This window comes from Bidens hawaiensis, unplaced genomic scaffold (genome assembly GCF_021521415.1).
Source record: "Bidens hawaiensis isolate Kalapana, Puna unplaced genomic scaffold, B.hawaiensis_p1.1 tig00028508_1, whole genome shotgun sequence".
NCBI classification, from domain to species: Eukaryota; Viridiplantae; Streptophyta; class Magnoliopsida; order Asterales; family Asteraceae; genus Bidens; species Bidens hawaiensis.
This window is the reverse complement of record NW_027494664.1, coordinates 1,658-145,122: the sequence shown is the minus strand read 5'-3', so window position 1 is coordinate 145,122 and position 143,465 is coordinate 1,658. Positions and strand designations below refer to the sequence as shown.

The window sequence follows — 143,465 nt, the reverse complement described above, 5'->3', positions numbered from 1 at the left end:
TTTTTCATTTCTCGCGAAGACTCGCGATGCTTCCATTAGTTTGGCCCAAGTGGTGGGCATGCCATCTCTGCTTACGAGAGCTCGGCGGAGTTGATCACTGCGCGCGCCTTGTATAAAGGCCACGCGCAGGAGTTGCTCAGTTATACCTCCGATTGCCAGAGACTCCTGATTGAAACGAGTGATGTAGTCTTCAATCGTTTCATCATTCCTGCGCACGCAGTGCATGATGTCATCAGGGTCGCGCGTGTGTCTGCGCTGCTGTACGAAGTGGGCTTGGAACTTTTCCAACAGTTCCTCGAACCCATCGATTTGCCCAGTCGGCAAGCTCTCGAACCAAACACGCGCCGCGCCCGTGAGGCAGCGAGCAAACATGTGACACCATGTTGGCATCGTCCAGCTCTCTAGGTTTCCCGTGTTGTAAAAACCTTGCAAGAAATCGTCTGGATCTGTTGTGCCGTCATATTTGCCCAAACCACTTGGCATCTTGGTTTTGTGCTGGATGGGAGCCTTAGCGATGCGCTCAGTGAACTTTGAATGTTTCACCAAGATGGCTGGTCTGTACGGTGTGGTTACGTCCACTTGCCCTCTAACTGGTGGGCTGTACGGTATGTGCAGATGCAGATCGGCTCTGGCTCCAGGCGCCATGTTCACAGGCGCGCGGAGCTGTGAGCCTCCTGCATGAGTATCTCGCGTCTTCCTCATGCTGTGCACTTCTTCATCACTGAACTCAGTGTGTGCAGTGTGAACAGAATGTCCTTCTTCCGGCGCGCGCGGCCTTTTTGTTCCATGAACAGTTTGCTTATCAAACGCTTGCCTTTGTGTTAAGTCGGCTAGCTTTTTCTGTTTGACCATGTCATTGTACTTGTCCATTAGACGCCGCTGCTCGTTTATGAGCCATTCTTTAGGATCATTTGTTTCCTCTTCTGGACCCATTGGTCCTTTTTGTTTCGCGCGCGGCAAGATTTTGTAACGTAAGATCGTCTGGAGGAGTTTCAGTCTGACCATGAGGAGTTGTGATGAAAGGACGGTTACTGGTGGCGCGCGTAGAATCACGCTGCGCCCTCAGAAACTGTTGTCCCTCATTAACATCCTCACGTTCAATATCCTCCAGAGCTTGATCAACGTTATGAACGCCAGAAACCATGGTGAAAAATTGTTTTTTATATAGATCTGATGAGATCTTGTTGCCGTTGTAACAGTGGATGGCGCCAATGAAGAAGCGTGGATCGACTCACTGGTAGACGATCTACTTTCCTCGGGTGTGATTATACTATTTCACCGATGGTTTTCTTGGATCTGTGTTCTTCCACCTACAAAATGAACAGCACCGTCAACTTACCCCTCAGAAAGGGACAGAGGGGTCCTCTTTGGGGTAACCCTCCGGTGTGAGAATAAGTATTTGTGGGAGAAGATAATAATATCAAAGTAAGGAAATCTGGAGAGTATTGCTTAATAGCTGAATACTCTGTGTGATTGTGTTACTGGATGTAACTGTCTGATTGAATGTAATTGAATATGATTGAATGTGATATCATGTCTCTCCTTGTGGAGTTGATGCTGTATTTATAGTGCTAGGGTTTCCACTGATTGGGCTCAGCCTTGTTGGCCTCCTCCAATTGCTCTGCGCCACGTGTCCTCTGGGACACCTGGTGCTTTCTCATTGGTTATAATCACGTGGTAGCACATGGGTTATGCTGAGTTGTCCACCTTTCATTTGGCAGCTGTCAACATCAGCATATTCTTATTCCTTAAAAAGATACCTTCTGGAAGGTTGTCTGACGTGCACAATCAAGGTTGCCCTAATCTTGATTTGGATAAGGACGAGGTTGATTATGTGCATGTGTGATATGCGCCAATCCTGAGGATGCGCGAGGTCTTCTCTTTATTCTCACGCGCAGATGTTTCATGCGCAGATGTGATATGCACGAGCATGTGATATGCGCCGCGCGCTGATGCGCCACGCGCATATGTGATATGCGTGAGCATATGTGATGCGCGAGCATATATGTGCCTGGGCATATGATGCCTGAGCATGTGTGGTGCCTGGGCATATGATGCCTGAGCATGTGTGGTGCCTGGGCATATGATGCCTGAGCGTGTGATGCATGAGCATATGTGATACGCGCCATGCGCATAGGTTTTGGCTTTGTTACTTCTTAATGTCTTGATTTCAAGCCTCTTGTCTATATCTTGTGGGTTGACCCGCCTTGCTCGGTGTTGAGGCGGGTACATACCTCTTCAGTAATCGTCAAATCCCTCAATTAATTTCAAAGTTCTAATAATTACTATAATTATACCCCTACACATGAATTCACTAGCAACGGGACACAAACAGTCTTACTTCAAAAATATAATAAATTATAAAAACTATGTGGTACATGATTTATTTTTTGGGGGCATCTCAATGTAGCAAAACTACTGTCTACAGTGTATTATTAACTGCAGATTGAAGACAAATCGTAAAATAGCTGCAGATTGAAGACAAATCGTAAGAACACTATAAATGAGCATTTTTTACCTTGATTTATAGTTTCGGGTCATTAACATGAACTTTATAAACATTTTCTACCTAATCTTTTACTCTTTAATGTTATCCACAATTAGAGGAGAATACAAAATCTTTATAAACATATACCTCCAAAAAACTTTTCGAGAAAGTTGTTTGTTTACTGATGAGATATGGGCCATATGGCAATAGCCCAGTTATAATAAGCCTGCAATTAGAGAGCATGAGCATATCAAATTCAATTAGCTTAACTAACAGTGCATAATTCTCAAGCAAGTAAAGTTGAGATTGAAAAAAACACAACTTTACTTTTTGGTGATCTAGAGGATATAGGTGAACAACTTGTCGAGCTTTCAAGATCGGCATGATCATAAACCAACAGATAAATGAAATGGTCAGGCTTCTAAAAAGTAAACAAAAATTTTCAGAAAACTACATGATTATTATATGCAGCAATATGCTAAGGTTATCATCACAAAACATACCTTTAGTTTGAACCACCCAGTCATTCATTTTCATCTGTTCTTCCTAAAATCTTTTAACAACTGACTGAGATTTCCCAGACGCCACTTTCTCAAAATCAATGCTTCAAGCATCATCATCATAAATCAAAAAAATCTAACAAATAATGAAATAGCAGAATTTTGTTCATAACCAAAAAAAAATCCCTTTCTCAAAATCAATGCTTCAAGCATCATCATCATATTCCCGTGTTATCTCCACCTGAAATAAGAATAAAAAACCCATTAATAAACCAACCACTATGAATTCATATCATGAAATACTTCAACTTTTCCCAATTTCATTATGTACCTGCTCATTAGCATCCGCAACCCCTTTAAACTATAAAATACCGAGAACGAAATTTAGTCTCCAAAAACGGATCCAGCCTAAACTGAAAAACACAACGTCAACAAAGAAACCTTGAAAAAATCACAACAATATACCTAAAAACAAAATAACGATATCAATTAACAGAAATTAGGGCTCAGTTACATGAAATTCGGGCTCAATTACCTGCAAATGATTCGTTTACTGACTTGAATTGGGTGCTAAGGTGGTCTGGTATTTGAATTTTTACTTCAATTAACTCCAAATCAAACCTTGGCCGAACCCTAGCCGACTGAAAAATTGAACTGTTGTGGTATATCAGCCGTGGTGGTGTTGTGCCATGGTGGTGACAGATTTGTGGTTTATCAAACGGGGTGGTGTAGCGGCGTGTTGGTGATAGAGTCGTGGTGGGACTGATGGAACCCTGGCCGGTGAATAGATGTTCAATTGAGAGGTGGAGTGATGATGTTGAGTGTTAGGTACTATGTTGAGAGATAATGCGTTGGAGGTTAATTTTTTTTATTTGGATTTAAAGATGACATGCATATATGACAATCAAGGTTATTTTTCTAGTTTATGACACTGGTTCAATGACACACAAAAAAACTGTCATAAATCTTTTAAATTTTTAAAATTTGACATTTTTAATGACACACACATTTGTGCGTCATAAATCACTGCGTGTCATTGTGCGCAAGTCATTGAAGGTCCTTTTTCTAGTAGTGGTTAAAGCTTGGGAAGCCCAATACCTGGGTTTGACACGTCAACAACGTATCATGAGGTATATTGGAACATGGGATATGGTCAAATGTATCTTGTCAAAATAACTAATCACCACCGACTTATGGAATACTTTTCGTGTGAGGGAAAGGAGCGAGTGAATCAAGACAGAGGACAGAAAAGAAAGATGTATTGATGTTGTTAGAAAATTTAAATATCATATATACTTTGCTTCATTTATACTCACATTTTTCTTGGTAAAGAACCTAATGATAATATGGATGAGAGTGATATACTCGAATGTGGCTCAATGTAATGATTTGTGTATATGGGTAGGGGAAATGGTGCATGAACCTAATAGTCTACATACATATATGAAACAATGGTACTTTTCCTTTTATCAATAGGAGCTACTTTTAATAACATAACTTTATTACTAGTTGTTTGGAAGTGTTATGGACTTATGGGAGGAGTGAATATGCCAATGTGAAATAGGTAAATTTTGATACATAAAGCGGCTTTCACCTTTCACACTCGGTACTAGAAGATGTTATGGAAGATATGAGTGAAATAGGTAAAATATTCATTCAGTTGAGTACCAGATCCGGCTTGGTTATTGATAGAGTGAGTAAATCTGCCATTTCTTGAAATCTCTCTTCTGATTCAAAATCGTGGTGTAACGTGTAGCCTCCCCTGTTCCGGTTATGGAATAGATGAAATAAATAAAAAAATGGATTTTTGTTCAAGAATGAAATCTTGTTGGAACTGTCCATATCCGGTTCATCCTTCGGAACCATATCACATCCCGAATCTAATGAAATAGGATGAATTGAGACGGTATTTTGTAAATACGTAATTATCTTGAATAGATTAACCATTTCTTTATTTTCTAGTGACGTGTTACTTATTTAATCTATAGCTAATAATTGAAAACCGAATGAAAAAAATTTGTGTATATAACTAATATCGCTAATAGAAAATCCTGATAAACATATTGTGTATTAGATGTGCATGTAGACTTGGGCGTAAAACCTAGTTCCGGACCCGACCGGGAACTGGACCTGGTGTACCTGACCCACAAGTAACCTATTTCCGGACCCGATCGAGAACCATACCCGGAGCCGGTTACCAACCCGGTTCTTGACTTTGTTGACCAAACCCGTTTCTGGTTCCCAAAAAATACCCGGTTTGTGCACCTCTATTTGTATGGGTTGGGTCTTATGTTACTGTCAACTATCGAGTTAGGTCCATCAGGGTTCTCTCTTTTGCTAGTTTAGTTGGAAATTTGGAACAATATTACTGGGCTTTTGTTTTAAATATGTGTGGGCCGGCCCTTCTTCCATTGGGTTTTAAACTCTATCTGATATGATTGTTGGGTCGCAATGATTTCATTGTTTTGAGTTCTTAAAGCCCTTTCTTAATGCATCTCATAGCAACGAGAGTACCACTCAAATAATGTCCCACAATCCCATTGAATGTTAAATATTATTATTTTTATTTGAGGTTCATAAGTAAATGTCTTACTGCGTTAAATTTTATATAGTTTGAAATACAAAAACAAAAATCTGGTTGGATTAGTAGATTACTTTATTACACAAATACAAGAAAATTTTAAAAAAAAGGTTTTTACATGTATAGTTCGGATAATCGGACTAAGTATCACTTACTAGTCTGATAGCATATTCTTCTCATAACACACAATTTTTCAGAACTAATCTAATACACATCCTAAATATTTTGAATTTGCCCATCAAGTTCAGGTTCGTTTGTCATCCTTGCATAATAATTCATTTAAGAAAAATGTTAAAGCTAGAAGATTATTGAAGAAACATACGCATATTAATGTTGTTTTCAAGAAAGAAAAGCAACTATACAAGATAGTTCGCTACTTCATTCTAACTATTTTGACCCGACTCGTGTTGTCTCTATTCGTTTTTGTCCGTTACCAAAATATCTAAACCGTCACGACACGACAAATGTAACGATTTATCATACGTAATAATAATTGGTGTTCGCCATCAAAACGTGCCCTAAATTGTGAATTTTAGTTAATAGGTAGTTGTATAAAACTTGTGCACTGTCAATGTGGTCCACCTACTATACACAAATCAATCACGTAACTTAAGTAAACGATTGGCCTGAAGTGAATATTATTATGTTCCTATTTTTTTAAATAAAGAGGAACATTTTTGTCCCACTGCAATAAGAATATAACAATTAAAAAGATAATAGCTGGAAATGTGATTTAGATCAATAAAGAGATAAGGTAGAATCAATATTAGGTTGATTTTGAGATAACCAAAATCATATTCATATGCAATGTTACTATTTGTGTAGCTCGTTTTTTGGCACTCGTTTTTTAGGGTAATTCTTGATCCAAAACTAGAAAAAAAAACGGATGTTTTGCATTTTTGGTATAATGCATGTATACGGAGATAGGTGAGTGGTTAAAAAACGATAGTGATAATGTAACACTGTTTTTGGGTTGTTGGCGTTCAGAAAAAAATGAGTGGTCGACTAAGCACGATTTTAGGTGTTTAGGGTATTATCAGTGAGGGTTGATACTTGGTTTATTGAGACATGGCTTTTGTCTGTTGTATTGTCGTCGGTATATATAGTCGACTTCATGATGGTTCGTGAGCAATCACGTATTGGTGATTTTTAGTGTCATCAGGACATTATGAATAATTAATATTCATTTAAGACAAAGATAGAATATACATTGATAACTAATAAGAGTTAAGAGGTGATGAACCTCGGTAGGTCAAATGAGCGAAGTCCGTTGAACAACACGGGCTTGGGGGCAACACTCCTAGCTGCCCCAAAAGTGGGTTCAAGGATCTTCTTCTCTTTCATTTGTATAAAAATGATCTTTAGTACTAAATGCTGATATATTACAACTTTAAGTGGTTTTCAAATTTAACTTTGTTGTTTAGTACCAACTTTGTTATTCAAAATTCGGTTTTTGCTACCAAAGTTGTTGATTGAAACCAACTTTGGTCTTCAAAACCAAAGTCATTGATCGGTATCAACTAAAGCACGGTATCAAAACTGATATAACTATAATGATAATTATAACCCCTAACCATCATGGCGTTACATTAAGGGCTACGATGCTTCATTGCACTTGTTAATCTCCTATATAAAGTAATCACTTGATTGATTTCAAGATCTAACTTCACATTAAAAAAACCACGCGTTCTTTGAGATTTTTTCTATCCTATCCGGTTATTGATTTCGTATCATACGAGATATATATCCAGTCAGCTGAAATTCTAATTAAACCAAACATCTGGATCGCTAGGCAAACAAGTAACCAACCGACACATCCATCGAATGTTTTCGCAATTGAAGGTTGAAAAACACTTTTATTAAGCATCATTCTCTTAGGTTGCACTATTCACGTGACGTAGTTCACTGATAGTACTATAAGGATATTGTTGTTAAGTAAACTTTGTCTCCAAGAGGACGATAGTTCTTTGAACACAGCCACTATCATTCATTTATGGTCTCTATCCATCTTTATCACTCACAATTAATATGTAACATCTATATATTATTCTAGCTACTTTTTATCCATAAAACTTACCAAGCTAACTATGCTTTAGAGTTTAAATCCGGTTCAATTCCAGCTTCCACTACATCTATAAGAATAACTTGAAATGAACTTGCTCGCAACTCAGCTTAAGCTAGTTGACTCATACATCTACATGGACGGACATCGAACTTACCTTAGAGTACCAAGGTCAAGTGACCACACGTTTTTTTTAAATAAATAATAAAAGAAAAAACACAAATTGGGATTGAAATCATGTACTTTCAAATTTTCACACGAATTTAATCGGATTCTTTTTATTTACATTAAAAACTACAAAAAATTTCGAATGCTAGTGCATCTATCACTATTATGCATCTAAATACCTAACCGTATTTCTTCGAAGCAATTCATAGTGCATAACGCACCATTCCTTGTATTATATTCTTGGTGCGATCCTTAACGAATATAAATACATAATGTATGTGACAGTGTGACACCATACATCACTTGTTAATCGACCCGCCACGCACAGGTCCCGTCAATAACTATTGCCAGCCATACTTTTTATAACACGGGTATCTAACGTAGTTATTTTATTATAACTAAGAACTCTTAATGGTCATAACTAATGTGCTAAAGTAACACAAATTCACACCTATCAAATGGTTTGTGTTGTTTTGAATTAGTTAAAGTAGTGGCCCACTCTTACCTAACTTATAATGGTTATTAAAGAAGATGGATATATGAATAGGATAAGGATAAGAAGACATGAATGTGACATGACACAAAAACAGTCACTAAATTAATCTTATTAACCACCTCTTCTGATTAAAAAAAAGTCACTAAATCACAACAATGTCACTAGTACTTTCAAAACATGTAACAAAGTTAACAACCAAAACCCCAAAACATCAAACTATCCAAAAAAAACATAAGAACAAACAAATATTAATTCCTCAAACTCTTTTAAGAAAATTGTTCAAAGCCCTTAAGCTTTGAAGCAGCCTCATTATCCAAAAACCACACCAACTTCCCTACAATTGGTTCAACCATCCTAGCTGGCAACACCGGGCAATCGGGTCCCACGTCATCTATAGCCAAGCGGACCGCCTCTGCTTTCACCCCACTTGTCACCACCACCGCCACATTGGCGGCAGAGTTGATGACGGGAAGGGTGAAGGTGATTCTTTCGGGTGGTGGTTTAGGGGAAGTGGTGATGAATGTCACCCATTCGTTTTTTTCTTCAAGGACTGGATGGTCGGGCATCAATGATGCCACGTGGCCATCTGGTCCCATGCCTAGAAGAATTAGGTCAAACTTTGGGCAGTCGCTCACATCAGACACGTTGACCACACGGGTCCTGACCAGTTGTCGGATCACAAACTCGTACTCGTTAGCGGCTTCTTCCGCAGTTAGAGAGTCGTTGATGGAATGTACATGACTTGGAACAATAGGCAACTGCAAATAAAACTTGCATACTTAGTATATGACTAGTTTCTAAAATATGTTCTAGAAAAATACATTATTTCAACAATAATAACAAACAAACAAACAAATGTACGTGATAAAATCTCTTTGATAGCAGAGCTATATGTATGGTACAAAGAGGGTGGGATGAAGACAAACCTTATAACTAAATTGTACGTGCACGATACAGTATAATAATCCAAATAATATTTCAATAATAATAATAATTTATTTTCCGAGTAAAATAATTTCGGAGGTTACGAAACATACAAACTTCATATCATATGAAGTACAAGTTATTGAAGGAATCAAAATAAAACCAAAACTTTCTTTTCTTCGTTTAGCTAAATCTTTGATACAACGTTAGAAATCAAACATAACCCGAGTCATTTATTGTTTTTTCATAAGTAAATCAGTCAAAACTACCATATTTGTCATATAATCAAGATCACGCACATGCGAACAATATGCAAATATGCACTTAAATTGTTGGCTAAATTGAATATTTAGAAAAAGTTGGAAACATTTTTGTCCTACTACATAATACCAATTAAACAAACAATGAGATAATGCAAATAATAGCTGGATATATGATTAAGATCTTAAGATCAAGAAATGGATAAGGCAAAATCAAGATTTGGGTTCCACCTTTGATTAATCAAATTCCAGCATAACTTACACTAATTAATAATGTCTAAAAAGCTTATATACAACAATTACCTTAGACAAAAGATGATCTTTAGCAAGTTTATAGTTGCTATCAACATGATTCTTGGCAACCACGCGTTCGTCCGCCCAAAATATATACCATTTCGACCAATCGACAGTCTTGTTATAAGGAGCTCCACAAAGATTCCTGTTTAAAACTCAAAAGTCGTAAAAATACATGAAACATTGACACATAAATACTTGACTAGACATATTTTTGTACCTCAACAAGGTAATTACGGAACCACCAGATAACGCAATAGCGAAAAACCCACGTTCTTTAACGGATGCTTCGGATAATTCTGCTATGTAATCAGCCAAATCCGTGCTGAGTTCTTCCGGACTTTCATGAATTCTGACCTCACCTCTGTTCTTTGATTCCAAAAGAGCCATCTTTTCTTAAACCAAACTAAATAAAAAAATGTTTTTTTAGACAAAATCACAAAAAAGATTACCAATACAAAAAATACCCATATGTGCAATGTGATTAGAATATGCATATCAAGATTCATAACACAATATCATAATACAAGATCTAATAACTCAAAAGGAATAATCAACTAACTAAAGTTAAAAGTTAAAAGAATATGCTGCATTAATACATTATAAGTTTATAACCAAACCCCATATAATAATTAATCTTTTTATACACAAAAGATCACATATGTATTTCAAGTATCATAAATTCATAACACAATTTTTGGAACAACTTTCTTGAAAATATAAAACATCAATATTCACAAGAAATCAAGGAATGTAAAACATGATTACAAGAATGATTCTAGAATTAATAATTTAACAAAGAAAGATGCTAAATTTCATGGTAAAAGATTCATAATTCAAAGATTAATGAACTAAAGTTAAAAGAATTAATTAAAGTCCAAAGATGCTGCATTTTAACAAATCCCAGATCATAATTAATCTTTTTAGACACAATACAAGATACCCACATAAGCAATGTGATTAAAACATGCATCTCATGAATCAAAACACAATTTTTTGAAAAACGTTCTTGAAAATATAAAAGCAAATCAAGAAAGTACAAAGAACATGTGTAAACATCAATAATCACAAAAAAAAATTAAAAAAAAAAAGATTAAAACAATATTACAAGGAATCTAGAATCCATGAATTTGCAAAGATAGCTGCTAAATTTCATAGTAAAAGATCCAATAATTCTAACTAAAATTAAAAAAAAAATTAAGATGCTGCATTTTAACAAATCCCAATAAATTTCATAATTAATCTTTTTAGACACAAGATATCAGAAATACAACATAACCACATATGCAATGTGATTAAAGCATGCATTCAAGAATAAAAACACAATTTTGGAAAAACTTTCATGAAAATATAAAAGAAAATCAAGAAAACACTAACATAAATATTTAAGAAAGATGTTAAATTTCATAATAACATAATAAAAGATCCAACAATTGAAATAAATAATCAACAAACTAAAGTTAAAATGCATTATAAACAAATCCATATCATAGTTAGATAAAATAAAATAAAATAAAAATCAAAATTCTGTTGATCACATAAATTCTTGAAGATGCAATGAAATTTTAGCATCATAATTTATGTATAGACAGATAGATATAGAGAGAGAAAGATGAGAGAGAAAGAAAGGGATGCTTACAAATAAGAAACAAAGGGGATGTGTGCAGAGGATGGAAGAGACAGAGATTAAAGTAGAAGATGGTTGTGAACATAAGTATATGATTAATGATTTATATAAATAATATAAATAAAAGAAGAATCGGATTTTAATAATCTCATTTATTTGCACTTAATAATAATTATATCTTTGAAAATAGTTATCATCAGTTTTACCTTTCACACTAACTGTTTTTATTGAACCTCCGTTTAAAAAAACTTAACGCGGTTAACTTTTTTCTGAATTTCAAACTGATATTTTATGGCTTTTGATCAGAAGGTGGATACGAATCGATTAATGTAAAACTTACCTTGAAACGATGATTCAAACGGCTTCGTTTTGGTAATTGAAAGTTTAAAGTTTAAACACCCGAATTGAAGTACCGTTTCGTCGTTTCGAGCATCGTTTTGAGGTAAATATTACATCAGTCCTCGTATCCACATTCCGATCAAAAGCCATAAAACATCAGTTTGAAATTCTAGAAAAAATAAACTTAACTCCGTTAACTCTTTTTTAATAACAAATGTCCAATAGAAATAATTAGTGTGAAACATGGGACCCCTGGTATTATTATCAGCAACTGCAAATAACAGAATTATTAAAATCCAATTATCCTAAATAAAATAAAAGAAAAAAAAACTTATTACACACATAAACACAAACACACACAGAAACAGATAGATACAATAGATACAAGTGATTGACTCTGATCTTGATGCTACAGTTTTACTGATGGTATTAAAAAAATTATAAATAAAATAATAATATAATAATGAAGATGTGATGTCGTAACTTGGAATAATAGGGGCCCCATGACGAAAAAACAATAATAAATAAATAAATAAATTTATGAAAATTGAAAGTGAAAGAAACTTTGCCTTTGGGGATCCCACGTGCATCCAATGATCGTCACAGAAAAACTCATAAACAGTTTATGATTATTTTTATAAATTATTATTGTGATATAAAAACCTGAAGTGAATAAAAGTAAAAGGATAAGGGTTTGGATTTATGATATCAATCCTCAATCTTGGTGTTCATATTTTTTTACCGCTAGAGATTTTTGTAAGAGTAGTTTTGAGATATTAATTTTGGATGTTGTTAAGGTTAAAGGTTGATGAGTATTTACTTGCATTAACTTCTTGATATTCGTTTGTATATTTTGGTTTGTGAATGAGATTGTTAGCAATTATGAAATTGATGGGTTAGTGAAGAGGTAGGTCCCAGCAGAGCCCAGTTGGACCCGCAAGACTCACCTTGAAGAGTGACGTCTGCGCAGTTGGACCCGCAAGACTCACCTTAAAGAGGGACGTCTGCGCAAAGACCAACTGGATCCGCAGGACCCACCATGCTCAGAGAGATGACGTCCTTACGCGCAGTACGCAAGCTGTTCCCGCAGGAAAAGCCTCCCAATGGTGACGTACCCCGCCTGTTCCCGCAGCTGCGGATACTAGCCATCAGGGAAGGCTACCCGCACTAACAGCAATGCTACACGCACAAGGCACTAACTCAAATAATTCAGTAATGTCACCTGAAGAAGGAATGAGCAAGCCGGGAATACTCCCGCCCAAAGCCGGGAATACTCCTGCCCAAAGCCAAGAATACTCCCGCCCAAATGAGCCAGTCCGTACGCTACTGGATGATCTTTTGTACTATACCTGCCAAGGTATGGACAAAAGATCTGACCAAAGCAGCGACAGCTCACTGACAACAGTACGACGAGGAGCACGCTCTAGTACTTAATGTCACTATCAGCCGCTGCCTACTCACCAACCCCTGTCGTGGCACGCACATAGCCTGCAGTTGGTGGAAAAGGAATGGTACACAGCCGGCCATGTCACTATCAGCCGCTGCCTACCCACCAACCACCAGCATGGCACGTGCGTAGCCCACAGTTGGTAGAAAAGGAATATTATACAGCTGGCTGTACCTGCTTGGACACCTACCTTCGGCTATAAATACTCCAACACCTTGGAACGGTATCACATACGATCTCATACTCACATATCTGCTCTAGCTATTTCTCTTAATATACACTTATATTCAGAGCAATCTAGTCTGATTCTCACGCCGGAGGGTGGTCACAAGGAGGAACCCCCCCCCCCTTCTCAGTGACGAGCTCACGGTGTCTGTTTTGCAGGTCATCAGAAGAACAACCATCTTTGCCAGACCAAACCCTCGTGGGAAACATCTACTTAACCCCCAGATTATCCGTAATCTGCCGGGGTCACTTAGTGTTTCTTCAGTTAGCTTTAATTCAACTGGTATTGAATGGTAAGTGAAAACTTGGGGCGGGAACTACATTGTTTCAAGTTCGAATTTGATCCTAGTTGGGTTTACCGCGGTTTTACCATCAGTGGACCTCAAGCGAGTTGGTTTTTTCCATAATTAGAGATAACTTGGATGTGTTTAAAGACTCCATACAGATGAGTTGATCCAGTTGGCGGTGACTTTTTTTATTGGGACACTCCGTACGGAATACCTAGGCAATACTCTGTTTGTTGACCATTCATGAGGTGTTTGTTAATAATTTTGAAATTGTTGATATTCTTTAACTAACTGCATTAGAGATGAAGTCAAAATTTGAGGTGGACACCACAATGTCTCAACTTCGAATTTGATTCCAATTGAGTTTTACCGCGGTGGGTCTTCGGATGACGGTTTTTTTCTCGAAACAGAAGATGATGAGATTGGGCTACCGCGGTCTAGCTTTATATGTTGGTTGTTTAAAAAACTGTTTTTAAAAGGAATAATTATATTCTAATTGAGTTTTACCGCGGTCTAGCTTTATATGTTGGTCGTTTAAAAAATGTTTTTAAAATGAATAATTATATTCCAAATTTTAGTAAGGTTTAATAGGTTATCAATGTATATGTTTTTATAGTAATTAGCATCAAATATTTATTATTGTTGCTTTTAATACACGATTTTTTAAATTTGATGATAAAAAACAATAGAAAGGCAGTTTTCATGAACAATATAAACTATTAAACTAAATATTAAAAATCAACCACTTGACATAACATATCAAATATTCGTAAAAATATACTAACTTTAATTCAGCAATGTTGACATGAAAAATCGGGTGGAGAAAAATAAAACTAAACTTGACTTTTTGCCAATCATTGTTTATAAATTTTGTCAAAAATAAGTTATGTTTAAGATGAGGACATCTTATGTCATGTTATTTATGTAGCCAACTACTTTTTATCATCTGTCTTTGTGACTAATGTATTAAATCGAACTATTATTAAACCCGTGTGTTGCAACGAGTTAAATATTGAAAAAAGTTAGCATACCTCGGAATTTCCCACACACTACACGGTTGATAAATAAAAAAAAGGGTATTCTACTTCCACTCAGTACAATACAATTAGGGTAAGAGCACCCGTTGTATATGTGGTATAGCTTCGTCAAGATACTAGATAGCATCCAAGGATACAAAGATCTCAATACTCAATCTCGGTCATTGTCTAATTAAATTAAATAAAGCGTGTATCAATAGCCTAATAAGTAACAAGCAAATGTAAATGAAACAAAAATCAATCATGAGATCGAATCCTTTAAGTTTGATTCCCCCTTAATGATACAATCGATCTTTAAATTATGGATTCTTAAAAGATACTATCCAATTAGAAATGGTTATGGTTAACGTTACCAAATCATATGTTTATTCGGAGAGTTGTCACGTCATGTCACACACAATAACCAAAAGTCGTTATATGTAGATTAAGTGATAATGTGTGTGTTAGTGCAATAAGGTGAGAAGACCGTGGTCACGAGTGTCAAACTCCACAACAGTATTGGAAATCAGGTTCGTCTCCCGCGAGTGAATCGAAGAACTTAGCCTAGCATGGCAAAGTGATCAACCACATTAATTATTGATTTAACCATAATACAAATTGCAAGATATGAACAAAATTAAATAGTTATTGAACCTTGGATCAATGGAGACAAAATACAAAATGGGTAAAAATACAAATAATAATTTTTTTCATTTTACATAAAATTAATATTTTTAAAGGCTAACCTAATGCCCTAGGCTATAAACTAAATATAATGCTTTTTGCAACATTAATAATAAATTGATCTTGCCAATTGATTTAAATACGTCACCCATTTGGGAATGGAAAGGTGACTTGCAAGCTTCAAACATATTACTATATTCATAAGGTGGTGCACTATTTTACTTTACTTCAACAGGTTAATATTTAATTTAATTCCCCAAAATATACTATTTGTTCCTTACAAAATAAATAATAGGCAACTTTATCTTCATCCGTATTTAAAATTTAAATATGTAATTTTTATTGTTTTATTCTCTTAGTTGGTTGTCACCTTAAAACCATCTATTTGAGTTTCCAAGGCATACCCAGTCATATTTTAATAATACATTATTCAAAAACATAATGTATGAAATTGTACATTTGTAAAGCTTAGATAAACAAATTCACACACCCATTTTCTAAATTTCAAATATATGTTTATTAAAAAGGATTAACAACTTTTATGTAGATTTTAAAATTCCACTATAAAATGGACCGACTACAGAAAAATATTGATTAGAATTTTATGTTATTGTTTAGTTATAAAAAAAGATTATCAAGTTAAATTAAGAAAATTGAATGTTATGCAAACATGTTATGTTTATATATATCTTTTTAATGTTTATAGTTAACATGTACAATGTCAAATTCATGAAACTCGTCAGTATAGGGTGAAAACGGACAATAATAATAAAACATATCTTAAAGATCGATCTACTAATGAAATCAACTAACATATAATATGTTATTTGAGATTTAAAAAAAAAATCATTTATTAGCTTTACGTGACAACCTTTCTCACCTCACTCGTCTTAGATCCGTCCCTGATAACGTGTCAATTAAATTCACTTTAGTATAATCACACTTCCACATCAATTTAATATATGAATAAACAGACGTAATCGTATACCGAGTCATGTTAAATTCCTTTGAAGTGAGACAATTATGACCACAAGTTTTAAAGAAAAAAACGTGTACTCTTTTGTTGATGTAACATGCCCACAATTTCTTAAGAAATACTTTTATCAATACGAAACATTATTTTATCTTAAAACATAGTAGAAAAGGTCCAAGATACACATCTCAAGATACTTATAAATTTAATTAAATAATAATTTAATCAGTTATATTTGTTCAAACGCAACTAAAAAAATATGGATTCATTGTTTTTTGGCAATGAAATTCTGTTTTCATTAAGTCAGCAAAGACAAACTTTTTTTTTTTGTTCCCATAATATATGAATGAGTAGAAGCTTAGTTTGATATTTATTTATTTAGATACATTTTTACATAATGAAATACGTAAATTTTTTTTATTTTTAAAATGAGAAATATGAGTGGAGTATTTCGGGTCCTTATTCTAATAATTTTTTCAAAAATAAAAAATAAAAATTGATTGACGTGATGCCACAATGATACAGCTTGTAAGTTTTAAGGGTTTGTAGAATTAAGACTTCTCTTTATTTTTTTAATTTAAGTTATACAATGAAATAATAGATAAATTTAAGATGGACACCATATAAAAGTTATTTAATTCGAGAAAATTTTGGTGAATGGTGAAGCAAGATTTAATCCAAAAGAATTTAACAATGAAAGTTTTTTTTTTTTCACTTTTAACTTTTTTATGGACAATTTATATTAGAAAAAGGGACAAGCGAGCTGCTAATCTAATTTTGTAAACACGTGTTACAAGTTATTCAAAACGGGAAACTATCTCATTCCATTCATCCCCCCTGCTTTATCCAAAGGAATGAGAATCGCTATATATCTCCCTTTAAACGAGTGATCGATACTTTCGTGTTGTTAAAAGCGTTTCTTTTCTTGATTACCACAAACACTAACATGCTCTGAGGATTATCAGTACGTTGATTAATTTCTTTTTCTAATGGGCAGCCTTAAGTTTAAATGTTAGTATTTAAAAAGGTCTCTTACCTCGAACGCGTTGCTTTGAACTATTTAGCCAGTATTATTAACTTTTATCATTTATGATTTTGCCATTGGCTCAAACTTAAATATTAAAGAAGTTTGATTAATATTGGCTCAGACCTACTTCACACACTTTTTCACCTTTTGTAAATTTACTAATTGTACCGGCCACTGTAGGGAAGATAAAGTGACCAAAATGGAAATTTTCATCTTTGAATATATCCAAATATGGTACAAAAGGTAAACAAGAAATGAGAGGATCAACCAAAATGGGTATGATGTGAAACCAATTTCTATACAAGTGGCTAAGTCATCATTAAAGAATATTGTACATAAAAGTCATGTTAACAATAAATCAAGCATCAAATTATTAAAGCAAAAAACAAATGTAGGAAATGGGCAATGTGAGGTAAGATTCTTTGAGTAACATGAAAATGTTGAGTGTATCTTGAATATCATGTCAAAAGATTCCTTTATCATTATAGTTTGTTTATTTTTAATTATAGTGTAATATTCCATTTATTATCCACTATTCTCAACCTCTTAGCGTCAACTGCGTCCGATAAAGATCTATGTAACGAGTCTACTTGAGTGTATCTGAATCGTCTTCATTTAAACAGGTTGACTACTAGTTGAAGAAGTTTAATCCGTACACTAGATTGGATAGTTGGATTGTATTTCTTGATTTAGTAAGAGCCTCGTGCTTCATATTATATTTATATCCGTCTATAAATGTTATTAGCATTGAAAATATGTTACATGTGTACTCACCTATCAAAATTAATCGCAATAGCTATATAATGACTTAAAAGATACATTGGGGGAAATTTTATTTACTCACATGAGGATCCCTTGATCGATGGCTTGATCTTCTATGTAACGTGTATAAATATGTATGGTTATTGATACAAAACCTAAATCCGCCAAACATAACTTCTATATCGTTAAACCTTCTAACAAGTTCATGTACTACTTAAACTTCACCTATTTGAATATCTTTTATGGTTAAATATCATAAAAAAAAACTAACATACTATTCTCTCTTTCTTTTTTCCTTAAAAAGCCACACAACATAATCTTGACATATTAGGAACCTTAAATGTAAAAAACAAAAAAATCTTTTCATTCTTTACTTTAAAAAGTTTTTGCACTTATATAGAAAACATGTAATTAACGATTTTAAATTGTTCAAAACTTAATATAACAACATATAACTTCTTTTACACACACGCACAAAAACAAAACAAAAAAAACATTATATAATTTTATTTTTAACTTATATAAAATGTAGCGAGTCATTGTTTTAAATATTTGGTTCATAAGTTCATGCATTGTAGATTTGTAGATAGTTGATCAATAAAAATTGATTAAATGATATATATGTATATTTTTTAATTTTATTAACATGCTTAGAGACTTCAATATGATTAAACTATGTTATATATATATTTTTTTCATGTTAAAAAAAGTGTGTTGATTTTTTTTAAATATATTATTTTATTAAATAAATATTTGTTAAAGAATTATTCATCAATGTATTCATGTTATTTCTGTGACAAAAGCAGGGGTAAAATCGTAATTTGAGAGGGAAAACTATGTCAAATCAGAATGATAGGACTCTTTTTGGTGATAAGGCTAAGGGGTGTGGGGGGCTCTAATGGGGCTCTAGTGGGGGCTCCAGCCAATAATATTATAACGTGTGGCAGAGAGAGAAACTGGATAAGGGGGGTGTTGGAGCCCCCGTTGGAGCCCCTGGCCCTGGTGTGGAGGGGCTCCAGCTAATATATATTTTTTAATTAATTCCACACCCCTCAACGGCTCTTTTTCGAACTCCAAGACACCTTTTATCTCTCTTCTCCCGCGACCAGCCTCACGCCTGCCTGGATTTCCGCGCTCGCGCCCCTGCTCGAGCCCCGGTGGTGTGGGGTTAGCGTCCCGGGGCGCGAGCGGAGGGGCTCTAGCGCCCCGGTTAGCGCCCCACACCCCTCAGCCAAATCAGAATGATAGGACATTGATTTTCTTTTTGGTGATAAGAAGGGTAGTATGGTCCATATTATCTACAAGTTTTTATCGTCCTCTTTCACTTTGCTTTTTGTTGACATTGATTTTCTTTCGACTTTCCAGTCAATTGATTTTTTGAACCTTCGTTTTTCTTGAATTTATTATTTTGGTTTATTCAAAACATTCTTTGTTTCTTTTTTTCCCTAAAATATTTTAGGAAAATGACCGTTTTACCTCTCTAGTTTCATATATATTTGTTTTAACTACTCTATCGACTACCATTTGATGGGCTAAGCAATTAAGTATAAACACTATTCTTAGAAATTGAATCGACTACCAGACTGGTTCAGTTGATTTTTATTAATGGGGTCCATCTAATTGCTCTTAAACTATTTTCATATATGTCAGTCAGTTAGTGGTTAGCCCGTATTTATAATTTATTTTTCATTTAAAAATCATATTTACTAAATTGATTTATTTACTATTTGAAGCTTTCACATGCTCTCCCTTATATCCTTTTTTAACATCATAAATTCGCATAAAAATATTTAATTATATTGTTTTTTACTTTAAGAAAAAAAGAAACCCAACATTATCCGACCTAATTATGAAAACATTAAATTCAACAAAAGAAAAAATTTAAGTCTTTATTTTTAACAATTAAACATGAATATATAAACATATAAACATTTCTATTTCAATATTGTTTGTATGTTATTTTTTCTATAATTGGTATAGGGGTCAAATTCGTCCCATTCTATTCTATTTGCATACGTTATTGGAAATATGATTTTAACTGTTTGGCACCCACATAGCATGTGCTTCATAATCGACATGTCCTTTTATTTATACTTTTTTGGGTTAAATTGATAGTGATGTGGAATATATTTTCTATTCTTAATTTAAAATACAGATGTTTAAATATAAAGATACAAAAATAATGGGTGCATGGGTCCTTAATGAAATTTTGACCTACAATTATTATGTGTAATTGTTTTTAAGTTTTTAACCATACTCAATTAATAACTAAAAGCATCTTTTGAAATGTTTTGGATACTTATATATGCAAAGTTTATTTGCAAATACTAAAGTTTTGGTAACTGATTTAGTCATGCAATTGATAAAGTTGGTCTTTGGATCAATAGGTTTATAATCGTTTAATTAAAAAATGATCCAATTACAATAGAGACACATGTAAACAGACGACATAATTAATAGGTTATTGGTTGTTATCGTCCAAACACACAATTTGGAATAAGTTCTTTTAGGTGGGTAGTTGTCTTTAGGCAATGATTAGCAATTTAGGAGCTTGTATTGCTAAGGTAAGTATATATAGTTTTATGCAAAAGAAAGCAGCCACTAAATCTTCCGCTTTAAGTATGTTTCGATGTGCCCCGTTACTTACTTCTCGTGCAACTAACTAACTCGATAGTTTGTGTCCAAGATGGTTTATGCCTATTTAGATGTTAGTAACATGCTAAACTCTACATGGATAGGCCAAGTACAATACGTCGGTAATGATTACTTGCAAGCAGTGTTGCAAAAATCTCGACTAGGCCCCAAATGATCGCTAGTCTCCGCTTCACTGATCAATTTTGGGCTAATCAGCCATTTAATCGACCAATGGTCAAATCCGATGAAAATCAGGATTAATTGGACTTAATCGACATTTTTTAATGAGGTTTACCCAAAATCGGCGGTTTCCGACGAGATTCCTGCCACAATTAGCGGTTTCCGGCGAGATTCCATCAAAAGTCATCGAGATTCCAGTCAATTTCCAGTCAAAATGTGTTTATGCATGTATAAAACTGAAAATTACATATAAAAATGTATGCATGTATATATAAAACTGAAAATTATACATTTAAGTCCGATCTTAATAATCCCAATTAGTCGCTAGTCCCCACCTCATCGTCCGACTAGCGATTTTTACAACACTACTTACAAGAACTTTTAACATCTGATATAACATCATTCATGGATGAATTGTAAATTCATCTTTTTATACGTCACAGTCACACTTGATAAAGCGCAAAACTACATTTAGACAAGCAGCAGCAATGTTATTGCGCTGCGAAGAACAGAGGCAATCTAACACAACTCTATAGCATAAAGACTAAGTTACATGCAACACAGTTTATAAAATATAAGCAAATAATCATGACAACATTATTGCACATCAACTTCAATCTGGTATCTAAGAACGCTACTATCTATTATAACCGTAAAATGGTTCGAAGAGTATCACAAAGGTTCTGAATCGTTTGTTGTTCCTGAGTCGCCTGTAGTTCCTGCAACGGCATCTCTTCATAGCACCTGCCACGTCAGCGCACAACCAATACATAAAAAGTTTTATTTATATACATAATTCACCATATATTATTTATCGTCGTGAATGCTTACATTTTATGATATGATAAAGCCTGCGCAAGATTCATTAATGTCGGACTTGAAGTCAGTCTTTGATACACACTTGGAGGAAGAGGCAGCTGCAACACATTAATAATCCAATAAGTTGAGTGAACTGCGGTTTTCATCCATGTGGTTTGTCCAAATATGTGGTTTTAGTCCAATAGTTTCAAATTTGCGATTTTCGTCCATGTGGTTTCATTTCACTCCCGAATTCACTAATTCCGTTAAGTCTGGTCGTTAAACCCATCAGCGCGCCCTTCACGTGAGGGACAGTTTTGTCCTTTCTTTTCCCTAAATACAACCCAGCCCTTCACGTGATGGGCCTTGTGAATTAGGACTGGGGTTTATTTGGGGAGAAAAGGGACAAAACTGCCCCTCACATGAGGGGCACGCTGATGGGTTTAACGACAAAACTTAACGGGGTTAGTGAATTCGGGTTTAATTGCAAACGAAATGAAACCACAGGGACGAAAATTGCAAATTTGAAACTATTGGACTAAAACCGCATATTTGGACAAAGTACATGGACGAAAACTGCAGTTTACTCCAATAAGTTAAAACAAAATCAAAACATATAAATCAACCCAAAAAGTCAACACGTTACCTCATTTTGTCTTCGGGCCTTTTTAGACTGACCGTCACTAGTGAAAAGCTCTTGTAATGCTTCAACAGCTACATTTCCAACGTTATCCACGTGTTGACTTCCGAGTACGTTTTCAGATAATAATGCAATAGGAGAAATATCAGTTGCCCTTAAAAATGGAATAGGTACTGTGTTGCCAGCTGCGTATATTGACCATAGCTACAAAACCATAACAAACAAAAAATAAATGTAACAGAATTTGTTAACTGATTTAACAGAAAAAGTTTACCTTGTCTAATGCTTTGCGGTTAACACCTTCATTCTTGGTTGTACCACTAATAGCTTGTGATGTGTGCTCGGTAGTTGGTGAGTCAACTGTACGAAATGTATCTCCAGATGCGTTGACTTTCCTGGTCAACCTGAGAGAAATAATAACCGATTATACGCAAGATTTTATACAAATTATTATGAAAGATTTATTTATATTACTAAATTCAAAAGCATGTGGGGCCGTAAACGAACTGAACGTTCAGTGAACTGTTCGTGAACCGTCTGACGGGAGGTTCGTTTAAGTTGTTCGTTTAATAAACGAATGAACATGAACAAGAAATTCTGTTTGGTTAATTAAATGAACAAACATGAACAAGGGTCATGTTCGTTCAATGGTTTTCGTGAACGTTGGGTAATGTGTTAATTCATTTACTTTCGTTAATGATTGTTCATCTACGTTTGTTTGTTTATATTTTATATTTTTACTAGCTTATTATTACTAGAAACCCAAGTACTTAAATTTATATTTATTTCGAGTGATTATGTCTAATACTTGAAGACTGTTTATTTTTACTTGTTAAAATAATATATGTTGGTTTGTGTTTGTTTGCTCATTACTTCATTTGTGTTTGTTTATGAAATAAACAAACAAACGCAAATGAACACAAAATCATTGCCATAATGAATGAGCACGAACAAGAAATTTTGTTCGGTTTGTGAACCGTTTTTTGTCCAATAAATGCTTACCGAACAAACATGAACAAAATCTCGTTCGATTCGGTTCGATGCATTTACAGCCCTAAAATCATGTATTTTATTACACTCGACATGTTTTTCTACTATTCAAGAACTATATTATGAAATAGAACCTTCAAAGAAAAAACAATGTACCATGGATTAACGGAATCCTCTCTACGGTCAACTGTCGACAAACTTTGACAGTGTGCTGTTGAGGATGAAGCGTCCTTTGTGGCTGCAATCGGAGTTTTAGCAGCTGTCTTATGTATTACAACACTTCCAAAATCACCTGCTAACAAAACTTTCAGATATCAGTTTCCTTTAGTGCATACTAGATTATGAAATTTATATATTTGATATATAATTAAACTATAAATACCTTCTTCACCCTCGTCCGAACCACCAACTTTAACTGTACCTCCATTAGGAACCGGAAGAGGTTTAGATGGAACAGTGTCACCAAACTCGTCATTCATTTTTGCTCCAAGCGTCTACATTATATAACACATAGTACAAGTGAGACACACACGCGTACACGTACACGTACACGCGCGTGCGCACACATAATAATATTATAAAAATATGGTTGTGTTTGCATACTCCGTATCCTGGTATCGTCTCTGAAGGAGCAATTTCTGCTTCTAGTGCCATGGCTGCCCTATTTTGCTTTGCTTTCTCAAGTTTAGGTAACATTGCAGAAGCTCCAATTTTGCATTTTTCTATGAATTTATGCTGTTTCAAACGAAAGAAACATAAACACGTAACAACTAAAATTTGGGTTTAAACAAACCATTGTCACAGACTCACAATGATGAAAAACTTGAAGCTACTTTAACTTAACATACCTTTAGTAGTTCGGCTGCAGTGGGGCGTATACGAGGGTCTTTTGTAAGGCATTTTGCAATGAAATCATGAAACACGAGAGACCTGGAACGTAAGAATTATGTGAGCTAAGAATACAAAGATGAAAAAATAATGAAAGGTGGAAATAATAATATTCATCAAGACAAACCATTTCTCTTTATCTTCAAGCATTGGTGCTGGTTCAATGGAGATCATAAATAGCACCTGTTAAGAGATATTAAGTGTGTTAGTCTTGTGAGTCCGAGTCACCGAGCTAAATGTTTTAACTTAAATCAAACACTTACTCTCATTGGATGCACGTTTGATCTTGGCGGAAGACCCTGAAATAAATAATGTTTGCTTAGAACTATTACTGTTATTATTATTATTATTATTATTATTATTATTTGTACAAGATCAGTGATTATACCTCGGCCATTTCAATTGCAGACACCCCAAGGGCCCACACATCTACCTGCAGAAAGAAAGTACATTATCCACAAGTCCATTTCCATTTTGTAATACCGCGTGCCATGTTAACCATAGAATGTTCATTTTACCTTCCCGTCATATCGGCTCTCCTGAATAACCTCTGGAGCCATCCAGTGGGGAGTGCCAATAAACTGAAAATGGAATATGAACAAAGTAAATACAAACACATAAATACATTCAGTCGATTTAGATGCAATTGATGAGGTTATGGACTGAATAAAATCATCATTTATGTGCAAAATAAATTATGGAACATGATAAATCATCAGAGTGAATAATAATAATAATAATAATAATAATAATAATAATAACTCAAGGACTATACCGTATTACGTTTGGACATCGTTCTTGTCAGTTGTGCAGCAACACCAAAATCACCTGTTTAGTAACCATATGTTAAAATGGTCAAAACAAGACAGCAAAGTTACAGGTCTATAAATATTTTTCACATATTCGAAGTACAACTCACCTAACTTGACCTCCCCTTGTTCAGTTAACAAGACATTACCACCCTTAATATCTCGATGCACTTTAAAAATCGAATGCAAATAGGATAAACCCTACATCAAATGCAACAGAGGGTCAACGGTAAGCATTCCAAATTTACAAACCTAATGGCTGGAATATGTATAAATCTAAATCTAAGTGTACCTTTAATGCTTCTTTACATATATATGCTATTTGAGACTCGTCTAACGGCTCATCCGTAACATTCATCAAATCAGCAACACTTCCTCCACCACAATATTCCATTACAATCTGCCAACAAGTTGAAATAAATTATAAAATAAATACAATGAACAATCATTGTGTAAAAAGTAAAAAAGATAAGTAAAGTTAGGATTTTTATTTCATACCCAAAGGTACTCTTCACCCTGGTAGCTTCCAAGATAACGAACAACATTAGGATGACTACATTGCTGCAACATCTCTATTTCACCACGAATCTCTTCATATCCTTCTTCCTGATATTAATAAAATAGCGAAACAAATTTGAGAAGTTAATCACTAAATCAAACTCAAGATGAATAAAATGCAACTGCAGCATACTGCATACCCCTTCAGATAATGATATCACTTTGACTGCAACCATTTCTGAAGTCTGTAAATCACGAGCTTTATAAACTGATCCATACGAACCTTTACCTGTCAATTTCATAAGTAGCGTACAATAAGAATAGTAATTATATTAATGCTATAGTAGGGGCATAGGGCACAACATGACACAAAACAACACCGAGTTAAACAAATTTGGGTTTGAGCTTAACAGGTTTCGTGTTCTTAAACATGTCAACAAGTTTAAATCACGGTTAACTTCGCGTCCAAAGAGGTTAAACACCTGTTCAAAAACCGGTTTATATTTTTAACTTTTAAAAAAAATAAAACATATGGAAACACGCGTTAGTTACCTTACGCACCGCACTTGGATTTTTTTATTCAAATATGTTAAGAAGTAATTAAGACTTTTATAAACTTGTGGCATCCTTTGTTTCACTACATGTGTGATATATATCGTGTCTCTAAACATGTCATGCCGTGTAACCTGTTTCTAAGGCTATGTGTAGTAGAGGGGCTACAAAATGGGGCAATTTGTGCCATGTGGCGCCCAATCAGCAAATGAGTGGTTTTTGTTTTAGTGGTGTAGTGGTGTGGTATATATATATGTATCACACACACACAAACATATAATAATAATAATAATAAAACAACACCAGGCGACAACTGCACCACCACCCACCACACATTTTGCCCATTTGTAGCCCGGGGGGGGGGGGGGGGGGGGGGTTCCCTCAACTTGTTGCCCCAAAATATCACTTTGTCGCCCCCTTCTCCTTACCACTACACATACCCTAAATAGTTTCGAGTCAGTGTTTGAAAAAGCTGACAAGTATCGTGTCGTGTTCATGTCTTATCCAGTCGTGTCTCACTTGTTATGCCAGCTAAATGATAAATTTTGAACTAGATTAATTATTACTACGCTACTGCATTTCATTGTATCATAATAATAACTACGACTTAATAACATTTACTCTAGTGTTATCATAATCATAATCTCTACCGAACAAAAACTAAAAACCAACTTCACATTAAAAGTATAATGTTACCAAGCTCATGAAGCAATTCATACTTCGTAGACGGATCCTCCCTCGTCACACTCTCCGCAATCGACCCCGACGACATTTTACTCGTCTGCTGCCTCGAATGCCCCAACTCACCCGAACCCGCCTTCTTCCTCCCAAACCCTTCTCCCACCGCCTGCATACTCGCCACCGCCCTACTCATCGTCCCACCCCCACCACCACCACCACTACTCCGCCGTACAAATGTACCGGAAATTGAATCATCATCATCATCAGATCTAACGACAAACGTACCAAACCCACTTCCCATTTCATCTTCCTCATCAGATTCATCCATCCGGTACGACAATTGACCACTCCGGCGGCCGGATTTGACAACCACCGTGCCGGAGATGCTGTCGTCTCCGTCGTCGTCGGAGTCCACGGCGGCGCCGAAATCCTTTGGCAGACGCTTGAGAAGAGGTGGTAATGAATCATCGTCGTTTGGATCTTCGTCTTCGTCGTCATCGCCTTTACATAACATTGTGGCGTATATGTCTCCGGTATTGGAGTCTTTACGGTTTGTTTGTGGTGGGTTATTGTTGGTTTGTGGGTCTTCGTCTTCGTCGCTGTGGACTACGAAGGTGGAATAGATATCGGGTTTTGTTGGGTTTTTGGCCGGCCGGCGAGTGGCCGGAGAGAAAGCCATGTCTCCGGTGAGTGTGTGTGTGTGTGTGTGAATTTAGCCGGTGATGGTCAACTGACAAAATGAAGGAATATTATTATTATTATTATTATTATACTTACATTTATATTATTATAGTTACAGTTATGGTCCTTTAACTTCAAAGCTGGATTCAGAGTTTAGCTTGAACGTTTCCCGGGAAACCGTATCGCTCTTGAACTGAACGTTAGGTGAACTGTTCATGAATCGTTCAGGGAAAGTTCGTTTATTAATATACGAACGTACATGAACACATGTATAGTCTGTTTATTTATGTTCATGAATCGTTCGTTTATGTCTGTTTATTATGTTCGTTTATATATTAATAAAATATAATTAAATATTATATGGATGAGTCATTTACTTAAAGGTTTTATATTTGGTCATCTAAGTGTGTTCGTTATGTTTGTTTGTGTTCATATATGTTCATTTATGTTCGTTTATCTTTGCTCAGTTATGTTCATTTAGATTATAAACAAACGAACACAAGTGTTCATTTTTTTTTAAATAAACGAAAAAAAACATAAACATTTGTTTGATTAATGGTTCGTGTTCGTTTAAATTTAAGTGAACGAACACGAACATGCCATTTCGTTCGATTTATTAACAGGTTTTCATTATTCACATTGATGAATACATCGATCTCAATCTCTAGGCTCTGCCGATTTTATTTGTCTCCGTTTATGTTCGTGAACATATTCATTTTCATAATGAACGAACACGAACATAGAATCTTGTTCGGTAAGTGTTCATGAACATATTATTCCCGTAACAAACGAACATGAATAAAGTCTTTTGTGTTCGTTCGGTTTATTTTATGCCCTAATACCGCCGGTTGCCACTTGGCAATCGTTGTGCCACCACAAGAGTATAATTCTCTAGCACAACATATGGTGGGACGAAAACACGGATTGGCTCGGGATTCGAACTAAAAACCTTACACAATGCATAGTTCAAATCATTTATTGTCATAATCCACTAAAAATAACACACGCGAGGATTGAACTTGAATCTTCACTGAATAAGCCAAAGCTACAAGTGGTGGATAGGTTTAGTTGTTATTCGTTTTATTTAGTATGAACCAAAAATAAATTCACTAGTCTAGATATGTATGTTTGGTTCTTGTACAAATCTAGTTCTCAATCTACTCATGTATATGTTCGGTTCTTTTTAAAACATGATTTCGTTTTATACTATTAAACAATGTGAAGTTGGACATTTTAGGTTTGAATATAACATGTGTTTAGTTAAAAACAAGTATGGTGAATCCAAGATTTTTCGTTAATTAACAATGAAACTTGTTACCATGAATATCGACAATTGGTATCAAACGATCTAATTCTAGTTCTCTATTATGTTACTTTCCGGTATTTTTTGTTCCGCTTAATTTAAGCACTCTATTTTGGAGTACTAAACATTTAAACCCTTGTTCTGTTTTAGTAATTCAAATAATTTGTAATTCTACGTTTTATTAAACTTGTAATTCTAAATTCGACAATAATAAGTTTATAACAAAGTTGAGTTTCTTATTAAAAATGTTTATTTCACTTTCAAAAGATACAATAAATAATAAAAGTATTTTTGTTTATATTACCAAAAAAACACACACACTTGTGTAGATGCTCTGGAACAATTTTATATGTTTCAAAAAATTTCACAAGTTGTAAAATCAGTAATGCCTCCGTAGCATAGTGGTATTGCGTTCGCTTCGTAAGCAAAGGCCGCGAGTTCGATCCTCGCCGGGGGCTATAATTTCATTTTTTATGCGGCACTGTTTTCATTATTATTTTGTTGAATTTTCGTTTTTGGATCAGATAGCATAACTGTTGAGAGCAACGATGGTTCTAATTTCCTTATGCTCTCATCTTTCATATGGATACATTTGTAAGGTTTTGTGGCGGTATATGCAAGTTGAGATTGGGAACTATGATTCGATTTAGGTCCTTTTTCTGAAAGATCAAAAGGGCACATATTTTATTCATCACCAGGTAGATACGAATACTATATGGTTGCGGCAAGAAATTCTTTGGCCATCAGGGTATTCAGGAAGAACAGATTGTTTCAGCTCGATATGGTCAAGAATTCCCGAATGTTGCATGGGAACAGGTTCATCTTTGAAGTATTTTTGCCTTCCAAATGATGCGACTGTGTATTTGATTATTCCCAAGTATATAAAAATTATTTTTCTCACTTCACCCCACTAAATAATTCATGTTCAAACTTCACAAAAATTGTATTGCCATTTATCATGACATACATATGTTTCAGAATACAGCATTCAAATATTAAAGCATATATTATTGTTTGTAACAAACCATATGGTTATTTTATTCAATATATAAAGACATACATCAGTACAAAGTTAGAACACTTTTATTTCAAAATCCTCTTATATTATCGCGATAACTAACTTAACCGAGCTACCGTTGAACAGACGGAGCAGGTATAATGCCCCATCTCCGCCTCACTTCATCCAAATCTTCATGAAAATGTTTCTCATAATAAACACACATCAGGTCAGTTGACTTCATACCTGCCCGAACTGCCCAAGGGAAGTAATGTGTATAGAACAACAATCTTTGTTTGTCGTTAAACCGTGCAGTTCCTCCTATGACAGACAAGAAGCGCATTGGAAGCATCATTTGTTCAAATTCTATGACTTTAAGCGCTGACTCACCGATCAAGTTTGTTGGAAGGCCAAAAAGGGTGTGCCAGAAATCATGCACTTCGTGTGCACGCATCGCCACGTAAGCGAGTTCTTCCGTTTCCATGAATCTTACGAGTGGTCGGTCGTCTGGTGAGAAGTTTCTTGATCCCATGAACTTTGCATATGCGGCACCAAATGTGTTTTCTGGTAGGTCCCACGCGTGGCCCACGTTACTGGAAATGACACGTGGACGGTCCAACAGTATTTCCTGGAATATAGGATGTTATTACTCATGTGTGTAAACGAACCGAACATTCAGTGAATAGTTCGTGAACCGTTTTCCGAGAAGTTCGTTTACGCCCGTTTATTTAATAAATGAACGAACATGAAGTCGCGTTCGTTCATTTATGCTCTTAAACATTCAATTATTCATATCCGTTAATACTCGTTAGTTTACATTTGTTTAGGTTCGTCATTTACGTTCATTAACAATTCATTTAAAATTTTTTTGGCCCATTACAACTTAGTTTAGATTAATAACTTTCAAGCCCAACAAATTGTTTTCCACAATACTTTTAATTGTCTTTCAGTTATGTTCATTCATCTATGTTCGGTTATGTTCGTGAACCGTTCGTTTACACTGTTAATAAACGAACATAAACAAACACGAGAATATTCACTTTCTTACTAGAAATGACATGCGATGGTCCAACAGTATTTCCTAGAATATAAGATGTTATTAGTCATGGGTATGCCTGTCAACGCACGAACGTTCAAAGAACAATTCGTGAACCATACGGGAAGTTCGTTTCTTTAATAAACGAAATAACATGAACAACAAATTTTATTAATTTAGTAAAATGAAAAAACATGAACACATATCTCGATAATTCATTTTCACTGATGTTCGTGAACATTCAGTTATATAAATTCGTTCGTTTACTTTCATTTATGTTTGTTAGTTTACGTTTGTTTTAAGTTCATTCATTTACGCTCGTTAACATATCCATTCAAATATTTCTGCCCTTTCATCTATGTTCAGTTACGTTCGTTTACACCGTTAACAAACGATCATAAACAAACACGAGCATATTCCCTTTCCATTTAACTGTTCATATTCAATAATTTGTTTGGTTAAAGATAAACGAATCATACTCTGCCTTCGGGGCTCCTTTTCATTCTTTCAAGCACTCTTTCAAAAGCCGATTTCCCAGTTGTTTCACCCAAAGCAGCTATCAAATCGGCTCGCCTCGGGTCCACCAACGCACCAACCGCAGACCCGAGAGCCACTGCCGCTTGCTGCCAACCCCTCAGTCGGACCCGGGCACCTACTACCATGGTGATGAATCTGAAAATGTAAAATCTAAGGTTTTAAATTTTGATCTAAACTATTTAGACAATTAGTGACATAATAATAATAATAATAATAATAATAATAATAATAATAATAATAATAATACATTTGATTGAGTTAGGGTTTAAGCTCAAAGGCATAAAGAAATGAAAATCATATAATTATAATTATGAATATGCAAAACTCAAATTGTTACTTGAAGAAACACTAATCGACCCCGGGCAGATTACGGATAATCTGGGGGTTAAATAGATGTTTCCCACGAGGGGTTAGGTCCGGCAAAGATGGTTCTTCTGATAACCTGCAAAACAGACACCGTGAGCTCGTCACTGAGAAGGGGGGGGGTACCTCCTTGTGACCACCCTCCGGCGTGAGAATCAGACTAGATTGCTCTTGAATATAAGTGTATATTAAGAGAAATAGCTAGAGCAGATATCAGATACTATATGAAGATATAAGATGTGATAAGATAATGAGATCCTCATACCATTCCAAGGTGTTGGAGTATTTATAGCCGAATGTAGGTTTCCAAGAAGGTACAGCCGGCTGAATAGTATTCCTGTTCTGCCAACTGTGGGCTACGCACATGCCATGCTGGTGGTTGGTGGGTAGGCAGCGGCTGATAGTGACCAGGCCGGCTGTGTACTATTCCTTTTCCACCAACTGCAGGCTATGCACGTGCTACGACAGGTTGGTGAGTAGGCAGCGGCTGATAGTGACATTAAGTAATAGAGCATGCTGCTCGTTGTACTGTTGTCAGTGAGCTGTCGCAGCTTTGGTCAGATCTTTTGTCCATACCTCGTCAGGTACAGTACAAAAGATCCTCCAGTATCGTACGGACTGGCTCATTTGGGCGGGAGTTTTCCCGTCTTTGGGCGGGAGTATTCCCGGCTTGCTCACTCCTTCTTCAGGTGACATTACTGAATTATTTAAGAGTTAAGTGCCTTGTGCGTGTAGCCTTGCTGCGCGGGTAGCCTTCCCTGATGGCTAGTATCCGTTGCTGCGGGAACAGGCGGAGTACGTCGACCATTGGGAGGCTTTTCCTGCGGGAACAGCTTGCGTACTGCGCGTAAGGACGTCACGTCTCTGAGCATGGTGGGTCCTGCAGATCCAGTTGGTTTCTGCGCAGACGTCTCTCTTCAAGGTGAGTCTTGCGAGTTTAGCCTTTGCGCAGACGTCCCTGTTGAAGGTGAGTCTTGCGGGTTCAACTGCGCAGACGTCCCTCTTTGAGGTGAGTCTTGCGGGTCCAATTGGGCTCTGCTGGGACCTACCTCTTCATTACCTTTTTAGAGTTGAGAGAATTAGGGCTCCGATTTGGGATCCTGTTGGCGTTAAGGAAGAGGGAAGTGCGGTTCTTCTTTTATTTAATTTAGAACATGTCGGTATCGGTTTCTATCGGTATTTAGTTAATGGTAATAATTTATTTTTAACTTTTTTACAGAACGGTGGCTCTTTGTGTGTTAAGTCACTGCACTTCTTAATTTTGAAGAGTCTTGTTGCTTTACTCTGGCCTAGGGCTGTTCACGAGTCGAGTCAGGGTGGTTTCGAGCTCGGGCTCAAAATTAAACGGGGCAACTCAACTAAGGTTCTAGCTCAATTTTGAAGTTAAACGAGATAAAGATCAAGCCGAGCCTAGGTCGTATTTGGCTCGGTTACAAAAATGAGCCAACTCAGCTCGGGATCTTTCAAATCAAGTTTTTTTAGCTAGTTTTATTCAAGTTTTTATCGAACGATCCACGAGCCCGAAAACCAGAGTCTGGCCAGATTATGTTGACTTAACTGGACCCACGTTGACTTGGACGTTCCCCCGAGAAACCATACCGCCGGCTGCCATTTAACAGTCATTGTGCTACTACAAGAGCGAAACTTTCTGACGTATCACAAAGTGGGACGAAAACTCATGTGGGCTCAGGGTTTGAACTAATAACCTTAAACAAAGCCTAGCTCAAATCGTTTATTGTCATAATCCGTCAAAAGTGTCACAAATGAAATCGAATTTGAGTCTTCACTAAATAACCCAACCCTCTTACCACTAGATCACAATTATCCACAATTAATGGATTTGGTAATCATTTATTTAAGGATCATAATTATTTGTTATTTTATTAGATACTTAATTTAAGTTTATAAAGAATTTAACCAAATTGTTAAACTTAGAAGTTAGAAGGATTAAATTTGTTCATTAACTAGGAGACTAAAGTTGCCAAGTACGTAAAGTTTTATGTTTTAATCGGCCCAATTGATGATAAATACGTCTTTTATTTGCATTTGCAGAGAATCGAGTTAGTTGTAAAATCATGATAGTAACAAAAAGCATAGAATAATATGTTATACAACATTTACTTTTCAATTTTTATTTTATAGAACGACTCATAATGTACTCTTAATTCACTCATATTAACCACACAATATCTTCAACTTAAGTTATGTATAGATGAAAGACAAATTATATTACAATGGTTTTCATGAGATGATAATATAGTATATGCTAATATGCATACAACATTTGAATAACTCTTAACATTTAGAACATGTGTGTTGCAGTGTTGAGATAACGCGAATTTGGTCGGTTTTAATTACATTCATTACGATACCGCAACTAAAACAAAAAGGTCAATAAAACCCGAGCGTTGTGGCGGTGAGTCAACTCGAATTTGGTCGGTCTTAGTTACGTTTGTTACGGTACATAAACTAAACAAAAAAGTCGGTAAACCCCGGGTGTTGCAAATCCGGTATGTTCACTTCTATTACCCAACATTGATTTTGGTAACATTAATTTACACTTGAATTATTAAATGATAAAAGTTTTTTGAATTTGTTTCAACTTCCTTACAACATGCCTCATGTTCGGTCTTCCTGAGGCTACTTCCACCGTGCAATTCAATCCCAACTCCAACAAATCCAGTAACACCTTTTGCGGCCCCGATTCTCACATCGCGGCCACAAAAGCCTCCTCCATCCGCCCCTCTCGGCGAAGCATCGTCGCCCACGTAACAATAGTGTAACCATTTTGTTCCCTAGAAAACGACGGGTCCAATGCCCGTTTATTCGTTATTAATTCAAGCAACATAACTCCATAGCTATAAACATCCGCTCTGTCTGATACTTGACACGCCAAAGCATATTCAGGTGCCACGTATCCAAATGTCCCCACCACCCCGGTTGTGACATGTGTCCTAAACCCCTCTAAAAGACGTGACAACCCAAAATCTGATAAGTAAGCGTTGAGATCGTCGTCTAGTAAGATATTGCCTGGCTTCACGTCTCGGTGAAGGACACATGGATTACACTCATTGTGTAAAAATGCCAGTGCGACAGCTATGTCGACTGCTATTTTAGTAACTGTTTGCACAGACGTGACATTATTCTTTTTCAAACGGATAAAGTCTTCCAGGTTTCCGCCTGGAAGATAATTATAAACTAAAAACCTTTCTGACGGGCTAGCGTAGTACCCGATTAACGTTATTAAATTCGGGTGTTCGATTTGTTGTAGACTACGGATTTCCGCGTTAAACTGCGGGACCCCTTGACACATTTCCACCGTGAGCCGCTTCACCGCTACGGTGGTCCCCAGGGATATCTCCGCCCGGTACGTCGACCCAAAACCACCGCTCCCAATGCAATTTTTCAAAGTGAAATTTTCGGTTGCTTGAAAAAGGACGTCGAAAGTCAACGGTGTGTTGACCGGTTTGAAAATAACGAGGTGCTCGGTTCCCGTGCGCGGTGGGGACTGGATAGTCTCCACACGCGAACTCCTTTTAAACCTCTTTCTATAAATGTAAAGAATGATTAGAGCTTTAAGAATTAGAAAAATTAGTAATGCTACTATAATCATCACTAATTCGGATGGCCGCAACCCGTTTTTCATCTCAGCGAGCAACCGCCGGTGGCGCGGCCGCAATCCACTGTCACCGGAAACAAAAGAAATGAATAATGATAGATGAAACATAACATTAACATTTAAGAGGTTCATTGTTTTAAAGTGTTGTTGTGTTTGATTTTGCATGTACTTAAAACTATTGTGTTAAGACAGATTTGTTTACATGTTGGTGGGGTCCACGGAAAGTCAAAGTCAAGACTATGAGGGTCGTTGCATAGTCAACATTGGGCAGCCATTGTGGATAATTTCATAATTAGACAAAAGATGAGTTGTAACGTGTTTGGAACGGTAAAAATAGTTTGGTAAGTGGGACCATGTTAACTTGCTTTGAGGATTGGAGACAAATTATTGTTTGAAAAGTTGTAATCATAAATTCATAATGTTCTCAACTTTGTAACATATATAGTGTAAATTTATTGAAAATGTATTAGCGTATATTTATTCGTATATGTAAACGTAAGTGACATGATAGTGAAAATGTTGTGATATAGAGATGCTGAGATTTATCATGTGCGCTATGGTAACTGGTAAGTGATAGTAGTGATACTAAAAGATGAGTGATCATTTTTTGGTTTATATTAATTAGGGGAAAGTTAACGTAGAAACTAAAAAAACACGCTAACTGTGTGAATCAAGTACTGTAATTAAATATACAAGTAGTATAATTATGTAATGACATTGTAGTTTAATTACGTTATGATGTTATACACTATACTATATATATAATTGCACAACTTGATTTGACAGTTAGCATGCTAATTTAATTTGTATTTAATCTAAACTCATATTAAATATATGTAAGATTTTATCATAAGTATGTATATAATATAAGACACAAAATTATTATACTTATAGAAATAATAGGCTTACCGAGTCTAGTCGAGTTTGATATATGAAGCTTGAGATACGGCTCGTTTATTAAACCAACTTCAGTTTATACCATGTTTGATTCAAGCTTTTAACATCCCGATCTCAAACAACTTACAAATGGTTTGACTCATTCAATTATTTTATTTGTATAATTATTTCAACAAAATATATAAGTTTCATACTTTCATACAAGGTTTTATAAGAAAACCAAATTACTATAACAATCAAACTCTAAAATTAATCAACATAAAAGTCAACTTTCGTGTCATATCAGTTTAACTAAACTTAGGCACCCTAACATGGTCAAATTCTATTTGTACTCAAAAGTCATGAACTTTGAAGATGTTCTCATTGAGCCAAACAGATTCATTTGGGTTTGTTTCTATCTTGGTTTTAAAAAGCGCGAGGCTAACAAACGCGATCAGGTCCCCATAACCAAGGCACAAGGTGCACTTCACGTCCGTGAGGCGCAAGGTATTTATATAATTAATTTTTTTAAAAAAAAATTCTAATAGGTTTCTATCATAATGTACCCAAATTTAGATACCAATAATCTCTATATATGATACAATGATAAGTATCATTACAGAACTCTAAAGTTATTTAAAAACTTGAAAGAACTCTTAATAACTAACACTTTTATAAGATTTTTTATATGTTCATGTTATTTGAATGTAGTTTTATCACTTTTTACATCTATATTTACGATTACAGTTACGAAAATTAGTGTTTACACATATGTAAACTTTTTATCACATAAATTTTACACATATGTAAACTTGTGATTTATGTATGTAATAAAAAAATTATAAATAAAATATCGTAAAACTAATCTCAAATAATGTTAATATATGAAAAAAATATAAAAAAATGTTTGATTATTATGAGTTCTTTAAAGTTCTTAACTTTTTTTGAGTTTTGTAACGATACCAACCCTATAATGATAAGTAAATAACTATATATGCAACCTAAAAGGCCTTATCTATACACATAATATTATTCGATATGTACATTGTACTTCTATGGCTGTAGTTCATGATCTTGCATGCATATTAAGGTGTTGATGAAGAAGATTCGATTCTCGTGTGATCAAAGTCCCAAAACGAGTTGTCTTCTTTCGGTTCGGGAGAATCCGAACAAGTTTGACTTTGACCATTTTGACCCTCGAGAACCGCCTCAAGCTCCTCGATACGGGCTCTGAGTTCCGACTCGATTACTTCATGAAGACGTAACCGCAAATCAAGTGATGAAACGGTGTAGTTTGGGGTTAAAATGGGCTTCCCGGTGCTTTCACTTTTGACCCGTGTGTCATCATGGTCTGACTCGGGTTCGCTATCGAGTTGCCACGTGAGTGTATCTAGGTTCAAGTCTCCCTTAGCCATGTCTGCTTCAAAGTCTGAATCAATCTGCAAGTAACGGGCTCGGGTCAAAACATGTAATTTTGTTAACATTTTATACTTTTTGATAACAAATTTTGAAATTATTTAGGAGGTTTTATGCATTAAAAATACGTCTCGGACGACTTCAACATGTTTCCTCTCTAGCTAACTTATTTTAAATATAGTAAACTACTCGAATGGTCCGTGCAGGTTGCTTAAATTTAACCTTTCGTCCCTAGATTGCATAAAATACGAAAATGGCCTAAGGTTTAGACCTGCAAATGAACTGAACGGACACGAGCAAAGCATGTTCGTGTTCGTTTGTTTAACTTTAACCAAACAAACGATCAAACATGAACAACTAAACGAACGGAATTTTCATGTTTGTATTCATTTGTTAAGAAAATGAGAAAATGAGCCCGTATGTGCTCGTTCGTTTGTGTCCGTTCGTTAGTATTGTAAAAGGACACAAATGAACACTATCGGATGTAACTGGACACTAACTGATGATAACAAATTTTGAAATTATTTAGGAGGTTTTATGCATTAAAAATACGTCTCGGACGACTTCAACATGTTTCCTCTCTAGCTAACTTATTTTAAATATAGTAAACTACTCGAATGGTCCGTGCAGGTTGCTTAAATTTAACCTTTCGTCCCTAGATTGCATAAAATACGAAAATGGCCTAAGGTTTAGACCTGCAAATGAACTGAACGGACACGAGCAAAGCATGTTCGTGTTCGTTTGTTTAACTTTAACCAAACAAACGATCAAACATGAACAACTAAACGAACGGAATTTTCATGTTTGTATTCATTTGTTAAGAAAATGAGAAAATGAGCCCGTATGTGCTCGTTCGTTTGTGTCCGTTCGTTAGTATTGTAAAAGGACACAAATGAACACTATCGGATGTAACTGGACACTAACTGATGATAACAAATTTTGAAATTATTTAGGAGGTTTTATGCATTAAAAATACGTCTCGGACGACTTCAACATGTTTCCTCTCTAGCTAACTTATTTTAAATATAGTAAACTACTCGAATGGTCCGTGCAGGTTGCTTAAATTTAACCTTTCGTCCCTAGATTGCATAAAATACGAAAATGGCCTAAGGTTTAGACCTGCAAATGAACTGAACGGACACGAGCAAAGCATGTTCGTGTTCGTTTGTTTAACTTTAACCAAACAAACGATCAAACATGAACAACTAAACGAACGGAATTTTCATGTTTGTATTCATTTGTTAAGAAAATGAGAAAATGAGCCCGTATGTGCTCGTTTATGTTACTTCAATAATAGTATAAACGAATGGTTCACAAACGTAAACAATCGAAATAGTTGAACACAGATTAGCAAACATAACCGAGATAAAACCAGTTAATAGTAAATGTTAACAACAATTTGTTGGGCCTAAAAAGTTATTACTACTAGACTAAACTGTAATGAGCCTAAAAATTTTAAATGAAGATAAACAGAACAAACTTAAACTTACAAACATAATGAATGTAAATTTGTAAACGAATGAACATAAACAAATTTTAAATGAACAAAAGTTAGCAGACATAGATAGATGAGTGAACAAGATATATATTCTAATATTGATGTTCATTCGTTTAACTAAATGAACAAAAAAATATGCATGTCCGCTCATCTTTAAATAAACGAACTTACAGCCAAATGATTCACTGAACGTTCGGTTACAGACCTACTAGGGTTGCTCACTTGCTTGTGTTTGGTGACCAAAACTATAAGAATGAATATGAGGGACCATTTCTGTAATTTATTACCCTTTTAAATATGCCAATCTGACCCGTTAGAGATAAAACATTAGGCGAGTCAACCCGTTTATAACTAACTTACCTCCACTACACCAGACAATCTCTGCATATTTTCTTCCAACCTTTCAAGCTCGGACTCGAGCTCAGCTTCAATGTCACTCGGTAACTCAAAGTTTTTGCCTTTCGGGCTATACATTGCATGCTCGTTCGACTCGATATCATGCTTGTTTGTGATATTAAACCCGTCTTTTAACTCTAGTTTATTGTGTAAATCTTTAACCATATTCTCAGCTTGTTCTAGTAGCTCATTTAAATGATCAATTTCCCGCTTATTAGTCACCATAGTCGATAATATCCCAATTGTTATCCCGAGGGTCAAAGGCACCATATCATTGCCTGTATCAAACAAGTGAAACTGTAACGGGTCAATACGGGCTCGGGTAAAATACAGTTAGAAAGTTTATATATTTTTATTTTAAGCCAATCTAATTCTTTTAAATAAAATTGGTTAAAAAGTTTTATGCAAAATGTTAAACCTTGTGATCGCGTTTGTTCCGGTTTTCTTGGAAGCTTCACTGATCCAACTGGTTCAAACAGCTCGGCATCCGCAGGCGCTTCATTTTCCTCCATGAACACAATACTCTGATCTTTAACACCATCAACTTGTGCCACCTGCTTCCTTTCATAACCTCTAGCAACGACTAACCGCCTTAAGCTCGAAAACGACTTCCTATTCGAGTTCTTGGCTCTAAACTCATGCAAACAACACTCATAACTTCCAGTACCATCATCTGTATAATCTTGAACATTCATCCCCACTAATTTCTGTCTTGTCTCCGAGTCAGGCATTTTATCAAACACTTGGCGTGCGTTTCGCTGCACCCGAGGCGAAAACCCAGGGGAAGTGTTGTTTTCACTTGATAAATTTTGCCAGTGTTTGGCTACATACCCAACACCAGTAGCTGCTGCAACAACCCAGAACTCCATGATCAGTTTATCTATAAATTGAGTGAATTAATGAGTTGATTTTGATGTGGTTTGTGTTGTGGTGACAACTGGAGGTGTGTAAACAGTTACCTAAAAACTTGATTAATTTTTGGAGTGTAACGAATAATAATAATAATAATAATAATAATAATAAAAGCTTGGTTTGGAAAGAGTCACATTTATTATTATAAGGTCATTTTCTATATTAAATTGCAATGTTCCAAACCACATGATTGTGGATTGGATTAATGAGGTCCTCAATTAATCATATTTCATTTCCTCATCATTAACTCAACGACACCGAAGAACGATAACTTTGTTTTAGTAGAATCAGTTTGTCATTTAACATGGGGTGATGGCACTGCTTGTTGCCCGCTTACCTGTCTCTCTATTGTAATTAAATCATTTTATTATAATATTAATATATCAATTCTTAAAAAAAAATTGTTAGTCGTTACATATTTGTTTTAAACGACAACTTTCATTAAAACGGGTAATTGATAGTTGTTATATAATCATTGAAACTGGGATGATGAAGTATTAAATCCGGCCTAATCAATTTAAGCCCGACTCGAATCAGACAGTTAGGATAGGCAAATCACCTTCTTGAGCCTTAGACTCAATATATGTTAATCCAAATTGCCCATTCATGATGAATCAATATCATGTGGTAATCAAATATATTTGAACTCAGTAATCGAACCTGAATTATCCGAAACTTGGAACCCGGAATACTTTAAGTTTTTGGATTCGGATAGGCATTTTAGAAATTTTAGTGTATTTCGGTTATCTATATTATCCGAAATAACAATTAGACTATTAAATAATAAATATTAACTATGAGTTTTGGATAAATTTAGGATATTTTAGATATCCGGCATAACTTTTTAAAAATTACTAGTTTTTTCTTTTAATTATTGTCTGAAATTCAATTCAGGCAATGTAAATTATTACCCGAAACTCCAGATTTCCGATTTTGAAAACTAGTAGAACTTGCAGAAGTGACGGACTCAACTCATTTATATTTGTAAAAAGGTCAAGTAGATTTGGGTTGAATTTTCCATCACTATTTCATAGCATGTTTCTTCAAGATAGATTCTAACTAATGAACACAATGTTAACAGAAAAGGAAATCTACATACAAAGTAAGCAAGGGAAATCGAAACTCGTCTCGTAAGGGCGAACACTAAACACATACATTGTGTCAAACATCTTGTGTTGCATCAGTATACATATACCGGTTTTCCTAATAATAATTTAAAGAGACATGTTCTTGGCCATTTCACCAAATGTTTATTACTGGTTATATAGAACATTAGAAGGTGTAAAACCATAAGCTGGAATAGCTCAGTTGGTTAGAGCGTGTGGCTGTTAACCACAAGGTCGGAGGTTCAAGCCCTCCTTCTAGCGATATTTTCTTTATATAATATTTTTCAATCTCTATACATATAGTCTTAAAGATAATGTGACAACAGTTGGCGTTTGTAGTCCAACGGTTAGGATAATTGCCTTCCAAGCAATAGACCCGGGTTCGACTCCCGGCAAACGCAGATTTTTTTTTATTTATTTTGCCAACAGCAACGTTGACAATTGAAAATTTTATGCTTTTGTATACGATTTATAACATTTTATGCATTTTTATTATCATTAACCTTTGTGATTGAACATTTTTATACGATCTAGAATGTATTCCATACAATAACGTTTTGAATCGCGGAAAGTTTTAAAGTTTCATTGGTTAGATTTTGTTTTTGTTTGCTTCTTAGTATATACCATCTTTTACCTCATATTTGGTTTACACGTCTTTATACCGGCAATTGTTGACTTGCTTTCATTATAAAAAAATTGTGATGTTGCTTAAAGCATTAATATAACCTCTTTGTTTTACTCTTAATCTTTGTTGTCGTATATGCAAGTTTCTACATATTCGTATATTATTATGTACCATAGATTGTTTTGAAGAAAAGAAAACAATGATGACATGTCATTTAGTAGAAAATAGCAGTTGGAACCAATGGTCAAGAAGTTTAAAAGTGATTTATTAAGAGGCCTGAACTATTTATGAATTTTAACGTTTTAATTTTCCAAACCATGTAAATACACGGATTTCTAACCTAGTATTATACATTTGATAATCAAATTTATACAACCAAATTTGAAAAAAAATTGATTGTAACACAACAATAATTTGTTATACTTGTTAACATACCTGTCTATTTTACCGCACAAGAATGAAACGTTAAATGACAGAAAATGAGCAACATGAGAATGAAAAAGAATCCGAATATTGTTTTTTTCTTTATGGATTCCACATAATGTCACAAAGCTATTATACATTACAAGTTATATTCATGAGAATCGTTATACAACTAGTGACAAATCTATTGTGCCCGCTTCATTACTGACTGTGCGCTTAGGTCAGTATCGAGTCCTAAGTCAATCCTCCATACACAATTCTTGACCTTGTTTTTTTAAGCGAGTTACGAACTGTGAATAAAAAACTAACATAGAAAATGCGTACGTTGAAACAGACCAAATCCCCAATCAAGAAACTGGTACAGCTCATGCTAATTTGCTACATCAAAACCAGTTGTTTCGAGTAATTTCAATCTGTATTTAACACTTTTATTATATATGTGACAAGCTGTAATATGAACAGATGGGAGCTCAAGCAGTTCTGTTCCAATTGTCTATTGTATACAAATATATAATGAGGCAAACATTAACACAAGTTATGAACATGTTATGCAAATCTTCGAGTAAAGGGTAAACAGAACACGCATATTGTGGGGCCTCATAATTATCTTGAGGTTTAATGTTTACACGACGCGTATCTTGATCAAAACTTAATTGAGTTAAATAAGACGTTAACAATTTCAACGTCTGAGAATAAAGAAAATCATCTGAAATGAGATATCTGTATGAACCAGATTTAACCTCACTTGATGAATTATGATTGTGATCTTTTCCTATATTCACAAAAGACGATTCAAGCAACAAAAGCGAAGAACCGACATCTTCAGCAGCTCGTTTTGCGGCTAAAAAATGACCATTAAATCGAACACCAAAAATCTCCTTCAACACTAAACTTCCAGCCACATTTTCATACTTATCTTTACCAGTTTTATGAAGAAAACACATCTTAAATACATCTAACGACATGGTGAGCATCCACGGCTGATTTCTCGGATAAATTCTAAGCACAGAGTATGTAGACCACTGCCTGTGGATTCCGGTTCACGGAACGCAAACACAAACCGTTTCGTCTCATCGGGTATATCCAGTCGACTAACTAATCCATTGGATACTCGTAAATCATCATTTCTAATAGTTGGATGCCGTTAGACGGGGGGACGTAATTCGCTAGTGTTTAAAACTATGAGGACTATATTGGCAAAATTTCAAACTTTGGAATGAAGTGGCAAAAGTATCAAACCATAGGGTCGAAAATGACCATTAACTCAAAATAAAACGGAGAAAGACAAAATACCCTTAAACTAACGGCATAGTTGGATGTTGTTAGACGGGGGTACTTAATTGGCTAATGTTTAAAGCTATGATGTCTAAATTGACAAAATTTCAAACTTTGGACTAAAGTGGCAAAAGTAGCAAACCAGAGGGACGAAAATGGCTATTAACTCTAATATAAAATATAGAAGATTATATTACTTTCATGAAACATTTGATTTTATACATGATTTGATAGACTTAAACCTTTCCGAGGACATGGTTGAGGATAGAAATTCATGGAGAAGTAGAACTAAAGTTAAGGATTTTTAGGGAGAAATGAATTCCTTAGGGCTTTCTATTTACCTTATTTTGGTCACATATATAGTATTAGTATTAGTATTAGTATTATTATTCCCATATATATAGTATTAGTATATTCTTTCCATAGATATTATTATTATCATTACTATTACTATTATTATTATTATTACTGTTGAACTTTGATTTCCTTTGTATTGCTTCATACATTTGTACTTTAGAGTTGAGAGTCTCTCTGGAAGCCACATCTTTATCCATTTGGATAGAGGTACGGTGTGCCTACATCCCACCCTCCACATACCCTACCTATAGCTTTACTATTGGCGGGACTTCACTGGGTATGATTGATTGATTGATTGATTGAATTATACATTATAATCTAAAGTTTATTTGGAACTTGTTTAGTTTGTAGAATTTGTTGTTGAATTTAACTTGAATTCAAATGATATATTAGATATGAAATTCCTCAAATTAGAGATATTGTCAGTGAGTTAAAATAAAGGATAAAGGTGTTTACCGGTTTAGGTTTTAGGTTTTTCCCATCGGTTTTATTGGTTTTGATTATTTCAATCAAATCGAGCAAAATTCAAATCGTATCTGAATTTGAATATGGTTTTGTTTCGATTTCAAACCGAGAAAAATAAGTTTAAAAAGATACAGAGGGGTGTTTGGGATTGCTTTTGGTATAATAAGTAAAAGTTAATAAGTTAAAGTGTAACTTATTAAAAAGTTATAAAGAGTTTTCATAAATAATTCCAAAACGGGGTATAGATAGGGTGTTTATTGATTTATGCTTAGGGTTTCTCGATTTTGTAATGGGCTAATGTTTAATATATTTATCATCGATTTAACCTAATTTGAGTTCTTGAAACCGAAAATCGAATAACTAATTCTAAATGTACTTTGTTCAATTTAAACTGTCTCGGTTTCGGTTTGATTTGATTTTCACTTTACTTTGAAATTTGAAATAGATTCTAACAAATAAAACACAATTGTTGGGTTGTATTTTTCTCACTTCACTAACTGTAGATGACTGGTCATATAAAACATTATAAGAAAAGATATAAGAAGCTGGAATAGCTCAGTTGGTTAGAGCGTGTGGCTGTTAACCACAAGGTCGGAGGTTTCAAGCCCTCCTTCTAGCGATTTTTTATTATTTTTTACACAAATGCATTAGGACGAATTCTAGCGACTTTTTATTATTTTTTACACAAATGCATTAGGACGAATTTGGTTTGAGCACGATCAACTTTAACCTACACACACTTAAAATCGTGTATAAACTAAACACACATGGTGTTATCCATCTGATTAAACGAGTTATGCCGTTATAGGGTCTTTTGGAATACATATGCTACATATACCTTTTCTTTTGGTTATGCAACTATTTAATAACTTTCCTAAACCTCCATTTACTTTTGATTTATACAAAAAGTATTTTCATCCATAGTACAAAAATTTATCATTTCTATGTCCAATTTCCACCTTATGTTGTACTATACAGAAGAATAATAATGCATTGGATCATATGCATAGATGAGTTGAAGAATAGAATCTAGTTAGTATATTGTATGAACACTTTAAAATAAGGCTGCAATTTAAATGCATTGTTTTTTAATGACGTTTGAAACTAGCCTCAATACCTGAGTAAACTTTTGTGAGACGATATGTCAAAACCCGTCACTGTGAGAAAACCCCGATAAGACAGGTTTCGAACCTGAGACCTTAAGATCCTAAGTCTTAACCATTACCTCCATGTTGTTGGACCAAAAGGTCAATGGCTAAATTTAAATGCGTTGTAATAAGTAGTATAAGAAAGCATGGAGTTAGATGCATAAATGAGTAATACAATAGAATCTAGAATTGCATGTTGTCTAGACAATCCACATTTGATAATGTTGTGTATTTAATTTCTTGTTTAGTTGTAACACATGGTGCAATAATTCATGCATATGGAAGAAGATATAAAAGTGTACTCTAGGACATGCCGATGCATGTTATCTAGATGTGCTTCATTGTACTTTAGTACACCAATATGGAATTAGATGTTTGTTCGGTCATGACACAATCTTAAAAAATGGTTTGGCATAAAAACGATTTGATTACGAAAAATAAGTGTAAAAGGTGATGAATATGTGGAAATGTAGGATGTGTAAGGATATTGGTAGGGTTGGAGAAAAAAATTATGAAAACAAGTGTTTTGAAGGATTTATGGAAATCCGATAAGACAAGTGATTGAGTGTAAGCATGTAAAGTTAAAAAAGGAAAGAAAATAGCCTTTGGATGACGATTAGTCGGTTACCCCATCGGTATAGGAGTTGATGGTGGGTTGGACCGGGGCATTTAAGTTTAATGTGTTCAAGTATAAGTCTAAACATTGTGCTGCATCTGGGGTACCCGTCATCAATTAGTCTGATTTTAAGGTATATAAACATGTAACCGATAAAAATCACCACGACATAGCAATGCGAACCCATAAAGTTCGAGAAATTTCCATGTTCGGATGCATGGCCGGCCATGAGGCAGGGCAGAGAGGGTGGTTGACCGTCCCCGATCCAATCATCCCGGTAGGCCTGAACTGTTGTTTTTTAAACAATATATATGTTTTTTTTTAAATATGTATTCTTAATATTTAAACCAAATTACTCAACTAATTTAAGCTCACTTTTATATAAAAATTTTAATTAAAAGTTTGTAACACAAATCATAACAATGTAAACTCATTTAAAAGTTAACGCAATAAAAACCTTTTTACTTAAGGCCCAAATTATATTCTACCTTTGGCCCAAAAAAAATTAATGATTCTCGGAGACGACCTTGTTCAGATGTCTAATAGAAGTAACACGGAATCAAATAGAAAATACATTATAAGAAATGGTTCCGGTTGCAAAAAAGAAGAAACAAGTACGGGGAAGTAACAAGTTTTCTTGTTTAAAGCACCGTATCAAATCTATAAAGAAATGGTTATGATTTGTTGGCGCATTTTTCTTGCATAGTTGCTATTCGTTTGCTCCAATGATTCGAATCTTCACCCTTTTCGTATGAAGGGGATGCGGTCTCGGACTAGTGTCGTTGACCATCATTTTTTTCTTTCATGCAAATTATTTTTTATGGGTGTCGCACTGTCAATGTTAGAAATTCTGGAATGCCTCTAAAATTATAATAACAAATACAACATGTGAAAAAATATAGATATCTACCCACACATCAGATCCACCATGTCATATAGTGACAAGAAATGTGACCTAATAGTTAAGAGTTACACATACATTTGCTTGTCACATGGAAGCCCGAAGCCTTCAAGGCCTCAAAACACTTCAACCGGTAACGATTGTCCACTTTAAGTCCCTCTCTTTAACACTGTTCATAAGTTGGACAAATATATATACTATCTCCGTCCCATTATAAATGTCCACGTTTCCTTTTTTATTTGTCTTATTACAAGTGTCCACTTTTAAAATTTATTAGTCAATTTCCAAGTTTACCCTTAAACACACACAACTAACGTTAATAAACAATATTGATGGACCCACTTTTCAATGACATTATTGTCATTTGGTAATAAAAAAAAGTAATCATTCAATCCACCTTAAACTTTGTGTTTTTCAAACTTGGACACTTATAATGGGACAGAGGGAGTATCAACTAGTCGAAGACCCCGCTCATTAAAAGCAGCTCTACTGAGCACATGAAAACTTAAATAGAAAAAACAAAAACCATGTCAGGACGGTATATTTGAAAATCGCGATAAACTTGTATCGTTTTAACACTCATTTCACCAAGAGTCACGTGTCTTGTTAGTAATTGGGTAGGGCCACTTACAAGGACCAAGATGACCAACTTTTGTTATCAATTTGGTATTTCATTCTTCCTATTTATAGCCTTATAGGTCTTGTTTAATAAGCCTTTTATCCTTTTTCGTTACAAGATTACTTATTTTAGTACTTTAAAAAATGACAAAACTATATATTTTGTCATTTAAATATATGTAATTTATGGATCATGTCATTTAAAAAGTTTATTTGTAGGCGGTGTCCTTTACATGACATGTTTGTTTGATTTTCGTCATTTTGACTAACTGGCACCCAAAAAACCTGTTAAGTCTTGGCATGTGAGGGCATTTCAGTCTCTTTACGCATACTATTTAAGTATTTATAATAAATTAAATATATTATTAGAAAAAGAAACTAAATAAAATATGTTAAACAAAAACTACGTTAAGTCTTGGCATACTTGGATTTAACTGAGTTTTTGGATGATGGTTAGTGTAAAGAACAAAAGACGAATGTATTTTATCATATAAAGGACACTGCCCGCATATTAACTTTCTAAATGACTTGATCCATAAATCACATTTATACTATACACTATATAAAAACTAAAAAGAGGACATACGTCATTCCAAACACTACAATGTTCGGTTTACCAACAGGCCCTAAGTTTCTTTCTTTTATGTGCATGTGATTTTAACATGTAATTAATCGCAAATAAATGTTTAAACAAGAAATGTAGGTGGTGTAGCGGTAAGAGCAATGGAAATGGGTGGGGTGAAACAAGCTAGTGAAACCTTATCTCTCTGTCACGTCTGCGTCACATCAGCTTTCAAATACCCATTTCACATCCACATTTTCACTGGAAATGGGTTGTGTGAAACAGGGGGTGAAACCATTATTATATTAATTTTTTTAATATTTTTATAAATTTAAATTTTTTGAAATAATACATTAAATTAAATAAAAGAGCTACATTAAATTAAAAAAACTACATTATTTATTAAAAAAAACTCCTAAACCCACTCGTTTTTCTCGGCTATCTCCTTTTGTTTTTTCTCGTACCACCGAATCCGGGTCCCCCAAATTGACCTGCGGGGTTTGAGTTTGGGTTGGGAAGTTTTGGAATAGAGGTGGTTGAGGAAAACCTCGTTGTTGTGTGTTGACGTTTGGTGCGGGAATATGACCTAAATAGTTGGAGAGCCACAACGCGTATTGCTCCGGAGTTAGACGAGGCATTTTGGGATCCATGATATTTTTTTTATAAAAGTTGAGAAAGTTTATAAAAAATAGAGAGAAAGGTGTGAGTTTGGTATGTTTTTTTGTGTAAAATAGTGGAGTATTTATAGGTAAATTTTTTTTAATTATATAGCCTCCAACGGCTATATAGCCGTTTGAAATCAAGTGGGCCCTCTTCAACAATGCCGTGAAAGATATGGCGGAGAGTGGATTGCGCCCCCTTCACGGAGAAAGGGGGTGGTGTTTCACGGGATCACGCCGCCAAAAGGCCTCTCACGGTGCCCTCGTGAGAGGTATTTCCATTACTCTAAGGCTAATGTACCTCAACCCTTGGTGGGCCAACTTAAATTTAAAAAATATATATGTATAGAAATGTTTGGATAACACCCTTTAACTTAAAGCTAATTTGTATTATCGTCCCTAACTTTTAGGAATGTTACTCTAAAGTCTACAAGTTTTAATAACTTTACTTTTTTTTGTTTGTCGCCTTTGTAGAAAGTCCCGTCGTTATTTCCTTATTTTTATACACGTTTAGAAGCCACAACAAAATAATACATACGTTAGACACATACGACGAGCCGGCGAGGCATCTACTAGTTTAAATAATTTTTAAATAATTGTAGTTTAGTATAGACATGACCTAATTGAAAGATTGGGCCCTTATCTTCGATTTGGGCCCACTATGATCCAGTGGCATATGATCCAACACCATTCCACATATAAGAGCCGGCAACCACAACATGCAGCAGCCCACCTCTGTACTTGACTACTTGACTATTGTCTACTATAGTCAAAATAATATATCACACATCTACATCACATAATTACACAATTATGCACTCAACAATAGTACAAATCTTAATAAATTATAATTACTAAACTCCCCTTGCATTGTTAAATCAAAATTTTGTAAAGGTGGTAGTGGTAATATCCAAAATGAAAAATCTATATCCAAGATGGCCACCTAGTATGACCAACATTTGAAATTCAGGTAATACATGTATTTTTAACTTATTTAGTTATTTCTAATAACTTACGTTCATTAACTTAATAATAAATACGTGGTTGTGATTAGTTTGTTGTTTCAATAGTTCGCTATAAATTTTATTAAACATAGAGTTGAACTAGGAAAAACACATTTTTTAGTAGCGTAAACTATTCTTCTGAATATCGTACAAATTGAATTGATACCAACTAAACATTAGTACTTGTGTCGGCATTATCAGGCCGCCATCGGTATTTGTTTTCATGGCTTTAACCAATGTAAAGCAGATATCAATATCTTTTAGACATATCACGATTTTTTTCTGGGTTACACAAGATAACTTTTGTGTAATCAAACCATGTAAATAAACTTTTTTAATTTTGAAATATACATAGATATTTTTTCTCATCACTTGTACCAATGTGATACCTTGCAACATTATGTTTGTAACTTTTATTTAATTAGGTCTTTTACTTGTGTAACTTTTATGCATACACCGAATTTCCGTTGTACACGCAGAGGAATCCACTAGTTAACACACACTCGCATTAATGATGGTCTTGAAAATTTATGTAAAACATGTATGATATTTTTCATGTTCTATATAGTTTGAAATACCGAATACGACATATGCAAATGTAATGTAATTTATCAGTTCATTTTGAAATGCTATGTGGTTAATTTATTGGTTTGACATATAAAGTTGTTTTGTATGCAAGTTGTTACATACATGTTTACATATCAAATACACACATACACATAAATATACCATATACATATTACATACACATATATTTTAGGAGATTTTGGGTATTTTGACTCGGATACGTTTTCAGAGAGTCGTATAATAACTTTTACATACACATACACATACACATACACATACACATACACATACACATACACATACACATACACATACACATACACATACACACATGCATGCGCATCTATATTCAAAATGAAGTACATTTTTTAATTAATATTCTATCTTGACATAAATATCAAGAATACAGGTATTAATGTTACATTTATGACTTATGTCAACCGTATTTGACCAATGTGCACTTGTCGTGGTTGGAATGTCCAAACATACATCACTTTAAAATCTCTTCCTACTTCATAATAACTGATCCCTAAACAGTCACTTTCTAAATTCACCTGCCATTGCTAGCAATAATATTACCATCATGCTGAAAATCGCCACCATTACCGCAGCCATTCCATCGACAGGAATATTCCCGGTTTCAAATCGAAAAATCTCGAGGCTTTTCCGAGCCTCACCGGATGTTTTCCCTCAGTTTCTGCTCAAAGAAATGGAGAAAATTGAAGACCCATTTGCTAGAAAGTTGGTTTCAAGGATTGAAATGCTGCCTGTAGAGGTGAACTTTAGATTATTATTATGTTAGTATTTTTTAATACAAAATATGTTACGGACTTAAACCATTGCAAGGTGTGGTCCCACATCGGTTGCAGGGCCGTCTTCGAGAACTTATATGCCCCCAAATTAAGTGCCCCGGCCGGTCCCCCACGTTGCACTATGCCCGAGCCGCCCATGATCGGTTGTGTGGGATACTGATGTGGGGTTTATAAGCCAAAAAGGTTCCGTCATTCATCGTGCTAGTCTTTCGGATTGAGTTATGGTTGGTTTGTAACAAAATATTCATATAAGATATGATATGATTAAGGGTGGTTTTGGCGGTTAAAGTACAATAAGTTAAGCATAAGCATAACTACTTTAATGTGGTTAAACTGTTATAGTACAATATCTTAAATCAAGGAAGTTTAACTAACATGGATTTTGTCTAGTGAGTGTTGTGAGGTGTCCTTGGATCTAAGTACCGTCCTATGATCATGGATCTTCTGCTTTGTCATGCCAGGGCCCTAGTTCCTGACCAGTGTGTCTAAGAAGTGCAAGTAATTCTAGCACACCGCTTTAGTTAATGATGTGATCTTCAAACATTTGTCTGTTACACTATGTTCATCATAACCCTTACCTCTTTTTAGCATTTTTGGATAAATAATATTATTTCCCTCTTAACTATTTTTGTGAATACAATAATATATATGTATCTATCAGCTAAAATAATATGCGACAACTAAACTCCGTACTTACCAATATCGTCTGTTTTGCCTATAAAAAGGTCACTTTGCTTGCCATGTGAAGACTATGGCCATCTAAATAGCTTGTGGCTAGCTCTAAGCTCGCTTCTATTGGCTTGGTTTGTAACAAGTCGAGCATAAGCCAAGGCTGACAAGATTGTTGGCTCGCTTAAATCAACCCTAACTTTTAAAATTTTATTGCCCACTTAAAATGACATTTAGTCTTCTAAGCTCAGCTCTCCATCACTATTCGGTCCACTTTACATCAAGACCTGTTCTTTCTTTTTACTCTTAACAATCTAGTTGAGCCAAACCGAGCAAATACACTTTTTTAAAACCGAGCTGACTTAGAGCTCAAGTTTTTTCAGCTCTGTTTGGCTCAGCTCCGACTTGAGAATGGGATCGCCCTGTTCGACTCACGAATTTATGATTTACCATTTCCCCCGGTTTTGGTTGCTAATTTTCACTATATTATTCTACTTTAGTAGTTATGTTTTTAGGGATGTTTGAACATGACACAAATTTATGAATGTTTGGGTAAAATCATGATCATAATACCTAGTACAAATTATAGAAGTTGAAGAGGTAGGTCCCAGCAGAGCCCAGTTGGACCCGCAAGACTCACCTTGAAAAGCGACGTCTGCGCAGTTGAACCCGCAAGACTCCTTAACGGACGTCTGCGCGGTTGAACCCGCAAGACTTAACTTAAAGGGACGTCTGCGCAGAGACCAACTGAATCCGCAGGACCCACCATGCTCAGATACGTGACGTCCTTACGCGCAGTACGCAAGTTGTTCCCGCAGGAAACGCCTCCCAATGGTCGACGTACTCCGCCTGTTCCCGCAGTAGCGGATACTAGCCATCAGGGAAGGCTACCCGCGCAGCAAGGCTACACGCACAAGGCACTTAGCTCTCATAATAATTCAGTAATGTCACCTGAAGAAGGAATGAGCAAAGCCAGGAATACTCCCGCACAAATCCGGGAAAACTCCCGCCCAAATGAGCCAGTCCGTACGATACTGGAGGATCTTTTGTACTGTACCTGACGAGGTATGGACAAAAGATCTGACCAAAGATACGACAGCTCACTGACAACAGTATGACGAGCAGCACGCTCTTGTACTGTATGTCACTATTAGCCGCTGCCTACTCACCAACCTGTCGGAGGACGTGCATAGCCTGCAGTTGGTGGAACAGGAATAGTACACAGCCGGCCTGGTCACTATCAGTCGCTGCCTACCCACCAACCACAAGCATGGCATGTGCGTAGCCCACAGTTGGCAGAACAGGAACACTATTCAGCCGGCTGTACCTGCTTGGAAACCTACCTTCGGCTATAAATACTCCAACACCTTGGAATGGTATAATATATCTCATCTTATCTCATATCTCATATCTTGATATATTACCTGATATCTGCTCTAGTCACTCTTAATATACACTTATATTCAAGAGCAATCTAGTCTGATTCTCACGCCGGAGGGTGGTCACAAGGAGGTACCCCCCCCCTTCTCAGTGACGAGCTCACGGTGTCTGTTTTGCAGGTTATCAGAAGAACCATCTTTGCCGGATCTAACCCCTCGTGGGAAACATCTATTTTACCCCCAGATTATCCGTAATCTGCCCGGGGTCGGTTAGTGTTTCTTCATTGGCGCCATCCGTGCATAAAAGCTAGAACTACTTCTTTTTCAGTTTTTCCAAACTTCTGGAAAGATGGTTAAGGTTACTCCGTTGCCAAGGCCAACGAGTGACCAAGAAGCCCCGGTAACCACAATCCCAGCTACTGGGGGGAACATCGGCGAGAACACAAAATTTACGAACACTACCCCGGTTACCCAAACCGGGACAAGTGCAGTAAATTTTACGAACACTACCCCGGTTACCCAAGCCGGGGCAAGTGCAGTAAATTTCTCCTGGGATTCACCGATGCCCAGTTGGAGAGACAAAAGACGAGGCTCCCCCGCCAAACACTTGAACAAGTTAAAGCGTGGGCGGAAGCACGTCAGAAGGAATTCCAAGCTGAGTTGGACGAACGCTTACGTTCCATCCAACAGGCTGACGAATTCGGAAGCACTCAACGGCTCAACATGAGCAGTGAGTGCGAGTACTCGGATGAGGATCAGGAGGAATCCGACACCGACGCAAACCCTCGCCATAAGGCGAAAGGGAAGCGTAAGGAAACGGATTTCCAGCCAAGAAGGAATTTCGAGAAAACCTTCAAACCGAAGAACGTGGGGGGAAAACCCACGTGACTTCTCCAAAACTTTTAGACCAACTGCTGCAAATGCGGGAACGTCCAAGTTCGCAAGGGACATTGCGGAAGCAATCGCCCCGAAAAGTGCCAAACAGATGTCCAACATCGGCACTTATGATGGTATATCTGACCCAAACGATCATTGGAACAGATTCATAGCGGGGGCAACCGTCAGCAACTGGACGGAACCCACGTGGTGTATATGTTCCAGATGACGCTGGTTGGAGCAGCCAGAGCGTGGTTCGACCGTCTACCGGTCCACCACATCTACGATTGGGCAGACTTCCAACAGAAGTTTAGCCAACACTTCAGCCAACAAAGAAAATATACCGAGGAGCAATGGACAATCCTCAACTGCATCCGAGAGGAAGATGAGTCTTTACTAGACTTCATCACGCGCTTCAATTCAAAGAAGCTAAGTCTGGGCACTATTAGCGAAGATCTTGTTCGCGCTGCTTTCATCCAGGGCGCGAAAGACCCAGAGCTCATCCGCACCTTAACTGGTAAAGATGGCATGCCGTCCACATGGGATGCCATCATGACAGCAGCTAAACGCTTTGCGGAAACGGAGAAGCAACTGGGTAGAGATCTTCCCCAGAGCACAAACCTCTACACCCATAAAACAAGAGAAGACAACGTCCTTACCGCCCGACTAAACAAAAAGCGGAAGTTAGGCATTTGGCAGTCAAGGGTAAACTTTGACACCTCATCCGACTTGCACCATCGGCTAGGCGGAAAGGATAACGTACAGTCGAACCAGAACTCTAGATGGACGCCACTCACCAAAAGCGTCACTGAGATATTTGCCACTGAGAAGCTCCCATGGCCAAAGGCTCCAATAATCCGACATCGTCACAATGCTGATCGGAGCAAATACTGTGACTTTCACAGGACAAAAGGCCACAACACTGAAGAATGCACAGACTTGAAGGACATCGTCGAAGCATTTGTCAGAGATGGGACGCTCGCGCACCTCGTGGCATAACGAACGCTGAGCAGGCTGATGCGTGTAGAACCCCGGTTGGGGAAAACACGAATAAAACTGAAGCTTCAATGTTGGAGACTACATACTGTGTAAACAACGAGATTCCGAACCAGGTGCATATCGGCTCGATGGCACTCCCATCCCAACAACATGGAAGGGAGCTCAATTACACAGTTTGCATGTAGATCAATTCCAAACTTGTAAAGGCCCAGAGCCACTTCTAATGGAAATGATTCTCCTTAGAACATTGATGCTGATGGTCTTACATTTATACTTATGAACTTTCCACACTGATATGCCGGTCTTCACCGCATACACAAGTGGGGAAGTAAGTCGTTGCGTGTGGAAGGCGGCAAAACCCGCATAAACACAAAAAACGGCAAACCTTCACGCAGGTCAGTCATAGGTAAAGTTTGGTCATCCCACTAAATGAAAGTGCCGGTCTTATCCGCACAAATCATGATAGAGGAAACTGAACACTAACCTATTGACAACCGCGCGTCGAACGGTTAACGTATTCAAAACACTGATATGCCGGTATTCACCGCATAATCACGTGGAAAGTCGTTGCGTGTGGACGGCGGCAAAACCCGCATAAACACAAAAAACGGCAAACCTTCACGCAGGTCAGTTAAAGGTAAAGTTTGGTCATCCCACTAAATGAAAGTGCCGGTCTTATCCGCACAAATCATGATAGAGGAAACTGAACACTAACCTATTGACAACCGCGCGTCGAACGGTTAACTTATTCAAAACACTTATATGCCGGTATTCACCGCATAATCACGTGGAAAGTCGTTGCGTGTGGACGGCGGCAAAACCCGCATAAACACAAAAAACGGCAAACCTTCACGCAGGTCAGTTATAAGGTAAAGTTTGGTCATCCCACTAAATGAAAGTGCCGGTCTTATCTGCACAAATCATGATAGAGGAAACTGAACACTAACGAATTGACAACCGCGCGTCGAACGGTTAACTTATTCAAAACACTTGGAAAATTGCTAAGTTAAACTAAAGTATGCACGAGCGAATCATATATTGTATATGCGGCAAAACAAGTGCCAAATTAAGCTATAATATGCATGAGCAAGTCATATAACGTTTATAACGCAAGTCATCCAGTGAAAGTAGCGGTCCTACCCGCACAAAGATTTGTATTCCATAATAATTCATTACAAGAATGGCCGGGTAACTACCCGCCTACAAGAATATAAATCTATACAATGTAAACCTATCCTAACAGTGGGAAGGGATCTAAAGGTTCAAGCTTCAGGACCACTCCCTCCAAACCCACTTGTACCCGCACCATCAGTTGGCTGTGGCGGTTCAATGAAGGTCTTAAGAATGGTTAGCCCATCATCAGCAGCAGCAACTTCGTTCACCTTCTCCACCACCGGATGCGGGAAAGCGGCATAGTGGTTCACTGCTTGGTCATATACAGCTTCAGTATCCACATCATATAAAGGGAAGTTGGAAGGCGGGATACCCTTCTGAACGAACCCTAGACCAAGCAGGAAGCCGGCCTTTTCCCCATCCTCATGAGAAGCGTTGAGGGCTGCGCTCATGGCATCGTCATATGATGTGTCCGTGAAGACTCGATGCACAACCTACAAGAAAAAATACAAGTATCAAAACCTTTTCTATGTACAAAGAAAAGCGTAAAGATATTATGAAATTGCGCATACCTGAGACAACGCTTCTCGAAGAAGCCATTCCTTGGCAACCAGAGCCTCCTGGAGGGCAGCTTGAGCTTGGTTACGGGCGCGTTCGGCTTCACTTTTGTTAAAGTTGGCGAGCAACACTTCCTTAGCAGCAGCCTCTTCAACGCCCTTTAGCTTCAGCTCAGTGTGGTCAAGCACGCCCCTCTGGTCCAAGATCTCTTGGAGCTTCTTGGCGTCTTCCATAGCCAAGGCATCATGAGCCTGCTGGAGCCTCTCTAGCTTGGCTTTAAGCTCCTCATTCTCAATGCGTAGAGGCTCAGCAACAGCTTCAGCCTTGGTGGCCCTCTCAGTTGCGTTCCGTGCAGTTTCCTTAGCCAGCCGAAGCTGTTCGTTAACAGCTTGGGTAGCCTTGGAACGGGCCTCGAGACGGGCCTGAACTTCAACTTCAAGGGCCTGGAAGGCCTTCTCCTTCTCCGCAGCAACGGTGGAGAGCCTCCTGTTCTCCTCCCGGACAGCCCGCGCTTGAGCTACTTCTTGGATACGAGCTGCTTTTAACTTGTCGTTTTCACGACAAAGCAGCTCGACGCGCGGCTGAATCCGGGCTAGGAGAATCCGAAGCTCATTTGTCAACCTACCCTCGTGGTAGCTTGACATCGCTTCCCCCAGCGCCCCCCTTGGGGCGGCGTGACGCGCCCATTCGACGCATTCTACAGGCGTCCGAAGGGTTGTTCCTCGGCGGATGTTCCATCGTGGAACATAAACTTTATTGGAATCCGACACTGCAAAAGCAAAAAGCAGTTAGGAAAAGATGATACAAAAATATATATATATAAAATAAAGGCCAAAATAACCCTACGCACCTGTAGGGTCGACGACAGGCCTGTAGCCGCCAAACCTATCACCCGAACCTAACGGATATCCATCCAAGAGGTCAGGAAAATGGAAAGGAAGCAGAGATTGGCTTGACGCCCCAATCCCGGACATACCTGAAGGACCGGCCGTAGTCGCCGGCGCCGGAGGAGGCATAGCGGAGGCCGCCGCGGTAGAAACCAGCGGAGGTGAACTCACCGGAGGTGAACTCACAACCACGGCCGCGGCTGTGGAAGAATCCACAGAAACACTCACCGCCGGCTCAGTGAAAGAATCAGTGAATATGGCACTGACAGCCGGCGGGAACGTCATCACAGTTGGAACAGTTGGCTCAACCGGGTGAGCAACTGAACCAACTGAAGCAGGCGCAGTCGCTTGGGTCATCGCCTCAGGTAGGTTGACCAAACCTACCGTCATGGGTCTGGAGGTGCTCCTCCCCGCTCCGCCCTGGAATGCGGTAGCATCCACGCCTGCACGAAGACAAGATATATAAGTATAATGGCGGAAAGCTATGCAGTTAAAGTAAAGGAAGATTATACTTACGGGTTGTCTTGAGCCTAAAGGTTCTGACAGGCGGGGACGAACCCGATGGAGCCGGCCTCTTCACGCCGCTCACCGTCGTCACACTGGGCTGCCCGGAGGTGACAGCCGTCTCAACCTCCGGAACAGTGGTCTCACTACCACCAGGGTTCCCCGCCGACTCCTCGCTCTGGGTTTCCGAGTCAGACCGGACAACCGGATCGGCAGTGGAGGCAACCTTCGCCTTGCCCTTCGCGCCAGTAGCTTTCTTTTTCCGCACCAATAAAGGACCATTTGCGGATTCCTCAGAAGATGACAAGATTAGAGGAATTCCCGCAGAGGTTTGAGCATTGAGAGGGCGAGGGTCAAAAAGTTCTTTACCTGGCCGCCTGGCGCTCAGGATCTCGTGGCCTGGCGGGTAGACCTCCACGAACCGATCCACCGTTTGCTCAAGGATGGGCAACTCGTTCTCATCTAGAGCACGAGTACCCATCCGAGCGGGACCATCACTCTCCCGCGGCTGCAGGAGAGACTGCAAGTCGTTTCCCTCTGCAAACAAAAAGAAAAAACGGTTAGAACAAAAACCCTAAATTAACGGATAATATGAGGCATACCGTAAGGGACAGAGTTCAAACCGTATTCAAGGACGATGGGAATCTGGGACGCCTCCTTCCACACCCGGCTCATCCCGAGCATCACCATCCCGGACTCCGCAAAGCGGTAAACCGGAGACTGGATCCGGGAGACCTTGAAGAACCATTCCGCCTCCTGGTAGTTGGAGGCGTGAAGGGCGGGGAGTGCTCTCCCATTCTTAAACGTCATCGCAAGGGGGACGACGCGAGCGGAGATATAGAAAAACTCCCGCTTCCACGACCGAAGACTGCGCTCGGTAGCGCAGATCTTCAAACCCTTGATCCGATTGACCAAGGTATACCACCCCTGGATGCACCTCCAAGAATAGAAGGTTATCAGGCGGTCAACATGGGGCTCCACGCCCAGAATGAGGCACACCCACTCAAAGTGGCGGATCTTGGCGATCGCCATCGGGTGTACCTCCGTCAGATACACACCGTGCCTCTCCAAGACACGGTATACAAACTTCGGTAATGGGAACCTGAGATTCCCATAAACGAAGAATGCAGCATACACCCCTATTTTTCCCTTGGGGGCATCGTACACCGTCTGGTGTGGCTCCGTAAACTCAGGCTCGAACGGCTCGAGCATGAAATTCCGGACGATGTACTGAAAAAGCTCGGTAGGAAGAGCACACTGGCATTCGTCAGCAGTGCTCTTATCGTCTTTATCAGACGTAGACGTCGGGATCTCGACGTGCACGTCAGATTCCTCGGCGGCAGCCTCAAAATCGTGAGTAGAAGACATGTTTTGGATGTAAAGAAGTGATTTTAGGAGAATGCTCGATAGAAAGTTTGAGTATTCGCCGGAAATCGCTTAGAAGAGGAAGAGTGAAGGTGTGGATTAAGATGCACCCTCTCCCCCTTTATATACTCATCGCAATTAATGCGATGAATTTAATGCGGAAGAGAGAGAAATCGCAGGTGCAATGAAACTATGACACGTGGCAAAGAGCAAGCTGGCAACAGCTGTTGAAAGAACGCGTGCCATAAATTTCGAGGCCACGCGCCCGAAAACTCGCGCCCACGCGCCCGGAAAAGCGTCTGGAATGACCATATACTGTCACGTCGCCATAACTTCTTGCACGTCGTGGAGCTGTCAGAAGAAACCGTCAGACCACGCTGACGTCCCTTCAACAGGTCAGACTATTCTTATCCTTTCACCAACTCTTCGAATTTCAAAAACGAAATTCAAAAAAAAAATTCAAAAAGATTCAAAAGTAAGCGGGATTATACCCCTTACCTTGGCAACCAAGTAACTATAAGACAGGTGCGAGTACAGTGTTAAGGCAAAACCCTTCACATACTTAGCACCTGCAGGGAATTGAAGCCAAGAATACCTCGGCAACCAAGTAACTATAAGACGGGTGCGGGTACAGTGTCAAGGCAAAACCCTTCACATACTTAGCACCCGCAGGGAATTGAAGCCAGGAATACCTTGGAAGTAAAGTAACTATAAGACGAGTGCGGGTACAGTGTCAAAGCAAAACCATTCACATACCTAGCACTCCGCAGGGAATTGAAACCAAGAAGGATCTTCTGGGCCATGCTTGGGGAAACGGGAATGACATCCCCGCATAGCGGGAACGTCGAGAACTAGATTGTTTGAAGCTCCAAGATGGAATTGGTTGTTTAACATAATTGATCACTATGTTCAAAACTACCAAAACCTCATGGAGAATCTACACAAGAGGTACTCAACGCTCCTGACTTGCGAGGAGGTTACAGACCTACCCGCATCATACCCAAAGATCAAGCAGAACAGTGGGAAATTCTGCACGTGACATTAGGACTTCCGCGGGAAGAATCCCCATGGAAAACCTTAAAACTAAACCCTTTTCAAAACCCCTTGCTTAAGTCCAAAAGTTCACCTCACTTATTAGCAATTCATGAGAAGAACATTGGACTGGGGGGACTTGAAGAGGTAGGTCCCAGCAGAGCCCAGCTGGACCCGCAAGACTCCTTAACGGACGTCTGCGCAGTTGAACCCGCAAGACTCCTTAACGGACGTCTGCGCGGTTGAACCCGCAAGACTTAACTTAAAGGGACGTCTGCGCAGAGACCAACTGAATCCGCAGGACCCACCATGCTCAGAGACGTGACGTCCTTACGCGCAGTACGCAAGCTGTTCCCGCAGGAAACGCCTCCCAATGGTCGACGTACTCCGCCTGTTCCCGCAGTAGCGGATACTAGCCATCAGGGAAGGCTACCCGCGCAGCAAGGCTACACGCACAAGGCACTTAGCTCTCATAATAATTCAGTAATGTCACCTGAAGAAGGAATGAGCAAAGCCGGGAATACTCCTGCACAAAGCCGGGAAAACTCCCGCCCAAATGAGCCAGTCCGTACGATACTGGAGGATCTTTTGTACTGTACCTGACGAGGTATGGACAAAAGATCTGACCAAAGATACGACAGCTCACTGACAACAGTATGACGAGCAGCACGCTCTTGTACTGTATCTTACTATTAGCCGCTGCCTACTCACCAACCTGTCGGAGGACGTGCATAGCCTGCAGTTGGTGGAACAGGAATAGTACACAGCCGGCCTGGTCACTATCAGCCGCTGCCTACCCATCAACCACAAGCATGGCATGTGCGTAGCCCACAGTTGGCAGAACAGGAACACTATTCAGCCGGCTGTACCTGCTTGGAAACCTACCTTCGACTATAAATACTCCAACACCTTGGAATGGTATAATATATCTCATCTTATCTCATATCTCATATCTTGATATATTACCTGATATCTGCTCTAGTCACTCTTAATATACACTTATATTCAAGAGCAATCTAGTCTGATTCTCGGTCACAAGGAGGTACCCCCCCCCTTCTCAGTGACGAGCTCACGGTGTCTGTTTTGCAGGTTATCAGAAGAACCATCTTTGCCGGATCTAACCCCTCGTGGGAAACATCTATTTTACCCCCAGATTATCCGTAATCTGCCCGGGGTCGATTAGCGTTTCTTCAGAAGTTATTGTCGGTCATGAAAAAAAATACCATAAAAAGATTTAATGTTTTTGTTGTCATATATTATTACAGCTTAGTGTCTCGAAGAACCGAGTAATGACGAGTTGTGTGAAACCAATAGTACACGACAAAGGTAGCCCACTTGTTCTCCTTCGTGGGTTTGACAGGTATGCATCTTCTTGTTTTGATCCATAAAATAGCAGTATGTTTAGTCATACATCATTGGGCTTGTAAATCTTATATAGGGTGTTTTAAGTTACTAAAATACCCTCCAATATTGACAAAATGTAAAAATTTTTGGACCAAAATCGGTGTATTGAACAAAAGTTGAATTCACAAGTTATATCAGCACTTGGTCTGTTTAACTCATTTATTTTTGTAAATTTTAAAAAATTATTTTTTAAGTTTGATTGGTGTTTGGTGTTAATATTTTGAAATTGAAAATTCAAAATTAATGAGTAACATACTCTTATGGCTTACATGCAATTATTTTACTTGTATTTATATTTTTTATTGCAAATTTGTAAATCTAGAGCATTAATATGCAATTATAAATAAATAAATAAATTTTTAGGTTTAACAAGTTGTGTTTGTGTCAACTCGTGTCGTTTTCGGGTGCATGTGTGTGACACTATTTTATCAATTTAAGGCTTATGTTAGGTTCAACTGGCTGACGCAACAAAATAACCCATTTAACACCCCTAACATTAATTTCAAAGAGAGACAAAAATGGAATTGTTATGATCTTCTTTGAACTCCATTGGGCTTAAAAATCTTTCATGGGGAGTGTTAAGTTACTTAAATACCCTCCAATATTGTCAACATTGAAAAAAAATTTGGGATCAAAATAAATGATCAAACAAAAGTAGACAAAAAAGTTGTATTAGCACGTTTTTGAAGTCATAACTCAACTTGATTGGATATTTTTTTTGTCAAAATGTAAAAAAAAAAAATGTGCAACATGTTTTATAACTTAAACATGTAATAATCAGGGGCGGACCCACATAGTGTGGATCGGGGTCTCGGGACACCAATGTTTTTTAAAAATTTATTAGAAGCGGTATATTAAATTTTTTGAGGACCCCATAAGATTTAATACTTGGAACCCATACTATTAATGTTGATGTGGTCTGGTGGAAAGTCCCTTGTTTTATCTTTGAAAGGTCATGGGTTCAAGTCTTACAAGGCTCAGTTTTTGGTTTTTTGTGTTAATTTTTAGTGTTAATCAATCATTTGATTGCTAATGTTGCAATGATAACTTTGGAAACATTCAAACACCTCTAAAATACATATCATTGTTTTCAACTTTATGCATGGTTTTCTTTAGAAACATTCAAACACTTTAAAATATCAGTTTTATTTTTCACTAGTTTAAGTTAATGGTTTTCAACACATGCTTATGAAAGGTGGATCTAGGTTCTATCTCAAAAATGTTTAAGAAAGGGAAAACATTTATGTGTCAACCCGACCCATTTTGACCCGTTCAGGTAGTGATGATTGAAAAGAAAGTTTTATTATGATATTGTTTTTTATTATGTTCTTCGCCTCGACCCGACCTGAACAACGACCGACCCGAAAAATTTGAACACCGAAAATATGGGACCCCATTGGCAAAAAATCCTGGGTCCGCCACTGGTAATAATTATGGAAATGCTATTGTCTTCTTTTAACATTATTGGGCTGAAAAATCTTTTAATGAGAGTACTAAGTTACTAAAATACCCTCCAATATAGACAAAAGAAAAACTTTTTGTACAAGTAAAAAAAATCATTAATAGATTATTAAACAAATAAAAAAAAAAAGAGAAGTTGTATACTTGTATTAGCACGTGGTGTAAATTTCTAATACCACAGGGACCTCATACAGAATTCACGGTTTGGATCTTGTTTGATCTAAATAAGTTCGGGTTGAACTCACAAACGCATTTACTAATCAAACCGGGTATTGGGTATTTGTATAGTAGTTTTGAAAATTAAAGAAATGTGCAACATTTTTTTATATAGTTTACATATAATTAACATTTTATAGGCAATTTTCTGTTTATAATTTTAGAACATTAATTTGTAAAAAGTAAAATACAAATTTCAGGTTAACACATGTCGTGGTTATGTCAACCTGTGAAAACTCGTGTTATAATCAGGTTTATGCGTGCTTCAAATTCAAACCGTCAACTTCCAGATGTAGCCCATTTAACACCCCTGATAAAGAAAATGAAGATATTACACCTTCACCCGCAATAAAAAAAATGTTATTTAAACTGCATAAACGGTTTATTTTCCGGGTTCAGTTTCTGCATTTATTTACATCTTATTCTTCAGTTCGTGTTTAGAATGGCGATACACGCTTCCATTGCTTGAGCAAGCCGGTTTTGAGGCATGGGCCATTGACATTCTAGGATGGGGCTTCTCCAACTTAGGTAGCCTTTTTTATTATTTTCCAAGTTTTATATATTATACATGGATGTGACATTGTATATATTATTTTGAACTTGTTTACTTGTGAACAAGTCGCTTTGGGTTGTGGTTTATCTTTAACGGGATAATTCGTATAAAGGAAACCACATAACGGGTTGGTTTGTAAAATAAAAGAAAACATAACTATCATAATTATTGTATAGTTATGCTAATAACAACCCGTTTCATCCTGACCTGTTACCCAACCTGCTCATTTACGACCTCTAATTAGAAGCAGTTTAAACTTAAACTTGTGTGTTTTCATGTTCTTTGTCGTTTTCTTCTTGTGTCTTTTGCCTCTATCAGAAACACTTCCACTTTGTAACGTGAAGTCCAAGCGCGATCACCTCTACCAAGTAAATATCATTTTCGCATTTGTTTAACATTTACCTTTTTATTAAACATCATTTTAATGTTTTTCAAACAAATCTAACTTCTTGTTAATGATTAGTTTTGGAAGTCCTACATTAACAGGCCTATGTTACTAGTTGGCCCGAGTCTTGGAGCTTCGGCTGCGGTTGACTTTGCAATCAACCATCCTGAAGCTGTAAGTGTTTGACAAGTAACCAGTTTGACTCTAGAAAAGTCAAAATGCGAATTTTATTTTTATTTTTTTAATTTATTGTTGTTTTTTAGGTTGACAAGTTGATATTGATTAATGCAAGTGTGTATGCGGAAGGCACCGGAAATCTCTCTAAGTTACCAAGAAGTGTAGACTTTGCTAGGGTGAGTACTGTATAAGTGTATAGAATAATGAAAACCCCGTAAGACACTATGTATTATTACTAAACTATATATGTCAATTAATCTAGTAAGTTTTACCACAAAGTTCTTTTTAACAAGTTTTGTACATTTTCGGCAGGTTTCACTACTAAAATCCCTCCCGTTGCGCTTTTATGCTACTAATATGGGATTTACTAATTTACCGTTCACGACATGCTTGGAATGGACTTGTGTAAGTTCTAATTTTAATTTGTGCATTTGTTTGAATTACTTTTAATGCAAAATGCGTCTTATTTTCTGTAAAATTGAAGTGTTGATTTTTTGGTTGCGGTTCTAGATCGCGCGATTACATTGTTTGTTGCCGTGGTGGGAAGAAGCAACGGTGGATTTCATGAGAAGCGGGGGATACGATGTTTCTTCTCAAATTGATCAGGTTTTTCTTATAAACATTTGAGTTATAAAGCACGAAAATTGTAGTATCTGACTGATTATGAATCTAATTTAGGGGTGTTCATGGCCTAGTTTTTACTGTATTTAGGTGAAACAGTGAGCCGGACCCTTAATAATGCGCTACGTTTTAGTTTCACAATTTGCGCTTATTGGTCCCAGTTAAAATAACATAAAATACAAACAAAAGTAAATGAGATAATGTTCAAGTAGTTCAAACTTAAAAGAAAGAGTTCATGTATTGTGTTTGTTAAGCAAAGTCCATGACTCCATGTGTATAGTCCAAGTTAAAATAATCAAAGTCCCAAAATTCATGAACTAAACATTTTTTTAATTCAACATGAAACCAAACTGATGAACGGTTTAAGCAGTTTCAATGTTTCACATCAAACCATAATCCCCCATAGAATCTATATTGACTTTGTTGTTTATAATTTTTTTAGCTTATATGTCTATATTCTCTTTATCAGGTTCTCAAGAAAACACTTATAATATACGGAGAAAATGATCAAATAGTTGACAGCAAACTTGCAGTGGTTGGTATTTCAACTCGACTTCAAATCAAATACTTAAATTCACCTAATAACTTTAAGGGGGAAAGTCAACGTACAAATGAAATTAACGTGCTAAACGTAATAATCAAGTAGAGTAATTATGTAATTACATCATAGAGTAATAATTACATAATTTCTCTATGATGTAATTACATAATCACTCTAAATGTATATATAATTACTCTACTTGATTCTCACGTTTAGCACGTTAATTTCATTTGTATTTGATCTAAACCCATAACTTTAACATGCTATTTCTTTGTTACATTTCTTGTAATATGCAGCGATTACATTGTGAGCTACCAAACGCAATCATTCGCCAAATACCAAACTGCGGTCACGTTCCACATGTTGAAAAACCCGATGTTGTAGCTAACTTGATCAAAGACTTTGTGTCACGCAGGATCCACTAGGGTCGTCCTACATTACCCGAGCAAGAAGAAAATATTTTAACAAGCTAAATCCTCTCGTTTGTTTCGTGGTGTCTTGAATGCGAACTCGAGTTCTTTTACGAGCATAAAAATGGCATCATTCTTTAAATAAGCACTAAAGTTATATATGTTTACAGATTGAGAAGTCCATTATATGTTTAAATAAGCACTAAAGTTATATAAGTCCATTATAAGACTTATAGAACAAGTTGTACCTTTTCATTGTTATATGTTTTTTTTTTAAAATAGGCTAACTTATTATACCTCTAATTTTACCCTTTAATCTTCACATATATCAACTAAAAAACAATGTTTTCATGACCGGACCGATTACTAAACCCGACTGCCTATTTAAAACTTTAAGATATATTTGTAAACATAATATGAAACTACTTTATATTTCCTCTTCATCTTTTACTACAAACTAATCCAAAAATTAGCACTCTCTCATACGAATTAACTTGATAAGGGAAAACATGAAATAAACAACTCAAACTTACAAAGAGCATCAATTAAGTTACAAATAAAATTACAAGGCCCATAGGCGGTCAACGATAAGGTCTTGATGAGCCACATATTGTGGCAAACGGTTGTAAGCGGTTTGACCAAGCTATCAAGTCTAAATTCCATCATTTAAGGCTCCGGTTTCACCCAATAAGACTTTCTCGATGTCCTAAATAATTTAGTTTTGAAATTTCAAAAACTTGACAAACCTGCCAAATCTAAAATAGATAAAAGAGTTCTCCGATTCCACCCAATAAGACTTTCTCTGTGCCCTAAATAATTTAGTTATAATTTCAGAAATTTGACAAACCTGCCAAATCTAAAATAGATAAAACATTTCTATTGTAATCATTTTAACATTCAAAAATTCAATAAACACTTTTCTCCGTTAGAGTATGCATAATGGGGCGACAATTTGCTCAAAATAGGGCGATAAGTGAAGAAAACACCGCCCCACCTAGGCGATAGGGAGGGCGGGGCGGGGGGCGACGGGTTTTTATCACCTGTATATGCATGATATATATATATATACATATACATCCTTAAAACAAAATTCTTATATTTGTTGATTGAACACCAAATGTCATAAATCGTCCCATTTTGTAGCCCCTTCGTTACTATTTTATTACTGGCGGTGCATCATTTTATATTAGCCAGTTTTCAGGGACAAAGATTGCGAAAATTTCTTAAAAGGAATCATGAAAAGATTAGTGAGCCCACCCACAAACACTCATTCACAGATGACAGCCTCATTTCAAAAGGCATAAATTCCCCACAAACAAAAAGTAAGTAGATTACAAAAAAAAATATAATGGAATACAGCTGCTGATCGTAATCGATTCCATACTACAGTCTTCATTGTCGATCCACCGCTTAAATTACATCCAGATTCGTAGACAGATCACAACCACTCGTTCAAAGTTCAAACCAACCGTTGTTGTTACATCAACCTTAACCATAACATCAAACCCGCAACCAAGAGCGTCAGTGAGGTCAATGAGTTTAAACACTCGGCTCCACTGTTGTCAGATGTTGGACCGAGTCCCCCAAATGGTGGGCTCAATATGCCCGTACCAGTACCCGTGCCACCAGTACCTGTGCCAGTGCCACCAGTACCGATCCCTGTTCCCGTGCCAGTTCCTGTGCCTGTTCCAGTTCCTGTCCCGGTACCGGGTGGTGATGAGGTGGTTGGGGTTGTAGAGCTGAAAAAACAAAAAAGAATCACAAGAAAATATTAGAAAAGAATGTTTCTAAAAGTAGAAAGTAGCAACAAGGTTTTAAAAGACCACTAAAGTATATATATCTAGTTTTGTTTGGATGATAGTTTTGTTTACTAAACAAATAGACACAAATTTACCTGTTAATTTCCGTGTCTAAATAGGTAAAATACGAATTTAACTACCTGGTTAGATTTTTATAATTATCCTAAACAGGTTGTCAAATATGTGTTTCTAAACAAACAGCTCTTATCGTGTTTTATCGTGTATATCAGGTAATAACAGATTTGTGTATGGGATACAGGTACACGATAAGTTTTCGTGTCGTCTACGGTATACACGATATGTCAGCCCTGAAAGTGAGCTGTATTAGTTACTATTTTATCATGGTATTATGTTTAATAATGCTGGTGGGGCCCATTTGACCAGATAGTCAAAGATGGATTTCCGTTCATGCCCATTGATTTATTTATATTTGCACTTAAAAAATAAAAACACTATAGCAACTGAAAGCACAAAGTGACCTAACATGACCTTTGCTTGATATATTATCAAATAATAGGAACAAACAAACAAACATAACATATGGGATATCATGATCTTGATTTCTTGACAGCTCACATGTGTACTGAATAATTTTTGTACCTAATCTTTAAATGTTAGATCTAATTTTACAAGCATAGTACAACTTTAAATGCATAATGACAAAATGTATTAACAACATTTCTGAAACTTTTGAGTGAAGTGAGAAGAGACAGTGAGAGGCCCATTACAACTTACAAGCACTAATCTAAAAAAGCAAAAAAATGTTTCAGAGCTGAAAGTACTAGATACAGAGAGTGGCTTGTACATTATGCATAAAAAGAAGTAAAAACGTATAAATTGATCTGGATTTTGAAATTTTTGGTCTGGAAAAATGGGTTTCCTCAGAAACATCATTTTTGAAATCTTTAGATCAATCAAAAAGTAAACTTTCTTTAGATTTCCAACTTTTTTAGTTCAAAAAATAAATTTTTAGCATACAAAAACAGCTAAAAATTGGATCTTTTTGCTTCAAGAGGCATATACACATAACTTTTAACACCAAAAAAGATGAGAAAACAAACAAAAACTAATTTTAACAAGTAAAAACTACTAAAGGTTGAACCTTTTTGCATCAAGAAACATACCCACATAGCTTTAACACAACCATGATGAGAAAACAAACAAAAACCAATTTTAACAAGCAAAAAACTACTAAAAATTGAATCTTTTTGCATCAAGAAACATACCCACATAGCTTTAACACCAACCATGATGAGAAAACAAATTTTAACAAGCAAAGACAACTAAAAAATGAATCTTTATGCATCAAGAAACACACCCACAAGAAAAAAAACAAGATCAGTTATAAAGATGCTAAATTTATAAACTTGGTAGTTAAAAGTAAAAAAAAAACTCACCTTGGGCTACTAGCATAACAAGCAGAAGTGGCACCTGCAACTCTCAAAAAAAAAAAAATTCAGCAATGAACAACATTTACTGCACAAGGTACTAGTTCCAAGTTCTAACACATTTGGTGTGGTTGTTGGTGTACAACTTTTAATGCAATTGGTACAACCCACTAAAGCAGTGATAATAATAATAATAATAATAATAATAATTAAGAAAATGGAATACCCGGAGGGGCTGTTTGGCTAACAGCAGCTGTGCCTGAAAACTCACAAGTACCAGGACCTTGACCCTTCCTTTGATAATAACTGTTAACAGCATAATTACAGTGGTCTTTAACAGTATTAGGGTTAAAACAAGCAGCATTTTGAAGGATTTGAGCACAGTCAGCACCATTTCCACAAGCATAGTCTATGTTCTTTTGAAGAACTGAGTCACTTAATGCAGAGTTGCATAGACAATATGCTGCACCTGTTGATAACACATAATAAAAGTTGTTATGTTTATTGGTTTAGAGTTAAATGAGTTGAATATAAGATGAAATATATTCTTACTTGAGTAGTTAACCATGGCTAGAAAGACTGCCATGGGGAGTAGAAGTAAAGAGAGAGGTGCCATGGTTTGGTTGTGGTCAGATGGGTTAGATGGGTGGTTTGATTATGATGGGTTGTGTTGTAGTGTTAAAAGGTGTTTGGTTTGGTGTGTACTGCAAGAGTAGAGAGAGAGAGAGTTAGAAGTGATCAGTGGTGTTTGGTTTTCTATATAGGATGGGTCGGTGGTGTTATAATAATAATAATAATAATAATAATAATAATAATAATATAATATCCACTTTTTTCAAGACAACGGATATATTTGCACTAACTTAATAATAATAATAATAATATAATATCCACTTTTTTCAAGACAACGGATATATTTGCAGTAACTTCTGAATAACCCATGGATATTCACGCATTATTTTTCATTTATACAGTTTGTATAGGGTTATACGGACCGTGTAAAATCAGAGTTGTTGAACAACTATACAACTTGTATAGGACCTGAAAAAGCTTGTTTTTATGTGTTTCCTTCGTACACTTGTTAGTCTTGCGTAGCCTATATAATCCGTATAGATATGTACAGTCATCATGAGGGTGGTGTATGAAGATTACATCAAAAAACAAAAACCCTAATGTAACTTTAGGAAATTTAGTAAGTTAAATGAAGATTTAAGTATTTAATGAAACTCTTATATGGGGTATTAAAAATAACTCTTGAGTAGAGTTTTATTTATGTTAGTTATTGAGTTTTTTTTTTATATTTATGTCTCAAGTTAAGTGAGACCCTTCATCTATCGGTGTTTCTAGTATAAATTAATGAAATGCTTATGTGCGTTGAGAAAAAGAAGAGAAGTCTTGGAACTAAAAATATAATAACAGAAAATAAACCTTAGTATAGTTTTTTTCTTAAAAAATATTAGAGAGGGGTACTCTTTAAACTTCATCTTCATATTTTCAAGTTCTAAAACATTAAACTATCTAGTATAACCTCGGGCACACGACCTTCCCTAGCAATACCCACTGCTTCGGCTGTTGTATCCTAGAAGACTGGTGAGATTTTTAGTAAATACCCAAAATCTGTTTTAAGGGACCTGTGTTTAACACGAATCCTCAGTCACAACCGTCAACAATAGTTTGTTCGTTCCTGTAGCAAGTGATCATACAAGAAGATACATTTCAAGTACTCATTAAATATTACATAAAAGATTGTTCAAAAATACGAGATTCAAGGAGCTTAGTCGAAGACCAGAAGAGAACACAAAACGAAACTATTACATGAATAGTAACAATAGTAAAGTAAGTAAACTTCATATTGATGCTTACTTGTAAATTGATTTAATTATATGAATCCCAAAATCTCCCAATTCTTCCACTTGTTTTTAGTGTTCCACATCATGTAATGTGTATGGAGATGCTGTCCATTTTTGTTTCACATGCTACCTTAAATTTCAAACTCATTATTTTATTTATATTGTGCTTCTTTTGGCCATATTAGGCTAATAATATAATATAAAATAATGTTTATATTTATATACTTAGGAGGGAGGAGTGGTGGATGTGATAAAATTTCTCATCATACACCTCACCCAATTAAATGGTGTCACATCATCAACCTCAAATCTATCATATGTGATGGTTTTTACTAGGGGTGATGGTGTGATGTGATGGAATTTTTTTTAATAAAATATAAATAAAAATAAAACAATATTGCATTAAATAAAAAATAAAACAAGAATACATTAAATAAAAACAACTAAATTAAAAAAACTGATAAAAAAAAACCTACGGCCCTTCCCAACCCCACTTGTCGCATATATCGCGTTTGCGTTGAATTAGGATCGATTTAAGGGGTTCCTCAAGATGATGTGCGGTTGTAGGATGAAAGTTAGATCAGCGTTTTTTTTTTGTTTTCATTCAAATGGTTGATGTACGTCTCCTCACGTTTCATTTTTAAAATATGAGCATGTTTCTTTCGCTCCTTCGTCTCGACCATTTCTGCCATCTTAGCCGACTTGTATTCGATGAAGTTTTCGGCCACCGCTTCCTTTCCAAGTCTTGACGGTTCCCCACTTTTCTTGCGATTCGGGCGTGTGGGTGTGGGTATGTCTTCGTCGGGATTGTCTTCGGGTTCCTCGTTCAAGTTCATGTTCGGCATGTTGCATGACAAGCCGCCGGTAGACGTTGTGTAGTCCCTGGACTCGAAAGTTTTTGATCTTTTTGAACAAGATCCTTTTTTTCTTGGAGCTGTTGGTCGGTTCAAATCGACCAACGGAATCGGTTCCCACTTCGCGTGACGTCTCGCAATCTCCCACGCTTCCAAGTGTTACATTTGTAAACTCGGACATATTCGCGCAAAGCGTTCTTTATGATAGTTGTCTCGCTCGATCCGCTTTGTGGAGTTTGGGACTACAAAACATTTAGAAAAAATATATATATCAAATTGTAAAAATAAAGTACTAGATTATAAAATAAATAAACTAAAATAGTTACCTCCTGGAAGTAACAAGCATTAAATTTTGACATTTTTCGATTCAAATCTCCCCACTTGCCAATCATTTGATCCTTGTTTCGTTCGGTTGCGCCGGGAAGTTGCGAAAAATGCTCTTTAATACGTTTCCATAACGCTTCTTTTCTTTGTTGGTTGGAGTGTTTTTTTGATTCGGAGCAATGCAAATAAGCCTTGGTAAAGGCGACTTCCTCATCGGCCAACCAACGCCGATTACCTCTTTGATGCGGCTCCTCATCCGCAGATTCATCTTCATCTAAAGTTTGCACTTCGTGACGAAAAGCACTTGCAAATTGATGTATAACCTCGTTATCGTCTAGAGGATCGACGGACATTTGAGACGATTGAGATTCAAACATTTGAAAAGCATTATTTGGATAATTTTGGGTAGAAAAAGGTGGAATAAAATGTTGGTTTTGATACGATTGGTTTTGGGACGGTTGATAATAACGTTGTTGTTGGGAAGGCTGTTGATGGTTTTGGGACGGTTGAAAAGGTTATGGATAATAAGGTTGTTGTTGGGTAGGTTGGTTTGTGTCGGGTTCGTTTTGTAAGCGAAATCTCGTCGGTCCGCCTAGATTTTGTCGAACCTTTGGTCGGGTTTGGGTTTTCTTTGAACCCGACCTACGTTTCTTAGAACCCTCCATTTGATATGTTAAAAATGGTGTGTGTAGTAGAAGATTTTGAGTTGGATTTATGTATGTTTTGAAGATATATTGTAGTTATTTATATAGGTAAAATATGTTTTTTTTTAATTTCCCAACGGTCCTCCCTCCTCATCCAATGGTCATCCCCAACGGCTCAATTCCTTGGTTTTCACCCCATCACACGCGTGATGGCCATCACGCAATGTTCCTCCCTCAAGCTTGACAAGGGGGTATTTGGGTTCGAGTCAAAATGTTTTGGATCAAAATAGGTTTGGATAAAATTATTTGTCAATTATTAATACATTTATAATCATATGAAAAATCTCTTCACATACAAATATCGATCATGTTAAAACCTAGCAACCCCCGTAGCCGCACACTCTTAATTGCTAGTATAATTTTATAACGGATAATTTAGAGAAGATCATAAGGTCTAAAGTGTGACATTTTTGTCGGGGTTCATAATTAAAAAAGATTAAAAGTGTGACATGATGTCCAACCAATACATTTCATGCCGATCCTTTTAGGCCAAGTGTAGTGGGCTATAACTTGGGGCGAGAAGGGGCGACAAATGACGCAAACACCGCCCCGAGGGCGATATTTGGGCGATTAGGGGCGGGAGCGGGGTTAGTTTGTCGCCGGAAGAGATGGAGATTATTATTATATTATATATTATTATTATATTACTTATTATATTACTATTGTATATATATATATATGTATATGTATATATGTTGTGTGTGTATATATGTATATGTATATATGTTGTGTGTGTATATATATATGTATTTGTATATGTATATTATTTGTGTGTGATATATATATATATATATATATGTATATGTATATGTATATATGTTGTGTGTGTATATATGTATATGCAAAATGAATCCTAGAAACAACCCGAACCAACCGAACCACCTATTCCTTCATTTCGGTCAACACCATGGTTTGCAAAACCAACCGAACGTGAACATACAATGGAACCCGATGAACCTAAACCAACCGAGCTAACTGTTTCAATTTCCCGACCCGAACCTAAACATGTACGCCAACCGAGCTATATGTTTTTTTATATTTTTAGTTATTTATTTATTTTAGTTATTTTTTTTTGGTATTTCTTTTTAATTTTAATGCATTTTTATTTAATTATTTAAATAAATTGTTTTTTATTTGATTAGTTTAATTATAAAAAGAAAATATTAAAAAAAGATACTGTAGGCCCAACTTGTAGCCCCTACACCATTACACCTCAAAAACAAATTCGCCCCTTTTGCTGACTGGGCGTCACGTATCACAATTCAACCCCAATTGTAGCCCCTCCACTACACATAGCCTTAGTTTCATTTGATTTTAACCTTTTCTTTTTGTTGTTAGAAATAGAAAGGTGATGGGTTGAAATGGAAAGTTTATATTATAAAAAAGGAAGAAAGTGAAGCAAACATTAAAGATTGACGTATATTATTTAAAATTCTTTAATTTATTTTTTAATAATTAACATACCCTCTAGTAATACTCCTAAAATCCATACAAATGTTTACTATAATATATGAGACTCAAACTATAAACATATTTGTTTTGAAGTTTTGAACAAATGTGAAATAAATATATAATGTCAGGCGTAAAAAATCACCATCGTCGTCTTACTCAGTAAATTTTATCAATAGCAAATCCATAATAGGGTCTGGTAAGATGTAAACAATTTTACCTCTACCCTGTATGAATATAGAGACTGTTTTCAGTGAGACCCCCGGCTCGATAGTAGTTTTGTATTAAGCTGATAAGACACATAATACTCAACCATCGAGAACCCGGCCGATCGATGTATGCACTCTTGTCTTTCGGCTATCAACACCACTACATGATGTCTGATTAACCTTTCGTCACTTTTAACGTTATTTTCACGAAATTAATTAAATAACGTCAAAGTTAATGCAATTTCACTTTTGCCTACCTGATGACCCACACATATATACATTATATGCACTCACTGTGACACCACAAACCAGGCATAAAAAATAAATGAAATTAAATATTAAAATAGACGAACGTTCTAGATTTATCAACATTATGGAGTTGGGTTTGATAAGTGGACAGATAATATATGAATGGTTTTAAGTATATTATATTTAGGTTACACCAAATATTATACTGATTTGTACCATGATACATTTTCATTTGACTACTTGGTTTTTTTAAGAGCTTACCACATATTTAATGTCAATGTGACATGTCAATAAAAATATAAGAGAATGTGTTATCACTAATCATTGTCACCTTCTTTGATTTTGATTTTGTTCAAAAGTCACGCCTAGTTTCCTGAACAGGGTTGCATTTACAACATACTTAATAAAGCCAAACAAGCTAAAATAAAAATCTTATAATACAAAAAAACGTAGTAATAAAACTTGTCTAAATAAAAGATTGTCATTGTGTTCGAAAATAGATTGTCGGGACTTCATCTTCAACGTGAGAAACCGACTAAAACTTGATCTTCAATAGGAATGATTGCATATCCACCTCTTCGATGTGATTGTTGTCCATCATTATTTTGTTCGAAAAATATCCGCCATCAAGTTATAAAAATTGTGTTAGAGTAAACTGTGGTTTTCGTCCATTTGGTTTGTCAAAATCTACGGTTTTAGCCAAATAGTTTCAAATTTGCGATTTTCGTCCTTGATGTTCCATTTCACTTGCTATTAAACCCAAATTCATTAACCATGTTAAGTCTGGTCGTTAGACTCATCAGCGTGTCATTCATGTGAGGGACATATTTGTCCTTTTTCTTCCCAAATAGACCCAGTCCTAATTTGCAAACCCCCTTATGTGAGGGGCTGGGGTGTATTTGTGTGTGTGTGGGGGGGGGGAGTCATGTTGATGAGTTTAATGACTAGACATAACTGGGTTAATGAATTCGAGTTTAATTGCAAGTGAAATGAAACCACATTGATGAAAATTGCAAATTTGAAACTATTAGACTAAAACCGCAGATTCGAGCAAACCACAGAAACGAAAACCGCACTTCACTATTGTGTTGATTATTAAGCTATTTGTTTTAATTGCATTCACTTTTAATTGTGTTTATCAGTTGCTTGAATATGCTATTAATTTAATGCTTTTGATCATGCACTTATAGATTGAGAAATACAATGTGTATTTAATATGTTTTAATGTCTATTAATGCTTATCAGGACAGGTTGTTGTGTTAATTACATTTATTGTTTCATTTGAGGCATGAGCATGAACAAAATCAATTGTTTGAGCTTCAGAGTCGTCATGAACATGCAAACCAATTAATTACATTTTATAATGATATAAATAGTAAATAAATTACACATTATTGTTTTTTTAAGCTCAGCCCCTCTAGACCGATTGCCAGCCCGACCTGACTAACCCGTAAAACCCAAGCTGACTAAGTCCACAAGTTTTTAATATGATAACCCAAACTTGTAATACAATATCAAATTCATACCGACCGAAGTCTCATGGTGTCACCGCAGCTACATATGTTTTCCTTTCACTCAACATATACAGGTCCCCTACCATAGAATATATTTTTTAACAATTAAAAGAATATAATGTTAATTACATTTTAGAATTGCCAAGAGGAATAAATGAACTATATTAAAAATTAAAAATTCAAAAGTAGGAATGATAAAAGTTGGAAGTATTCTCCAAAATATGCCATTTTTTATGAGGTGGCTTTTGCATTACTTTAGCTACAAAAGAAGTGTGTGTTCATTGAAGAATTGAAAATAATGGCATTTTCTAGACTTTGGAATCTTATAAGGCCAACACTAATTTGTATATGTCTTTAAACTTCTAAGAATTTTAATACACAATAAGTCAATAACACAAAGCTGTTTTTAGCATTAAAATTTTGATTAATAATTTCAGTTGATACTAAAATATGCTAATAATATGAACCTACATAAGTCGTCGAATGAGATGGTCTATGGTTAAAAAATGCGTGACAACAATATTCGAAATATGTTAATCTTGACATTCGTTTTCGTTATCTTCACATTACGATTCAGTTTATTCATGTTACTCTATATAACAATATTCATATTCACTTTAGTGAAAAAAATCATGTAACATTTGCATTACATTACATTAGTGTTGCCTATTAATTAATTGTATCAAATTATATCAAACTTGTTACAAATTGTTATTGCATGTTGCAAAAGTTTATAAGTTCACTATATTGTATATATAAATGTAGGGTTTAGATCAAATACAAAATGAAATTAACGTGCTAATTGTGGAAATCAAGTAGACAATTATATATACAAATAGAGTAATTATGTAATTACATCATTGAATAATTATATAATTACTCTACTTGATTCTTACAATTGACACATTAATTTTGTTTGTACGTTATCTTTCCCCTATAAATGTAATATCGATATATTTTGATGTATTTAATATTATTTCATATAAACATTTTCCAAACTAATTATATATTACCATAACATGTTTACTTTTTTCTATTTACGTGGAAAAAAGCCCATCTTAATGGCCCAAAACCATTAGTGGGTTAACAAATATTTGCTAAATTGACCCAATTTAATCATTAGAACCATTTTAGAATTTTAGACCAAGGCTGTTTATGGGTTGATTTAAACCAATGAAACTATTTAAATTGGTTCTCAGTTTGCTATAAACTAAATCTAACTATTTCACCCTCTCACTGAACAAATGATGTAACATCGTGGAAATTTCGAGTTAAAAATGTTAACTTTTCAAAGTCAAGGGACTGAAAATGCCAAATTCCAAACCTTAGGGTTTAATGTGAAAATTCTGATTACCTTGTCCTATCGCGATACGCGACGGACAAAAGATAAGCCCATCGCGTACCGCGATAGGGCTTCTGACACAGCATGACACGTGTGCCACGTGGCACACGGTGGCACCACCTGCTGCCACGTGACAACACTGCTGCCATGTGTCGCCACGTGGCATACCTACTGTCTGATTCACCAAGGCTACGTCGCGGTACGCGACGGGTGCTTTGAAGGCGGTCGCGTGTAACCCCCCGACCAAAGGCGGATTATACATCGGGGCGCCACATATTGCTTCATTACTCGCGACACTATTGGTGTCAATATTTATTAATACACATTTTATCGCGCACGCGCAGCGGGGAAAATAAAGAACATAAATCAAACATAAATCAATATATTATAAATTATAACATTCAAACAACATTAACTTGTCTTGATACATTTTAATTCTAGGTCCAAAAGTAAAAACGTCCTACGTGTCCACAAGCTCCAAAACAGCTACTGCAAACCTGAACATGTGTTAAAATAAACGTCAAACACTTGCGTGTTGGTGAGAAATCAAGTTTAATACAATACATAGATAGCCATAAATCTGCGCGCAACACGTGTATGTCTGGTGTTTAACAAGGGTGCAATCAGATTGTGATCAAGCCTAGATAGATCATAGCTCATAGTTCATAGTTCAATCCGTGCTCCCAATTGAGCACAAAAACGAGAAAACATCTGTGCAAGTGTAAACAAAGAAAACCGTAAACGATAGGTCTCCCGTGTTCATCTAATGGTACCATGAAAACTTCGGAATAGGCCGAACAAAGCGGTTAATGATACACACATACAAATAAACAGCCAAGTAAACGTCCTCAACACATGGGATACTGCGCGACTAAAGTTCATAAACAGTTTAAGACTCAAGTTTTGTATGAACACATGAACATCCCAAAGCATTTAAAATAAAAAGGGATTAGATACGAGATAACTCACTTGATAAACGATGCGGTGTAAGATAAAGCAAGAACCAACTTTAAACAAGCACAAGTTAACCTATAAACAAGATTATTGTTTTAATGATTTGTTTTAAGTCTTGATTATAAGTTAGCATAATTAATAAGTTATTATATATAATATATTACCGGAAAACAGGGCAGAGGAGAGGAGAAAACGGAGGCAAGAGAGGAGGGAGGCGGCTGAAGAACAACGGCAGAGAGCAAAAAGGGAGGAAGAGAATAAGTGTAGTGTGTGAAGTGTTAAGAAAATAGTACTATATATAGGCAAACCCTAGGGGACACAAACCCTAGAAAAGATCTCCAAAAGTAAAAGAAAAGATATCAACAGTAAAAAGTTTTGAAAAGTAAAGATATCAAAAGATATGGCAGCTGCAGGGGACAAGAGAAAAGCTGACAGGGAACAGCAACAGGCATGGGCGGATCAGATAAAGGTACTGGATAAAGCATGAAAAAGCAGATCTCAAAAGATAATGTCAGTCACTTTTTCTACCAACCAATGGGGTTGGTACGCATGCTGCGCCGAAAGTAACTATTCAGACATTAGATAGGTTAGGTCAACAGCTCAGAAGAAAAGACATGACAAAAGCAAACGGCTAGAATAAACAGAAGATACAAGGGTTAAGCGCGGGAAGGCTGAGTGCGCGAGCGCGAAGGCTGGCACAACAATCCTTAGCGCACTGCGGGAAGAATCACAAATCCTTAGCGTGCTGCGTGAAGAACTAGAATTCTAAGCGCATCGCGGGAAGAACATACATTCTTAGCGCATTGCGGGAAGAACATGCATTCTTAGCGCGCTGCGAGAAGAGTTCTCTTCACGCATCGCAGGAACAAGATGTCTTCACGCAGGCTTCCATGTAAGGAGTCTGGCGCGTGGAGCTGCAGACATCCTTAGGCGGGAAGAACCAAAGGACAAGCAAAGAGTTAAGGAAAGGGTTCAAGGCTTAAGGGCGGGACGGCGACAAGAGGGAAAAGAAGGCGGAAAGAGAGGAGAGGGACGGAACGGCGGAAAGAAAGAGAGAGAAAGAGGCGGGAGGGAAAAGTATATTATTATTATTGAAAGTAAAATATAAGTATAAATAAATATTAAATCATAAAAGAAAGAGATCGGGTCAGAGAAACGGGTACCTGGGTCGGGTCGGATCGGGCAGATGTCACAGTCTCCCCTACTTTAAGAAATTTCGTCCCGAAATTTATCTCGAAGTAGGTTGCGCAGAGAACAGGTGCGGGTACTTGATCTTCATTTGATCTTCCCTTTCCCATGTAAACTCGGCTCCGCGCTTGGACTCCCAGCGAACTTTCACGATAGGGATACGACTGCGCTTGGTTTGCTTAACCTCGCGATCCATAATCTCAACAGGCTTCTCAACGAAATGCATAGTTTCATCAACTTGAACTTCATCAAGTGGAATGTGAAGGTTCTCGTCAGCTAAACACTTCTTGAGATTGGATACATGGAACGTTGGATGCACATTACTGAGCGCGGGCGGCAGGTCAAGTCTGTAGGCAACTTTTCCCACGCGCGCGAGAATCTTAAATGGTCCAACATAACGAGGAGCAAGCTTACCTTTCTTCCCAAAGCGGACAACACCCTTCCAGGGCGACACTTTGAGGAGAACAAGATCACCAACTTGAAATTCGAGAGGCTTTCGCCTGCGATCTGCGTAACTCTTCTGTCGGCTTCTGGCAGTCAGCAGATGATCACGGATCTTGGCGATTTTATCGGTTGTCTCTTGAACAAGTTCGGGTCCTGTGATTTGAGTTTCACCCACTTCGCTCCAACAGATCGGGGAGCGGCACTTACGACCGTAAAGTGCTTCAAATGGGGCCATACCGATACTGGAATGATAGCTGTTATTATAAGAGAACTCGATCAAAGGCAGGTGCGAATCCCAATTACCTCCAAAATCAAGAACACAAGATCGGAGCATATCCTCAAGAGTTTGAATAGTTCGCTCAGACTGTCCATCAGTCTGAGGATGATATGCCGTACTCATGTCCAAGCGAGTTCCTAGCGCAGATTGGAGAGATTTCCAAAAGCGAGATATAAAACGGCCATCGCGATCGGATATGATGCTCAAAGGAGTACCATGGCGGCAGACAATTTCCTTGACATAAAGCTGCGCGAGCTGCTCAACACGGTAGTTTTCACGAATGGGCAGAAAGTGAGCAGACTTAGTCAATCGATCCACTATTACCCAAATGCTATCATGTTTGCTTGCTGTCAAAGGTAACTTGGTAATAAAGTCCATCGCTACACATTCCCATTTCCACGTAGGAATTTCTGGTTGTTCGAGCAAACCAGATGGGCGTTGGTGTTCAGCTTTCACTTTAGAACAAGTCAGACATCTAGCTACGAACACAGCAATATCCTTTTTCATACCGGGCCACCAATAAGTAATGCGCAAATCCTTGTACATCTTATCAGCGCCAGGATGAATAGAATACCGAGATTTGTGCGCTTCACTCAGGATATCAGCGCGAAGATTCTCATCAAAGGGAATCCAGATGCGATTAAGATAGCAGAGAATTCCACTCAGATTAGGGACAAAGAGTGCTTCCGCGCCACACGCTAACTCGGCGCGAAGGTTACCGTTACTGATGGATGCGCGCTGCGCGTCACGAATACGCGATTCAAGGTTGCTTTGAATCGGCGCGAAGTGAAGCTGGGTGCGCGGCAAGATACAGTTAAGCTGGCAGGGTTTTCGGCTGAGCGCATCGGCTACCACATTAGCCTTACCAGGATGATACCGGATCTCACATTCGTAATCGCTGATGAGTTCGTTCCATCGGCGTTGCCTCATGTTAAGTTCCTTTTGATCAAAGATATGCTGAAGGCTTTTATGGTCAGTGTAGAGGATACACTTAGTACCATAAAGGTAGTGTCTCCAGATCTTCAAGGCAAAAACAACTGCACCAAGCTCGAGGTCGTGAGTTGTATAATTCTTTTCATGAACCTTGAGTTGCCTTGATGCGTAAGCGATAACCTTGCCTCGTTGCATAAGAACACAACCGAGACCTTGGTTGGATGCATCGCAATACACGACAAAATCATCATTACCCTCAGGTAGCGCAAGAACAGGAGCTTCACACAACAAACGCTTGAGCGTTAGAAAGGCTTCTTCTTGCTTCGAGCCCCAAATATACGGTTTACCTTTGTGCGTTAGAGCTGTTAAAGGCAAAGCGATCTTCGAGAAGTTCGAAATGAATCGCCGGTAGTAACCAGCTAAGCCCAGAAAGGAACGGATCTCAGAAGGAGAGGATGGCGTAATCCAGTTCTTGATTGCTTCAATCTTGGATGGGTCGACATGAATACCCATCTTGTTAACAACATGACCAAGAAACTGTACTTCATCAGACCAGAATTCACACTTGGAAAGCTTAGCATAGAGCTGCTCGGTTCGGAGCTTTTGCAATACCAATCGGAGATGTTGCTCATGCTCGGCCTTGGTCTTAGAATACACCAGAACATCATCGATAAACACGATCACGAATTTATCCAAGAAAGGCCTACACACCCGATTCATTAGATCCATGAAAACGGCGGGTGCGTTGGTTAAACCGAAGGACATGACCAAGAATTCAAAATGGCCATAACGAGTTCGAAAAGCAGTCTTCGGAACATCTTCATCGCGGATGCGCAACTGGTGATAGCCAGAGCGGAGATCAATCTTCGAGAAACAAGAGGCACCTTGGAGTTGATCAAAGAGGTCGTCAATACGCGGTAAGGGATACCGGTTTTTAATGGTGAGTTTGTTCAACTCGCGGTAATCAATACACATGCGAAACGATCCATCTTTCTTTTTAACGAACAACACCGGAGCACCCCAGGGCGAAGAGCTAGGGCGGATGAATCCTTTAGCGGTCAACTCTTGAAGTTGACTTGCCAATTCTTGCATCTCAGCGGGTGCAAGACGATAAGGAGATTTAGCTACGGGGGAAGCACCAGGGACAAGATCAATACGAAACTCGACTTCACGAGCGGGAGGGATACCAGGAAGATCATCAGGAAAAACTTCAGGGAAATCACGCACAACAGGGATATCGCGAAGCTTCTTCTCTTCAGCAGGTTTGACCACATGGGCTAAAAATGCAATACACTTCTTCCGCATGAGTCTTCGGGCTTCGGCGCAAGACATAAGCTTAAGACCGCGGGAGGGTTTCTCGCCGTAGATGTGAAGATCACCATTTTCTCGAGGAATGCGAATCAACTTCTTGGCGCAAATAACTTCGGCGCGATTCTTTGAGAGCCAGTCCATACCAATGATAACATCAAAGCTTCCAAGAGGCATGGGGATGAGGTCAATCAGAAAATCGTTTTCGTTAAGGTTAAGCGTGCAATCTTTAATCACAGAGTTAATTAAAACAGTTTCGCCATTAGCCAATTCAACTGAAAAATCTTCTAAGTCATCGCGCGGTCGCGCAAGCTTCTGTTCGAAGGCGCGAGAAATAAAACTTCGATCGGCGCCAGTATCAAAAAGTATAGAAGCATAAAATCCGTTAAGCAAAAATGTACCATTAACTACGTCATTATTCGCTTGCGCTTGGTGCGCGGTTATGTTAAAAGCTCGTCCACGCGTCACTTGGTTTGAAATCTGGTTCACCGGATTCGCTTGTGTGATTTGCACTTGTAGTCTCGGGCACGCGTTCCGGAAATGACTGGGATCACCGCAGTTATAGCACGACCTGGGTCGTGGGTTTTGGTAGATTGATTGTGGGTTCTGCGGGTAGACTGGTGGTGTTGGCGCAATTGGGTTGGCGGGAGGGACTCTACAGTATTCGGTTGAGTGACCAATGCGGCCACATCGGTTACATTGTCGACACGGGGTCTGAGTTGGGTGGTGAAGTCTACAGGTTGGGCAAAGGGGTTGGTTTCCTGTGTAAGGTTTCTTAGTTGGTGGGGCAGGGAGTGCTGGATTGGTTAGGGCATAGTTGTGAACTACAGGGGGAGTTGGGTAGGCTGACAGTGGGTTAGGCGTGTAAACTGGAGGTTGATAAATGGGTTGTTGGGTAATGGGCGGGTTGGTAAGCGCATAGGCTTTGCGCCTGCGCTTGAGGTTGTTACGGTTTGAGGGTTCTGGTTTGGTTTCTGTTGGTTCAGGGACAGTCTTGGTGGGTTTGGTCTTTTCTGTTCCCCGCAGGAACAGGGTTCCTGCTCTGACATGGTTGTCGCTGAGCACAGCGGCCAACTCGATGGCGTCAGAGAGGGTTACTGGGTTTCTGGCCCATACAGAATCTTGAATTTCCATGGGAAGACCCCCAAGGAATTTCTCTATGGCTCGGCGGGAAGGGGTAACAAGGTGAGGGACCAGCAAGCTTAGCTCGTGGAAGCGCGTCGCGTACTCGCGCGCTTCACCGCTGTATTGCTTAAGATTCCAAAATTCCTCCTCCAGGCGCTTAACTTCGTTGGGAGGGCAGAATTCTCGCGTAAGAATTTCCTTAAATTCCTCCCAGAGCATGCTGGAAGCAGCTTCTGCGCCACGCGCATGAGCTACTCCATTCCACCACGTAAGCGCTCTGGATTCCAGGACACTGGAAGCATATAGGGTTCGTCTGTCTGAGGGGCATTGGGTGTGAAGGAAAGTGTTTTCTATTTTCTCAAGCCACTGGAGCATCACGGTGGCTCCTTCAAGACCTGTGAACTTTGGAGGGTTACCCGCGTTAAAGGACTTAATGTTATAACTCGAGGTGTTGTTTTGGCTCAAGGCTTGGGCTATCGCGGCGGCCATTTCCTGGGAACGTTGCTGTCTACGCATGCGCGAGGCTTCTCTTCTCTGAAATCGGCGAGATAGCGGAGGCATTCTATAAAAATTTTAATTTTAGTTAATATCTTGGTTTTAGCGCAAAGTTTTAATCTTATAAAGCTTGGTTTCACGGAGTCAGTTACAGTCAACAGTTAAAGTAAAATAAATGATCCTAAATGCAGACTTAATAAAGGTAACAAATTCGAATCAAGAATCGACAATTCATGTATCACCATGACTTTCCGAATTCCCAATTTAAAATATACGAGCAAACGAGTATTGGAGATTGACGATTCATGTATCACCATGACTTTTCAATCCTCAATATAAAACATACAAGAAAATGAGTATTGGAGGTTGACAATTCATGTATCACCATGACTTTTCAAGTCTCCAACCTCAGAACATAATCGTAAATGGAAATTGAAAATCAACTATTCATGTATCACCATGACTTTTCGGATCTTCAAATCCCAACAAACGAATAGGCAAGAAAAATCAATAAAAATCGAAATTCAGCAAAAATCGAAATATCGCGAAATAAAACATAAAATCATATACTGCGCAAGTGCGAGCATATTCATAAATAACGAGTAATTAACAATAAGCGTGCAAACATGAGATTTCTCTCATGCGCGAGAAGGGACTCTTAGGTATTCTAGGCCGTTACGTCTAACCACCTATCCTAAAGTCAACGAGCTCTGATACCAATCTGTAACCCCCCGACCAAAGGCGGATTATACATCGGGGCGCCACATATTGCTTCATTACTCGCGACACTATTGGTGTCAATATTTATTAATACACATTTTATCGCGCACGCGCAGCGGGGAAAATAAAGAACATAAATCAAACATAAATCAATATATTATAAATTATAACATTCAAACAACATTAACTTGTCTTGATACATTTTAATTCTAGGTCCAAAAGTAAAAACGTCCTACGTGTCCACAAGCTCCAAAACAGCTACTGCAAACCTGAACATGTGTTAAAATAAACGTCAAACACTTGCGTGTTGGTGAGAAATCAAGTTTAATACAATACATAGATAGCCATAAATCTGCGCGCAACACGTGTATGTCTGGTGTTTAACAAGGGTGCAATCAGATTGTGATAAAGCCTAGATAGATCATAGCTCATAGTTCATAGTTCAATCCGTGCTCCCAATTGAGCACAAAAACGAGAAAACATCTGTGCAAGTGTAAACAAAGAAAACCGTAAACGATAGGTCTCCCGTGTTCATCTAATGGTACCATGAAAACTTCGGAATAGGCCGAACAAAGCGGTTAATGATACACACATACAAATAAACAGCCAAGTAAACGTCCTCAACACATGGGATACTGCGCGACTAAAGTTCATAAACAGTTTAAGACTCAAGTTTTGTATGAACACATGAACATCCCAAAGCATTTAAAATAAAAAGGGATTAGATACGAGATAACTCACTTGATAAACGATGCGGTGTAAGATAAAGCAAGAACCAACTTTAAACAAGCACAAGTTAACCTATAAACAAGATTATTGTTTTAATGATTTGTTTTAAGTCTTGATTATAAGTTAGCATAATTAATAAGTTATTATATATAATATATTACCGGAAAACAGGGCAGAGGAGAGGAGAAAACGGAGGCAAGAGAGGAGGGAGGCGGCTGAAGAACAACGGCAGAGAGCAAAAAGGGAGGAAGAGAATAAGTGTAGTGTGTGAAGTGTTAAGAAAATAGTACTATATATAGGCAAACCCTAGGGGACACAAACCCTAGAAAAGATCTCCAAAAGTAAAAGAAAAGATATCAACAGTAAAAAGTTCTGAAAAGTAAAGATATCAAAAGATATGGCAGCTGCAGGGGACAAGAGAAAAGCTGACAGGGAACAGCAACAGGCATGGGCGGATCAGATAAAGGTACTGGATAAAGCATGAAAAAGCAGATCTCAAAAGATAATGTCAGTCACTTTTTCTACCAACCAATGGGGTTGGTACGCATGCTGCGCCGAAAGTAACTATTCAGACATTAGATAGGTTAGGTCAACAGCTCAGAAGAAAAGACATGACAAAAGCAAACGGCTAGAATAAACAGAAGATACAAGGGTTAAGCGCGGGAAGGCTGAGTGCGCGAGCGCGAAGGCTGGCACAACAATCCTTAGCGCACTGCGGGAAGAATCACAAATCCTTAGCGTGCTGCGTGAAGAACTAGAATTCTAAGCGCATCGCGGGAAGAACATACATTCTTAGCGCATTGCGGGAAGAACATGCATTCTTAGCGCGCTGCGAGAAGAGTTCTCTTCACGCATCGCAGGAACAAGATGTCTTCACGCAGGCTTCCATGTAAGGAGTCTGGCGCGTGGAGCTGCAGACATCCTTAGGCGGGAAGAACCAAAGGACAAGCAAAGAGTTAAGGAAAGGGTTCAAGGCTTAAGGGCGGGACGGCGACAAGAGGGAAAAGAAGGCGGAAAGAGAGGAGAGGGACGGAACGGCGGAAAGAAAGAGAGAGAAAGAGGCGGGAGGGAAAAGTATATTATTATTATTGAAAGTAAAATATAAGTATAAATAAATATTAAATCATAAAAGAAAGAGATCGGGTCAGAGAAACGGGTACCTGGGTCGGGTCGGATCGGGCAGATGTCACATCGCGTACCGCGATGGGATCCGAAATTTCGTCTATAAATAGCAGCCAAGGGAAGCTCATTCTCACATCCTAAACATAGCTATCAAACTTCTCTCTAACATCTCTCTACACTTCCACAAACGTATTAACGATTTTCCTCGATAACCGTGACCCGATCCCTCGTTTGCGTATCAACGTTTCCTCGAAGTACGTGCCACCCTCCACCCACATTCGACCAAGGAAGGTGTTGTTCTTGAAAGGCGTACTATCAATTGTCAAGATTGGTGTCGTAGTTGGCATACCAAAGTTGATCGAGAAAGTGAAGCGGCGTTGGAGTGCTGCTCGAGTTCCTAGGGTTTCCAATACGCCAAATAAGGTTAGGTGTAACGACAAATGAATATAATATAATATTATATCAAATCCTTAAGCCTTAAGTCGAGGTTATACTCGATACCTCGATAAAAGATAAATAATCATAACAAAGAAAAGAATAAAGAAATGTATTGTAAATATGTATATATATGTGCGTAAGTATATATACTTTTTGTTATGAAATTATTATTTAAGTAATAAAGAGTATTCTTAAATAATAAAAGAAAAAGAATACGTTGCTTAGAGAAGAAGAAACGTCGGGTTTTTATATAAACTAAAGGTTTATACTTACTTTTAAACTAAAGGTTTTCAAGTAAATGAGATATATGAACTAAAGGTTCATCGAGGTATAGAACAAGACTAAAGGTCTTAAGCCGGATTGTATATCCGACTAACAGATATTTATACTCATACTATAGGTGCAAGATAAAGAAGGGAAAACCCTTGGACGGTGAATGAAGCCGATCCTAAAGCGAAAAGGTGAATACGCCCCCAAACTTTTAAAACTTGTTTTCAATAAGTCAATCATGTTATATGAAAATTGTTTACAATGAACTATGTGTAACTAAAACTGTCACACCCCAACTTAGGGCCTAGGCGTGTGACCAATAGTTGGTATTTGTTTTGTAAATACATCAGAGTTGCGGGTTTTATTTCAGCGGAAGTCTTTTAATAAAATATTATTATTTTGAAAACTTATTAAACTTTCGGGTTTAAATACCCGTTCAATGTTTATAATACATTTCTTTAAAAAAACATAACTCTTTGTAATATTTTGAAATAAAATATCTGAGCAATCAGATAGCATCTAATGACTATAACTCCAATCTTCTATTCCCCCTTGCTTGTATGTTCTAACCTTTCTTGTTTCCCTGTAACACGGGGGAAAATACGTCAGCACAAAGCTGGTGAATAACGCTGACTCTAAAATTTCTTTTTTTAATACCTTTGTGACTACTCATTAGGCACCCAACTAAATTGGGATCAAATTACCCTAAGTATCATGTACAATTAATTATATACACAATATCATTTCTCTGAACAGTCCCGTAGACCTTCAGAGGCATGTTGATGATATGCATGGCCTCGGGAAAATGCCGAGTCACCATGTATACTCTTAATCAGAGTGTCCGTTTCTTATTATTGTACACAAAGTTTTTAAGGATTCGTAAATCCTATGCAAACATTCAGACTCGTTATAAAAGGTTTGGGGCGTATTCACATTTTCTGTTTATAATCAGTTTCTGATACTGATTCCTGGTTTCTGATTCTGCTTCTTGTTTTGTTACCTCGGACCTATAGTACGAGAATAACATTTTGTATAAATAACTAGATCAACGATCTAGCTTTAGACCTTTAGTCTATTTCGTATAGCTTTAACCTTGATAAAAACGTTTGTTTATTCAAAACATTTGGACCTTTAGTCCCTTTGTTTGTTTATCATTTATATACCATGTTTCTTCTTCAAGAAGAAACATTAGTTTATCTTTACAAGAATATTATATTTCTTAATCATAAAGAAATACTATTTTAACTATAACCTTTGCTTAAAAAAAGTTATATTATTCTTAATCGTAATCAAGGTTCGGCTATAACTCCGACTATGGTCTAAGCCATTTATAATATAATAATAACTTAGACAGAACCCCTTACCTCACACGGGTATTTGGAGTTAGATATTCCTAAGTTTATATGGGCATCACTTCTACTCTATGCACTTTTATCGAGGCATTCTTGATCCACCTTTTCTTGGTACACAAATCTAGGTGATGTTTGGTCGCCGGGTCGTGCACGTACTTCGAGACGGAATGTCGGGTTTCTTTGAATGGCACACACTTCGAGGAAACACCGGGTATTTGGCACGGATTACGATGTGTTATTTGTCGGGTCGGTGGCACGCAAAACGGTGCTTGTCACGTAAATCGAGGTAGAGAGAGAGAGTGGTTGTGGTGTGCATGCAAATGAGCCGACCCCCCTATTATAGCCAAATTTGTGTCCCATCGTGGTACGCGATGGGTACCATTCTGACACGTGTCGCCACGTGCCTGACACATTCTGCCACGTGTCCTGGTATGTTGCCATGTGTCACCATAGCGTGACACGTGTCTCTGAGTCATCATGGCCCATCGCGTACCGCGATGGCCGTCTTCTTGGACTCATCGAGTAGCGTAGGTCCCTGAATATTATTTTCCACTTTTAGTCTCTTGTCTTTGATAGCTTGTCATTTCTAGTCGGGTGCTACGCACCCTCCGCTAGGACCACTTGGTGCATGATATTCATAAAAGCATATAACTATTAAAATTAATATCTCTTATAAAGAGCTTCAATTTCTTTACCACTTTTCATGTGGGATGGATTCTATTTCCCTTATTTATACCCAAGTGTAAGGCTTCCACTTTCTTACATATTTCCATGTGGGATGAAATTTCCTTCATGTAAGAAGACTTAACTTATGAAATATTTTTATTTCCTTATTTTTCTTATATTTCCTTATTTAATATTTTCTCACTACTTATCTTGAGATTATTTTTGATCCCTCAACTTTCGTAAGTTGTCAAATTTGGATCAAAATTTTGGGGATGTTACAAAAACCGTTATAGATAAGAGTATGAACCTAGCCCTTAGGCTGTGGTATACGTATGTCTGGATCCTTACATAGGTGGTACTATCCTAAGCCAAATTGGGCCGAGGCAGGCGTAGTCTCGAGGAGTAATAAAGTAAAAGAAAATAATTTGCGTCAGCGTGTTCACCATCATTCGTTGCTGACGTATTTTATTTACATTTTGCAGGTGAACAAGATTAGCTCTTGGAAATGTCGAAGTGCTATACTTTAATCCGATGGCTCGGATTTGTTTTGTAAAACACTTAACATATTAAAATAGGTGGTTTGTAAATATAACAAGTAATGTTTTGTTAACAACTTAAACGGGTATTTTATAATCTCGTCTTTTGATATATATATGTATATTACAATTTGATCTTTAAAGTTTTATAAGACTTCCGCTTACAAACATAACTCTGATTTAATTACAATTTTGGTACCAACTGTTGGTCACACTCCTAGGCCTTAGATGGGGGTGTGACAAATGAGGATATCCGACTCGGTTTCCTTACCACGCATCTCTTGTTATACTTCAACATCTAGGATCCTTTGTTGGAGTCGCTTGATCTTAAGATCTTGCGGGTAGGGATCAACTCCATGACTGCCTCGATTAACAGTTCTACGACTAGGGTGTTGATCTTTTTCACGTTCAACCATTTGATAAACAAGAGCTCTGATACCAGCTTATGTGGGAGCGGAATTGAAAATGAATAGATAGTAACAAGATTAGAGAAAATTGATAACTTTTCATAAAACACGGGTCAACAAACACCCCATATGGGTATGGAACTGCGGTATCATGGCCATCTTCATCTTGGTTGGGCTTGTGCATGAGCCCCTCAACATCAAATTTGAATATATGCGTAAACTTTTTAATGAATCTCATCATACAAAGCACAAGAATAATTCTTTTAACATAAAAAGTTTTGATTATAATTTCAAATCTATGGTTCCAATAATGTAACATTCCAAGACACGGATTTGTTACTTATTTAACTTACACGTCACATATAACGTAAGACTTTAAACTTCGATACTCATTTCACCATCCCAAGTTACAAAGTTTAAATAAAAAACTATACGAATTTAGGACACCATTTAATTGCCTTGCAATATAGCCAGAATATACCGTTCTACTTTCCACTTGGATTGGCCCTGAAGCAAATAGTAAAATTTGTCAACTTTTAGCCTTTTACTGATAAATCTATAGTTTAACAAAACTTTCCACACTTTATACCTTACTAAAACACCAAACATTTAAATTCAACAAAATAAGATATGTTATTCCAACATAAGAATCCACAAACCCTCTCACTAATCATAGCATGATCCCATACAATCAAACAACTTATCAACTCACTCTTTCACAAATTCATGTAACTTCTCCAAACCATTTCTTATATACTATTCATTTTTTTAATTCTTTATTAAAAAAAAACTTGAAAAGTTGGTTGTAAATCATTTTCAAGCATATATGAAATGTGGTGGAACCGTTTACGACACACACATATGTGTCGGACCTACCCTTGTGGTACGTGGTGTTGACCGTCCCTTATGAAATTGTTTTACTACTATTATAGTGTAAAACTCTCGACCGACGCCTATACAACATATTAATTATGAAACTTTTTTTACTACTATTATAGTGTAAAACTCTTTCTGGAAGCAACTTCTCTGTTCTTTAGGATATGCATACGGTTCTACGTCCCAATCTCCTCATACCCTGTTTATAACATTTCTATTTGTGAGATTTTACTGGATATGATTATTGTGTAAAACTCTCGACCGACGCTATACAACATATTAAATATTTAACACGCTGTTGACAATATGATATGAAATTGGCGACACACTGGGCCCACGTGGATGCTAAAGGACTCGTGTATGATCTCTATTTTGGTTCTTTTCAACCACAAGTATTGAACTGAAAAGTAACTTTTTTTTTCTAGAGCTCAAAGTTACAGATACAGAACAAGCTATTTGTACATTATGCATAGAAGCTTGAGATTGATCTGGAATTTGATTTTTTTGCTCTGGGAAGAGACATCAAGAAACTTAACCAAGAAAGATGAGTTTCTTAATTCTTTGATCAATCAAAAAGGAACCTTTCTTTAGATTCTCAGCTTTTTAAGTTGAAAAAAAAAAGAACTTAACACATAAAAATTGGATCTTTTTGCATCAACAAACATACCCACATAATTTTTAAGTCTTTAACACCAGCCATGATGAGAAATCAAGAAAAAAACAAACTTAACAAACAAAAAATAAGCTTTCTTTAGTTGAAAAAACAAAATTAACAAGCAAACATTACTTAAAATTGGATCTTTGTGCATCAAGAACCATACCCACAAAACATTAACACCAATCATGATTAGATATCAAGAAAACAAACTTAACAAGCAAAAAATAAGCTTTCTTTAGTTTTTCACCTTTTATAGTAGAAAAAAACAAAATTAACAAGCAAACATTACTAAAAGATTTTTTGCATCAAGAACCATACCCACAAAATATTAACACCAATCATCTATCCAGAAAAACAAACCTTAACAAGCAAAAAGTAAGCTTTCTTTAGATATTCACCTTTTTTAGTTGGAAAAAAAAACAAAACAAGCAAACATTACTAAAAATTGGATCTTTTTGCATTAAGACCCATACCCACAAAACATTAACACCAATCATGATGAGATATCAAGAAAAACAAACTTAACAAGCAAAAAGTAAGGTTTAGTTAGATTTTCACCTTTTATTAGTTAAAAAAAACTAAATTAACAAGCAAACATTACTAAAGTTTGGATCTTTTTGCATCAAGAAACATACCCACAAAACATAACACCAATCATAATGAGAGATCAAGAAAAACAAACTTAACAAGCAAAAAGTAAGTTTTTTTTTGGATTTTCATCTTTTTTTAGTTTTCAACAAAATTAACAAGCAAAACTTGCTAAAAATTGGATCTTTTTGCATCAAGAAACACACCCACATAACTTTTAACACCAATCATGATGAGAATTAAAAAAAAAACACAAAGTTTAATAAGTCAAAACTACTAAAAATTGGATCTTTTTGCATCAAGAACCATGCCCACATAACATTAACACCAATCATGATGAGATATTAAAAAAAGCCAAAATTACTAAAAATTGAATCTTTTTGCATCAAGAAACATACCCACAAAACATTAACACCAACCATGATGAGATATCAATAAAAAGATAATAATCCAATTATAAAGATGCACACCTTAGCTTGGCTTCTCAGGATAACAAGCAGGGTTAGAACCTGTAGATCATAAACAAACAAGCTCATTAGTCATTTGGTGTACACATACAACTTGAGTATGAAGAGTGAGTTAGTTACCAGGTGGAGCTTGTTGCGTGACAAAAGCTGTGCCTGAAAAGTCACAGCTTCCTGGAGCTTGACCCTTCCTTTGAAAATAACTGTTGACAGCATAATTGCAGTGATCTTTAACAGTATTAGGACTAAAACATGCACCTTTGGATGAATCCTAGCACACTCAGCACCATTTTTACAGGCAAAATCTATGTTCTTTTGAAGAACTGAGTTGTTCAATGCAGGGTTGCATAAACAATATGCTGCATCTGTTAATGACACACATGAAAAGATCAGTGAGATTTAAGGGTTTAAAAGAAAACAAAAAAGGAACCTTACTTGTATAGCCAATTAGTGCTAAGAATACCATAAGGAGTGCAGAAACAGCCATGGTTGTAGGAGATGGTTGCATTATTATGACTGGATTAATGTGGTGTTAAAAGGTCTTGTTTTGGTGCAATTATGTGATTTTTTTAGTACTAATAAGTGGTTTAAAATAAATATCGAAACGGGCCCGCTTTATATCAGTATAGTCTTTAGTTTTAATTTTCTAGAAATTTTGAGTCCGGGTCCCGCTTGGTTTGGTCCGATCCGGTCTGGTTTCAACCCAACACACTCAAATTGTGTTCATCAATCCAAATCATACTGAATACAGAGTTTTGCTAAGAAAAAAAATCTGCACACGAAATCTATAGCAAAAACCGTGGCAAATTGAGAAAATAAGTATAATTATTAACTACCGGATCTCACACGAATACAAAACATTTTGATATTAAATTATTAAACGACGAGAACTATCATTGAAACTACAACTTTGCTCATTACGTACCTTTTTTTACATATACATTAACAAAACCAAAACGCCCTGCTTGCTGTGCGCGCATATAATGCATATATGTGTGAACCCTCGGGTGGGCAAAAGTGAAGTTGCACTAATTTTGACGTTATTTTACTAATCTCGTGAAAATAACGTTAAAAATGGCGGAAGGTTAATCAGGCATCATGTGGTGGCGTTGATAGCCGAAAGACAAGAGTACATGCACCAATCAGCCGGTGTCCCGATGATTGAGTGATATGTGCCTTATGTCCAAGGCTTGATGCAAAACTACTATCGAGCCGGGTGTCTCATCGGAAGCAGCCTCTCTATCCCTACGGGGTAGAGGTAAAGCTGTCTACATCTTACCCTCCTCAGACCCTACCATAGCTTTGCTATTGGTGGGATATACTGAGTACGATGATGATGATGATGACGACGACATTAACAAAACCAAAACCATTGTCATTACATAGATCTTTTTACAAATACATTGCCACAACACTTATATCAGATGTTATTAAAATACCACTGTATGAATAGTCTGATTTTTAAGTCTCTTATTAGTACCTCACTATCAAACTAAATATGTTATTTTTAAAGCTCTTGATAATAATTATTAAGAATTGTGGTACCTGACTTATTATGATATCTAACAAATTTAAACAACACAATGAACTACAACATTTATGGAAGCAATACTAAAGGGGCAAAAGCTTTTATGAAGGTAGTAAGATCAAAGATGAACAAAAAATAAAACTTTGATTTTGATGGCCCAAAAAAACTGATAAAATAATCCCCTTTTGACCAAAACAAAGGCCTAGTACTTGAGGCTAGCTTAGAGCTGACTATGGGCCGGGCTGGGTCGGGCTTGCTATTTGTCTCTGCCCGTTACTACTTCTTCTCCTGCAAGCAAAACATATGGTTTTGAAATCAATTAGTTGTTTGGAGAAATTAATATGTGCATGTCACATGCATTAACTAACCTCTGGTTTGGATTCTTCACCCTTGGGCTGGTTTTCATCACCTGAAAACAAAATTCTTGACTTATCAATTCATATACCATGTATGCCGTATGCGTTTACGATTATAAGGTAGAGGCAACGATTGGTGTTGGGTCGAGCGGGCCCAGATCAGGCTGAATTGAGTAGTTGACCGATAGAAACATTTTTGTCATCTTTAAAAAAAGTCTTACAAACAATTATTTTCATCATCCGAAGAAACTCGAACCGAATCAAATTTGAATTATCAATCTGAATGCAGTTTTTCCCACTCTAGCTTCTTGCTAGAGGAGTGGTTTTGTAATATTTTAGTTGTTCTAAATAACTATGAATTCGGTTTTCAAATTGGTTAGCATCCAATGGGTTCTGAATTCGGTTTTCGAATGACTGATTCGACCTGAATATTCAAATTTGAATTGCGCACACATACATATACAAGGGAGGGTACGGCGAAGAAAACATTGTTCATTTTATCTTAAAAAGTTTAAAATACAAGAAGCTTAATGCAATGCTTATTCATCTAATTTAACTTTCTATAAAATATATACTAAATTCATGTATTTATAGAGCTTACACATATGTAGATTATGTGTATCATGCATGTGCATACTTCCTACACATAACCTACACATTTGTAGTTAAATGTTCAAAAGTGGAAAAGAAAACTTATGAACAAATTATTTTAATGATTTTCTATGTGTATAACATAGACATTTGTGTGTAAGAAGTAAAAGTCTTTAAAAATATGAGCCACTGATAGAAAAAACTAAACAATTTAGATTTTTATTATTATTTTTTTGTTTTCAAAATTAATTAATTCATCTGTGATGAATCATTAACTGATAATGTAAGAAGTAATTTTTTTTAAACTATGAACCATTAATTATTCATATGTAATCGCCTTGCTTGCGGTGCGCGCATATAATGTATATATGTGTGAACCCTCGGGTGGGCAAAAGTGAAATTGCACTAATTTTGACGTTATTTTACTAATCTCGTGAAAATAACGTTAAAAGTGGCGGAAGGTTAATCAGGCATCATGTGGTGGCGTTGATAGCTGAAAGACAATGGTACATGCACCAATCAGCCGGTGACCCGATGATTGAGTGCTATGTGCCTTATGTCCAAGGCTTGATGCAAAACTGCAATCGAGCCGGGGGTCTCACTGGAAGCAGCCTCTCTATCCCTATGGGGTAGAGGTAAGGATGTCTACATTTTACCCTCCTCAGACCCTACCATAGCTTTGCTATTGGTGGGATATACTGAGTACGATGATGATGTAAACAGGTCACACGTGCATGATCAATAAATAAACATAATAAAACAATTGTGTAATTTAAGTATGTGAAAAAGTATGAAGTACCTCCATCCTCAGGCAAGTCAGATGTCCATAGAGTAAGGTTATCTCTCAATAACTGCATGATCAATGTGCTATCCTTGTAAGATTCTTCACTTAACGAGTCCAAGTCAGCAATCGCCTCATCAAAAGCTTGTTTAGCCAAATGACATGCCCTGTAAATTACTTTACAATCAAATTCACTTACATTTCTTCAGTAAGTTACCAAAAAAACAAGAAGAAAAGTCTGAAAATTACCTCTCGGGTGAATTCATAATTTCGTAGTAGAACACTGAGAAATTGAGAGCAAGGCCAAGACGAATCGGATGGGTTGAAGGGAGTTCTTTATTTGCTGCAGCAGCTGCAGCCTATATACAATGGTATTATATGATTAAGAAAACAAAATAAATAACATAGTTTCTCAATTATAATATTAAATATAAAACATGCCTCATAGCCTTTCAGTGACTGTTCAGCAGCATCCTTTCTTTCCTGATCTGTTTTGAATTCAGCAAGGTACCGATAGTAATCACCTTTCCTGTATCCACATGACATAATAGAAAAATGAAAACATAAAAGATACTTGACACGCATCAACGAATACTAATACGCTCCAGCGTTCTTAATAACATGTAGTTCCTATGAGACGTATAACTTTTGCAAACCTCAGACCTTATATGACTTATAACATAAACACATCACTGTCACATTAGTCAATTTCAGACTTTCAATAAAGTTATATGAGCCTGTATAACAACTCCTATGACGCCTTATACGGGCCCGCATATACATTTTCGCGATATCAAACAATTCGTATGAGGTTATACAGCTCGTATGTAAGTGGTGTCTGTATAGACCTTCCTTACTTATGCTTGTAAACAAACCAAGTGAACACGAGCATTGCATGTTTGTGTTCATTCATTAAGAAAATAAACGAGTTCATGTGCATATATATTCGTTCACTAATAAGTATAAACGAACGGTTCAGCAGGGTAAATGAACAAATATAACTGAGCAAACACCAAATGTGAATATCAGTCTGTTGGCATAGAAAAATAATAAAACTAGACTAAATTGTAATGGATGATATTTATGTATTAAAAATAGACTAAAGTGTAATGAGCCTAACAATTAAAATGAGTATATAAACGAGACATGTGCTCATGTTCGTTCGATGAACGAAAGTTCTGTTCATGTTCGTGACTTCGTTCGTTTATTGAATATTCAAACATAAACGTGTTGATGGTTCACGAGCAGATTCACTGAACAATTGGTTATGATGATAGAAAAAGAAAAACAATAAGAGGGTGATAACTCAACACGACTCACATCTTGTAGTAGAAAACAGTAGCTTCTCCCGAGCCAGAAGAAGGTATGAGATGCTTATCAATAATCTCAAGAATGTCGCTGCAAATTTTGGCAAGCTCATCTTCAACCTTTTTGCAATAGCCTTTAATTAGATTTACATTGCTTTCATTTCCCTTTGATTCCTCTTTTTGTTCAATCGATGACATGATACGCCAAGATGCTCTTCTTGCACCAATCACATTCTTGTATCCAACTGAAAGCAGGTTGCGCTCTTCAACGGTAAGCTCAACGTTTAGTTTTGCAACATTCTTCATACTTTCAACCATCTCTGAAATTAGGAATCCATCATATGACTCAAATCATTGTTAGACCAAAATTTTCATGTAAATAGCGGTTTATATAGGATCAGGTGACGAATTGAAGATCAATCATTTCATCAACCTTTTGTGCACCAACGTTTCTGTCAATATTCATTATACAATATGATGTGAATCAGAACATCTTCAAATTTCTCTAACAGGCTGATCAATCTATATTAAATATTATTAGGATGCATACATCGATAAGGATGAACACGATATTGTGAGGTGATAAGACAAAAGTAAACCTAGATTACATAATAACTAGGCTGTACACGAACCAACTTTGGTTAACTGCTCATGAACTGTTCAGCAGGAGTTTGTTTATGTTTATTCGTTTAATAAATGAATGAACATGAACACAGAATTTCGTTCGATTAACTAAATGAACAAACACGAACAGAGGCCATGTTTGTTCAGTTGTGTTCATAAACGTTCAATAATGTGTCTCTTTACGTTCATTAATGTCTGTTTGTTTATGTTTGTTCATTAAAGGTTTTAATATATTTAATAAATTATCTAATCTTATCATATATATATATATATAGATTTAAGCATCATTATTAACTGCAAGACAAAAATATATTGTGTTCGTGAACCATTCACGAGCAAGTTCATTTCCTTGATGAACTAACGCGAACAAGAAATTTCGTTAGGTTAGGTGTTCGTGAACTGTCTGCTTGTCCGACAAAAGCTTAACAAATAAACATGAGCAAGGCCTTGTTCGGTAGGGTTCATTTACAGCCCTAACTATAACAGCAGGTTAAAAAATATGCACTTATACATCCAAAACCAACAGATGAAAATAATAGCAACAATCAGCTCCTTTATATCACCAAATTACTGATATTATTTATAAATTAGGTTAAAAGAATACACTGCAATCAATCTAACAGCATCAGATTCATCTCATATTCTCATAATTACAAATGCACCATAAGCACACAAACAATAATATATGAAATACAACCAAATCGCAAACTAATTTACGATTCATATCAAATTCTACAATATAAATTGAGCAATACGAGTCGATTTGAAAACAAAAACAGATTAGGTTATAAATTATACCTTCGTAACGCTCGGCTTGTTCTGCGAGCTTAGCTAAGTAAGCGTGATTTTCTCGTTCCTTTTCGTTCGACATTTTGCTGATCGATTGATTCCTCGAAATCGATTCGATCACGAATTATTAGTGTTTTAAGATCGAATGTGGAAGATAGTGATGATAGAGGGAGGTTTGTTAGTTAGTTAGTTAGTTTGTTTGTTTGTTAAGTTAGTTATTATGAAAGACTTGACTGAGTTTGTTGAAGAAATATGTATGTATAGGTGGAGAATTTTATGGCGCGTAAATCGTGTTTCCAGATCCCATTCTGTCGGACCCACCCTTGTAGTGTTTTCTCTCTCTCTCTCTCTCTTTTTTTAACCGAGCACGCGTTGGCTTTAGATTTTGGCTTGGGCGTTCTTCCGAAAAATCATACCAGCTACCATCTGGCAGTCGTTGTGCCGTCATAAAAGCATAATACTCTGACGTAACACACGATGAGACGAAAACTCGGGTTGACTCGACCACTCGGGTTTCGAACTGACAACCTTAAACAAGGACTTGTAATCAAACTTGGGTTTCTACTGAGAACCCAAGTCTCGAACCACTAGACCATAAGTGGTGAACCCAAGCTCGTACCACTGGACCATAAGTGGTGGATATGCCATGCCCCCTTTGCCATTATTAATTATTATTTAACTATTTATTAGCCACCATATATATTTAATTTTATAAAATGGTATATAAACATAGTTCATTTTTATGGTTTAAAGTTCATATAAATTGGTTGTGGCTCAATGGTAGAGCGCTCACTTTACTAGTGAGAGGTAGGGGGTTTAAACCTTACTACCATAAATTTATATGAGAGATATGAGGGATGACCATGGCTTGCCATTGTTCGAGTCCTGATCTCACACGGTTTTATTGGCTCCTCGTTGTCGTGCCATTAGGCGGGCGTGGTGGTCGGATTTTATCCGGTGAATCCCTCAATAGGTGGACCACTAGGGACTTCGTCCGTCCGGACTAGTGGCCGGCTCGGGCTACCTTTAGCCAATGGGGGCCGCATACGGAGTTTCCGGCGTTAATTAGTTGGTAGTTCAAAAAAAAAAACAACTCCAACATTATTTATTGTAAAAGCCATAATAGGAGAAACCAAAATTGTGTAGGAGAGAGTGTGAAATAATAATAATAATAATAATAATGTCTTAATGGGTGACGGGGCTTATAAATGGCTTCCATTGTTGAAAAATACAATGTGGGAGACGAGATTTTCATGGTACGTAACCGAATATACCCGCGGGTTTCTCAATACATAGTACGGGTTAGCACCCCTTGGATTTTACTGCAGCGTTCATCTTGGGTGTTATGGAGTTCTGGATTTATGGTAAAATGTAACAAACGATCTGAGGTTCGTTGTTGGGTGAATAATCCCTTTGGAATCGTTGAGTCGATGATACAAAACTTACCATTGTTCTTGAGGATGGTGAATAGCTTTTAATGTGTTCTTTTCAAAGTGGAAGATTAACATTATGTTTCAAATGTATAGTGTTCCCAATGAGGCATTGTGTACCTTTTATTACTAATGTCTAAGTTGTGAAGGATAAGCCCTGCTTGCGGTGCGCGCATATAATGAATATATGTGTGAACCCTCGGGTGGGCAAAAGTAAAATTGCACTAATTTTGACGTTATTTTATTAATCTCGTGAAAATAACGTTAAAAGTGGCGGAAGGTTAATCAGGCATCATGTGGTGGCGTTGATAGCCGAAAGACAAGGGCACATGCACCGATCAGCCGGTGTCCCGATGATTGAGTGCTATGTGCCTTATGTCCAAGGCTTGATGCAAAACTACTATCGAGCCGGGGGTCTCACCGGAAGCAGCCTCTCTATCCCTATGGGATAGAGGTAAGGCTGTCTACATCTTACCCTCCTCAGACCCTACCATAGCATTGCTATTGGTGGGATATACTGAGTACGATGATGATGATGATGATGATGAAGTTGTGAAGGATGCAAGTTACCATTGCTACAATACAAACCAGTAACCACCATTGAAGAGTTGCTACTGACGAACAACTTGCTCCGCCACTCCCGGCATGTTGCTACTTGCCACTACTGACGCCAGTAAACTTAACCGACCTTATGTACACTGAGCACGAATGCAATGCAACAGTATAGCTAAACAGAATGTTTTGTAATTTTAGCATGATTTTGTAGTCAGTTCTAATAACAGGTTATGAGAAATCTTATTCTTAGTATGTATACTCATAGGATGGATTATAATCGGTGTAACGTTGTTGATGAACTATAATTGAGAAAAAAAAATTCTGTGTGTTTATGTTCTTGATTCAAACAACTCCATACATAATTAACTTTCATAGGCCCAGATTTTTATCTGTGTGTTTTATATTTTGTTCAGCTATAACCATGTTTTGTATCGAAAGCTCCAAGAAAACACTGATGTCGAATACTACGTGACTAGTCAGCGGAGATATTTTCATTCAAAATGTAATTTGGAGTTGCAAAATTGATCAAGACAGAAAAAACATAGAATGAATGAATTGCAATAATCCCTGAAATCTTTAGAAAAAATAACAAATAAAAAACAAAAACGAAAACGAAAACTCGTAACTACGTGACAGCAAAACTTCTCTAATCTACATGTCTTGCAAGTGCTTCGGTAAGTTTCATCTTATCTACAAATGTGACATGCCAAATATCGAGTGCAGAGCCTCTCACCTGACTAGTGCCTGATACACATTGTTACAAATCTAGTATCATTATTGACGAATAGTACATATTATTTAAGGGTGAAGAAATGGTCAGGTTAGGTAACGGGTCGGATCGACCGAAAACACTTATTGCTAAGATTTGATAAAAACAACATTTGAGCAAACTTTGACCCGTTTGACCTGTTATATGAAAGATGTAGAGTAGTTACCAGAGTTTATAATGTCGGGTGATTGGAGGAACAATGGACCTTGTTTGGCTGCAGGATTCATTTTCTAACAAACGGCTTTTGGCAAACAAGTATTCTCTGGTCACTGCCATTTTCAAGATCAATGACTCTTGCTTCCCACCGAATTTGTGTAGCGATCGAGCGCGCCTTCTCTATGGACCTCGCGTCATCTGAAAGAACAACCCATCCCTGGAAAAACATGAAACTTTTTGAGCTGGCATTATACAGAGTGAAAGATAGCGTAGAGTTGTACAATGACTACAATTACGCATGGATGAGTTTTACAACGTAACAAAACACTTTAGGCATGGCCCGTCAATTATATTATTATAATATGAAATGTTTGAATAAAAATGAATTAGAATGTTAGGTGCCTACATTTTTGTGTTTGATACTCTTGAAACACAACCAAACACTTATGTTATGAACAAAAACCATAAATATACATGTAATGAGCTAAACGAGTATGTGTACCTCGGGGCGTAGGATACGATCCATCTCCAAAAGTAAGTTTGTGATGCTGCATTGTTCTAGAGTAAGGTATGAAAGGAGGCCGTTTTCATGTAGCATGTCGTATGTCAGTGGATAAGTGGGAAACGGTTCACACCTAGAGTTAAATAATTTCACATAAGCAAACAAGAGGATTTAAAAATTAAAATCATAAGCTGCATCAATAATTTCACGGATTACTTACCAATCATGCAAAACACCAGCAAAACCTTGATGTAATATTACTGGGAGTGTATTACGAGCGTTAATAGGCACAACATTCATAACCCAAACTGCTTTTCCTTCTTTCAAAAACGCAGCATTCAAACCACCATAACGCGCATTCATATCCATCACATTTCTTATCATATTATATGGAGGCAATGGATCTTCATCACCGGGCCTTTTAGGATGATCGGAAAAAATCAAAGGTGTAAGTAAAGACCAGTAGGTTCTTAATGCTGATAATGAAGATTCAAAATCTTCATCGAGTTCATCTTTCTGAATTCCGTAAGCTCCCAGCTCAGCAGGGGTAAATTTAGAAATTGAAGTCCTGTTCTGAATAGGAACCCATCGTTTGCTGGTGGTCCCGCCCATACAAGATGCAAGTGGCTGATAATAAGACGGAATATCCTCCTTTTGTTCTATACAAGGAGGAACTATACCCTGCACGCTACTATTGACAATAAACCAGATTTCAATAACAAATTTCCAAATCTTTATCAAACGGGAAAAAGAGAAAATAATGAATATACTTTTACCTAGGCATGTAAACCAACCGAACGTTCACTGAACCATTTGGCAAGAAGTTCGTTATATAATATACGAACGAACATGAACACATGTCTCATTCATTCATTTATGTTCGTGAACATTCGTTCATTTATGTTTGTTACTTTACGTTTGTATAGGTCCGTTAGTTAAAATATTCTTTTAAATATTTTTGGCCTGTTACAACTTAGTCTAGTTTTAATACTTTTTGGCTTGCTGCAACTTAACCTTAGCCTAGTTACAACTTAGTCTAGTTTTAAACTTTTAATTACTTTTAACTGATTTTAGCTATGTTATGTTTGTTCATCTATGTTCAGTTATTTCATTCGTGAAACCCATAAATGAACGAACACAAACAAGATTACCCCTTTCGTTTAGTTGCTCGTGGTCAATAGTTTGTTCGTGTAAAAGTTAAATGAACAAACAAACGAACACGAACATGCTCCATCTGTGTTCATTAGGTTCATTTACAAGCCTAATTTTACTACAAGCCTCACCTAGATAAGTAGCATTGTGGATCAACGGTTTTTTGCCATATGAAAGTTTCTTCTTGTTGGGCTATAAAAGCCCAACAAATTTTTTGGGCCAATTCTTCAATTGGGCTGGCCATGCTTCCTTTCTTTGTACTTAACGAACTTCCATGTATAACAAAGTAGCCACCAGGCTTTAGTATCCTGTCAGCTTCAATAAGTAACAATCCATCTGAATGATGAAAAATTGTTAGAAACAAATAGGGTTATAAACAAACCAAACGTGGCATGTTCGTGTCCGTTCTATTAACTTTAACAGGACAAACGATCGACCACGAACAATTAATCAAACCTGGTTTTCTTGTTCTTGTTGTGTTCGTTAAAAAATGAGTGTGTTCGTTTCTGTCTATGTCTGTTTGTTAATAATATAAACAAACAATTCACAAACAAAGAAACTAACTGAACATAGATGAAAAAAGATAACCAAAAGAACATCAATTAAAAGTAAACGTGAAAACAAACATAATTAATCCAGTAGGCCAAAAAACATAAAAAAACATAAACGAACAAACATAAACGAGTGGCAATGAATGAATGTTCACAAACATATGTAAATTCCATGCCGATTGCTGAACGGTTCACTGAACGTTCAGTTCATTTACAGGCCAATGAACAAACAAACTGCACTTTCACACTAGGTAATGAATCTTTATCTTTATACTTTAATATATATGTATCAACAAAAAAAGGTGAAAATACATATCAAATACAAGATAAAGTACCTTTGTCATCCCATAAAACACCACATTCTGCACAGTGAATCATATCATATGATAACGATGGAAATGGAAGCTGTCTGAAATTAAAATTGCCAATCACTGCTGGAAGACCTCTTTCAAGAGATATTTGAACTTGACTACCGGTTAACTCATATGCAGCCATACAAACAGTCATTAGTTTCACTGACAGCAAATGAGCCCCGAAGCTACCGAACCCACAACCAATATCAAGAACAATGTGCACCTGTTGCAAGAATTTAAAAAGGATTAGTTTCAACTAAGCTACTATTACGTGTTTGCTAGTTATACTTAGGCCCGTAAACAGACTGAACGAAAAACGAATGGAGTTTTCTTGTTCATGTTCGTGTGTTTACCAAAATGGACAAAGAATGGTGTTTATGTTGTTCATTTATCACCTAAATGAGCATAAACCACCAAACAGCTCACGAACAGTTCACTGTTCACTGAACGTTTGGTTTGTTTACAGGACTGGTTATGTTGCCTATAAACAGAGGTTCCATAAAGCTAATCAAGAAAATCCAGCTGGCATCATAAATGCAGTCAAGAAAAGTCAACACTTACACCAGCTTGATGAAATTCAGCATCACTTCCGAGCCCTATCATCTCTGCAACTTGGTGGGAGTAATCTTTAACACCATCAAACATCAAGCCATCATCTGATTGAAAAGAAATTTGGTTCTCTTCCATTAACATCAACCTAAAAAACATAAATTATTCAAAAATTCAAAACGTTATAACAATGTTGATGCATTAATGCATGTATATAATGCAACTTCATATTAAAATTTTACCTTTTTGTCATGCTTCCAGAAGACAAGAATTGTTCTTTGGTTATTTTCACATTCTCATTCCAAATCACATCTCTACCAACGGGCCAACTCAGGGGTGTTTTATAATCTTTCGGAGGACGAACCAAACAATATGGTTCGCCTTTTGAAACTTCACAATGTCGATAAAACTCTTCACCGTTTATAAATCCAGTTAAAAGGTTTGCAGACACATTATAACAAGGTACATAATGTTCTCTTTCTTTTCCACAAAGTTTAACCTCCTTCAAGTTACTAACTCCTAAAGATAAACTACTCAAATCCAAATAATCATTTAATGCTTGCTGTTTTAGTCTTCGGTAGCTTGCATGAATGTCTGGTTTTACAGTCAATGCGACTGGATTGACCGAAATAGAAGACGGTCTAGATAAGACAATAAGTACAATAACACTAACAAAACAAAGGATTAACCATATCCTTTGCAGTCTATGCCTAGGGCCAAAAATCAAACATAGTCTTTTGATCAATGGCCTTCTCATATCATCAGGCTTTCAAAAACACTATCTAAAAGGTTGGCCTGACATATCATAAAAGCTCTTGGAAGAATCACTCAGAAGAGTATCAATTTTCAAAGGCAAATGAAAGGTATCTACAATCATGAGATCTAATTCCTAAATATCATCCCATGAAACCCTAAATCAAGATCGAACACCTATTCTCCTAATGATAAATTGATAGCTACTGAAGTAGATCAAGTAATCAATGAGCCTCAGATTCCTCAATTCCAGAAACGTACAGTTAGCAGTTCAATTGGCAAATTCCAGCAGATATTTCTTCAAATCAACCTACAATTGTCATCAGAGCTTCGTATTAGAACCTAATAACATGAAATTGCAAAAAACTAAGCATAAAACTATCACAGAATCGAGACGGATCTGAGGCAACGAGATACGAAGCAATTTAATCAATATAACTGAAACAAAACAGATGAATGCAATGGATATACAGTAAAAAAACGTTTCCAAATTCCTAAATCTCATCTCATCAAACCTACATCTGAGATCAAAACACCTAATGATAAACTAATAACTACTGACGTAAATCAAAGCAACAAACGAGCCACAAATTCCTCAACTCCAGTACAGTCAAGCAGAAATGTCTTCAAATTAACCTAAAATTGTAATCAGAGCTTCATATTACAACCTAATAACATAAAAGTGCAAAAAACTAAACCTAATTTCACACAGAATCGAGACGGATCTGAGCGATCGAGCTACTAACAGATTCAATCAACATAACTGTAACAAAACAGATGAATGCAATGGCTATAAAGCTCAACTGATATCAAACACCTAATTTCACCTAATGTTAAGTTAATAACTACTGAAGTAGATCAAGTAATCAATGAGCCTCAGATTCCTACAGTATTAACATGAAATTGCAAATTAAAACCATACCTAATTTCACAATCAGCACCTAAATCATCACAGAATCAACACGGGTCTGAGCGAACAATAACAAATGAAATACATAATATTAACAGAAATTGAAAACAAGGAGATACGTAACAACGTAATAGCTAGGGTTTTCGAAGAGCATAAATTATTTACCAGACAGGCGGTAGAGAGTGGTGGATTGGATTGGATTGGATAGATTGAGCGTTAGGTATATTTATTATTATTATGCTTAGATTCTGTTATCATTGACGATAAATGCTCACTTGATATTATTATTATTAATATTATTTTTATTATTATCATTGACGATCAGAAAGAGAGAGCAGTTTCTATCGGAGGAGAATGACTCCGGTCATTTCGGTTAGTCGTTTCAGAGTTTGTTTTCAAAAGTATTCAATTTTTTATTTTTTTACAGCATTTTTTTTTAATTCTAAACTCGTGCGTTGCGGCGAGATTGTTAGTTTGTTACAACGTACCAAAAACAAACTTGAAAACGTTAAATATCCATGCATGCTGCCACGCTAAGTGTGTTAACTCACGAGTTGAGACGCGTTAAAATGTGAAGAAAGATTTAGATCAAACTGCTCATACACGTTGGTTGTGTTAACTCGCGTGTTAAGACACGTTAAGTTTGCATTTTGCAAACTAATTTAGTAAAATTTTTTCGTATTTAAGATCAGACATTTCTTATCAACCAGTATGGTTTGGTCCACGGTTAATTCAAGATCTTACCATGTCATAACAGTAAAAAAAACTGAAATTTATAGAAAGACGAAGGCATCTAACTTCCATCAACCTACGACACAGTAAGTAAAGATGGGAAAGATTAAGTACCTGATGTCACGTGAACGCCGGAGTGTATTCAAGTTGGGTGAAGTTGGCTGAATATGTGAAAAGTTAGGTTTGTGTTCAAGATCTTTAGATTGGTGTGAAAAGTAAATTCAAAGAGGTTTTCTGTCCAAGATATTTGTTCAGTCAAAATTAACCACCACACATTTTAACAATGATGTTACGTGGACATGCAAGTAACCAAGAAACTAATAGGCTTTACCAATCTGTACCTTATGGATGTTTATTTGTACATTGATGAATAGTTATATATGTGAGTTAAGTAAATAATCATTTTTAAGCATACATCAAAGATGTCACACAATACACGAGAGTAAAGAGTTTTACATAAAACTCAATTAGAGTGAGAAGAACTAAATACACGGCTAAACCGCACAGAATCACGCCAAACTTGGCAATCGTTGTTCTATACTGGGGAAATAAACCGAACCACATCGAACTGTATTTGAATGTTTAGATTTGTGGTTCAAGTTCATTATTGTTGGTTACGAGTTTCATACCCAAATTCACTCATAATGGTCGATGTAAACTTTAGACTTCATTATTTCTAGAGAAATTTTTTCAGATACAAGCTGTGAAACCGTTTACACCCAAATACAATTAAACAAAGACTAAGACGACTAAACATGTGTCAACACAAACTGAATGTAAAGCCTAAAAACCGCCTCATAACATAACAAAACCCATTTTAGATTCGGTTAGATCATAAAACCGGCCGATACACCACTAAGCTGAATATTATCTACGTTTTTATTCAAAGCATACTATAAATGATAGTCACAGGGAACGTGAAAGTACCAACGATCTTCATTCCGGATCGTCCGTGCCGGAATCGGGTACAGAGTCGTACCAATCGCTTCAGAAACGCGATCTGGTTCGTTAATTGTCATCGTTCCTGATTTCAATCATGTCGTTTTTTTTGCTGATCAATCATGTTCCCAATTGATTCGATTCGTGTTCCCAATTGATTCAGTTCGCACCCCGTATGCGTTTTTCTATTGTTTACGATGTAATCTGGGTATTTGCAAATTTGCGCTTTCCGTCCTTTAAGTTAGTGTTTTTATTAAAATTTAACCTTAACCTTGTAGATATTGTAGATAGATGTTATTTACATATTAAACCATAATAAAGCTTATTTAAAGTTAACTTTATGTTAAGTTGTTTTGAAAAATTATTAAAAAATCTATATTAAATTGTTATGTATACGATATGATGCACCAAACTAAACGGTACACCGTACCGCATACCGAATTGGCGTTCCAAATGAACCTACCCCTCTCGTACCGAATCTTAAAAATGTACGAACCGCGTATCCGTTTCGTACCGCGATCCATGTTTAAACCATGGGTATTTTTAGTCCAATTTTAACTCTAAAGCATCAACTGCCACATTGCTCAAACTAATAGTTTCATCCATTAATCACCTTCTCCCTCTACAAATAAAGTATCTAGACCCACAAAATCTCTTGTATATGGTTCCGGCCCAGCCCTACGGGCACATGGCTCACTGAACCCAAAACACAATGAAGTCGAGTCTAGGAGCAGTCAAACCACATAAGAGGTCAGGCTTGAAGCTTCTTAAACTTACAAAATACACCCATTAGCAAGTTGTTGAGCCACAAGCTCTAAGACAGTCCACAAGAATATCCTCATTCAGTGACCGGCCTGCGTAAACCAAGGTGAAACTATGAATATTATGTTTCTTAGATAAAAACAATCCTGAATTATATGTGAAGAGTTGTTGTAAGCTTACCGATGAACACGATTTTGTTCGTTTGATTTTCTCCACTTTTCCATTTACGCGCAGGAACTATCTCATATATCTCCCTCACAGCCTGCAAATTCAAATCATTTTATTTATTCTGCACTTGAAATTATATATAAAGAGATTAAAAAGGTGTTGTGTTATAGATTACCTGTATGGTGTGAAGTTCATCAGAATTCACAATACTAAGAACACCTTTGCATCGATACACATCCATGTCATATTTCTTATCCCAAAGAATCTCCTCGAGCCATAAACGTACCTGAAAAGTTACCAGACATTATCACATGATGGGTTCGGTCCGGCTTTGATTTTATCGGTACCATTTGGGCTTACAAATTTTGGGCCGGAAAAAAAAAATGACCAAAAAAAAATAATGAACTTTGGCCTAAAACTCGAGGCGTGTATTTTTTTGTTAATTAATGACTGATTAATATTTACACATTTAGAACTAAACTTTTCAGCTAAACCATTTACTAATTTGTTATAAGTTACTTAAAATCCGTTTTTTTTTGTTCCAATTGGTTCACTTCGGTTTTTTTGGTTGATAGCAAAACCTAAACTGAACATCTAAACCAGAGAATTAGTTTAACTTAAACTTAAAACCATACCGTCGGGTATTCACAACGCTGCAAACTAGATGAGACAATTTCAACCCATTTAATTACAAATGGGTCAACTTGGGTTAAGTGTTACCTCAAACGAGTCATAAGCCAAATAAATATATAGCTAAAAAAAGAAAAGGTCAAATGGTCAAACCAGTTGAAAGTTGCTTACAGTCTAATTTAACATAACCTCCTAAACTGTTTGAATTATATAAAATTGTAATGATACTATTTTTGAAATCATAATTAATGCATACAGCAAATTTTAGAAGGGGTAAAAAGAAGTGTTCGAAATACCTTATCAAGATCGAGCTTCTGTGAATCTTGAATACATATGGTTCTCACGCCACTATCATGAAGATCTTTAGTAGTGAGTGACTTGTTTTCCTCTAGTAACTGTTCCAGATGAGCAGCATACTAAAAAGACACCACAAATAGGGAGCAAATATTAGTGTTTGAAATGATTAATAGAAAATTATTTGAGATGAACAGGGGTGTCATATCACTAACCGAAGCTTCATATGCTTTGCAATCTAATACTATGGATATATCAACTTGACACCTCACAGAATGAACAATATTAGCAAGTGAATTAATGCTAATTATCTCCTTGTCAAGCTCCTCTAGAGAATCTGGAGAAACCAGATCAACTTTGTTAAGAATCACAACATCCTACAACAAAAATTAAAGACAATGAGCATATGTATAATAAGATAATCAAACATATTAAAGTTTTGATATATATTGCAGGTGGCAAAATGGATGTTTATGTTATCACTTACTGCAAAAGCTATTTGTAAAAAGGCTTCAGGAAATGTGGATGAATCTTCATGCTTTTTGAGTTGAAAACGAAGATTTTTGGCATCTACGACCTGTTCAAGAATAAAGTTCAGTAACTTTCTTTAGCATCTTATAGTTGTGGATTTGTATATGAGTGAGTAAATTTCTACTTTAAGTTTTAAAGTAAGTATTTTAACCTTACAATGAAACACAAAACTTACAGTGATTATTGAGTCAAGCTTGACAGCTGCTTCCAACTGATCATCCAACCAAAGTATAGATGCAAGAGGAGCAGGGTTTGCTAACCCTGTGGTCTCTAGTAATATATGATCCAGTCTACATACACAGAAAAAATATATATACAGTAAACCATGCCAGAAATCAATGGATGGTAAGTTTGTAATACAAATGTTTTACAATATGGAAGTTAAGTATGGACACAAACGCACACATAAACAGGATGAAAGAACCAAAAACATAATGATTTACTTACGCAATTCAATGTTAATCCAAACATTCGCACAAATGATAGATATGCCAGTAATAAATAGATGGTAAGTTGCATAAAAAAAGAACCAACAAAAATGACGATTTTCTTACGCAATTCACTGATATTCCAAACATTTGTTCAAATGATAGATATGTCAGTGATCAATGGATGGTAAGTCTGTACTACACATGGAAGTTAAAAAGGGACACAAACGCACACGTGAACCGGAAGGAAGAACAAAAAATCATATTGATTTTCTTACACAACTCAATTTCAACCCAAACATGTGTTCAAATGATGTATATACCACTAATCAATGGATGTTAAGTTTGTAATACAAAAACTCTACATGTATGCATGCATAACTTTAAATATACAAGTATTCCAAACAAGCATGCTTACAACAGTAATGAAAAGCTAAAACAAGATAATATTCATCAGAATCACACATAAGATTTTATTGCTATGTGAGCTCAAATAAAATTTCACATTAAAGGGCGTTACCTTTCCTTCCTCTCAACAAGCTGTTCTAAAGCTTGAACCAGACTATGTTTGACGGTGCAACAAATGCAGCCATTTGCAAGCTCAACCCATTCTTCGACAAGTGCACCACCTTCACCTTCATTGATCATAGCTCTCTCAACTCCAATCTCTTCCCCAAACTCATTCAATATCACAGCTATCTTCTTTCCATGTTGTCCATTTAATATATAATTAACCAGCTGAAAAGAAATCAACAATTCCAAAGCAGAAAGCATGTTTAAATAGAATTATCAATACTGTTAATCATACAAAAAGATAGGTGTTCAGTATTCGAATCAGACTCGAAAAACTTAAATTCAATTCGAATAAAAATTTGTGATTTTCAGTTCGATTCGAATTCAAATAATGCATTTTATTTTATATGTAATTATACACACACATATATATACACTATATAGTGACATGCACGATTACGAAAGAGCTATTAATAAGACATTAAATCCTGACATGTGATATTCAATCCAATGATCAACCCAAGAAACAATTAACCTCATCAATAAATGTGTAAATTCTAAATCCATAATCTAGTAATCGGTTTTAAGTTTCTGTATTTGATCTCTGTTTCATTTAGCTAGCTACTTCGTTTAACGGTTTGTTCATTTGCCAACTAGGGGTGTTTACTGTTTAGTAGGGATGAGCTAATTCGGTGATTTGGTACCATCGGTACTAAACTTTTGAGTTTCGGGATTGGTACGGTACTGGTATTTCCCGAATTTTTACCTTCAGGACTGGTACCGTACCGATACCAAACCGAATATTTCGGTACTGGTACCAAGATTTTGTGATTTTCGGTACCGGTATGGTACCGAGCTCATCCCTAAATTCCGTACCGTGTGTTTAGTGCTCGATTCAGACTCGGAAAACTTGAAATTTGATTCGATTTAGTTCAAGTTCGGTAATCGAATCCGAATCCAACTTCAAAACTTCAAATCAGACTAGAATTCGATTCCAATTATTCAGTATTTGAAATTCGATTCGCCGAACACCCCTACATTAAGATCAGCTGCATAACTGCTAGCATAATTGATATCAAGCTCCAAAAGGCTAACCTAACATTAATATCCCTTATAATAATTGTTTGTTCAGAACCTAGGGCACAGTTAGCATGATTCAAAACAATTAATACACGCCTGATCACCAGACAGACTCTAGTTCGAAACAAACACTACATATAAACTCTATACCGTGAAATTGTATTGTAAATCTGATGAAATGATAATATAGAGTGAGTTAGTATAATAAATAGTACAGTGGATTTTCCGGCGCCGAGATAGCCGGTGATGACAGTCACGCCGACCGGTGGAAGCTCGTCCAAGTTATTGTTAAACGAATTATTACCGGCTAGGGTTTCGTTGATCGCCACGGCGAGTGGTGGGTCTCCGTCTTCGTCTTCCATTTTGGTGTTCTGTCTTGCGAACCTCAGGAAGCTGATAACCCTTAAATAGTTAGTGACCGGACTGAGCCGAGCACGAGCACGAGCACGAGCTTGGCTAGTTCTGACTTCTAAGTTACCGAGTTACTATAGCTTGAGGTCGGCTTGTTTTGATCTCTTTTGTTAAAGCTCGAGTTTGGTTTGTGGGTCGTTTTTTCAAGTTTGAGCTTGGCCTGTTTGTTTAAAATTATATACATTTTATTATTTTTTGAGAAATACTTAGACTGGCCTAAGCCCGACTCAAGCTAGTGTACATTACCTCAAACGAGCTCAAATTAGGATATGTATTGTGCCATTAATAATAGAAGCTCGGAAGAGTTAAAACTTAGAAATATACGAGGTCTGTTAAAGTGACAGGACCAAACAGTAACTCAAGCTCAGCTTAAATCATGTTTGAAGAAGATTGTAATTACGCATTACAATAGTACAACTTGTGTTTTGAAGCAAGGTGGAATTTTGCAAACTTGTAGGAGGATGTTTGAAATTATGTCTAGCCTTATAATTCGAGTATATTTGAGATAATTCATCAATCCAACTACATTATAAGATGTTTAGCACAACCTTCTTTTAACGGCGAATTTATTTTTAACTTTTGTCATTTATGAAACTTGTATCAAATCCCTCCCAAGTCCCAATTCATTATTTGTTTCAAAGTTTTTTCTTTACCAATAGACCACCAACTTATGGGTATATTTGGTATAATTGATATGAACAAGCCTAATGTGTTAGGCACCCCATGGCTGTCCAACTGTTAGCCGTTACACACGCATCTTTATTGCTCCATGATAAAGCGCATTAACACTTGGTCTTGAAGTATCATACTTAAGCATAGTCGATTTTGATTTTTGAATATATTTATTAAGTGTGGTCTCTTTTTGTTTCTGAATTATTTTTGTTATAGATAGTTTTATATTTGAAAAAATTGCGTAAGTGGATCATATATGAACGTTATTGACATGTAGACAGGGTGACTTTAACTGACCAAACCTAAAAAAACAAGTGTTATGATGTGAGTTTAGTTAACCAATATATTCAAAGAAAGTGATTGGTTGAAATGCTAATGGCCCCGAAAAAGCATCTTGATCATCACTTAGTTGACAAGCAAGAGGAAATAGTTTGGGCAAGAAGTGACGCCCCCTATGTTATGGTTTTTTAAAGATTGAAGTGTGTTGAGATGACATGGAGTGACGCCTCTCATCTCAACACAACACTTGGTCAAAGACACTCGGTTGAAGTAGTATCTTATCATATATGGTTCTTTTATGGTATGTTTTGTCTTAAACTTTTAATTCTTGTTTGACTTTATAGTTACTTCTGTTTTAACGGTTTAACCTAATCTATCATTAGGTTAGTTATATTTACTCCATGGTATTTTAAGTTGTTTAAGTGGTTGCTTTTGGATGGTTACTTTTCATGTCCAAAAGATAGGTAGTGTCACATGCAATGAGTCTATTATTGACTTATTGGGCTCGTTAGCATGAACCTGTTAGACTTTTACCTAACACACCTTATACAATGCTACGTCTCTTTCACATAAATACCTTTCACACATACACATACATATACGCATATATACAAATAAGATACATATCTACATAACAGTTAATGTTTGTAATATTGATAGACTCGATCGTATAATTACGCATGGATCATTGTTACAATCATATAATGTTGTTTGAAAGTATAATTGTAGAAAATTATTTTCAAAACCCAAGTAATGATTCACCAGGCATTTCTTTCTCTTTGTGTTCTATTTTAATTTTGCAAACAAATAAGTTAGAACCGTGTTACAATAAGCAAAAAAAATATAATTGTTAACTTTTATTTCAATATGTTATAATAGTTTGTCACTCATCTCTTCTTAAAATCAAAAAAGGAAAAAGAAAATGAACAAAATAGTTTGGTTTTTCGTTAATACATATGAATATGTAAATGATACAAAAAAATTAATGATGTATGAACACATTAGCTTGTTGGTTTTTAATGTACGTGTGATATGCAGGTGTAGCTTGTGATTCTAATGGAGTTTGCCAAATTAATGTTTGAAGCTCAATTGATTCAAACTAATTTATTAAATAACTCTAATTTTGATGCTAGATCTGTCCGGAATAAATTGATAAGAAAAGAAGCAATATAAGGTGTGAAAACTGAAAACAATATAAAAGATATCACAAGAAGGAAAAGGAAAGACAACAACCAGAAAAAAAAAGGTTTGTTCTAATAAAAGTATAATGCTATTCCGACATATAAAAAGAAAAAGAAAATCATTTGATGTCAACATATGCATTTGCACTAATATTTTGCAAAATATATATTTTTGTTGTGATTATTTTTGCGCAACTTCCCAATATAATACTATTTGTTAAATTATATATTTTTTCTAAAAAAAAAGTTTTCCTTGGCCTTTTTGTGTGGCAAACAGTCTTTATATCTTACAAGTTACACCTTACAAGTATATTATTTGTGTTTGGTCATTTTCTTAGAAACAATACAAAATTGTAATCTTTTTTTTTTAGTATGAAACATCTTAAAACACAACTAATGTTGCAAGTTGTAACATATGGCTTTATGGCAGTCGTACCAATCAATACCTTTCATTTTACTCACTACATGATTATTTATTTATTTATTTATTTATTTACTTTTCTGTTACATGAATGAAGACTTCACATTCACATGTGGTCATTTGTATCATTCTTGTCTCATCTAAAGACAATGCAATTGAAACGCATTGATGCATAGTATATGAGACAACATTTCTTATGGACACAAATGTTATTGTTAAATGATATGAAGTTTACCTAAGTCTTTAGGCTACAGATATTGATGAGAACATGTTTGGGATTGAGTTTGAAAAATGTTTATTGGCTTATTGGTGTTTTTAAATAGTTAATAAGTTAAAATGTGTTTGGCAATCATATTTTTTTTTTACTTTTTGAGAGTGTTAAAATGGCCCAAATCCTGACTTTTTTAAATGGTTTTGAGAAAAAGTCAATAAGCACTTTTCAAACTCAATCCAAAAAAGTCAATAAGCACTTTTCAAACCCTTAAGTCTTCTTATTTGATTTCTTTATGATTAGTAATAATTTATTTTAACACTTCTAAAGCTTTTGACAGATTACCTAGTTATTTATATAAATTATAACACACATATAACTCTATTATATTCATTCCAAAATACAATCCAACAGCTTTTTTGGATTGTTTTCAATCGTCTATGAACTTAATTACTACGGAGTATAAAAAAATGTATATTTTGTATATATCATGTTGTCTAGTTGAACATACAACTTTGATTGCACACATAATATAGTGTATTTGTTTTAAAAAAACAGTTAAATACTTCTTAATAGTATAAATAGAAAGGAAGCCGCTAAACAAACACAAGTACGATATACATGGTATACAACCTTTGGTATGCAATGGGTACATGCTTATATACAAATAGAGTAGTGTTCAAATAAAAATAAAGAGTTTCAAATAAATGGTAAGAATTAACAGATTTTTGACATGAACAAACTATGATGAAAGAGCAATTATATGAAACTATAGTGGTTTATACTAGTGAAAGAGCAATAATATTAAACTATGTCGGTTTTTGGTAATTTTAAATCTCAACAGTTGATTAGCATGATTCAATGACTATGATTTATTCATTAATGTTATTCATATGCAACAACTTGTTTTTTGAATAACCCTTCCCTATAAAAATATATATACGATAAAGTATTCAATAACCAATTAACCATGCATCCAATATACTATATCTACAAGTCATATACATTATCTAAAGACCAATATGTTAGATATATATGATGAGAGTATGGTATGATGAGAATCATATATATTATTATTATTATTATTATTATTATTTTGTACATAACTTTTCATTTAAAAAGAGTGTGAAAATAAGACTTCCAACATTCTAGCACCACTTCTACACCCCCACTCTCTCTATAGTTTGGCATAAAACTCGGTGGAAAATCCACAAACGTATTCTCCATTATTAATTTGTGCTAATCTTTAAATCCTTAATATCATTATCACCATTTCCTACTAACTCACTATATATATCTCACCATAACCGCCACCCTCACGCGCCACCGTCCGCTACCCATTCTTTGAACACTGAAAATGTTGTTGAAGACAAAAATGGTGGTATTAATATTATCTTTGTGGATGGTACTTGTTCATCCATGTTTTGGTGATGATGCGATGATTACTAGAAAAAACTTTCCAAATGGTTTTGTTTTTGGAACTGCCTCTTCTGCTTACCAGGTTTTTTCTTCTTCTTTTACGCTCTGTTTCCGAGTTCATTTAAGAATGGAAAAATAATGAAATGAAAGGAAACAAAAAATTATTGTGTTCAAGAGGTTCTTGAAAGAAAGTTGTGTTCGTGAGTTTCATTACCGAGTAAAAGAAAACATATATTATAATTATTATTTAAAGGTTTATTTAATGTTTGGAAAGTGAATTTCTGAAATGTGATGGATATTTTTATATTAAAATAGAAATGATAAAGTATGACGTATCGAACTATCGATGCAGCGGTTATCCAATACGATGAACATGATCCATACATTTCTGTTGTTTTTATTATTTTTGTTTTTAATCTTTACATAAAAGCCTAGTTGAAACTTGAAACGTTATGCCTAGCTAGTTGAAACTGTTGAGACATTTACATAGGAAAAAAAAAAGTATTTTTGTATTATGCCTGTTATTTTTGTTCAACGACTGAACGACATACGTTTTCTATGTAGTTCAATGTTTTTAGACAGTTGTGTCTCAATGTCGCATCTTATATTAATGTATCATTTAAATGGTTTGTCAGGTGACAAATACACATACATATAAAGAAAAGTTTGTATAGCTGTTTTGAAAACTTGAGACGGGTTCAACTAGATTTAAGAACTGGATGATGTTATAACTAGTTATAAAAAAATATATATAGTACAAATATTTAAATATATCCAAGAAAAATTCCCAAAATAAGCGTTTATAAAAACGTTTTTCAGGATTTATGTGCCATTTGCAAGATTTCCCAAAATAAGTATTATAAACTAGTCGTGACGAGTAGTTTATGATTACACACGATTACTTTGTAGAACCAGTTAAAACTTGTCACGTGTTCTTAAACTAACCGTAATAAGCAGGTTCACTAATAATTTGCTCGTCACGACTAAATAAGTTTCATGCCTCGTAATCAACGCCCACGATTAATTTATAAGACCTTTAGTCGCGACGACTAGTTTACCTGGTTTACATTCCCTACACGAGTAGATTATTAGTAGTTAACTCGCCGCGACTAGTTTAATCTTACAATCTACTCGTCGCGAGTAAAGAACTTATGAATTACTCGTGGGAGTTGATTACGAGGCATAAAACTTATTTAGTCGTGACGAGTAAATGGTTAGTAAATCTGCTTGTTACGGTTAGTTTAAAGACACGTGTCAAGTTTTAATTGGTTATACAAACTACTCGTCACGACTAGATTATAATACATATTTTGGGAATTTCTTGCAAATGACACCTAAAACCTGAAAAACGTTTTCATAAACGCTTATTTTGAGAATTTTCCCAATATATTATCTTTTAATAGAAAAGAAAAAATAATAATGAGGAAAAAGGAACAAAACTATAGAGTTTTTGGATTGGGGAATTTTTTTTAATTAATTTAGCTAATCAAAATACAACATAAACTTCTTTATTGATCAGTCAACAAAGACTTTCAAATCATAATGTTAGCAATTCAAAACTTATAATAGACTTTCAAATCATTGACTGCTGATATGATTTATTTCTTTTTATTTTTGGTTTTCTGTTAGTATGAAGGAGCAGTGAAGGAAGATGGAAGAGGTCCTTCTATTTGGGACAAATTTGCTCATTCATTTGGTAAATTTTCAATGTTTATTATTCATTATAAGCATTAAAAAGAAACAAAAATTAACGTGGCTCTGTTAAAAATAAGATCGTGTTATGTATAGAAAATGTCCTGGATCAAGGTTCACATTGTCAACGATTTAAGGGTTTTCGACTTTTAGGCGTGTTTGGGATTGCTTATAATAAGTTAGTAACTTATCATTGCATTTAAAAAAACAAAATGCGGGTTAGCAAATTTAAACACTTAATAAGCAATCCCAAACACCCTTTTCGACCTTCAAAAATAAAATTACAATTTTGACCTTGTAATTTGGCAGGTAAGGTGGCTGATTTTAGTAATGCTGATGTTGCAGTTGATCAATACCATTTGTATGAGGCAAGTAATCTTTTTTCTCTTGTAAATGTTATCTATTTGGTTTTTATTAATATTTGTTTTCATTTGTAAAAAAGGTTTATTAATTATTTTGATGGTTCACATGTAGGATGACATAAAGTTGATGAAGGATATGGGCATGGATGCTTATAGGTTTTCAATCTCATGGCCAAGAATTTTCCCAAGTAAGGAATTTTCAACTTTTTATATCATGATTACTTTTATATAATAAAAGATTTCCCAAGAAAGGAACTTAATCAACAAAATTTAATATAAAATAATGGGAATGACCATAAAATATAGTTTTATTTTACCTGTGAGACACACAAAATGATTTTACGTATCTACTTTATCTTCACGTATCATCATAAATGTCTTGAAATGTATCATCACAAATTTCACGTATCTACTTTATCTTCACGTATCATCATAAATGTCTTGAAATGTACAAGTTTGGTCCAACTTTTAAGGAAATAAAGTAGTTACGTGACAAAAATATCGTGTGTGTTAAAAAGTAAAAAAGTTGGTTAGTTTATAATAAGAAGACTAGATAAATAAAATAATTCCACATATTTTTAAACTATTAAGGTAAAAAAAATTGTTTGATAAAAACATGAACATATAATTACCCCTAAAAATATTATTTTTGTAATTCCATAAATTTTATCATTAATATATTTGTTACCCTAAACTTAATATTGTTTATAATAATCAATTTTTATTGTTCTCCACTAAATTTTTTTTTATCACAGATGGAAGTGGTCAAATCAACCAAGCTGGAATTGATCATTATAACGCTCTTATTAATTCTTTATTAGCCAATGGTATGTTTATATGTTAACTAATAACACTTATATTTAGATGACAGAATAAGCTAATTATAATTGCAAAAATGAATCATAATAACCAACTAATTGAAAAACTCATTTTATAACCGTGTTTTTATTTTATTATTATTGTTGTATCCGTATAAATAACCAAAACATCATTAAAGTTCGATATTTTAATTTTTTGTAACTAAAGTCGACTGATAATAAAAACCTAGAAACCAAAACATTATAAATAGATTCGGTTTTAACCCGTAATCAAACTAAACCGGCTCATGTTCACTTTTGTTACTATGTTCTTATAATTAGACGTTTAAAAATACAAATTACACTCTTTAAAATTAAACCATAGGGATCGAACCGTATGTGACCATCTACCACTGGGACCTTCCTCAAGCACTACAAGACCGATACAATGGATGGCTCGACACTCGAATCATGTAAATATTTATTTTTCCTTTTAGAATTTTATTTATTTGCACAAAATATTAAAACTTTTTTTTTACTTGTGATGTTATTTTGCATGTTATTATAACACAGAAATGATTTTGCAACATATGCCGAGACATGTTTCCAGAAATTTGGTGATCGGGTGAAGAACTGGATGACATTTAACGAACCTCATACATTAACCGTACAAGGTTATGATGTTGGGCTTCAAGCACCGGGACGTTGCTCTATACTTCTTAGATTGTTTTGTCGGGCAGGAAACTCGGCCACTGAACCTTACATTGTTGGTCATAATGTACTTCTTGCACACGCAGCCGCCTTTGACATCTACAAAAGAAAATACAAGGTAAAAATTAGAGCATATATATAATTAGTACTCATCGTTATACTGTAATTTCTGTGTTTTTATAAATAGTTGATCAATAATACACAATTTGTTTACTTAAAACTTATCAACGTCTTTTTATAACACTAAAAATATCATTTTGTTAAGGCAAAACAAAATGGACGTGTGGGGATCGCATTTGATGTTATCTGGTACGTGTCTGGTACAAACAAAACCGAGGATATCGAGGCGACACAAAGAGCGCAAGATTTTCAGTTGGGATGGTTTCTCGACCCTGTAATGTTTGGAGACTACCCGAGTTCAATGAGGACGAGAGTTGGAGACCGGTTACCAAAATTTTCTAAACTTCAATCGGCTCTTCTCAAGGGTTCGACTGATTTTGTTGGCATAAATCATTACACGACATGGTACGCGTGGCACAACTCAACTAGCATCATAGGCGTTTTACTCAATGATTCTGTTGCGGATTCGGGCTCCATTACCCTTCGTATGTCAATGTCATTTAACTTTATATGTTTTGGTTAAATTATTGAACCCGGACTTTTTAAACTGTATATTGTTGAGTTGCAGTATACAACTCAACAATATACATGTTATCAACAAATTGTCTAGTAATATGATTTATTTTTTTGTGTTTTTTTACTAGCGTGGAAGAACGGGAAAGCAATTGGCGATAGGGTACGCTAACTTTTACATGGTAAGAAAAATTGTCACGTATACTTAATTACTTACGATTCTTTTTATATTGCAGGCAAATTCGATATGGTTATACATAGTACCAAACGGGTTTAGAAGCTTATTAAATTATGTCAAGAACAGATATGGGAATCCTCTAGTGATTGTCACTGAAAATGGTAATTTTTCACTATGAGATCTTGTGCCTTGTAAGTTGTAACATGGGATGTTAACGTTCGGTTTAACTGGTTTTGGGACAAATAAAGAGTAAAACAGTCGCATAGCCCAAAATCCTAGGATAGTTCTTCCCCGGTTTGTAGTATACTCATAAACCAAAATGTTCATTACGCTTTCAGAACTCCTAAACCGAATGACTAAGTTTTTTAAAAAGAGAACTGCGGTTTTCGTCTTTGTGGTTTTCCCAAATTTGCAATTTTAGTCCAATAGTTTCAAATTTACGGTTTTTGTCTAATAGTTTTGTTTTCAGTTGCAATTAAACCCGACCTAACTAACCTCGTTAACTTTGGTTGTGAAACCCATCAGCATGTCCCTCACGTGAGGGGCAGTTTTGTCCTTTTTTCCCCCAAATAAACCCCAACACTAATTCCCAAATCCCATTTTCATCTTTGTCGTTCTTTCCTTTGATTTCCACAAACCCTACACGAACAAACGAGGATTATGATTCATCTCTAGTGGCTTCGATCATGACACATTTGGTACTTGGTAGATAACGAGCCAAACACTTACACTAACCAATTAAGGACAAAATTGCTCCTCACATGAGGGGCATGTTGATGGGTTTAACAACCAGAGTTAATGGAGTCAGTTGGGTCGGGTTTAATTGCAACTGAAAACAAAACTATTGGACGAAAATCATAAATTTGAAACTATTGGACTAAAACCGCATATCTAGTCAAACCACAATGACGAAGACCGCAGTTCTCTCTTTTTTAAAATAATCGAACGTGGAACCGAACTTGTTACCACCATTTATGGAGGGTACAATATAGCATGTTACATTTATTTATGGAGTGTACAATACAGCATGTTACTTATATGCTTTTGTTCCAACAGGAATGGATGACTCAAACAGCATATTTATCTCACTCAAGAAAGCACTAAAAGATGAAAAAAGAGTCATACTATAATGACTATCTCACAAACTTGCTAGCTGCCATAAAGTAAGTCCATTTAGATCATTGTACAGTCCAATGATCCATGCATTTACGTTCAGGTTTGATGGTCTTTGCAGGGAGGATGGGTGTAATGTGAAGGGCTATTTTGCATGGTCTTTGTTGGATAACTGGGAATGGGCTGCGGGTTATAGCTCACGATTCGGGCTGTATTTTGTTGATTATAATGATAAGCTCAAAAGATATGCAAAGGACTCGGCTATATGGTTCAAGAATTTCTTGACCGTGGGTTAGAAGATTACTTGAGATTATTGTTAGTCATATGTTCATAGTTTACGTTATGAGCACGCGTCCAGAAACTAGGATTATTTTGGATTTGTTTGTGTAACATCCTGACTACGGGATAGATCACTTGAGATCATTGTTGGTCATGTGCACATAGTTAATATGTTCCTACTTATTCATTTGGATTTGTTTTGTGTAACATTCATACATGTTCATAGGTCATATCTTGACCACTGTATATAAGTATTTGACTACACAACAGGAAAATGATGATGCGACACAATGATAAGATGTCATGTTATTATTATACAAGGAAAAAACACAAAAAGCCTCTGGAATTTATTTTAGTTTAGAAAGAAATTGTAATGTTGTGTCAAAACCATACAAATGAACACGCGGATTCCGCGAGATTTATAGTTAAATTTGACAAAAACACAAAAATAATAAAACATGCGTCTAGTAACGAAGCATGTAAGTGCGACGGCGGAACCAGTTGTAGTCGGGCAATAGCTTCACAGGCCCAGATGCTGCAATTGCAATGTCCTACAATCACCAAAAATAAAATATAAAAATCTAGAATACATGTAATTATTATAGCCATGTGTAAAAGGTGTGCAAAACGAAGTGTTACCTGGTCGAATATAAATCTGTTTGCTACACGTTTAATGGTAGCAGCATCGACTGCATCGATTCTGGCAAATAATTCAGCAAATGGGATTCTACGCCCATATGTGATCAACTGCAAAAATAACAATTATACATCAGAATTTAAAATTTCCATGTACACATAAAATAATTGCTATGAAAATAAATACTAGTTTAGCCATTAGAAATTAGCATGTACGAAAACAATGACCAAATTGGGTCAAATGGAAATTAAACAAAACATCATCATTAAATTTTAATGATGTGCAAGCAATAAGCCAACTAAACAAAATGCAAAACATAAACAACAAAGGTTTAAGGTTATATAGTATTTATGTATCTGTATACCTGTCGTCCAATGTCTTCAGCTGTAGGGCTGGTTCCATCTATGTGGAGAAGCAATGAAGATTTAAGCTGCAAACAGTTAAAAATTGTTATTAAATATATATCTACTACACATTAACAATTACTTATTCTGCTAATTTTGTTATTTGATGTCACAGTATCTTGAAATAAGCTACAACGGTTTAAGGTTATATAATAATATATGAATCTCAAAATAAACCTACAAAGTTTTAAGTTTATATAATATTATTATGAACCCAAATTACATTTACCATCTGTGACACTTTTTATTTGTCGCAGCTACACACGTAATCCGACACTGTATATCTAACAAAATAACACGAAAGTGAATAAAAAAAAGTACCTGATTTTGAGCGCGAATAACATCATCATCATTGACACGGTAGCATAGTTTGCTAACTTCTTGCATTATTGCAAAAGCCAAATCATCCAAACAGTCAGCCTACACAAAACAAAGAGTAAGTACCCACTACGTAAACACTAGTGATATAACTAAAATATGAAATTAAACTCACCTTAGCAACCGCATACACACCAAATAGTCCAGTGTCTTTATAGTTGGTGTTGAAAGCCATCATACTCTCAGCAAGTTCACTAATTCCCACCTGCTGAGCCAGCTGAGACCTGTCATAGTTTCCAAAAAATATAAATATTTCAACAAGTGGCTATAAGACAAATATCGAATAACAATAATTACATTAATCATAAAATGTACCCCATATGTTTGCCTGCACCAGCAGTTTTGTTCCATGATCCAAGCATAGCTTGAATGACCATTAAGGCTATGGAATCTGGATCGGTCCATGACGCTCCATTGAAAGCAACGGCAAACTGAGCAAGGGGCGCATCATCATCCCTCATACGGATCTAATTATTGCACGCTTTTAGTAACATTATAACTAATTATCAGAAAAACAAAAGCTTTGTTCGAATACGCACCTCAGAACCGGTGAATATTGCAGGTTCCTTTTCCACCAACTGTGTTGTGGTGGTAGGATCGGCAGACAATTTTGTGAACACCTTCTTCACCTGTTCTACAAGGTCCTCGTGTTTGACAGCTCCAGAAGCTGAAATCACCTGTGACAGATAAATAGATTAAAAAAGGTTTGATCTTTCACATTATATTATCAATGTACAAGTTCGGTACCATTCTGTGGGCTGCATAGTGAGTTGAAATGTAGTCTTGAATGTCTTTCTTTGTAATCTTCTGGATGTTTTCAGCTGGACCAAGAATGGTTCTACCAAGAGGAGTGTACTGGAAAGCGGTAGCATGCAAATGATCAAAGATCACTTCCTCAGTCTGTTGTCCAACCTGTAAAAAACATTGCAAGATTAACATAAAACATTCAATGACAACTGGGAAAAGATTATACTACAGTAAATCAAATACTGTGGAAAAATCATCATACAAATAATAAATCCTAAAAACAAACATAAGTGCATAACAACTCACAAAACTTTCATGCTACCTACTAGACTACTATATTGTTTAATGTCAAATGATATGTCCAAGGTCCTTCATGTAATGATGTATATAACTTTATACTTGTAATCTTGTTTAAAAAGAGTTTACATCAATATGTGATTGATTGTGTTTGCTAAATTATTAATCCATGCCTCTTTTGTGTGAAGATACTGGAAAAAACCAGATAGTAGTCACCTATTTTCTAAAATTCATGTGCTCAAATAGAGTTTACAACAGTATGTAATTGTATTAATATACATACAGAACCATTACATGCCAATAAATGTACCAAGATTCACACCTCACAATCAACACCTGTCTTGTGTGAGCATAATATCTATTTACTGAAAAATCATGCTAAAAAACACAATATATATATCATCATCATCATCATCATCATCATCATCGTACTCAGTATATCCCACCAATAGCAAAGCTATGGTAGGGTCTGAGGAGGGTAAGATGTAGACAGCCTTACCTCTACCCCATAAGGATAGAGAGGCTGCTTCCGGTGAGACCCCCGGCTCGAATATATATATATATATACTTTAATTCAATAAAAAGTTCAAAACTTCATCATCAATCAACTAATAACATTAAACTCTCACATCCTTAATATCTCAACCTTATTAACTGTACCCAAATAACAGTGGAATACACATCTAGTTTCTGAAATTCACAAGCTTAAAATCACATTTTTTATACTTTAATTCAAGAAAAAGCTCAAAACTTCATCATTAATCACCTAATAGTATTAAACACATCCTCAATAATTCAACCTGCAAATAACAGTGGAGCACACATCTAGTTTCTGAAATTCACACGCTTATAAACACAACTTTAATACTTTAAATAAAAAAAAAAGTTTCAAAACTTTACCATTAATCAACTAATAATATTGAACACTCACATCCTTAATATCTCAACCTTATTATTTGTACACAAATAACAGTGGAACACACATCTAGTTTCTGAAATTCACAAGCTTAAAAACACAATTTGTATACTTCAATTCAATAAAAAGCTCAAAACGTTGTCATTAATGAACTAATAATATTGAAAACTCACATCCTTAATAATACTTCAACCTTATCATTCATTCATTTGCATTCAACAATAATCAAAAACACACATACCACTTTGTTCAAAGACCTTCATGATCTAAAGTATAAAACTTTATATACGTAAAGTATCATTACGTGCCAATAGCATGCTTAAAATCACAATGTTTATACACTCAACCTAAAAAAAGTTCAAAGCTTTAATCAATCAACTTATAATATTAAACACTCAAATCCTAAATATATCCTAAATAACAATATTATAAGCTCGCATACCTCTTCCATCTCACGAAGAATCACCCCGCGCTCCCGATTGATCAACCGCTCATCAAACGTCGAATTCTGCAAAATATCCGCCAAAATATCCAACGCCTTCGGGACGTCCCCACCCATGACCTTGGCGTAATACGTCGTCTGCTCCCGACTCGTATACGCATTCAAATGCCCACCCATATTCTCAATCTCCTCCTCCAAATCCCTCACACTCCTCTTATCCGTCCCCTTAAATATCATATGCTCTAAAAAATGCGCAACGCCATTCGTCTCATCGGTCTCGAACCTCGACCCGGCATCGATCCACACCCCGACCGTTGCGGTCTGGGACGAGAGGTTCGACTCCGTGGCGACACGTAGGCCGTTGGGGAGAGTGGTGACACGTGTCTCGGGGTATTTTAATATGTTTGTGTGGTCGGATAACGTTGGGTATGGTGAGTTGTGTTTCAGGAACCTAGGGTTAGGGTTTGATAAAAGTTTGAGCTTTGATTTGACTTGTTCGGCGGCTCGGTCGTAGATCATGTGGGTGGGTGGTGGTGGTGATGGTAGTGGGTTGTCGGAGACGGCGGCGGCCACGGCGGTGGATGCGGATCTGGTGGCGGCGAGTAAACGGTGAGATCGGCGGGAGAGCTTCAGAAGCTGCCGGATCGCCATGGCTGGTTCTGTGATTCAAATCTCTGAGGTGAGTATGAGGTTAGGGTTTGGTTTGACGAAGAAGATGATAATAATATAATGGTGGAGGAAATGGGTCGGGTCAGAAAATTGGGGATCGAATTGGTCTTTTTGTATAGTGATTATTAATAAACTCTGAAGCGAAAATATAGTAGAAATTTATGGAAGTAGGATTGGGCTTTTTGTTGGTTTAACTGGACTCTATTGTTTAGTGTTTACGAACCCAATACCTGCCCCATTTATGTAAGCTTGTTTATTCAAATCAGAGGCGCACAAACCGGGTTTTTGATTACCCTATTTTCGGGTATTGAAGTATTGAGAAAACGTTATATTCGGGGGGGTCTTTTCGGGTATTTTACGGGTGTAGATTGAATTTTTTAAGAAGTTGCACTTTTTTCGGGTATGTTTAAGGTATTTTTCGGATATAGATAGGATATTTGAAATACCCAGTCTCAGGTATTGGAAAAACTCGACTCCCGATATGGAACCGGTTGGGGTTTTCAGGTATTACCGGGTACAAATCAGGTACGGATCGGGTTCGGGTTTTAGTACCGAAATGTATACCATGTTCGTATCCTACGGGTAGAGTCGGGTTACTCGGGTACGGGTTCAGATATTAAAAATCCAGGTATAAAAATAACCAGTTTCTGTTTTTTTTTTGGGTCGGGTACGGGTTCGGGTATTAAAAACCCAGGTATAAAAAAACCAGTTTCTGTTTTTTTTTTTTCGGGTTGAGTTCCATGTTCGGTTTTTTTTTCAATCTCTAATTCAAATAGATTTGGTAAAATTTATGTATTTTATGATTTTTATCCTATCTATATAACTAATCCTGCATTCCTGCCTCTATGTGAACAAACCTATTTGAAACCTAAAAGCTGGTTGGGATGAAACAGGTTCGGTTTGGTTCACAAAAGTCAAAATCGATTTATGATCGGCCCGGTTTTGGCGAAGAAAATTAAAAACAAGTTCCGAATCTACGGTTCCGAACCGGTTTCTACATAATCGGTTTCAGTTCAATTTTTTTGTTTGCTCGGTTTCGGTTTGATTTTTGGGGGTTTGATTAACCGGTTCTTTTGCCCACCTCTACTTTATATGTTTTTAACGGTTATATATTAAAAAAAGAGAGAGAGGTCCGGTGCACGGTCCAAATAGGAACCGAAGACCGAAAGCCAGAAGAAACTTTACAAAAAAAGGAAAATACAAAATTACAACAACAAAGGACTAGAAGATCTAGTCTTTAGCCAAAGAGTCGTCTTTTTCTTGATAAGCTCGAAGATTGTGGTTACAAGTTCTGTTGAAAGGCAGAAGATTTGGTTTAAAACTCGTCTCCTCCGACGGTTTGGATGGACATTTATAAAATCGGGAAAAATTGTCATTTTGGGAATATCTCTTCTCAGATGGATTATTTTGGAATTTTTTTAAAAATTTATAATTGAACCAAAAGTTGTAAAAACACCCACCCAATTCTCACGTGTGGACAAAACGCAAGACTTTGAATGATATAAGAAACACTGGAAACTAGAGATTTTGAATGGTAACAAGCAGTTGGTAGAACGATTAAAATATGTGGTTATATTGTATTATTGTAGCCTTGTAGAGTTGTAGGTGGTGGTAATGAAAGAGTGACGGTGATGGTTGAAATGAATTTAAACCTATACAGATTAATTACTTTGACTACCTTATTTTTTATTTATTTAAATAAGTATGCAGAATTTCATAAAATTCCAATACAAATAAGAAAAATAATAGGTGGTGGTGGCGGTGGCGGGGGAGACGTAAATTAAATGTTTTAAAACTACATGGATGTAAAAAGAACATGATAGAAGGGCATAATAGTCTATTCAACTTTTCGTTGGACGTTTAACTGACGGAGGGACTCGGCTTTTCTTGTCAAAAAAGTATAGGGACTCATCTAAGTCATTTTAACTATTGTGGGCAGAACTTGCACTCATCGTGTAAGTTCAAGTACGCAAGTCATAATTCTCCCTTAGAATAATCAATAGTTTAGAATATATTAATTACAAATATTATATATTATAATTAGTTTTTGAATAGTTTTGTTTTTTTTTGGAATGACGACTATATTGTGTGTTTGATCACCGCAAAAGACCCCTCCTTCATGTGATTTTTTCTTATTTTTACATGTGAAAAATGAGAAGAAGAAAAAATTAATGTCCATTAAAAATTACTAATGTATGTACAAATGACAAAAATCTATCCAAAAGAACGAGTAATTATGGATGCCCATAGATCGACTGTTCTAGTTGTCATTTCTTTTATACAGTATTTGTACATATAATATAGGATGGTCATTTTGACTTTTGTGGACAGAACCATCGCTTGCCTAAAAAGTTCATAGTACGCAAATCATAATTCACCCTTAGAATAATCAATACAAATAGTATTAAGTTATAATTAGTTTTAGAGTAGTTAGTTTTTATAGATATAATTAATTTATACAATATATTTATTACCCTACCTGGCCCAATCGTCACACCTGACCTTATTTATTACCAGCAAAAGACTCCTCGCAGATCTTGAACAACTAGTATGGATGGCCGAAAGTTACAAGACAAAATTTGTTTTCAGGTTGACAACCCGGTTCTGGTCGGGTCAAAAAACAAAGACTCTATATTCAATCATTCAACCAAAATACTAATTTAATCATTCAAATTATCGTTGTTGCACGTAAAAAAACATTTTTTTAAACTAACAAAGACAACATGCGAGGGGAAGATACAAGTATCTGCAAAGGATAAGATAAGATGTGAACGGAAAGATGAGTACCTCAAGCCTCAAGTTCAAATTCAAAAACCGAATTCACATAATTAAAACAAACGTATTCCTAATTCATTAAGGAGACCAAATTCAAGCATTAAGTCTTCCAATAATTCCAAACCCTAACATACTAAGTCGAAAATAAAAACGCTAAATTTGTTGCTTGCCTAATGTCTAAATTGTGATCCGTGAGCACTCACGACTTGACCCGGGTCTAGTGGTCTAAGTCTTTTTCGAACGCCTTGCTTCTGCTTATGTTCGATTTCATTTTTCACACCTTAGCCCAGACAAAAACTCTTATGCTTCGGTTTTTTTATTAGTACTAGGAGTGTGGACTTATTGTTAGTTTTTATTGTTTAGAAATAACTTGGGCTTTGGCTTTTCTGTTTGATAAAATTTGGGTGTATGGGGCTCACTTTACGCTTATTAGGTAAAACGGTTTTCTATTCTTCGGCTTTAAAAAATTTATTTTAAAAAAATCAAACGCGGGCCAAACACAATTAATATGGATAGGCCGGACTCAATATATATAATGGTTTTTTGACTTTCTGAAAAAAAAAATTTACTTTGCTAAAGGAAAAAAAATTGATGGGCCAAGGTGGGCTACATGATCAGCCCGTGACCCCTCCTCCATGTAATGTTTTCTTATTTTTACATGTGAAAAAAGAGCAAAAAAATTATGTCCACTAAAAAGAACTAGCAATTATTATTTATAGATGGCCACAGACCAATAGTTGTAGGTGTCAGTTCTTTTATACAGTGTTTGTATTGTATATATAATAGGATGGTCAGTGTATGTAGTTACTCACAATCTACAAAATAAAAAATGGTTTCATTTCTCATTGTCATGACACTCTTAGCTATCTCGGCGTTGTTCGTTTTCTTGTTTCTCTATAACATATTTATAACTTTTGTGTCGAAAACACCGCTCCCACTACCTCCCAATAATCAGAAACCTTCATCAGCTTGGCACCTCCAACCTTCCAGACTGCCTTTCAAAACGTTATGGGCCATTGATATCCTTGCGCCTGGGTTTTGTCCAAACTCTCGTTGTTTCTTCTGCTGAAATGGCTAAGGAAGTCTTGAAAACCAATTATTTGATCTTCAGCAATAGGCCAGCAGATGTTGTCTTACGGTAATAAAGACATAGCCTTTTCACCGTACAACGAATACTGGAGGGAGCTTAGAAAGACTTGTACCCTTCATGTTTTTTCAATGAAACAAGTGAACTCGTTTGGTCACGTTCGTGAAGAAGAAGAAGAAGTGTTTGGCATGATCGATACGATAAAGAATATGATTGCAAAGAAACATGTGGTGAATTTGAGTGAAATCGTGATGGTACTCACAAGTAATATCATTTGTAGAGTGGCTTTTGGGAAAAGGCCGTCTTTACGATGATGAACAACAAGAAGCGTCACGATTTAATGACCTTTTGTTACAATGTCCTAACTTTGTTTACAAATATCACTTTCCTATGATGGGGTGGCTTGATAAACTTAATGGAAACATCTCTACACTTGAAAAAATCTTCAAAGGCATGGATGTGCTCTATGAAGAAATTATCGACGAACATCTAAACCAAAATAAATCAAACTCACTTATGCAAGACGATTTGCTTGATATCTTGCTTAAACTCAAGCAAGATTCGGATTCTTCCGTCAAACTCACTTATGATCACTGTACTCATGGTTAGCGAAATCTTTATTTGTCAACTCTCTCTCGCTCTCTCTATATATATATATATGTATGTGTGTGTATTAGTTTTTATCCCCCGGGTTACGGGGGTTGTATTATATTATTTGTTTTTAATATTTATTTATTTTTCCGTTTAAGAAATATATAGGTTTGATGAGATCCATACCAATGAATTCGGGTCGAATGCATGAGAAGCCTTCGTTTAAAAATCAAGCAAATCTTACGGGGGTTGTTTTATGTTATTTGTTTCTAATATTTAATATTTTTTAAATTTTTATTTTTTTATTGTATAAAAGTTAATAATATACTTATGGTTTGATGATAGCCCAAAACCGCACTGAACCGCACCACGCACACCCTTAACCTAAAAAATAATAATTTTTATGACATGTTACAAGTTTTATTTGAAATTGATTAATGATCTTATTTTATTTGATGCATTAACGTAATCTTAACTGAATATGGAAATCAAACAAATTTTAAAGTTTATATGTAAACTACGTTATATATATATATTTAAAGAAATTCAATATTAATTTTTAGTATATCCCTATTTTATAGGATTTTTATGTCAAATATTTGTTAAGATTAATTTTTAATTTAATGAGATGTTATAACCCGTTTAAGGACTATCTGGGTTTGTAAGACCCATACCCGTTAATTCGGGTCAAATGCATGAGAAGCCACCATTTAAAAATCAAGCAAATATAGTGACTCCAAAAAGAGGGAGCGACCACATCGCGACACGTAGAATTTTTATGTCTTCGTTTATATATATATATATATACATACATACATACATACATGCGGGGATTATTTTACATTATTCGTTGCTATATTTATATATTTTTTTGGATTTTTAATTTTGTTTGTTATAAAGAAGTTAATAATATACTTAGGGTTTTTTTGATGAAAGAGTTTAAAAAATAAACGAGATTTAATAACCCGGTTTAAAAACTATGGGTTTGGTAGACTCATGACCCCCTTATTTTTTACTATAAAATTGTTTATTAATTATAAATAATATCATTTTTTTAATTGAATATTAATTTTTAGTGTATCTTTATTTTATAGGATTTTTATATCAAATATTTGGTGAGATTAATTTGTAATTTAATGAGATGTTATAACCCGTTCAAGGGCAATCCGGGTTTGGTGAGATCCATACCCGTGAATTCGGGTCACATGCATGAGAAATCAACATTTGCAAATAAAACAATCGGGTGGCTTGAGAGAAAATATGGAACTTTCGTTTATATATATTTAAGATAATGTGTATAATCATCATCGTACTGAGTATATCCCACTAAAAGCAAAACTATCGTAAAGTCTGCAGATGTAAGATGTACACAGTCTTACCTTTAACCAGTGGCGGATCCAGAAAAATTTTCACAGGGATCAGAAGTTTTTGGTTGATACTTAATTGACTATCGGTATATAAATTATTTCTAGTCCGGTTAGGTCTTTCTGGTTAGATAAACGGGTTGGGTCATATAAAAAAGACAATCAAACAAAATATCATATAAGCAAATAATGTACGTGAAATGTCATTAAAATGCATAATTAAAATACAATATATATGTAAAGTTTTGCTCAACGGGTTTTCATTTTTATGAAATTTAACCATGACAACATGCCAACATCTAATTAGACATTTATAAGCAACTAAAAAAAAAACTTTTTACTAATTTTTAAGCTACTAAAAAAATAATAAAGTAAAAAAATAAGCACCTTCTATAATTAATAAGAAAAAGATAAATTAAGTAAACGAAAACAATTACTTTCTTTTTCAATTATTATTAATTATAAATATTTTATTTCTTTTCTCATTTTCAATAGCTTGACCATTATATTACCAAAGACTTGCTACGCAAAGTACTTTTATATTATTTTAATCTAAATTATTAAAAGACAAAACAGTGAAACATCTTCTCTTCAGGTCATGTGTAGTAGAGGGGCTACAACTAGGGGCGAATTGTGACACGTGGCGCCCAGTTAGCATGGAGTGGAAATTTGTTTTTGGGGTGTAATGGTGTAGGAGCTACAAGTTGGACCCACAGTGCCTTTTTTTGTTATTTTCTTTTTATAATTAAATAAAAACCAATTTATTTAAATAATTAAATAAAGATGTATTAAACTTAAAAAGAAATACAAAAAAATACATAACTAAAAATATAAAAGAACATATAGCTCGGTTGGCGTACATGTTTAGGTTCGGGTCGGGAAATTGAAACGGATAGCTCGGTTGGTTTAGGTTCATCGGGTTCCATTGTAAGTTAACGTTCGGTTGGTTTTGCGAACCATGGTGTTGACCGAAAGGAGGGAATGGGTGGTTCGGGTTGTTTCTAGGATTCATTTTGCATATATATATACACACACAACATATATACATATACATATACATATAGATATATATATATCACACACACAACATATATACATATACATATATATACACACACAACGTATACATATACATATACATATACATAGAAAATGGTTCAAATAAAAAACAATTGTTTTGTAAGAAGTGTGAGAATGCTTTAAAATCAAGCACACCACTAAAATAGGACACTATACCATGTAAATAGGAAACTATATAGTATTTAGAAACTACCAATCTCAACCACTAGATCCTAGATCCAGGGGTCAAGATCTATTCTTATGCTTCTCACAAAACTAGTGTTTTTTTACATTAACCCTACCCTACATAGAAAAGGACCCCATATACATATACATATACATATATATACACACACAACATATATATACATATACATAATAAACATATATACATAATAATATACATATACATAATAATATATATATATATACACACACAACATATATACATATACATATACATATACACATATATACATATACATAATAATAATATAATAATAATAAACATCATCTTCTCCAGCGACAAATAACCCATGCCCCCGCCCATTTCGCCCCAAATTCACCCCAATTTCGCCCAGGGGGCGGTGTTCGCGCCCCAAATCGCCCAAAATCGCCCCTTTCTTGCGCCCACTACACATGGTCTCATCTCCATCATGCTGCAACAACCATGACCATTGCCGGAAAAAAACTCATATGATCTTTTTTATATCAACCTTTTTCCTTATCTATTTTCCAATAATTTATAGGGGGCGGTGTCAAAATTTCACAGGGGTAGGATGAGAATTTATCATATATATAACACTAAATATATTTTTTTTCACAGGGGTCGGCCGGCCCCCCTAGCTACACCGTAGATCCGCCCCTGCCTTTAACCCTTAGGAATAGAAAAGTTGCTTCCGGTGAGACCTCTGGCTCGATATATATATGATGTGTATATTAATAATAATAATTGTGTTTGAACATTGTAGAATGTATTGTTGGGAGGAACGGAAACAAGTGCCTCAACAGTAGTGTGGGCAATGACTTTGATGATGAAGAACCTTGAATCGCTAAAGAAAGTTCAACAAGAAGTGCGAAATGCCATCTGCAATAAAGGAAAAGTACACGAAGATGATCTTTATAAGCTCAACTATCTAAAAGCAGTAGTCAAAGAGACGCTTAGATTGTACCCAACCGTACCCCTTCTAGTCCCACGTGAGTCGACAGATTGGTGTGTTCTAGACGGATATGAAATACCAAAGAAGACTCTAGTATACGTGAATGCATGGGCGGTAGGTCGTGATCCAAAATGTTGGAAAAGACCTGAAGCGTTCGAGCCTGAGAGGTTTGTTGATTACAAAGGGACTGACTTTGAGTGGATCCCATTTGGGGCGGGTCGGAGACGGTGTCCAGGAATGATGTTAGGGACTGCGACAGTAGAGTTGGCTCTTTCGAACCTTGTTTATTCATTTGACTGGGAACTTCCTGAGGGGACAACTGAGATTGATACTTTGACCATACCCGGGCCATTTGTGCGTAAGAAGAATGATCTTCGACTTGTTGCTAAAGCTTAAGATGTTGACTAGATGCTTCGTATTTCCGTTAATCTCATGTATCTTTTTTTTTTTATCTTTGTCGTCTGATTTAAGATAAAAAAAAGTAACGCAAAGAATGAGAATGTATACTAGGTAATAAACGGAATTTGAAGTGATTAACCAGTTATGACCTAATTCATAAATCAAACTTGAATATATTGAAGTAGTTAAACGACTACAAGTGAAAAAAATAAAACAACAATAAGGAATTGGGGACGGGGGAATTAAACATTTCAGAGCAGGAGATGGGAAAAAATAATCACACACGCATCATATTTGTTATCTATTTTCTCTAGTTTTCCGGCTTATATCACGATTCACGCAACATGGATGTGTTGGACTATTTGTTGGGGGTCGCAGGAAGGGGCTATTTGATTGGTTGTAGATTTAATGTTATAAACTAGGATGGAGCCTGTGATACACTGGTGGTTAAAAAAATAAAACAAAAAAGTTAAATTTGATAATATACATAATAACATATCTTATAGATTCAAAAAATATAAATAATTTTCTAAAATACTTGGATTAGTAAGAATAGTTTGTATTTTAAAAGAAATCAAAATGGAAGGTTGTGAATCTATACCAATTAAAAAAAAAGAAGGTTAACATCAATTCATCCTAGTTGAGTTGGTAAACCATAAATATTTTAAAAGCAAGGTAGTGATTCAATTCCCACCATCAACATATTTTTCATTTTATCAGCCATGAAGAGGAAATTGTAAAAATGAAAACTTATACACTTAGCAACATATGTGGAGGGTAATATCTCCTTTATATATAGTTCAACACACAGGTGGACCCATATGTACACGTATGGGTTTATGGGAACCCATTGAAATTTTAATTTTTAGTAAAAGGTATATGTAAAAAGTTTAGAGTGAATCCATAAATAAAATTGGAATGAATTAGTATAGCAAAATGAAAATTGGTGCAATGGTCGAGGCCTTTTGTTTGAGTCTGGATCACACCTAATGAAGTTTGAATCTCACTTCCAACATACATCTATTGCTTAATATTTATAGAATAAATACCATGTTTAAATTCAAATATTTGATTAATCATGAAGTTATAAAATAGCCAGTTATATAGAACTAGGTTAGAACTTGTCTAATACATGAGTTGGTAAGAAAACAAAAACAATAAAAAAAATAAATTTAATAATGTAAATTTCCTAGGTGCAATTCAGAAAGGGGGTGGCGGCGCAGCTTATTGTCCGCCTACCTGCTATGTTGATGTAATATCTATGTTTCTATATAAAAATTAATTATTAATGAAATTATTATTATTATTTTTAAAAAAAATAATGTAAAGAATTACAAACATTTTGTATTTATACCAAAGAATTACATATAACATATAAGCTTTGATAATTCCTGAACTGTTTATGTAGCCCCTTAAATTTGTATTCAATAATCAAGCCAACTTTTATAATAATTAATCATATTTCACAAACTAAGTTATTTAACCAAAAAAAAAAAAAAAAACTTGTCAAATGGGTTAGTTCATAATAATATGAATCAAACTATCAAATGGTCTGACAAATCTTTGATGAGCATGAAACAAAACACTCAACCGAAATTTCAAAATTTTGATATTGCACCTTGCAATCAAAACATAACTTGATATGAAACTTTGATTTTGGTATCAACTTTTACTAATATGCAGGTTTTGACTAATTGAAAATTAAACTGTTGAATTTGGACGTGCATACAATTTATGTTTCAGGATCAAATACAAATCATTCTTAACAGAACAATGTGAACCAATTTATTGTTATTATTATGTTTATTTTTATACGTGTTTGCTGTTAGTTTTGTCCGTAGTTGTTTTTTACCCAAATAGATTGCAGTTGCATGGATAACAACAATTCTATAAGATGCGTGCAACATGTGAATGAAGCCCGTTTGAATCTAAAAGGATCTTTAGGGCCCGAGAAGTTTGTTAGTTTGGGATTTAATAACATGGGTGAAGAAGTCGCGTGTAATTGGAATGACGAAGAACATCATTTTCAAGATGTTATGTACTCGCATCCTGTCTCTCACGGTAAAAAATTCTGTGACACACTTTCAATCAAATTCCCAACACGAACAAAAAAGGAACTAGTAAGTTATTATTTTAACGTGTTTATCAACCGAAGATAGTATGATAATGAATGGTGGTTTTATATAACAACATTACTTTTGTTTTATGAATAATTTTGTTATTTAAATAATTTTTATCGTTTACTATTCTTTAAAAATGATAGAATATATTAGTGTTATTTAAATGACTTAACTATTGATCCATCATTATAAACTATTAATGGAAAAGTATGATATTGTGGTCCATGATAATCGTATTATGTGGACCAGGGGAGTGCAAACATGACCATTTGAGTCATAATGGTTTGGTGGAAACAAGTTATAAATGTTTGGTCTAGTTCGTTTCTTGTTGGTTAATAAAGTCTTTAATTTATAATATTATTTTGTACAAAACTTTACTATACATAACTGTTTTTATTTATTCATTTCATTTATTATAAAAAGTTTCATGATTTGTCTGAATCTCCTTTCAGATATACCAAATGTGACTCGGATTTTTTACTTTAAAAAATATATCATTCCTTTTAGAGAAATATTTGATTTCGAAAACTATTGTATTTTCAAACAGATATAAAATGAATATGTGAACTTGTTTTTATGATTTTTATTGTTGTAGATGATATTTGTATTCTTGTAAGTATGCATGCATTGTAGGTTTTCTATAAGAATCTATATTTATGATATTGTTATTTGGAATTTTGGATCATCCAGTGTAGCGCACGGGTCTAAAGCTAGTTATTTTACGCGTATACAAAGCAAAACCGACACATAAGTAGGGAAATATATGTCACCATCTTAAGAGTATCTAGTGCTTGCACTTTAATCTTTATTCTTTAGAGTATATTCAAATACATAATATATAATTTTATTGTTCATTTTCTCTTTGGGATGTTAATCAAATTGAATCAAGTGCTTACACTTTAATCAAATCAATTCGAGATGAGCTACAAATTAGATAAGAGTTAGGTGCCTCAAATATGAAAGCTAGCTATAATAACAAAAACTAAAGATAGCACAAGACAAAAGGAACATTACAGTTTACATTTACACATAACAATATTCCAAGTTGATGTATCACATTTTAAAGTTACATGGCACAAATTTAGGTACCGCTGTGAAGTATGCTATTTCATCGCATCTACAAAATTACGACCTACTTAGATTTGTTTAAAAGAAAGTCGACGGGCTAGTGATATGTGGTGTTTATTCATACCAAAATTCGGTATGTGTTCGAGTCTCACAAAATGAGCAACATGTGGATTGTAGAGTAGATTTTACAATAAGTGTCATGTGTATAGTCATCGCTTCAATAAATAAAAAATATAACCCTAACGATCACAACCCATATCATATGAAAATAAACTTATAATTCTATATTGGTGAGAATAAAATCTTTAGTTTTATACATTATAATATATTTCCCTTTTCATCTTAAGAATCCCCTTTTTCTATTCTGTATTAATAAAACTAACAAATGTATGTGAATAACATTTAAAAATAACCAAAAGCATTTGAATTATATGTTTCTTGTTCCTTTTACTATTTAATTACTGCAATATATTTATTTGTTTGGCATACCTCACATCAATACTAGTTTTCACCCATACACTATTTTTTAGTCCAAACTACATTACCTGACACCTTGTCATCAATAAGCCTGCTGTATAAAGGTAAAAAGTACCACAAGTTTTGCAGGGTTGTCTCAAAATAGAAAGAATTTTATTTCTCATATGGATATTATTCAAATTTATTATTATTTTTTTTGGTAAAGACGTTTGAATAAAAATGTTACACTATGTCTATTATTTAATATTTGTAATCACAAAATGAATCAACAACCATATATTTTAGAGTTTAATAAATAATTGATACGAAAATAAATCATATGACACACTCCAATAAAGCAAAACCAATGAGTTGATTGATTTTAAGTATTCAAACAATCCACGTGATGTTGATTGTTTAAAAGGCGAAAAAAAAAATCAAAGTTTATACTAGTACGCATCTATATCATAGAGATGTATAGTCGTAACCTTTTAGTCGGGGTCATCGTAAGGTTTGATAAGTCGTTAGCAGGCTCTGTTGACTCCCTTGGTCCCGCCTATGTAGAAATGAAATCAACGACCTTATCTAATTTCCCACCACTTGGTTCTATCCCTACTTAATTTGAGCGGCCGACAAACGAATTCACCATGCTAAAACATTTAAATGAGACAACTGAACTCGAGTTAAATCTAAATTTAAACAAAATTTATTTTAAAAAGTTTCGAGCGACTTTCAAGTCGTGAGCTAATATAACATTCTAGTGCATATTATAGTCTTTCAATCATTCAATGTATGATATTAAATTTTAGAACTTATAAATTTTTTTACTAACAAACAGATTGTTCTTTACTCAATAAATCCTCCATTTCTATACTCTCTCTTTCATGGTTGAAAAAAAAAATCTTTTTAAACATCGATAATTACTAGTCGTATTCCATCGACTAGTCATCGATTAATCTCTCTTTAATCAAAATCGGTCAAAACATATATAAAACTGGTGTATATTTTAAAAAATAACCTATAAATTCCAACCCGTTTAGTTCCGATTAATCCCGATTAGTCATTCGTCCTTACACCATCGTCAGATTAACGCGTAGCGATTTCTGCAATACTTCAATCCAGGGGTGCAGACGAGCCGAGCCCAAGCTCTACTTGTTTAACTTACACAGAGCTCGAGCTCGGCTCGTTTCGAGTTCTATTTTCAAAGCTCGAGCTCAACTTGTGAGTAGATTTTCAAGCTCGATCTCGACTCGTTTACTATTTATCAATTATTTTTTATATAATTATAATTATTTCTATATACGTTTTCTATTGTAATTTTATGTATAAAATAATATATACTATTTACTTATTTTTATTTATTTTTTCATAGCATCATGTATATTAATTACTCCCCCCGTCCCATTAAAAGTGTCATATTTTGAATTTTCAAAGTCTTTATTTATAAACTTTGACCTTAATTATATACTTTTTGTGTTATATAAAACTTGATAAAAATTATACCGATAAAAACATTTTTTAAAACATACTCAAATCATATAACTTTCATCAAGTGTTATCTAACGCAAACAAAATTATTTAAGGTCAAAGTTTATAAATAAAGACTTTGAAAATTCAAAACATGACACTTTTAATGGGACGGGGGGAGTAATAATTATTGAATATATATTCTTAAAAATTATATAAATAACATGCTCGTTAAAGCTCGCAAGCCAGCTCGAGCTCGGTAAGTGAAGCTCGGGCTTAGGTTCGTTTATTAAACGAGGTTATTTTTAGGCTCGAACTCGATTAAGCTTGGCTCGACAAACCTTTTAACAAGCCGATCTAGAACAATTTCTGAATAGGTTATTCTCTCCTCCAAATAAATTAGTGACCGTCAGATCAAACCAACAATCTTCTCTCTCTTGATTACACGTGCCATCTCTTTCTCTTATTAATACTTTGCTTCCATTCCATGCATGAAATCCTCTCCCAACAACAACTCATAATATTATAGAGAGAGAAACAAAACAAAACAACCAAAACAGGCATATGAAACAGTCGTCATTAGGCTGTTTTCAATTCCCAATCTCTTAATTACTCCAAAAACTCAACCTTTTTTTAGCAAACCCTTCAACTTAATTTTGACCCACTTCACTTCTCTCAAGTTTGGGGATTTTAGCCCTAAAAATGTTGGTTCAAAAATCAGCAAATGTAGTAAGTTTAAACTCATCTTTTCTTTAGTGGGTTCATTAGTTTCTTGGTTTTTTTCATTTGGGTATTTGTCAAGATTTGATTTTGTAGTCAAGATTTCAAGAAACTGATGTTTTCTTTAGTGGGTTCATTAGTTTCTTGATTTTTTTCTATTGGGTATTTGTCAAAATTGGATTTTTATATCAAGAATTTCAAGAAAGATCAAATCTTGATGAACTGATATTTTCTTTAGTGGGTTTATCAGTTTCTTGATTTTTTTCAATTGGGTATTTGTCAAAATTGGATTTTTATATAAAAAATTTCAAGAAAGATGAAATCTTGATGAACTGATTATTATCTCAATTGGGTATTTCTCAGAATTGGACTCTATATCAAGAATTTCAAAAAAGATGAAGATGTTGATGAACTAATGTTTTCTTTAGTGGGTTCATCAGTTTCTTGATTTTTCTCAATTGGGTATTTTTCAAAATTGGATATTGGTATCAAGATTTCAAGATGAATGAAGATCTTGAGGTTGAACTGAGATTTGTGTGCAAGTTGTGTGATAAAAGGTGTCCAAGTGGGAAATCATTAGGTGGGCATATGAGGTCTCATGTAATTACTGCTACTGCTGCTAATTCTACTGAA

At 35.8% G+C, this 143,465-nt stretch overlaps 12 protein-coding genes, 4 non-coding genes and 3 pseudogenes across 21 annotated transcripts in view; 8 read left to right on the top strand and 11 right to left on the bottom strand.

The window, feature by feature from the left end:
• Positions 1 to 8,203: 8,203 nt before the first annotated feature.
• Positions 8,204 to 11,485, bottom strand: LOC143577319 (putative 6-phosphogluconolactonase 2). 3 transcript variants are annotated; one of them, XM_077061184.1, is made up of 4 exons: positions 11,413 to 11,483; positions 9,994 to 10,163; positions 9,783 to 9,918; positions 8,204 to 9,053 (listed from the first exon to the last, which is right to left on the bottom strand). In XM_077061184.1, the coding sequence occupies exons 2-4, from the start codon at positions 10,161 to 10,163 to the stop codon at positions 8,562 to 8,564; spliced, it is 798 nt and encodes a 265-aa protein (XP_076917299.1). In that variant the 5' UTR covers positions 11,413 to 11,483; the 3' UTR covers positions 8,204 to 8,561. The 3 variants fall into 3 exon arrangements, with proteins under 3 accessions (XP_076917299.1, XP_076917298.1, XP_076917297.1); XM_077061183.1 differs by having other exon boundaries at positions 9,994 to 10,179; positions 11,413 to 11,449; XM_077061182.1 differs by having other exon boundaries at positions 8,205 to 9,053; positions 9,994 to 10,168; positions 11,413 to 11,485.
• A 10,084-nt stretch (positions 11,486 to 21,569) lies between these two features.
• LOC143577305 (serine/threonine-protein kinase 1-like) lies at positions 21,570 to 27,601 on the bottom strand. 3 transcript variants are annotated; one of them, XM_077061169.1, is made up of 18 exons: positions 26,846 to 27,601; positions 25,798 to 25,886; positions 25,598 to 25,705; positions 25,392 to 25,499; positions 25,210 to 25,300; positions 25,066 to 25,118; positions 24,809 to 24,871; positions 24,679 to 24,723; positions 24,554 to 24,589; positions 24,418 to 24,473; positions 24,251 to 24,332; positions 24,006 to 24,137; positions 23,785 to 23,896; positions 23,559 to 23,706; positions 22,687 to 22,816; positions 22,419 to 22,616; positions 21,806 to 21,891; positions 21,570 to 21,718 (listed from the first exon to the last, which is right to left on the bottom strand). In XM_077061169.1, the coding sequence occupies exons 1-18, from the start codon at positions 27,507 to 27,509 to the stop codon at positions 21,619 to 21,621; spliced, it is 2,301 nt and encodes a 766-aa protein (XP_076917284.1). In that variant the 5' UTR covers positions 27,510 to 27,601; the 3' UTR covers positions 21,570 to 21,618. The 3 variants fall into 3 exon arrangements, with proteins under 3 accessions (XP_076917284.1, XP_076917285.1, XP_076917286.1); XM_077061170.1 differs by having other exon boundaries at positions 23,559 to 23,697; positions 26,846 to 27,600; XM_077061171.1 differs by having other exon boundaries at positions 23,559 to 23,694; positions 26,846 to 27,600.
• Positions 27,602 to 29,201: 1,600 nt separating this feature from the next.
• TRNAT-CGU (transfer RNA threonine (anticodon CGU)) lies at positions 29,202 to 29,272 on the top strand. The gene has a single exon. It is a non-coding gene; the product is annotated as a tRNA-Thr (tRNA).
• Positions 29,273 to 29,865: 593 nt separating this feature from the next.
• On the bottom strand, positions 29,866 to 32,884 carry LOC143577318 (ubiquinone biosynthesis protein COQ4 homolog, mitochondrial-like). Its single transcript, XM_077061181.1, has 3 exons — positions 32,808 to 32,884; positions 31,327 to 31,519; positions 29,866 to 30,439 (listed from the first exon to the last, which is right to left on the bottom strand). Exons 2-3 carry the CDS (start codon positions 31,507 to 31,509, stop codon positions 29,945 to 29,947), a joined length of 678 nt encoding a protein of 225 aa, XP_076917296.1. The 5' UTR covers positions 31,510 to 31,519; positions 32,808 to 32,884; the 3' UTR covers positions 29,866 to 29,944.
• Positions 32,885 to 34,326: 1,442 nt separating this feature from the next.
• Positions 34,327 to 35,658, bottom strand: LOC143577317 (putative LRR receptor-like serine/threonine-protein kinase RPK1 pseudogene; annotated as a pseudogene).
• Positions 35,659 to 37,224: 1,566 nt separating this feature from the next.
• Positions 37,225 to 40,526, bottom strand: LOC143577316 (uncharacterized). Its single transcript, XM_077061180.1, has 4 exons — positions 40,107 to 40,526; positions 39,971 to 40,076; positions 39,517 to 39,830; positions 37,225 to 37,681 (listed from the first exon to the last, which is right to left on the bottom strand). The coding sequence occupies exons 1-4, from the start codon at positions 40,419 to 40,421 to the stop codon at positions 37,328 to 37,330; spliced, it is 1,089 nt and encodes a 362-aa protein (XP_076917295.1). The 5' UTR covers positions 40,422 to 40,526; the 3' UTR covers positions 37,225 to 37,327.
• Positions 40,527 to 41,757: 1,231 nt separating this feature from the next.
• Positions 41,758 to 41,831, top strand: TRNAN-GUU (transfer RNA asparagine (anticodon GUU)). The gene has a single exon. It is a non-coding gene; the product is annotated as a tRNA-Asn (tRNA).
• A 68-nt stretch (positions 41,832 to 41,899) lies between these two features.
• On the top strand, positions 41,900 to 41,971 carry TRNAG-UCC (transfer RNA glycine (anticodon UCC)). The gene has a single exon. It is a non-coding gene; the product is annotated as a tRNA-Gly (tRNA).
• Positions 41,972 to 45,259: 3,288 nt separating this feature from the next.
• On the top strand, positions 45,260 to 45,334 carry TRNAN-GUU (transfer RNA asparagine (anticodon GUU)). The gene has a single exon. It is a non-coding gene; the product is annotated as a tRNA-Asn (tRNA).
• Positions 45,335 to 64,438: 19,104 nt separating this feature from the next.
• Positions 64,439 to 66,896, top strand: LOC143577315 (alpha/beta hydrolase domain-containing protein VTE7-like). Its single transcript, XM_077061179.1, has 8 exons — positions 64,439 to 64,593; positions 64,937 to 64,986; positions 65,082 to 65,177; positions 65,267 to 65,356; positions 65,493 to 65,585; positions 65,691 to 65,786; positions 66,271 to 66,336; positions 66,639 to 66,896. Exons 3-8 carry the CDS (start codon positions 65,109 to 65,111, stop codon positions 66,765 to 66,767), a joined length of 543 nt encoding a protein of 180 aa, XP_076917294.1. The 5' UTR covers positions 64,439 to 64,593; positions 64,937 to 64,986; positions 65,082 to 65,108; the 3' UTR covers positions 66,768 to 66,896.
• Positions 66,897 to 67,982: 1,086 nt separating this feature from the next.
• LOC143577302 (PLASMODESMATA CALLOSE-BINDING PROTEIN 1-like) lies at positions 67,983 to 70,644 on the bottom strand. The gene is made up of 4 exons (XM_077061167.1): positions 70,492 to 70,644; positions 70,166 to 70,408; positions 69,949 to 69,982; positions 67,983 to 68,491 (listed from the first exon to the last, which is right to left on the bottom strand). The coding sequence occupies exons 1-4, from the start codon at positions 70,553 to 70,555 to the stop codon at positions 68,230 to 68,232; spliced, it is 603 nt and encodes a 200-aa protein (XP_076917282.1). The 5' UTR covers positions 70,556 to 70,644; the 3' UTR covers positions 67,983 to 68,229.
• A 21,102-nt stretch (positions 70,645 to 91,746) lies between these two features.
• On the bottom strand, positions 91,747 to 94,660 carry LOC143577303 (uncharacterized). Its single transcript, XM_077061168.1, has 4 exons — positions 94,420 to 94,660; positions 94,108 to 94,349; positions 93,991 to 94,029; positions 91,747 to 91,905 (listed from the first exon to the last, which is right to left on the bottom strand). The coding sequence occupies exons 1-4, from the start codon at positions 94,490 to 94,492 to the stop codon at positions 91,849 to 91,851; spliced, it is 411 nt and encodes a 136-aa protein (XP_076917283.1). The 5' UTR covers positions 94,493 to 94,660; the 3' UTR covers positions 91,747 to 91,848.
• A 2,467-nt stretch (positions 94,661 to 97,127) lies between these two features.
• Positions 97,128 to 100,081, bottom strand: LOC143577309 (14-3-3-like protein GF14 iota). Its single transcript, XM_077061175.1, has 5 exons — positions 99,970 to 100,081; positions 98,561 to 98,867; positions 97,682 to 97,769; positions 97,490 to 97,599; positions 97,128 to 97,407 (listed from the first exon to the last, which is right to left on the bottom strand). The coding sequence occupies exons 1-5, from the start codon at positions 100,040 to 100,042 to the stop codon at positions 97,128 to 97,130; spliced, it is 858 nt and encodes a 285-aa protein (XP_076917290.1). The 5' UTR covers positions 100,043 to 100,081.
• Positions 100,082 to 102,432: 2,351 nt separating this feature from the next.
• On the bottom strand, positions 102,433 to 107,797 carry LOC143577301 (putative methyltransferase PMT5). Its single transcript, XM_077061166.1, has 9 exons — positions 107,768 to 107,797; positions 106,220 to 107,040; positions 105,990 to 106,125; positions 105,411 to 105,651; positions 104,656 to 104,860; positions 103,593 to 104,063; positions 103,373 to 103,505; positions 102,920 to 103,087; positions 102,433 to 102,689 (listed from the first exon to the last, which is right to left on the bottom strand). Exons 2-8 carry the CDS (start codon positions 106,732 to 106,734, stop codon positions 102,938 to 102,940), a joined length of 1,851 nt encoding a protein of 616 aa, XP_076917281.1. The 5' UTR covers positions 106,735 to 107,040; positions 107,768 to 107,797; the 3' UTR covers positions 102,433 to 102,689; positions 102,920 to 102,937.
• A 2,045-nt stretch (positions 107,798 to 109,842) lies between these two features.
• On the bottom strand, positions 109,843 to 114,093 carry LOC143577299 (uncharacterized). The gene is made up of 9 exons (XM_077061165.1): positions 113,933 to 114,093; positions 112,645 to 112,862; positions 111,872 to 111,986; positions 111,653 to 111,742; positions 111,381 to 111,542; positions 111,168 to 111,287; positions 110,417 to 110,527; positions 110,254 to 110,335; positions 109,843 to 110,165 (listed from the first exon to the last, which is right to left on the bottom strand). The coding sequence occupies exons 1-9, from the start codon at positions 114,077 to 114,079 to the stop codon at positions 110,101 to 110,103; spliced, it is 1,110 nt and encodes a 369-aa protein (XP_076917280.1). The 5' UTR covers positions 114,080 to 114,093; the 3' UTR covers positions 109,843 to 110,100.
• A 3,906-nt stretch (positions 114,094 to 117,999) lies between these two features.
• LOC143577300 (beta-glucosidase 40-like) lies at positions 118,000 to 124,142 on the top strand (annotated as a pseudogene). The gene is made up of 12 exons (XR_013143093.1): positions 118,000 to 118,393; positions 119,941 to 120,007; positions 120,313 to 120,371; positions 120,478 to 120,553; positions 121,121 to 121,192; positions 121,548 to 121,635; positions 121,736 to 121,991; positions 122,139 to 122,478; positions 122,638 to 122,669; positions 122,743 to 122,845; positions 123,741 to 123,847; positions 123,919 to 124,142. The product of XR_013143093.1 is annotated as a beta-glucosidase 40-like (transcript).
• Positions 124,143 to 124,401: 259 nt separating this feature from the next.
• Positions 124,402 to 128,593, bottom strand: LOC143577298 (putative mitochondrial-processing peptidase subunit beta, mitochondrial). Its single transcript, XM_077061164.1, has 9 exons — positions 127,898 to 128,593; positions 126,243 to 126,407; positions 126,035 to 126,172; positions 125,811 to 125,962; positions 125,611 to 125,719; positions 125,439 to 125,537; positions 125,078 to 125,143; positions 124,716 to 124,823; positions 124,402 to 124,627 (listed from the first exon to the last, which is right to left on the bottom strand). Exons 1-9 carry the CDS (start codon positions 128,546 to 128,548, stop codon positions 124,541 to 124,543), a joined length of 1,575 nt encoding a protein of 524 aa, XP_076917279.1. The 5' UTR covers positions 128,549 to 128,593; the 3' UTR covers positions 124,402 to 124,540.
• A 3,577-nt stretch (positions 128,594 to 132,170) lies between these two features.
• Positions 132,171 to 137,315, top strand: LOC143577297 (cytochrome P450 71A1-like; annotated as a pseudogene).
• Positions 137,316 to 143,359: 6,044 nt separating this feature from the next.
• LOC143577314 (zinc finger protein ZAT9-like) overlaps positions 143,360 to 143,465 on the top strand; it is a 1,639-nt gene continuing 1,533 nt past the window's right edge. The window contains exon 1 of the mRNA XM_077061178.1: positions 143,360 to 143,465. This exon is cut by the window's right edge and continues 963 nt beyond it. Coding sequence (XP_076917293.1) covers positions 143,421 to 143,465 — 45 coding nt within the window. The 5' untranslated portion in view covers positions 143,360 to 143,420.

Coding starts and splice junctions, on each gene's coding strand:
- LOC143577319 (XM_077061182.1), bottom strand. CDS start 10,163: ATGGCTCTTTTGGAATCAAAGAACAGAGGTGAGGTCAGAATTCATGAA. Junction 9,919..9,993: donor TCCGTAATTACCTTGTTGAG/GTACAAAAATAT, acceptor AGTTTTAAACAG/GAATCTTTGTGGAGCTCCTT. Junction 9,054..9,782: donor AAGATCATCTTTTGTCTAAG/GTAATTGTTGTA, acceptor TTTTATTTGCAG/TTGCCTATTGTTCCAAGTCA.
- LOC143577299 (XM_077061165.1), bottom strand. CDS start 114,079: ATGGAAGACGAAGACGGAGACCCACCACTCGCCGTGGCGATCAACGAA. Junction 111,543..111,652: donor TTTTACAAATAGCTTTTGCA/GTAAGTGATAAC, acceptor TTTTTGTTGTAG/GATGTTGTGATTCTTAACAA. Junction 110,166..110,253: donor GAACAAAATCGTGTTCATCG/GTAAGCTTACAA, acceptor TGGTTTACGCAG/GCCGGTCACTGAATGAGGAT.
- LOC143577301 (XM_077061166.1), bottom strand. CDS start 106,734: ATGAGAAGGCCATTGATCAAAAGACTATGTTTGATTTTTGGCCCTAGG. Junction 105,652..105,989: donor CTGAATTTCATCAAGCTGGT/GTAAGTGTTGAC, acceptor TTCTTGCAACAG/GTGCACATTGTTCTTGATAT. Junction 104,861..105,410: donor TGTTTTATGGGATGACAAAG/GTACTTTATCTT, acceptor TTCATCATTCAG/ATGGATTGTTACTTATTGAA.
- LOC143577318 (XM_077061181.1), bottom strand. CDS start 31,509: ATGGTAGTAGGTGCCCGGGTCCGACTGAGGGGTTGGCAGCAAGCGGCA. Junction 30,440..31,326: donor AAAGGAGCCCCGAAGGCAGA/GTATGATTCGTT, acceptor CCTATATTCCAG/GAAATACTGTTGGACCGTCC.
- LOC143577303 (XM_077061168.1), bottom strand. CDS start 94,492: ATGCAACCATCTCCTACAACCATGGCTGTTTCTGCACTCCTTATGGTA. Junction 94,350..94,419: donor AGCACTAATTGGCTATACAA/GTAAGGTTCCTT, acceptor TGTCATTAACAG/ATGCAGCATATTGTTTATGC. Junction 91,906..93,990: donor TCCTGAGAAGCCAAGCTAAG/GTGTGCATCTTT, acceptor TATTTGCTTCAG/GGCCAATCCAAGTGGAAAGT.
- LOC143577316 (XM_077061180.1), bottom strand. CDS start 40,421: ATGGAGTTCTGGGTTGTTGCAGCAGCTACTGGTGTTGGGTATGTAGCC. Junction 40,077..40,106: donor GAGGTTATGAAAGGAAGCAG/GTGGCACAAGTT, acceptor GTTAAAGATCAG/AGTATTGTGTTCATGGAGGA. Junction 37,682..39,516: donor GATTGTCTGGTGTAGTGGAG/GTAAGTTAGTTA, acceptor CGTTACTTGCAG/ATTGATTCAGACTTTGAAGC.
- LOC143577298 (XM_077061164.1), bottom strand. CDS start 128,548: ATGGCGATCCGGCAGCTTCTGAAGCTCTCCCGCCGATCTCACCGTTTA. Junction 125,144..125,438: donor TTATTCGCGCTCAAAATCAG/GTACTTTTTTTT, acceptor AACTGTTTGCAG/CTTAAATCTTCATTGCTTCT. Junction 124,824..125,077: donor CTGAAGACATTGGACGACAG/GTATACAGATAC, acceptor TTATTTTTGCAG/TTGATCACATATGGGCGTAG.
- LOC143577315 (XM_077061179.1), top strand. CDS start 65,109: ATGTTACTAGTTGGCCCGAGTCTTGGAGCTTCGGCTGCGGTTGACTTT. Junction 65,178..65,266: donor CAATCAACCATCCTGAAGCT/GTAAGTGTTTGA, acceptor GTTGTTTTTTAG/GTTGACAAGTTGATATTGAT. Junction 65,586..65,690: donor CATGCTTGGAATGGACTTGT/GTAAGTTCTAAT, acceptor TTGCGGTTCTAG/ATCGCGCGATTACATTGTTT.
- LOC143577309 (XM_077061175.1), bottom strand. CDS start 100,042: ATGTCGAACGAAAAGGAACGAGAAAATCACGCTTACTTAGCTAAGCTC. Junction 97,600..97,681: donor AGTCACTGAAAGGCTATGAG/GCATGTTTTATA, acceptor CATTGTATATAG/GCTGCAGCTGCTGCAGCAAA. Junction 97,408..97,489: donor ATTATGAATTCACCCGAGAG/GTAATTTTCAGA, acceptor AGTAATTTACAG/GGCATGTCATTTGGCTAAAC.
- LOC143577305 (XM_077061169.1), bottom strand. CDS start 27,509: ATGGCTTTCTCTCCGGCCACTCGCCGGCCGGCCAAAAACCCAACAAAA. Junction 23,897..24,005: donor AGACGATACCAGGATACGGA/GTATGCAAACAC, acceptor TATATAATGTAG/ACGCTTGGAGCAAAAATGAA. Junction 21,719..21,805: donor GCTTTATCATATCATAAAAT/GTAAGCATTCAC, acceptor CTGACGTGGCAG/GTGCTATGAAGAGATGCCGT.
- LOC143577302 (XM_077061167.1), bottom strand. CDS start 70,555: ATGGCACCTCTCTCTTTACTTCTACTCCCCATGGCAGTCTTTCTAGCC. Junction 69,983..70,165: donor TAGCCAAACAGCCCCTCCGG/GTATTCCATTTT, acceptor TGAGAGTTGCAG/GTGCCACTTCTGCTTGTTAT. Junction 68,492..69,948: donor TGTTATGCTAGTAGCCCAAG/GTGAGTTTTTTT, acceptor TTGTTTTTTCAG/CTCTACAACCCCAACCACCT.